Source organism: Crotalus tigris, unplaced genomic scaffold, assembly GCF_016545835.1.
Source record: "Crotalus tigris isolate CLP2741 ecotype Arizona unplaced genomic scaffold, ASM1654583v1 scf7180000017633.3093840, whole genome shotgun sequence".
In the NCBI taxonomy this organism is placed as follows: Eukaryota; Metazoa; Chordata; class Lepidosauria; order Squamata; family Viperidae; genus Crotalus; species Crotalus tigris.
Genome location: NW_024096527.1, coordinates 1570028 through 1696279, shown reverse-complemented (window position 1 = coordinate 1696279; position 126252 = coordinate 1570028). Strand labels below are relative to the sequence as shown.

Here is a 126252-nt window from a genome sequence, read left to right as displayed (position 1 = left end):
CTTGAAAAAACACCTTTGGGACAACCATGAGCTGGATGACTGAGAATCTCCATATACACATGACAATCTTTAAGTCAATTTAAATTTCTCTGTTGTTAATGGGTTTGTGTGTCATTACCTAAATAAAAAAACACTTTTATCCAGTTTTGGATAATTTACCCACATTTGGGAAGCACTGCTGTAGTTACTGATGGCTGCACATTTTCCCAGCCTGGAGCTGCTCCCTCTGGGGTTCATTATTTGTAGAGGGAGCATCTTTCCCAGCTCTTCTGTAGGTGCTCTCTGAGCTTGGCTGTTTTCTTGCAGACATTTCATTGCCAAACTAGAACTAGTTTGCGCTAGGACTGATGATGTTACCTAGATGGGTAATGAAACATCTGCAAGAAAACAGCTCAGAGAACACCAAGGACCCCCACGATTCAACCCTCAGCCTTAAATATTCTCTTCTATTTTCTCACTGTTTCTGGGACTCTCTCAGAAAGTAATGGCAGGTATAATGGTATGTGGGAATGACCTTCAGAGACAGGAAGAAGTCTCATAGTGTGGACCATGGTCTGATAAGCATAATTGGAGTCTGAAAGATGAGGGGTGGTGAAAGCATTTCTGAAGGGAACTTCCCTAATTTTCAGGGAAAAGAAAAGTGAGGGATGAGACAGTGCTTTCAGACTTGCAAGATTTTGTAATAATTACTTTACACACACACACACACACAAAATAGAGCTAGAATTCTTGGCTGTGCTTCTTGTCCAGACTACCTCACAAGGCTATCATCAATCTTATAAGTCACAAAGTGTTCCTCCTGCCCTCACTTTTACTCTCCTGAAAACTAGGAAGAGTTCCTTCGTTGACGCTTTCCCTACTTTTCAGACTCAAATTTTGTCTATATAGACTGCGTCTCCTGTCTCCCAAGATTACACCAGGGATTCCCAGATCTGGAACCCCAGATACCTCTTGATCCTTGGCCCTTCCCCACCAGGCTCAGTGGGATTTGGCCTATGAGTTTTGAAAGATCAACTGGGTGGTCCCCAGTTTTTCAAAGATCTGCAGGAAACCAGGATGGAGGCTCAGCTGTAGTCTGCAGCAGCAAAGCTGCTAGAGGCAATGTGGCTCCAGAAGGGTAAACAAAGGAAGGGGAGGATGGGTCGCTGACGGGGCAGAATGCAGGCTCTGGAATGTTGCTGACCAGAAGCCTTTGATGGAGGAATGCTCTCCTGACATTAATAAAACAAAGATTCAGCGAGAAAAGGAATATTCTTGATTGGATCAAAATGACTCTCTTTAGCCTGCACTCTTGTCCACTTTGATGCTTCCTAAACAAGCAAGCCCTAAAGGCAACCACTTTTTTGTTGTATCCCTGTTGTATCATCTGAGAAAAACTGCCTCTTAATATTGAGGTGCTATTTAGCTATGCAAGTAGTCATTGACTTACAATCTTCACTTAGTGACTGTTCACAGTTACAATGGTATTGGGAAAAAATGACTTAGGACAATTTTCACATTTATGATTGCTGCAGAAACCATGAGTTCAGGTCCCTAAGCCATGAAAGCCAGCTGTCTCTCAACCCAACCTACCTCACAGGGCTGCTGTTGTGGGAGTTATTATGTAGCCAGTTTTAGAAATTTGACAAAAAAATACATCTGCAATGTTCCAGACAATAAAATGAAGGCATATATAGTATTTATTTTTAAACAAAATCCAGACTGGAAAGAAATGTGTTTCCTTTCCTTCCTATATCGATCCACATTTCAGGACTTTCCTGCTTCCACATAATGCTTTTTTTAGCCTCTCCAAATATTTCGGCCTTTGTTTGTTTACTGTAACGGATACCTCATTCTTCAGTACAAGGAACTATCGGGTGTCTTTTAGGGCAGAATTTTTCAAACCTGGAAATTTAAAATGTGTGGATTTCAATTTGCAGATTTCCCCAGCCAGTGGTAGCTGAACAGCTCTGCAAGTTGAAATCCACACAGGTTAAAGTTGCAAAGTTTGAAAAACACTGATCTAGACCAGTGGTTCTTAACCTGGGCGATATTGCCCCCCAGGGGGCGATTTCATTTTTCAGGGGGGCGATGGAACAAAAAGGGGCGACGCGGGGACGAAGGAACAAAAAGGGGGCGATATGGGGGCGATGGAGCAAGATGTTCTGGGGACACTTTTGAGACTTTTTCGTACAGTGAATCGCTGTATATCTGTTGTACAAAAACATCAGATCGCTCGCTGTTAGTGGATTGAATTGTGTTTTCAAATGTTCCTCCAACTAGCTTCAGTACAGAACAGCGTACATATGTGAATATGATCGGCTTCGTTTTCAAATTTTTGTTGTGCTCTGTAAAACATTTTGTGTGTCTCTTTGTATTGTACTTTTTTAGCGTGCACTCCAGTTCGATATTATATTTTCTTTGTGTCTTTTTAATCCTTTTTACAGCGTGTGTGACTATATATACTTTCCTCGAATCTTAATTTAGTTTCAGAGTTTTCGTCTTGAAATTCTTAGTTCCTGCATTGTGGTTTGTTCTTATGTCCTTTTTATATTTCTTTTTGCGTCTTAAATTTCACTTGTAATTCAATCATTAAATGTTACCGTTTTTCCTTTCAGGCATTTCACTTTCTTGCAATTGAATTTTGTTTTCAGTGGTCATTACATGTAAGTATCTTGAATAAATAAGATAATAATGAAATACATGTATCACGAAGTTTGGGAATAAAGTGATGGGTAGCACCAAAATTTTTCACACAGTTGAGATATGGGGAAAAGACTGGAAATAAATTATTTGCATCGATATGTCCTGATGACAATTTTAAAGAAAACAGAAAAAAGTGTTTGCATAAATTGAAGAATTATTTCCTATGAGAGGTTATGTTGGGGGAGGGGGATGATGACAACTTCCTCATTGGCTCAAGGGGGTGATTCGTTCAAAAAGTTTAAGAACCACTGGTCTAGACTAGAGTACCAAGGAAGAGGGTGAAAGAGATATGCACCACATAGAACAGGGGTAGGCAGCCTTGGCTCTTTTATGACTTGTGGACTTCAACTCCCAGAATTCCTGAGCCAGCCATGCTGAGGGGAAAGAGAGAGGTTTCCATGCTGAGCCATGCTGGCTAAGAAATTCTGGGAGTTGAAGTCCACAAGTCATAAAAGAGCCAAGGTTGCCTACCCCTGCCCTAATTCATTATTCACTAACTTGATGACCTCCAAATATGTTGGAGTACAAGTTCAGTACAACTCTGAGGGAGATGGGGGGTTCAAAATGTGAAATATAAATATAATATATATTATTATATTTATAAATATTAATATAAATCTTCATGTCACATTGAGAGGGGAAATGCTGGACCATCCTTGGTTCTCCTCTGATCATTGTATTTTGGAAAACTCTTCTGCCATTTCCTCCCCCAATTTTAAAATAGACTCGAGTTTTCCCGCATGGAAAGTATGTTTCTCAGCTGTGGCACAATTGTATCTTGTTAACTGGGGTTTAGTGTATTATATGAACTCAGCTTACAAGTATAGTATTCTTTCCTAATGCAATATTGTCCCCAGCACCTGAAATTTAGAGGTAGACTGCCCTGTCTCATTGACAGCCATATAATAATAATAAATCTTAAATTATAGCTGATGGAGAGAAAGGTTCTGCTAGACTGTACAACTTTTCTAAAATAATTAAAAAGAGAGCCACAAGACACAAGAACAAACAGAGAAAAAAAATGTCTTGCCAGCATTGTATTTGTAGTAGTGGTCACTCAGATGTCTTCATGCTCACAAAATGCAGAGAAATGGTTTCTTCAACTGCTCTGCAAAATCAGAATCAGACTGTCTCTGTAGGGGTGGGAGGTGGCAGTTCCTCTATCAAAGCTGCTGGATATAGGCCACCAATTCCCTCATTTTTTTCCCTTTAAAACACTGCATCCTGAGGAAGTAAATTCCATCAGTTAACACTATCTCTGGATGAAATAGCACTTCCTCTTCTCCACTCTGCCTTTTCTGTCAAATTGAATTCTTTCAACAACTCCCAAGTTCAAAACCTGCCTTCCACCAATCCTCTAACAAGGTCCAGAACTGCTAGGCAGCCAGGTCCTGCACCTGGCTGGGATTTCTGGGAATTGTAGTTCCACTATTTTTAAGGGCAGCAGAATTGGGAAGGCCGGTCTGTTCCTGAAGGAGAAGAGAAAAAATACTTTTCAATCAACTCCCCTCTTCATAATTTGAAAAACCTTTAGGACTACAGGTAGTCCTCAACTTATGTCTGGTTACTTAGCAACCATTTGAAGTTCTGATGTACCCCAATAAGAGACTTATGACCCAAATTCTAAGTTCTATATCTGAAGCCCCTTGGGAGAAGCTGTTAGGCTCTCAAGAACCAGCCTGTATTTATGGCTGTTTTGCAGCACTCCATAGCCATGTGACTGTGATTTACGATGTTTTCTGGAAACTGGTGTTTACTTCCAATTTTCAGGCCAAAACATCAGGTAGCGACCAATGGGTTCACTTAATGACCATCGTGTTAGTTTATCACAGGTAGTCCTTGACTTACAACCACAATTGAACCCAAAATTTCTGTTGCTGAGCAAGAGAGTTAAGTGAATTTTGCCCCATTTTATGACCTTTTTTTTTTGCCACAGGTGTTAAGTGAATCACGGCGATTGTTAAGTTACTCACAAGTTATTCAGTGAATCTGACTTCCCCATTGACTTCGCTCGTCAGAAGGTCGCAAAAGATGATCACATGATCCCAGGACAGTGCAACTGTCATCAATCTAAGTCAGTGGCCATGCATCCAAATTTTGATCATGTGACCATGGGGATACTCTAACTGTTGAAAACGGTCATAAGTCACTTTTTTCAATGCCGTTATCATTTTGAACGGTCACTAAATGTACCGTTGTAATTCAAGAACCTGTAATCACTGCAAAAAAAGATCATAAAACCAATACAATCACATGATGATGGCTTTACAACTATCACGACTTATGATCAAAATGGCTATTGGAAATCAGTGGGATGGGTCTCTAGTAGTAGTGGGTGTGATGCCCCCACAGGGTGCAAAATCTGTTACCCTTGATGCTGAAATCAAGGTCAGGGGGGCAGCTTTGAATTGATCAGGTGTATCTGAGTCAAAAAAAAAAAAATCAGGTTGGCAACTGGAACCACGCAGTTCATGCCCCACTGCTTTTTTATATAAGGTAGGTGGACAATGACCAAGCCAGAAATCTTTTAAGGAAGACACATGTCCCTTGAAACTCTTTCCCAAGAATGAATGTTTGTCATTGTCACATGTTAAAAAATATTTATCTGCCTTATTTCCATGTTTGGGTTACCTGTTTCACTTAGTACTGATGCTGAGTTTTTAGAATTGGCCTGCTCTGCCACTTCTGCAGATTTTTCCAGGGCAGTCTAAGCATCATTCTCACTATTTTTTTAAAAAAAGAGAGGAAAGGAACACCTCCAAACATTTTTGTTCCAGATGATTCACACTTTTTATTTGCTCTGTTCCAGTATATTACAAACAAACAACAGAGAAGTGTGCATGTGTGTGGCAGGGTGTATTTAAGGTAGATCTTCAAACAGTTGGCCATGATGTTTGGAAAGCTTGGGAGAAAGGGGGAAGTGCACTTTTGCGAGCCAAAGAACATGGAAGGAATTAACAGTGGAGAACTGGGCACACAAAGGATATCATCACCAGGTCATACACATTAGATGAGACAGAGACTGGGTGGTAGAGGAGAAAAAGTGGGTAAGGGGTTTACTGCACCAGCACCAGAATCTCTGAAGCAGCACCTGATAGCCTCTTCATTCTTTGATTCTCCTTCAATCCCCTTGACAGATCTTCTCAGCTTCAGAGAAATCCAGGTAGGAGTGTTCGCTGCTGTTTGCCTTGGGTCATTCAACCCAGATGAAGATCATGATTGAGTAGAGGAGAAAACAAGACATTGCTGATGGAGATTGGTTGCTGGAAATGTTGATGTTGAAGGCCTTCCCAAAGGCCCAAAGAACAGTTTGAGATTTCTAGAGCTTTTGAAGACTGTCCCTTGTCCATTATAGAGAAGACTCCCAATTGATGTCTCCACAAAGTGCCATTTATACAAATGGTGGGGTCTCTTGGCTTGTGAGCTGACCATTGACAAAATTATGGGTTGGTTGGTAAGCTGTGAGTTTTCAGAAGCCCATTGAACAGATGATCAAGTGACACACCTGGAGAACAAAAGATCTATGAAGGACCAGTTTCCAGATCATAAACTACAACAATGGACTGTTGATTTCAGAGCCAAAAAGATAATGGCAGCTTGAGCTGAAAGTCTGGAGACACACAGTCTTTCCTTGGCTTGGAAGTCATGGGGTTCACCTCTTCTAGCTGTCCATGTCCAATAGGGAAATTTGGCAAAGAGGCATCCTTGGACTTCTCTTCCCCTGGAAGAATGGATTCATAGTATAGACCCACCAAATTTGAAGGGATTCCCAGAAACTCTTGGACAGAGATTTCCTCCACTCCACCATACAATTCTTGATTTCTCATTTTGAAACACCCACCATACATTGTATTTATTATGCAGGATAATTCAGTTTTATTGTAACAGAATAATGCTTGATAACTTTTTAAGCACAACCAGCCTTGCCCAACCACGGAGACTGGTTGAATCCAGCGTTAACTCCCAAGGATTTTATAATTAAATTAACATGATCATGCCCCCTCATTATAACTACCAATGGGATATTTTTTTGAGCTTTTTAATATTTTCCCTTTGGTCTCCATCTCCTACCCACTTGGAAATGCAAAGGTAATTTTTCAGCCAGAGAGGAAATTAAAAATAGTAATAAACTAAGGCATAGTCCACATGTGAATTATTGTCTGGCACCGATTGAATGCAAATGATCAAGCTCTAATGCAATGTTTCTCAACCTTGATAACTTTTAAGTTGCATGGACTTCAACACCCAGAATTCCCCATCCAGCATGCTGGCTAAGGAATTCTGCGGGTTGAAGTTCCATGCATCTTAAAAGTTGTCAAGGTTGAGAAATACTGTTCTAAATGACATAGCAGAAGCAGCTCAGCTCCATCTCTATTTTTTATTGCCCACATTATCATGCAGAACCCCAGCTATGCAAGTGAGAATGCATACAAATGCTGAGAAAGCTCACCTGTATTAGTGCTGAGATTTCTGCATCAGCCCCAGTTCTGTGATTTGCCCTCAGAAGATAACCCAGATCACATTCTTAGATGCTGATCATCTCAATGCTGGAGTGCTAAATTTCTTCTCCATCTCTAAGGATTAGCTGCAGGTGGACTATATAATGGTCAAACCATGGAATCTTGCCCTCTCCTCTTTAAGATTGCATTCAACTCTTCATTAAGGTTTGCAAATTTAGGACATTTTTAAAGAAGGTGAATTTGAAGAACACCCATTGTTCAACAGGACAGCCTATATGCTTTGAATGTCAAAACTTCCAGATTCAATTGGCTGCTTCATTTTAGGGCTACTGTTATCCTGAGTAGCCATCCCTGATCACAATGGACAAATAATCTGAATTAGGAGGTTTACATCTCATTGTAAAGGCAAAAGGTTCAAGTTTGATCCTTGCCTAACATTTCTGGTGAAAGAGATAACAGGGCATCTCTGCATGGCTTCTTCCAATAAGCCTGCTGCTTTGCTAGTTACAGAAAAATAAGAAAGCAAAACATGAAAGGAGAAAGGTAACAGGATGATGTCCTTCAGAAAAATATGATTGTCAAGCCAAGCAGAAATGTGCAAAAGAAGCTCACCCAGTGACTGCTGTCTTAAAACTTCGCACGGATGCATTTAAGAATACAAATGAAAGAAGATGCTTGAATGATATCGCTATGGAAAACTCTTCTTCCAGATTCCTTTGGTCAATGGAAGGAAATGTCCTCAAAATGGCTTACTTCAACTTGGAACCGTAACATTGCAACTATAGTATCAGATTCTATTTGACCAGCTTGTCTGTCAGAAATCTCAAACTTTTGGGGAGATGGCATAGGGAATATACTCCAAAACCCTAAAATTTATGGATACTGATCTGTAGGATTGTAGTGTTTGGGGATGAAAAAAACCTGCAAGGCCTCATTGGAAACACCTTTATATGCACAGGGGGTCTTCTCTACCATGTAACCGTTTCTTCACTGCTTCTCCATCGGATCCAAAGACTTGTTAAGGTCTGCTCCTACAACTTGTGTGGGTTCATGGAGAAGCTGGAAACCGTGATACAACATTTGGAAGATATAATATTTTGGGAAACTGATGCAATGGTTTGTTCAGAGCTTGGGAAAGATTCAGGTGATGCTTTGAAAAAAATTATCTACACACTTGACTGTTATCTGGAAGAAGAAGAACTAAATACTAGATCACAAAAAACAAATGAGAAAGTCTCAGTCCAAAGAAACAGAAAGATAAATTTGGAACTTGTTGAGATTGCTAGAGCTTTATCTTTCATCTTTTCAGCAAATCATGTTTAAAAGGCTCAGTGGGAATCTTGCTTTCAGCTGAATTTAGGGGGAATGGATGTTTCTTGATTCCATCCCTGAGCCCCACTCCATATTTTCTAAGATCATTCATCTTAGAGCTTTGAGTCACATTCTTGAAAAGAAGGTTGTGCTGATAATCTGAAAAGGAGTAGAACAACAGGAAGTATAGTTATGAAACTGCTCTGTGGATGCCCCACAGACAAGTTGACCAGCATGAAGCTGGGGCCTATGCTGGGGAATAGCTTAGAAAGGAAGGCCAATCCGTGGGTCTTAGTTAAGCAAAAGAGAAATTAAGATGCCCTATTAACTAAGTATAATCATGGCCAGAAGGATGATTAGCCTGGAGATATTTTATATATCTATATATAGCCTCTCATTTCAAATATATGGGATAAATCTTCCACAATCTGGAACCTCCAGACTTATCATGATACTACATTTCCCAGAATTCTAGGTTGGCAGATTTATGCCAGGTGGGAGCCCCGGAAGCTGTGGTCTCCATACAACTGGGGACTGCAAATTCAGAGAAGGTTGCCCCAGCAAAACCCAAATACTACTTATGTTATTTGTCTCGGTAGCTGAGGTGGAACCTTTTAATTTGGCACTTCAGGTTGTAACATCTCAGGAATGGAAGCAGAGACGTGTGACAGGCTCTAGTTTCTTTAGGGCAGTGGTTCTCAACCTGTGGGTCCGGACCCCATTTGGGGTTGAACGACCATTTCATGGGGGTCGCCAAACAATGCAGTCCGCCATTTTTTCCCCTTTTCCTTAGCTATGCTACTCCCTTTTATTCTATTGGCTTTTGAAAGCCAATAGAATAGACTCTCTTGAATAGAGTCTAATTCTATTGGCTTTCAAAAGCCAATAGGAATTGTCCAGGCTGTCTCTGCCCTGCTGAGCCCGCCAAAAGTCCCATTCTGCAAACGGTGCTGCACCAGTTGAGTAGTCCTCGACTTACGACCAGTTGAGTAGTCCTCAACTAGCGACCGGTTGGGGGTCACGGCATTAAAAAGGTTGAGAACCACTGCTTTAGGGGATGAGATAGTCAGCACCTTTTGAATCTGATACACTTCTTCTGCAAAAATTCCAATCTCCACCAATTAGAAGAAATGTTTGTGAAGCAGCCTTGAACTGAAGAACCCTTTAAAGGATGTAAATAAAAACGGGAAAGGCCCAGATAAAAATAAGGAGGACAGAGGGGAAGACTTGTTAACTATCTAATAGTGCCAAGGGCACTTTTCCCCTTAAAAGACTTGAGGAGGAAGCTGAGAGAAGGAAGTATTTTCAGAACAATACCCCCCCCCCCAACTGATATCAGAGACCTTTCTTCTTGATGCAGCTTATCAGGAGCCTTGGTGCCAGTTGGCTAGCACCAATTGTATCTCTTCTACAGTTTCACTATTATTCACTTTGTGCCAATGGCTGGGAATTTCTTCTTTTTACCTCTAAATGATTTCCCATCCTGGGTCTTTGCTTACTGTTGGTTTTAAATGCATTTTGCCTCTTCCATCCGGGAAGCCTGTGACCCTCCATCCCTCCCCCACCAGTCTTTCATTGGCCAGTTCTTCTGTCTCGGTGTAGCTGAGCACCTGACAGTCCAGCTGAGTTCTCTGGTCCACTGACCAAATCCATCGTATCTTTTCCCAATCTAGATGCCCTTCAGATGTGTTAGATGATAGTTCCCATCATCTGCAACCAAATGGTCCAATGTGTAAGTCCTAGGTTGGGGAAGACTGGTCTAACAGCCACAAAATATACATTTAGTGTCAATAATTCTTATCAACTGGGACTCTGAATCATAAAGTCTACTTGGACATCAACCATAGAGTCTTATAGTTCAGAGTAGTCATTACCATGGCATTTGGAAAAAGAAAAAAGAAAATATACAAAATCAACCCAGTTTTTCTTTTTCAGAGCTTTAAAGCTCAACCATTACAACCTTGTCAAAGCTCCTGCAACCAACAGGATGAGGAGGCCAATAAATTCTTGAGAAGATGTTATGGAGTTATTTTGGAGGCGAAACCGGTTTCCAACTTTTGGATGCTTTGGATCAAGACCAAGTTCTGTGGTGCACAGAAAATGAGTTGACCTATTTTTAAAACTTGTGAAAAACTTGGTTTGCTTGATTGTTTTCTGATCTTAACATTCCCATTGTAGAAGATTTTTGTTACCAGTATTCTTAAGGAACTTAGTAAATTACGATGTGAAGGACTTTGGGAGATAACAAAGATATTTGGATTTCAAAAGATTCAGAAGTTTCAAGAGGAAGCCAAGAATGGTGAGTCTCCTTTCTTGATCAATTAATTTTCTTTTTCAAAGATTTCAGAAAATGGAAACGGGGCTGAACCGTGGGGAAGCATTCACTTTTTTTCATTTCTAATCGAAAGGTCTCCAGGTATATTCAACCATTACAATTTAAAATGTCCAAATAAGAAAGAAAAGAGACTGCAGTGACTGATCACTTCCATCATTAAATTTTGAGTTTGTTCCTTTATGAAACAATGAATAAAGGAGTTAATGGAGGCAGAGAAAAAAAAAAACAAAAACAGACTGGCAGCTTGGTGTCATTGTTGGCTATTTTGCACGATTTCACCAGCACTGCACTTATATTCCCCCAGTCACTTGAAAATAAGGGGGAAAAACATCCTTGGGGGATGCAAATAGCACATTTTATTAAGTAAAAAGAGCAACACTTTGAACTCAGACTTTTGTAGAATTGAGAAGGTAACCGGAGAGGCGGAGTCAAGGTGTCCAGGTGAGAATGATGGGAAAAGGCAGTCCTGATTGGCTGTACAGTTGAGGGAGGGGCTTGGCAAGGGCCTCTTACATAACCGAGCAGCATTTACAACGCTGTTTCTTCATGTCAAGATCCTGGTCTGCTCCTTTGGGGTCCGTGTCATTGGCCGATGGCTGTGCTCCAGCTTGGTTCTCCTCTTTCTGAGGTTCCATCGTGCTGCCATTTGGAGGGGCGTGATCTGCTGTGTAGTCTCCTGCCGGCTTATTTTCAGCATCTTCTATCACCACCAGCTCGGCCTTGATTTGCTCTCCTTCGAGCCCCAGCACCTTTTTGGTTTCATTTTCATCTTCCACATTCTGGTAGCCCATGAAGATCATGGTGACAGGTTGTTCTTTGCTAGGCTCTGGGCCTTCACCCCCAAGCTTGGGACTCTCCATTGGTTTAGCCTGCACACCTGTGATTTCCTTTCGGGGGGTGACCTTCTGACTTAGGAGATTGCTTTGGGCTTCTTTGGCAGCCTTCTCAGAGACTTCACTCAGGGTAACTTCATCGGCCTTATGGATGAGCTCATCCACTTCGGATGAGCTGAGCTGGTGGACACCATTCTCAATGGCCCCATCTTCGGAACGGACTGCATGGACCACTGCAAGAGAAGATAGAGAAGATATACACTGAGGGCAATGAGAAGCATGACCAGGCCTTCACTGTTGCTTTCAAAAATGGTGTCAAAAGCAAGAATATACAATATTTGCCGGAAGCACAACAAATGGCTTATGGGCAAATATCCTTTATTTATTTATTTTATTTATTTATGAGACTTATATACCGCTTTAAGTGCAAGCACTCTCTAAGCGGTGTACACCAGTAAGCAATGTATATATATATTTACATTGCCCCCAACAATCTGGGTCCTCATTTTACCTACCCAGTAAGCAATGTATATATATATTTACATTGCCCCCAACAATCTGGGTCCTCATTTTACCTACCTCGGAAGGATGGAAGGCTGAGTCAACCTTGAGCCGGTGAGATTTGAACCGCTGACCTGCTGAACACAGTCAGCTAAAGTGGCCTACAGTACTGCACTCTAACTGCTGCGCCACCTCGGCTCTTATCCTTGTTTCTTGTGTAGAATGTAATCCACTGTCTCAGGAGGGAGGGAGGGACTCCTTCCCAAAGAGCAGAGTCACCACAGCTTCAAGTCTTTGAAGAGGAGGGTGAAGGTGAATCCCCACCTAGCAACTCACAGAATACATTTTGTATGCAGGTAATTGATTAATCCAGCAAGATTAATGTCAAGCCCAAAGGACCAAGAACGATACAAGGAGTTAGTTCAGAGTACTTTCCTTATCGTTGTTCACCTATAGTCAGAAATCTTGCTAGACTAAATCAATTACAGGTAGTCCTCGACTTACGATAATTGAGCCCCACGTTTCTGTTGTTAAGCGAAACATGTGTTAAGTGAACTTGCTCCATTTTACAACCTTTCTTGCCGCAGTTGTTAAGTGAATCACTGCAGTTGTTAAGTTAGGAACTCAGTTGTTAAATGAATCTGGCTTCCCCATTGACTTTGCTTGTCAGAAGGTCGCAAAAGGAGATCACATGACCCGGGGACACTGCAACCTTCATAAATATGAGTCAGTTCATGTGACCATGGGGATGCTGCAACGGTCATAAGGGTGAAAAATGGTAGTAAGTCACTTTTTTTTAATGAAGTGGTAACTTTGAATGGTCACTAAATGAACTATTGTAAGTCGAGGACTACCTGTATCTACATAACTATTACCCTGTGAACTGCTAGGGCAGTGATGGCGAACCTTTTAGAGACCGAGTGCCCAAACTGCAACCCAAAACCCACTTATGCATCGTTGGGTGCCAGGTGGGTGTGGCCCATTGGCTGGGTGTGGCCAATTGGGGGGGTGGCTCATTGGGTGGGCATGGCTTTGGTGGTAACGGCAGACTGGGTGGGACTAAAAAGTTCAATCAATTCCAACTTTGCGAGATCTTTTTTTTCTCCCGCGAGATGTTGAAATTGACTGATTGAACCTTTTTTTTTTTTGCATACGGCAGTGGAGGCCTAAAGCGAAAAGGTTTCATAAAACCCAGCTGAAGGCCTAGGACTGGGGCGACGGTGCGCGTGCCCACAGAGAGGGCTCTGAGTGCCACCTCTGGCACCCGTGCCATAGGTTTGCCACCACTGTGCTAGGGGGTGTCTATGGAGATTCTCGGTCATCCAGGTCATGGTTGTCCCAAAGGTGCTTTTTCATGAGGCAACCAGACTTTGTTTTTCTTTGAAGACGTTTTGCTTCTCATCCAAAAATCTTCTCCACCGTCCAGTCAGAACTGAAGAAGCTTCTTGGATGAGAAGTGAAATGTCTTCAAAGAAAAACAAGGAAGTCCTTGTGAAAAAGCACCTTTGGGACTGCTAGCAGCTGTCCACCTTCAGCCTCTTCCTGCATACCAAAGATTCTAAGCTATTTTGTCTCTTTGCTTTCTGGGAAAGGGCCCTTCCTTCCCCTGCAACTCTGGACTACATTCTACTACATTTCTACTCCCAAAGGTGTTTTTCAAAAGGCAACTAGACTTTTTGTCCTTGAAGAAAGGGGGAAAAAAAGGGGGGGGAAGTCCAGTTGCCTTTTGAAAAACACCTTTGGGACAACCATGACTTGAATGACTGAGAATCTCCATAAATACATTTCTGCTCCTCAAGAGATGCTGAAGTGGCTCTAGAGATCCGAAAATGCCAAGAATTTCTCCTTTAAAGCAGAATGGATTTTTATTTTGGAGGGGTTTGATAAATCTTGTAGACCTCTGACAGATCAACAGTTAAGCACCTCAAATACCAACCACACCTACCTGTTCTTTATTCAAGTGTTTTGTTCTCTCTCTGGGTATACTAGTAGCAGGAAAAATTCCCAAGCAATTTGATGAAAGAACCTTCACTTTTCTTTCAGAGATGAGAATGTGAGGCCAAAAAGGATGTACCGTATATTCCGGCATATAGGGCGACCCGGCGTATAAGACGACCCCCGAGTTCAACGCTGGGTCGCAAGACGATCGACGCTGAGTCGCAAGACGATCGACGCCAAGTCGCATGCCTAGAAAGTCGACTTATACGCCGGAAACTACCGGTATTTCCGGCGTATAAGACGATCGACGACGAGTCGCATGCCTAGAAAGTCGTCTTATATGCCAGAAACTACCTTATTTACGGCGTATAAGACGACTTGGTGTATAAGACGACCCCTGAGTTCGGAGGCTGTTTCAACGCTCTCAAAAGTCGTCTTATACACCGGAATATACGGTACAAATATTCTGTCTTCCATTATATTGGTATCGATCTTTCTGGCAGTCTGCAGGCTTTCTGGCTTCCTACCTTATTTTTCAATCCAAAGTAAGGAACATCTTCTATGAACTCTTTCAGAGTTCTTCTCTTGAGAAACAGCTGGGAGGTTCCCCCCCCCCCCATGGAACATTTATTTTTAAAAAAGCAAACATCCACACATTTGGTGGGAACATTTAGAAAAGCCACTCATACCCAGCTATCATAAATATACTTCTTCTTCTTTTTTAGGTGCAGAAAAATGGATGTTGAATTTGGACAGAAAGAGAAAGAGCAGTAAGTGTAGGGAAAGAGTGGGTCAAAACAATTCTAGGGATTTTTCAACCAGGACTGCCATTCTTACTCTTTATCTCCTTGACCTGCACTTTCATAATAAACAACAATCCCTTGCATTATTCTATTCTCCACACTGGAATGGAAGATAAGAAAAGTAAGGAGGGTTTACAGTGCTTTTGGCAGAAAAATGAAAACGTGACTTAACTTTTTAAACTAAAAAAGGGAAGTGCCCTTTATTTGAACTTAACTCCTGCTTATGATTGCACAATGCTCTAGAATTGATTGTTTTTTCCCCAGATTTGTTTGAACTGTCCACCCTAGCCTATTGCCCCACAATTTCCTAAGGATTTCCATCTGAATGGTATCTGTATTGTAACCTGTTGTAACTTAGTGCTTGAAAATCAATTAATGTTGACAAGATGCTGCCACCTGCTGAGACTTAAAAACTTCAGGCTAAAATCATCATCATCATCATTATCTCAAACATCTCAATACAACTGCAAAAATTGTCCATTGGGATTTATATGGAAAATTCAGCTTTACTGTTTACAAAAAACCACTGGGATTTTTGCACCTGAAAAAAGCTTGCAAAATGAGATCCAAATTTTGTAAGATTTCGATATACAAACTGTTAGGAACACGATCTCATAGGTACCACTATTACAGAAAGGAACACTGCTGATTTGTTGAAAAATTATGGAGAAAATATCTGAATACCATAATTTATATACTAAGGCTGAAAAATAACGGAGCATTAAACATTACACCAATTATAATGGCACCTCTTGGCACAATGTGAAAAGGATTCACCAAATATTTAGAAATATTAAATTTACTGGGTGTCTGTAAAAGACGTTTTATAGCAGTGTTTCCATAACTCAGGTCATTAAGTAGGACCTAAGCAATTGGAGATAACGTCCAGTCAATTAGACTACGATATTCATTTGGGTAAATGAGATAATATTAATAATTATTCATAGGAAGTCTCAGCTCCTGAGCATTGCACATATTTCCAGTAGATAGCCTTCCTCCTGAACACAGAATATTTTTGCAATTCTTTTTCTAAACACTGCAAGCAAGATGGATACAAGGGAAGAGATGGGATTCCTCTAATCCAGGGGTAGGCAACCTTGGCTCTTTTATGACTCATGGACTTCAACTCCCAGAATCCAACGTCAGGAAAAACCAGTACAAATGACAATTCTGATTCCATTTCCCTGAAATTAACTCTACTGCACTCTCAAAGTTGCAAAGCTTCTGATGTTGATTTGGTTTTATAGGTAGTCATTGACTGATGGCCACAACTGAGTCCAAAATTTCTACTGCTGAGCAAGATAGTTGTTAAGTGAGTTTTGCCCCATTTTATGACTTCTCTTGCCACAGTTGTTAAGTGAATCACTGTAGTTATCAAGGTAGTAACACGTTTGTTAAGTGAATCTGGCTTCCCCACATTGATTTTGCTTGTCGGAAGTTTGCCAAAGGTGATCCCATGACCTTGGCATACTGCAATGGTCCTAAGTATGAATCAATTGGCAAGCATCCAAATCTTGATCGTGGGGGTGACCATGGGGATGCTGCAATGGTCGTTAAGTGTGAAAAACAGTCAGGTTACTTTTTTCACTGCCATTGTAACTTTGAACAGTCATTCAATGAATGGTTGTTAAGTTGCGGGCAATCTGTATTTGGGCCTTTTTCAGGGCAGGGCAGAGTGGATTGTACTGCCCTCTAGTAGAACAGCAAAGGTCCCCAAACTTTGTGGCTTGGAGGCTAGGCTGGGGGAGGGGGAGAGGGGAACTGGGCCATATGAGTGGCAGGCTGGCGCACAAAAGTTGAATTGTAATATGCATGTGTGCTTGAGTCTCCAGCCAGCCACTCGCATGGCCCAGTGGCTATGGAAGCTTCTCAACATCCTGGGAGCAATAGGGTGGTGGCGAGCTAGTCAGGCATCCCAGATCAAGCAGTGAGCTTCATGGCTGAAAGGCCACTAAGACCTTCAATAGCAATAGCATTTAGTCTGAAGTAGCACCACACAGTGCTTTGTAGCACTCTCTGGGTGGTTTACAATGCAGAAGCATTATTTGCATATTGCCCCCAACAGTCTGGGTCCTCATCTTACCAACCTGGGAAGCATGAGTCAACCTTGTGCCCTAGCAGGATCAATTTTCAGGCTGTGGGTAGAGTTTGCCTGCAATGCAGGTAGTCCTTGACTTACGACCACAATTGAGCCCCACATTTATGTTGTTAAGCAAGACATTGAATGTTAAGTGAGTTTTGTTCCATGTTACGACCTTTTTCGCCCACGTCTTGGAACCAGCTCCCCCCGGAGATTAGGACCGCTCCCACCCTGTTGGTTTTCCATAAGCTGCTTAAGACCTGGCTTTTCTGGCAGGCCTGGGGTTTATAAAATCTGACCCCTGGATGACTGTTATTGCACTGTTTGTTTTGTCATGTTTTATGGTGTTTTTATTGTTAGCCGCCCAGAGTCCTGCGGGAGTGGGGCAGTTTATAAATTTTAAAAATAAATAAATAAATAAATTGTTCAGTGAATCACTGCAGTTGATAAGTGGTTGTTAAGTGAATCTGGCCTCCCCATTGATCTTGCTCGTTAAAAGGTCGCAAAAGGTGATCAAATGACCGTAGGACACAGCAACAGTCATAAGTATGAACCAGTTGCCAAGCATCTGAACTTTGATCACAGGATTATGGGGATGCTGCAAAGATCGTACGTGTGAAAAATGGTCCCAAGTCACTTTTTTCAGTGTCGTCGTTAACTCTGAACGGTCACTAAGTGAGCTGTTGTGAGTTGAGGACTACCTGTACTGCACTTTAACCACTGTGTCATCAGAGTCCCAACGCAATTCCAAACACAACCTCTAATAGCTGTGCTGTGGGAGGGAAGCCAGGTCTTCTTGAGTCAACGTGATGTGCTGCTCAGGACTCCATCTGAGTTCCAGGGAGCATGAAAGATCATCCAGAGACATCCTTGGTCTTTGGACCCTCCCTTCCAATGCATACCTTTCAGCTCGTCCTCGTACACTTTGACTCCCTGAACTGAGTTCTCTTTGGGTAGTCTAGTGGTGCTGGACAGGACTTTGGTCTCCCCTGTGAGTTTGTCCTTCTCCACAGTGATCTCTACAGAGTACATAGCTGGGACATAAACAGGACACAGTGAGCAACAGAATGTTTCTCCCCCCGCCCCCCGCCCCCCAACCTCTCCCTCCCTGAGCTCGGAAACGAGAAGCATTCGGTACGAGCAGGGAAGGTGGGAGGCACAGGGCAGCTGGGGGGACCTGTGGACAGGCCCAAAGCATTAGAGGCAGAGAGAAGAAGCGATGCACAAGGCAAGCGAAGGCCTTTTTGCTCAAAGGAACAGCAAACCAAAGAGCATCTGAGATATTGCTTTCCCAAAGTCTTAGCAGAGCCTATCGGTGGCTCTCCTTGATGGTATCTTAGTCACCATTTCTAAAATGTTGATCTTGGGTTGGATCTAAACCAATGTTTTTCAACCTTCGCAACTCTAAAATGTGTAGACTTCCGCTCCCAGAATTGTCTAGCCAACCTTCAGAGTGTTATCATGTACACGGAAAAGACATGTTCTCAGTAGCTTATAGTTGATCTGTTAACCAAAGATGAGATGAGGTTTAGCCGAAAAGGTTATTGATCAGAGTTTTTGCTTTTGGAAAAGGGCGGGCAAAATAGGAAAGGAAAAAAAGAAGAGTTTAAGCTTAAATGAAGCCAAGGAAAGATGAATTTAAGATTTGTTCAATAAAGAGTGGCCCTGCATCAGTGCTGAGATGGGTATGAAGAAGAACAGAGCAAAGAAGGAGAAAAGAAGGATAATGTATTTGTAATGGAGTAGTAAGTATGAGCAATAAGCAATCTTCTCCTTCTTCTTTTAAATAAGGCTTCCTTTCAGCTGAAGTCAACTTTGGTGACTTCCTGGACATTTCCTCTGTAGTCACCTTACAAGAGAGATGGATGGCATAAACATTTAATAAATAAATAAAATTAATATAAAGAAGTTTTATCTTTTCTTTCTTCCAGGATGTTTTTTTTTTTCCTGACTTCTCAGTTTAAACAAGAGCCCTGGATTTTCCTAGAATCATCTATCCAAGACCCTTGTTTAGCTTTTTGAGATTGGCCAAATTTGCCCTTTTATGGCTAAGATGAGGCACAGCAAATTTCCCAAGCAAATTTGATTAGTAAAAGCAAAAACAAAAGCAAAGAATGCTGAACTGGGCATCAGAGCAGACAGGAATTTAGATTAAAAGTCAGGTTAACTGTCAGTGGGAGAGAAAGACATGATTGGAACTGGGAATTTGGGATGAAAAGGAAGGCAGGGTGGAAAAGCCAGATGTGGAGAGAAGGACTGCTTTGTCACTCAACGCTCAGCAAACCTGCAGTTACCATTTGAATATAATACTAGCCCGAAGTTCATTTGCTTATTCTGACAAGGATAATATACTCTGTCACTGTTTACAGGCAAAAAAAGGAATACATGTGTTTGCAGGCTGTCCATGATCTTAGGTCAGGAAGGAACATGAAACAGCTGTAAAACTATTCTTTTGGCATCCGACCTGCATACTTTCAGCAAAGGAGTTCTCAAGCAGGACAGTGAAATGTCAAAAACACAAACAACATGATGTTCTGTATGCTCAGCTGAACTATTATTTTGGCTTGTTAATTACTTAAAAGCAAAAATGCAAAGCATCAAGTGGAGAATGAGATTTAGATGAAAAGTGAATTGAATTTTAGGAAGCATTTTCCCCCAAAGTGCAAAATTGTTCTCAGTCTGATGTGTTGGAGTACAAAATCTATATTTTCCAGCTAAAGCACTACATTGGCTAGCTAGGATGGGTGATGTACAGTAGTTCTACATGTGTGCAGCCTGCCTAATTAAGGAAAGCTGGCACAGTTTGAGCTCATTCCAGTTGACAATTGTCCCTGAAAGCACATAAAATTTGGACATAACGTGGGCCAGGACACTTTTAAAAACAGGAGACAAATTGCTTTCTCAGCATATTTTTTTTACAGTTTTAATTCAGGATGGCTCAGAGTTTTTCAGTTCCATCAGTCCTGCTTGTTGAAATGAATATTTAAACAAACTATAATTTCCAAAAACATAAATGTAAATGCAATATGTAATTTATCTCAAAGCACACATTTGTAAATGCAGTTTCTCCTGTGATATAGTGTGAACATTTGCAGAGTCATGGACTACAGTAATTGGTCATTAAATAATTTTCTGGGGAAAAGAGCTAAGACTGTGTGGCCTAGTGATCAAATGGACTGGCAGCAGGGAGACGTAGATTTTACCCCCCTCAGCCCAAAAACGCAGGAGAGACTTTGAACTGGTCACCACAGCCTACCTCACAGGGGTGTTGTGTCAGGGAAAAATGGGATGAGAGAACACTATATACTTTGACTTGCTTTCCTTAGGAAAAACAAGCTATAGATGTAACAGAGTAATAAATAAATAAATGCATGTTACATTTGCCTGGAAACTGTGAGAAAGGTGGATTTTTGTGGCTGCAGCCATCTCCTCGACTGTTCCTATTGATTAAAATGTCCTATTAGAGCTGGACACCCAATAGAGCAGAAAGGAGACAAATTCATCATGGTGATCGAAGCTGCCTTTGAGCCCCGAGCACAAAACAGATCAAACTGTACAGCTTTCTCAGAGGTTTTCCAGTTCAGGATAGCTGTGATGCAGCTAATGGGTAACACACCATTAGTTAAAACAACATTTATCAACGGCAGCTCTGTGGTGACTGGGTGGTTTTTTCCTCCCTCACTCCCCCACCCTTCCACCCACTATTCTTCCTTTGACCTTGCAGAAATGGAGGACATGTCACTTCAGGCTATATCAAGGCAAAAATCAAGGCCAACCAAGTGTAAAAAGCAACACCAAATTTGGCCTTTTAAATGCATTCGGAATCATTTTCAGGGAGTGACATCTACACGATAAAATACGACCTTAGTCCTGGGTTTTAGGCACAGGACTTCATTTTTCTTATTAAATTTATAATGCTATTCATCTCACTATCAAGCAACTGTGGGGCAGGATACAGTAGGACAGGATAGCACACAGCCCAGAATCACTTCTGTGAGATGGACAGCTGTGTAAATGAAATGAAAATGAAATCTTGACTTTGGAATTTGCTGATTAGATTACTCTGTTGTTATAGAAATGGCTGGTATTTACTAAGTGCTGTATGTAAAAGTAAAACATTGAAGATGTAATTTTATTTTGTATTCCACTGTGCTGAACAAAGTTGGAAGTCAATGCTTTTTTCTCTTTTGCCCTTTATTCTACACTTCTCCTTCCCCCTTTTCCCTTTGCTATTTCCCTACTACCTTTATTTTCATTTATATTTTAGATTATGAGAACCTTAATTAAAAAAAATAATTTAAAAAGAGATGGGATAGTTGTTTCAGCCCCATCTCAGCCTCAGATGGAAGACTTAAAATAAACTGGGTTCATCTCTATAAATCCGGCAAAAAAATCATTCAGTTGGGCTGAGGGGACAGAAATTCATTGTTGGAAGATTTGGGAACTAATAACTTTAAAGAACTTTATGGAAACTCATAAGGTCGTCTTTAGCTGTTCTGGCATTATCCCTTTAAACAGGCAACAAACTTCGATTGTTTTGCCATGAGTACCATTTAATGCACTTCACCAACCATTTGATCAGTCTTTCAGTCAGGTGCCTCCTAGGAATGGAATCAGTCAATCACCTACTGGTCATTTTAGGGGGGGGGGAACCTTGGCTCTTTTATGACTTGTGGACTTCAACTCCCAGAATTCCTGAGCCAGCATGGCTCAGCTTGGAAACCTCTCTTTCCCCTCAGCATGGCTGGCTCAGGAATTCTGGGAGTTGAAGTCCACGAGTCATAAAAGAGCCAAGGTTGCCTACCCGTTTTAGGCTGATGCAGGTGCCTTTCCCTTCCTTGAGCTTCAAAGCACAGTCCTCCAGGGCTGTTGTATTTTCAGAGTCTGCTTCTTTTAACCTGAGCCTCCCAGGATCTTTGAACTGATTCCTGACTCAGAGACCAGGATCAACCTGAACAGCAACTGATTGGAGATGGTGGGTGGTCCATATCTGAAGCAGAAAGAAAACCCACTCTCTGTTTGCTGCCCAAAACGCAATTCTCCCTGTGCCTGAGCATTTGGGCTGTTCTAGGTTGCTTTTGAACACAGGTTTAGTGCAGTTCTAGAATAGCACTAAACTTATGTGCCGAAGCCCGGCGGTCAGCTTTGGTTTGGTGCAAGTGTTTTACACAAGTCCTTTCAGCAGGAACCTGATGCTCTAATCTTCTGTCAAAATGTTTCTCCTCCCACCCCAATATATGTTAAGGAGAAGGATGGGTATTTGCCTCCCCACTAGTGGTGATCTTTGTGGGGGTTGGCAGAGAAAGAAAACTGGGAAATAATGTGAGTTGTATACTGTAAAGACAGCCTCATTCATCAGAAACAAGAGTGCAAGAATAGATATTGCTATCAGGACAGCAACTTTTAAGTCATTATAGTTTCCTGCTACCTCAATGTGATGGTATGTGGGAAAGATCTTGGGAGGCTGGGCAAGGGAATATTGCCAAGGGAACGGTTAGATAAGAGAAAGTATAGCCCACAACTGGACTGTGGGCAGGGGAAGAGGCTCAAAAGAAATCCTCCTTAGATTGTTGTGCTGCAGAGGAGACAAGGGGGAAAATTGTATTTTTAGAATTGCAAGATTCTGTCCAGGTAACTTCACAATAAAGTAGAATTAGCTCATCTGGTTGTGATTCCTATCTGGTTTCTCCTGCGAGATCAACACACAAGGACTCTTTGCACTTCATGAGGTCAACACTTAAGGACTCTTTGGACTTCATGGCCACGTCCCCATGAAGGTGCTGCTAGCAAGTTATTACATTCAATGACTGCAGATAGATTCACCTACTATTCCAAAAGCATCTTTTTTTAAAAAAAAAGGCAAATGAGGCTCTGATAAGGAAAATCTTCCTGACAATCAAATGTACAGTGCACAACAGTGGAACTCCATCTGTGGGTCTCTCCATCTCTGGAACCTTTGGGCTTTCCAGTTCTGGAAGGGGCTGGAGAGTCACCAGACATGGATGATTTAAATGATGTTCTTGCATACTGCAAAAGGTTGGACTAGATGTTCCTTCAAGAGGAACATGTTCCATAATCCACGTTCCTCATGAAGTTCTATGATTTTGTGATAGAATTTGTCCCCGTTTGTAGCATGAGGACATGGGAAAGAGATGAGACAGCCCTGGAGGGGCAGGAAGAACCATATCAGTTTGGACAACACTGCTTCAATGTCTACACGAAAAATCGTTCTCTTCTGGGATAAATTTTTCATAGCAAAGTTAAGATAGTGCATTGGTTATTCATATTTAAGGAGTTCCTTCTTTAATTGATTAGGTTTACAAATATTATTAAATATATTATGTTTATAATTTGTAAGATATATATTATGGGATCTATTGGTTCTGGCCTGGTCAGATCCACTTTGAGTGCTGCATTTAGATATGGTACCAGATTACAGAAAGGACAGCCAGCCAGCCATCCATCCATCCATCCATCCATCCATCCATCCATCCATCCATCCATCCATCCATCCATCTATCTATCTATCTATCTATCTATCTATCTATCATCTCTATCTATTTATCTCTTGCTACGAACAGAGATAGATAGATAGAAGCAAGCGTCAAGCAGCGTAATGCAGCAAAGGTGAGACTTCTCCTCTGGCTTTGCCAAGGAACAAACTACAAATGCCTTCCTCTAGTAAGCTCCTTCTTGGCGAAAGCAGGCCAAGCAGCATGCGGTTAGGGCCAGCCCAGAGTGGCCAGGGTGTGCGTGGGCAGTGAGACCCGAAGAGGTCCCCAGGTCTGAGCCAAGACACCAGGACTGAACCTACCTGCTTTCATCAAGCCGCTGCCCTTGCCTTCCACCACTTTTATGGGACTGTTGGAGACTTTGTTGTCTGCTTCAGGAAGGGGGGGAAAAAAAGGGAAATCAAAACTTGAATGGTCAACACAATCACCTTCTCCAGATCTCTTTCTGCCTCTGCCTCCTCTCCTATCCACCTTTTATTTCTTATATTTATGTCCCACCTCCTCCATGGGGAGAACATTAGCGGGCATAATTGTTCCATTTTTATCCTCCTCACGACCCTGAGGTTTATATTTTTCTGAAAAATTTGACTAAGCATCTCCAGGATGGTGGGAAAGAGGCGGTCATAATGCCCATTTTGGCATCCTTAACAAATCAGGAATGGGCAACCAGGAAGATGGCCCAGAATAGCTTTTCAGAGGGAGATGGTGGCAAACAAACAAAACAAACAAATAAATAAGGGTTCATTCTTTTGCATTAAGCCAAAGGACTTCAAAGTTAGCAATTTTAAGACTTGTGGACTTCAATTCCCAGCTGGCTGAAGAATTCTGGGTGTTGAAGTCCACAAGTCTTAAAGTTGCCAAGTTTGGAAACCCCTGCATTAAGCCATGGTTCATTCAATCATTGTTTATTAACTAAGCCACAATTAGTTGGGTTAGCACATTATGCAAACCGTAAACCAATATTTTACGAAGACTGAGATCACACTAAGCACACTAAAGCCTTTGCTCAGGCATTTGGTGAAGGTCTTTTTAATTATTAAATAAATAAACTAAACATTAAATACCCTGAACCTCTTAAAGTTTTGTCTCAATTAAAAATGCCATTCTGGGGTTTATTGTTTTTACCAGTGTCCCCATTCCAGTGATCTCCAAGTGTCTTAGATTATGACAGCCATAAATCCCAGCTAACATGCCAGTAGTAACACTGAGGGGAATTATTAGAATCACAATCAAATGCAACTGAGATGGGTGGGTAGTTACAGGTAGTCCTCGACTTACAACAGTTCATTTAGTGACCGACTTACAACAGTTCATTTAGTGACCATTCAAAGTTACAACGACCCTGAAAAATGTAACTTATAACTCATATTTACGATTCATATTTATGACAGTGTTGCTGGGGTCATGTGATCCCCTTTTCCCATCTTCTGACAACCGAAGCCAATGGGAAAGCCAGATTCATTTAACTTCCCTGTCACTAATTTAACAATGTGATTCATTTAACAACTGTGGCAAAATAGGTCGTAAAAGGAGCAAAATTCACTTAACAAATATCTCACTTAGTAACAGAAATTTGGGCTCAATCATGGTCGTAAGCTGAGGACTACCTGTACTTCTCTGCTCTCTGTATTGGCAAAAGCTTCAAAAATTTCTTATAATTCAAAACTTTGGCTTCTAGAAAAATTCTAAATCAATATTCCTCAACCTCAGCAATTTTAAGACTTTGATTTCCAAAATTCCCCAGCCCGTGTATGGCAAAAAATAATCATAAAATGAAGTTCGGTCATGTGGTGCCTTGAGTTATGACCTCAATGACTTACAGCTGAAATTCCAAGCTCCACTGTGGTTGTACGTGGAGATCTATCTGTACACCAGCCCAATTGCCTGGAATCACGTTACATGCCAAACTACAAGCTACTCAACCATACTATAACCTAACATGTTACAGTATATGAACATCATTTCATCAGCTGGTCATTTAATTTGAGAAGGGCAATCATAGTCAAATACCTCTCCATTAAAAAAAAGGAAGGGATTGAGGCAGCATTTGAAAATCAGAAGCCATTTGCAGTACCGCTGTTTAGACTGCTGTAATACGCCCTCTCTGAAGCCACCCTTGGAGCCTTCAGTGGTGCAAAATGCAGGGATTTTTGTTCGTTTTGGTCTGCACGGATGGATGGCATATAAAATGTTCAGGGATGATGATGACAATGAGAATGATGGTGATGATGATTTGTATTATGGTTTGTGGTTTTAATCGCCTATGCACTGCCCAGAGTCACTGTCATGTCCTAGGTGGCTATACATATAATTGTTTGAATTAATACGTTATTGCCTTGTCGGTGCAGAATGGATCCAGTTTGGAACCAGAAGGCTTTCAGGCTCAATTGAAACTGCAGTTTGTTACTTGTAAAGCCATTTATTTATTTAGTCTGGTTCCAAAACAATGCTGGACAGCTCCAGGCAATGCCAAACAAACAAACAAATTAAAAACACCAGATTAAATAACCAATAGGTCATTGGATCACTCAATGCAGAACATGTCCAAAAGGTCATCCCACCCCATCCTACCCCAAGGCCTGGGAAAACAGCTTTTTCTTCAAAGCCCTCCAGAATCCCATCAAGGTGGGAGCCACACAGATCTTAGGAGAGCTCTTGTGCAGGAGAGCAGATGCTGTGCTAGAGAAACACAGTGCCTGGGTCCCAATAAATAGTCTTGTCCAATTGAAGGGATCCTGAGATGCCAATTCTGTACCAACTGGGCCGAAACTGTAGGAGTGAGTTATATCAAGCAACTCTATGTGGAAACAGAGCTTGCCCATCTAGCACAATTGTTTAGCACATCTAGCACAATTGCTGGCTGAGGAATTCTGGGAGTTGAAGTCCACAAGTCTTAAAGTTGCCAAGGTTGAGAACCCCTGGTTTAGAGAGAGGTCCTCTTGAGGATTCCCCCAACCTCCCAAGGTACAGGTGGTATCGAAAGACAACAGATGTTCTTGCAGGTGACTCAAACTATATGGGACATCTTTCTACAGAAGCATGGAAGACCACCTCCTTTGCTTTTCAAAAGCAGCTTAAAGTTGTATTCTTCCAGCAAGGTTTCAGCCCTAAGATCTGGTTGAGTATCAGCCCTTCCAGATCAGGAAACAGACGCCACAGCAAGCTTAGAACTCTATTTCCTTGAGAAAGGCTATAATAATAGACTGTTGAAAACCAGCCCATGTCTCCCCTTTTTCTTTTTGTTCATGCTACAAGGAGTCAAAGGTTGGGGAACCATCTGAATCTCTTTGTAACACTTTCCCATCTCTCTGGACTTAATACAGGAAGTCCTCGACTTATAACCACAATTGAGCCCAAACTTTTGGTTGGTAAGTGAGACAGTTGTTAAGTGAGTTTTACCCCACTTTACGACCTATCTTGCCACAGTTGTTAAGTGAATCGCTGCAGTTGATAAGTTAATAATCCAACTGTTAAGTGAATCTGGCTTCCCCATTGACTTTGTCAGAAGGTTGCAAAAGGGGGTCACATGACCGCTGGGACACTGCAACCATCATGAATCAATTGCAAAGCATCCAAATTTTGATCACGTGATCATGAGAATGCTGCAACGGTCATAAGTGTGAAAAATGGTCATAAGTCACTTTTTTCACTACTATTGTAACTTCAAACCATCACTAAATAAACTATTGTAAGTCGAGGACTACCTGTACATTTTTCTTCTGCACCTGGTGCTTCCCCAACAACTTATGCATTCATTCGCCAAGGTTATGTACCATCTATATTGTGTAGCCATAGTGATGATGATGGTGATTATGATGGGCTATTTTAAAAAGGGGTGAATACCTGATTGATTCCTTGTGTAGGCAAGAAAAGACAGCCCTTATATAGGGGCATCTATGTGGGGTAGAGGGCTCAAAAAAGTGAAATATTGTAACCACACAATTGAAGCACCGTCCCTGTTTTATGTATATCATGCCTGCCCCCCTGTAGATAATCCTGGGCTGTTAGTTATTACCTCTAAAATCCAAATTCAAGACTTTTTTTATTTAAAAAGGCAGGTGAAATCTGTGTTGGCACCTACCTTTGGCTGAGCCTAGAGGAGTCTGTGGGAAGAAGAGACATAGGTAGGTTACCAAAATAGAACAAAAACAGGAGACGTTTCTTTGCACATTTATCTTGGCTGTGAGTCAAAGCCACATGCATGGCATTCTGGATACATGCAAAAGCTTTTAAAGGCTTCTCTGTTACACAGCATTAGCTTCCTGCATTTTTTATAAACTCTTTCAAGAGCATGAAAACTGAGTCAGTTCTCTCTGGAAGGCACTGCACGATGGGTTAAACAAATCCTGTATCTATGAACCAAACCAGGAGAAGTTGGATTCCAGCTTTAGTTAAAACTGGAGCCTGGCTTGCATCTAGCAATCAGATTTGCCTGCTAAGCTCTCTTCAGTGAATTATGGTGCCCATATGGACATGGCAGGGAGAGTCTTTTGTTCCATCCTCACAACAACCCTGTAGGGAGACCATGTGGAGAGAAAGAAGCTGGTTCTGACCTTCGGCGTGTGGGGTAGTTTCTCTTCCTTGACCACCACTCTGGTTGTTTCCTCAGCCATGTTCTCTTTGGTGGAAGAAGCTGAGATCCCATTTTCGAGCTGTTCCAATTCTTTTTCCAACCTAGACCAGGAAGAGACATCAACTGTCAAACATTGTTTAAAGCTTAGAGCTGAAATATTAATGCTGAAAGAAGATATCCTCTTTTGCTACACAGATTTATGCATCATATGATATAACTTCTGTTCTTGCTGACTTGCCTGAGCCTCATAAATGAACTATCAATTCTCAAATTTAATTCAACACATTATATTGTAACCTAAGTTGCAGTTCTTTTTCAGAGACATCATTTAACCCTAATAATCCCACTTCTCTGCTGAGTGCTATATTTGGAATATGCCAGCTAAATTGTAAATTATTCTTCCTATTTCCAGTGTGTTCTACTAAGTCTGCAGAAATAAGGAATTAAATCAGAGGCCTCAGGCAAATAATAATTTGATAGCCTGGTCCTTGCCTAAATTCTTCCATTCCTGCTCCAGCTTCGCTGATTTTTGGAGTCTTTAGTTCCTGAGCAGTGATACCAGCACAGATCCTCATTCTTTGTGGTACCTATCATATGGAGCTTCCTCAACAGCAAAAATAATCAGGCCAAATCAATGGATTTAAGAAAACAAGGTTTACCTGCCCCATCAGCTGGATTACATCTTCCTTAGCCAGCATAATTACTGGGTGAAAATCAAGGGAGTTGTCATCCAGAATTTCGGGAAGAAGGCTGATCTAAGCTAGGAATGAGTTTTTGGAAAGTACAGATGTGGACTGTTGCTATGCTACATATGATTACCTTCTACTTTAAGATTAGAGGGCTTTTCATTTTGGTATGTTTTAGTTTGTTTATTTTGCCTGTTGTCTAGGACTGACTTCCTACTTGGTTTTATATTGGATGCTAATACATCCCTAAGGACCACGCTGGCAAAATTGAAGCACAATAAAATAAATAAGATGAGAAATGCAAAATTCATTAATGTCACTTTTCATCTCAGCCTCCTGCCAGGGAGAGGAGCAGGGACGCCAGAAATCCTGTTTTTCGTCTTTTGCAACAACTTAGAGATGTTAATTTTGCTTGTTAGGTCTTCTAAGCAAGTTTTGCAGATAAGTAGATGTTGAATCCCAGATATTATCAGACTAAGTCCAATATACCAATCAACATACATGAGTAGATCAAGTGATATGCATGTTTGAATGAAAAATTCCAAAACTTTCAATGAGCATTTATCAATATTTGCAGTAAGAGAAGCTCTCTAAATCAGTGGTTCTCAACCTTTTTAATGCCGCGACCCCCAACCGGTTGTAAGTCGAGGACTACTCAACCGGTCGTAAGTCGAGGACTACTCAACTGGTGCAGCACCATTTGCAGAATGGGACTTTTGGCAGGCTCAGCAGGGCAGAGACAGTCTGGACAATTCCTATTGGCTTTTGAAAGCCAATAGAATTAGACTCTATTCAAGAGAGACTATTCTATTGGCTTTCAAAAGCTAATAGAATAAAAAGGAGTAGCACAGCTAAGGAAAAGGGGGAAAAAATGGCAGACTGCGTTGTTTGGCGACCCCCGTGAAATGGTCGTTCGACCCCAAATGGGGTCCCGACCCACAGGTTGAGAACCACTGCTCTAAATAGACAGGTAGAATCTACACTGATGGAAGTTGTTGTCAAAATGCAATCTCGATTTAGCCAGTAGGCAAATGCTAAATTGTGTAGCACAATATCAAGTATTTATAATATGAGTATGAGTGCCCAGTTTAGTAACTCTGAATAGACATCTATTATTGACAATTACACTACAATTATAGACTTTCATGCACCTGAGTTTTTAGCTTATTTTTTTTTTCTGAAAATATGCAAAGGTTTTAAGTCACGTTTTTTTGTTTCTGTCCATTTCACACAGGCTATTTTTAACTCTATGCGTTCCTGCTAATTTTGGGGGGCATCAGAGATTAAATGTACCCTGTCTTTCCTGTCACCCACTTGATGTTTCACCCACTCTCTACTCAATTTCATAACTCAATTTTATCAGAAAACGCAATGTAGTGGGTTTCTATCTAAAAATATCCCCCAAAATCTAAACAATGTTGGTTCTGGACTTCTGGGGTGTTGGCTAGACTGAGAAATTATAACTCACCTCAGAATATGGCAGTGGAAACGGCGACTTCAAACAAAACTCCACATATCCAGAAAGTCACCAGAAGTTGAACTAAACTTGAAGAAACCTTTTTAGCTAATTTCAGGTTGCATTTTTTAAATTTTTTTTAAAAAGCCTCTCTGCTTACATAAGTAGAATGCATCATGTCTTAACAAGTATAACTGATTTCAACACAGCTTTGAAACACATTGTACTTGGCAAGACACAGAGGTAATAGTTGCTTAAAAGACCACTAAATAAAACCAGTCAGGGAGGGGGAAGAAAGATTTTAGAAGAGAAATAATGCTAGGATAACAGGTTGGAGGGCTAATACAGGTTATCTGTGACTTAAGGACCACAGTTGAGCCCCAATCTTTTGTTGCTAAGCAAGACAGTTGTTAAGTTAACTTTGCCCCAATTCATGGCCTTGTTTGCCACAGTTGTTAAGTGAATCGGTGCAGCTGTTAAGTTAGTTAACACAGTTGTTAAGTGAAGTCCACCCATCTTAAAGTTGTCAAGTTGGAGAAACCGCTCTAATGGATCTGAGCGTGGAGAAAGTACAAAGGAAAGGGAAGAAGGAGGGCTGGGCACTGCAAATTAACACCCACCTAATGCTGGACTTAAAGGAAGCAAGAATTGGCTCAACTTATGCAACCCCTCCCTGTTTCTCTTGCCGTTATTTGGGTGCCAGGAATCCTGGCCCTTCTCCTCTCTCTTTGGCCTTCCAAATTCGGAGGGTAGGACACAGCCAAAAGAAAACAACAAGGGTGGGGAGGCAGAAAAGGCTATTGCAGCTGAAAGAAGAATCTGACAGCACAACTATTTTAGAGAAAGGAAACTGGTTGCGTTTTTCTGAATAACTGAACAAACTGAGAACGGGAAGCAGCAGAGCAGTAGACCATGGGGGTCTACTATAATGGTCATTAGTGTGAAAAACGGTCATAAGTCACGTTTTTCAGTGCTGTTGTAACTTCGGTCACTAAACAAATGATTGTAAGTTGAGGACTACTTGTAGTTCCCCAAGCTTTGGTGGGATATACTGTGTAATACAGGTAGTCCCCAACTTATGACCATAATCAAGCCCCAAATTTCAGTTGCTAAATGAGAAAATTGCTAAGTGAGTTTTGCCCCATTTTACGACTCTTCTTGCCCTATTTGTTAAGTGAATCACTGCAGTTGTTAAATTAGTAGCACGGTTGTTAAGTGAACCTGGTTTTCCCATTGGTTTTGTTTGTCGGAAGGTCGCAAAAGAGAATCACATGACCCCGGGACACTGCAACGGTCATAAATGTGAGTCAGTTGTCAAGCAGGATGCAACAGTCATAAGTGTGAAAAATGGTCATAAGTCACTTTTTTCAGTTTCGTTGTAACTTTGAACTGTCACTAAGCAAACTGTTGTAAGTCAAGGACTACCTGTATTTATGTATAATAATACCTACAGAGGAATAGATACTCAACATGTGTGTTAAGGTATTCCAATTAGTTCTCTGGTGGCCTCTGAACTTTTTCTAAGCAACTATGGAGATTTTCAGCCATGTTTGCCCCAAAGCTGCTTTTTCAACTGGACTTCCTTTGTTTTTCCTTGAAGATGTTTCGCTTCTCATCCAAGAAGCTTCTTCAGTTCATTTTTCTAAGTGAGTTTCATCATATTGGTGATTCCTTTCCCTTCAAACTGTCCCCAGCCCTGTTCCAGTCTCCCCCCCCCCCTCCTGGCTATGTGCTACCCAGGGAAACAGTAGGAAGCAGGTGAGCAATTAGGGAAGGAGGGGATGGCAGTAATGGGTCAAGGAGAAGAAGCAAGATATGGGAAGAAAAGACTGTTCGGCTAGACAGGAAAATCTCATGGGCCACTAACAGCCTTCCAGCCGGAGATTCCCTCCCCGATCTTGCCAAAGTTACTGCTCTAACCAGATTTCGGTTTTTGGCTTGTCTCATTGGATAAACATGCTGCCCAGTTAAACACACAGCATAGAAGCATTGTGGGGTTAGAAAGGGGCACAAGGACCATCCAGTTCAACCCTCTATAGCTGTGTTCCTCAATGTCAGCAACTTTAAGATCTGTGGACTTCAACTCCCAGAATTCCCCAGCCAGCCATGCTGGCTGCAGAATTCTGGGAGTTGAAGTCCATGGATCTTAAAAGTTATTTTAAGTTATTTCCGCTATGCCGGAAAACCAATTAACCCCCTTCCCTCCAGTGAGAAGTAGCTGTCCAGCCTCTTCTTCAAAACCTCCACAGACACGGAGCCCATCCGGAATAAGTAAACTATTCCACTGCTGCATAAAGATTTTCTGTATATTTCCGCAAAATACATAGCTGAACGTTTATTTATTTCTCCCCTTGCTATTCATGTAGCCTGGAATGGGCTTTGGTCCAGAAATCAGATATTCTATAGACTGAGAGCCTTCTGATCATGTGAGGTAAGTGGGAATGACCTTGCAAGAGACTTGGGGAAGAAAATAGATAAAAGGCAGCTGAGTCCACAGAGGAATACGGACAGGGCAACAGATTCAGAAGAGACCCTCCCTAGTTTGGGGGCTGTAACAGGGATGGGGATGGCTTTTTATATACAGATAGTCCTTGACTCACAACATTTCTTTAGTGACCGTTCGAGGTTACGACGGCACTGAAAAAAATGGATTTATGACTGTTTTTTACACATGCGACCACTGCAGCATCCCCATGGTCACATGATCAAAATTCGGACCCTTCGCATCTGACTCGTATTTATGATGGTTGCAGTGTCCCGGGGCCATCTGATCCTCTTTTGCGACCTTCTGACAAGCAAACTCAACGGGGAAGGCAGATTCACTTAACAGCCATGTTACAAACTTAACAACTGCAGTGATTCACTTAACAACTGAAAGGTTGTAAAATGGGGCAAAATTAACTTAACGATTTTGCTTAGCGAGAGAAATGTCGGGCTCAATTGTGGTTGTAAGTTGAGGTAATAGGATGTTAATAATTGTAGTATCATGTATACGTTATTGCACCGAAACCTGCACTGAACTCACACAATGTATCAAGATTTACAATATTACCACAAAAAGGGGGGAAAAAACGCCAAGGGGGCAGCCATAATCCTACAATCGACATGAGTCATATGACACGTGTAAAAAAGGAGAGAGCTTCCACCAAGACTTTTCTGACCTTTCTCCCCGCAGCAGACAACCCACTAAGTCTAAACACATTTAGAGAAAGCTGGATTTTGTCCATTGATGGCTGTGCAACAGATAACTTACAGGTAATCCTTGATTTATGGCCAGTTGCTTAGCAACCATTTGAAGTTCCGATGGGCATCCCCAGGGCTATTTATGCCTTGGGTTCAAAGTTCTGATGGCTGCCCCTCCATGCAGTCACATAATCGTATTTTGGTGCCTGGCAACCGGCCCACATTATGACAATTTGTAACATCCACAGTCACCTGATTGCAATTTACTATGTTTTTTTTTTTGCCAGAAGACAGTGTTTATTTGTGGTTTCTGGCAAAACCCACCCATTGTGGATAATGGATTTGCTTAAGGACCACCACAAAGAAAATTGGGTGCAGTCACAAGGTGACTCACTTAACAAGTGGCACGGCTTATAGCCATAATTCTGGGCTTAATTACAATCATATGTTGAGGACTGCCTGTAGAGTTCTTTTCTTATCAGTCATGAGCACATAGCATAATTATAGTGGGAACAGGGCAAAATAGTCTTTGATCATATAGAGCAGGGATGTCAAACTGCCAGCCCACGGGCCGGATATGTCACGCTGAAACTGCACCCACCCCAGCTCCAGCAATGGGGAAAAAGTCGAGGTACATCGTGACACGTCACATGACATTTCGAGTTTGACATCCCTGTTATAGAGGGTCAAACAGTAATGCAGGTGTATCACCAGAAGTGGCTGGACTGATATTTTTATGTGTCTGTTCTTGGTGGGGCTGTTTTTTTTTTAAAAAAAACAACACCAAAATAAGTGCAGAATCATAACTTATTTCAGTTTTTACTGAGGAATACTGGTGGCACCCTCTAACTAGGTAGTGCCAGACTACATAAAGGGGCTGGGAACTTCATGAAGACTGTCTGCCCACCCTAAAGAAGAATTAATAAATTAGTCCAGTGTTTCCCAAACTTGACAATTTTAAGGCATGTGGACTTCAACTCCCAGAATTCCACTGCCAGCAACGCTGGCTGTGGAATTCTGGGAGTTGAAGTCCTCATGCCTTAAAATTGTCAAGTTTGGGAAACACTGAATTAGTCCAAGGATATCCATGGCTCCTTTAGTTTCATCCCGATCACATCCATCACTTGGAAAGGTTTTTAGAAGCTGTCCCTGTTAGCTTAATATGTACCAATTTCTCCCAACCTGCCATCCTCAAGGTATGTGGCGACTGCTAGCCACCTTCAGCTAAAATTAGAGCTTCTGGGAAGCTTAATCCAAATAACGTGGTTTGGAGAAGGCTGTCATAATCATTACCTCTGGATGTTCTCTTCCAGTTCCTTGGCTTTCAAGTTGTCCTCCTCAAACAGCTTCTTTGTGGCTTCACCCTCTTCAGCTGTGGATGAAGGAGCTCCCTCCAGCAGCCATCTCTCTCGCAGAGCCTTTGACTTGAAGATAACAGGGGGGAAAAAGGAGAAAATATTCCTTATTGTGGAGTCCTGGGTGCTGGATGAGCTTGAGGCTGAGGAGAGCACCAAGTTCAACCCAAAGCTACATACAGTATACAGTAATCTTCAACCTACAAAATTCTATCCTGTGAGGAAATGGACAGACTGACATTAGAACTCAAAAATAAAACAGAAACAGAGTACTTTGAAATTTGGAATAAAGTGTATAATTGGTTGGATTTTAAGAGGTACATTGGGACAAAGGCTGATGATTAAGTAGATAACCTAGAGATTCTTATTTTAATATTTGTTATATCAGATAGAACCAAAAGTTATTTAACTAGGATGTACTTTATTGAAAGAATGTGCACTGTGTAACAATGTAATAACTTAATGTAAAGTAATACTAATAGTATCGTTTAAACAGGGAAGTTGTAAAAAAACCAAAACAATTCATTTAGTGAGTGTTCAAAGTTACAATGGCACTGAGCAAAGTTCAGTGTTTTCATACTTACAACTGTTGCAGTAGTCACATGATCAAAATTCGGATGGTTGGCAACTGACTCATATTTATGACGGTTGCGGTGTACTGGGATAATGTGATCACCTTTTGTGACCTTCTTACAAGCAAAGTCAATGGGGAAGCCAGGTCCACTTAACAGTTGTGTTACTAACTTAATAACTGTAGTGATTCACTTAACTGTGGTGGCGCAGTGGTTAGAATGCAGTATTGCAGGCTAATCCTGCCGACTGCCAGCAGTTCGACTTTCACCGGCTCAAGGCTGACACAGCCTTCCATCCTTCCGAGGTCAGTAAAATGAGGATCCAGATTGTTGGGGACAATATGCTAACTTTGTAAACTGCTTAGAGAGGACTGTAAAGCACCATGAAGCAGTATGTAGGTCTAGGTCAGTGGTTCTCAACCTTTTTAATGCTGCGACCCCCAACTGGTCGTAAGTCGAGGACTACTCAACCGGTCGTAAGTCGAGGACTACTCAACTGGTGCAGCACCGTTTGCAGAATGGGACTTTTGGCGGGCTCAGCAGGGCAGAGACAGCCTGGACAATTCCTATTGGCTTTTGAAAGCCAATAGAATTAGACTCTGCTCAAGAGTGTCTATTCTATTGGCTTTCAAAAGCCAATAGAATAAAAGGGAGTAGCACAGCTAAGGAAAAGGGGGGAAAAAATGGCGAACTGCGTTGTTTGGCAACCCCCGTGAAATGGTCGTTCGACCCCAAATGGGGCCCCGATCCACAGGTTGAGAACCACTGGTCTAAGTGCTATTGCTATTAACAACTGTGGCATGAAAGGTTGTAAAATGGGGCAAAAGTCACTTATCAAATGTTTCACTTAGCAACAGAAATTTTGGGCTCAATTGTGGTCGTAAGTCGAGGAATACCTGTATTCTCTTCTATTAGATTCCTTACATGCCCCCCTCCCCCAGTGTTGTTCTGTTGCATAATCTGATAGCTGTTATGGCTTACAGGCTTAATCAGGACAGGGAAAGACCTAGCAATGCCTTTGCACAATAGGCTAAACTCAGCTAATATTAATCTTTTGTGGGAGGCTGTGCAGCTCAGCGTAATGCAAACCCAGTCCTTTGCCTAGGGTAGGATGAAATGTCTTACATGAACCCTAGAACGTGGGTTCATTTATTTATTTATCAAATTTATTAATCAAATTTATCATCGTCGCCCATCTCCCCTCCACAGGACAGTCTGGGCAACGCACAACAATAAATAAAGCAACTAATAAAAACAGATAAAATTCCTAAAGCCACAATAATAAATATTTATTATGAATTAATCATGTGACCAGAAGAAATATGAAGGCAGTAGCAATTAACAGCCTTTTTTCTTAGAATAAACATTTATGCAGTAACGTTTACATTCTGCCTTTTAAGCATTCAGGAATAAACTTTTTGCTAGATTTCATTACAAGACCAGGTTGAGGAAAGAGCACCCTGGAAAATATTTATGCTGTTACTAAAAGTCAACAACAACCTGATGGTACTGAATCACTTGGATTTTCGGCTTTTTCTCCACTGGTTACAGAGGACACCCATATTCCATTTGGGGAATGGACCCATATATATTTATGATAGTGTAGCTCACAGCACACTTTTCCTTCACTAAAAATTCTCCACCAGAATAGAAAGTGAGAAATCGCGAGTTCTAGTCCTACTGTAGCCATGGAAACCTGCTGGGTGACTCTGAGGCAATCACCAGGAGACTGAGAGTTCTAGACCCAACTTAGCCATGAAAACCAGCTGGGTGACTTTGGGCCAATCACACAGTCTCAGCCCAACTCATCTCACAGGGTTGTGGTTGTGAGGCAAACAGGAGGCGGAAGGTGTGCTGGACGTAAGTTATTTGAACAAATAATAAAAAGGGGATACAAATAAAAAAATAAGAAATGAATGTCTTTTCTTTTTTCAAAAGAGCAAATTAGGAGCTTGGAAACTCCTTAAATACCTTTAAGTGCTGTAACTGGCGCCTGTCATCTTCTAATTGTCGCCGTTTGTTTTCAATCTCGGTTTGGCGTTTTCTCTTTTCCTACAATCCCAGAGAGAAGGGAGCAAAAAGAGAAGAAGCAAGAATTAAACATCGGTTCCCGGAGAGAAAAACAAACATTAGGTGTTAAGAGGCTGCACAGAGGCTTACGCTTGCTTTCCCTACAATTTCCTTTTGATTGACAGTTTAGGGAATGGTGGTCAAAAGAAGGGGAAAATGCCCTTTGGGAAGGCGGAGACTTAAGAATATTTGGCCCTTATTTTAAGTGATGATTTAATTAAGCAAGGACCTTATACCAATTTTCTTAGATGTCATGGTATAAAAGCGATCCACTAAAATTAAATTGTCCCTACCAATAGTGCCTATTTCTGGCAGCTTCTTTAACGAGCGTGTGACAAACAGCTAAATATCAAATCAAGAAATGATACCGTCTGTTATTTCTAGAAAACAAGTAAATCATCATGTGCTTCAATGCATTTCAGTACTATTCATGGAAGCGTCTTCTGTTCTCTGGCAGAAGATAATAGTAAAAGAAGAATCTGTTTTCCTCCAGAACACAGCAGAGCAAGTTTTTAATTTAAAAAGAACCAGAAAGAAAGAGGTTTCCAGAACTCAGAATCATAGGGCCGGAAGAAACCTTATTCCATCCTGGACAAATAGTTTTCCAATCTTCCACCAGCAATGGAGCACCCATACCTCCCAGAGATAAGTTGTCCAGAATCACTTCTAGATGAGATGGCCAGCCTACAAGTGTAACAAACCAACAAAACTGTTGGTTAATCATTCTTACTGTCAGGAAATTTCACCTTAATTCCAGACGGTATCTCTCCTTGATAAGTTTCCATCTGTTACTTCCTGTCCTACCCTCAGGGATTTTGGTAAATAAGTCAACTTCCTCTTCCCTATGACAGTCCATCAAGTACTGGAAGACGGCTATCATGTCTTCCCTAAGGCTTCTCTTTGTTAGGCTAAACATACCAGTTCCCTCAGCTTTTTGTCATATGATTTAGCTTACCATCCTTTTATTACCTTTGTTGCTCTTCTCTGCACTCTTTCTAGGGCCTCAGCATCTATTTTGTATCTTGGTGACCTGAACTGGATGCAGTATTGACCTTAAGCTTCTGGATACTCTATGCCAAGTTGATGGGATAACAAGCCTATTGGGATTACTCACCAAAGGCATTAAATACACTTAGTGTCATTAAGAAGACCTTTCTCGGATTGTTTATAGAAACTGACTTTATTGGATTGGTGGTCTGTTAACTGCATAGGCCTGGATTTGGTCTTTGGATTAAAATTTTGGTCAATGGATTAAAATTTTGGTCAAAATCCAGTGCAGAAGTGATATTTTGAGGCTCCAAACTCAGATCACCACCATTGTTCTTGGCCTGGGGTAAATAATGATGTTGCTCCTAAATTGCATACTGGTGGATTATCCCAAGATTGCATGTAATTTTCCCTAAAAAAATGAGGGCATGTAATTGCTCTATTCTACTGAGTCTCTAGCAATTAGGGAAATTTCCAGAGCTGCTAGATTATATGGCAGAACCATCTATGGAGGAAAGAATTCACCCTACGGGAGGTTTTTAATATGGGTCAAAAGGAGCTTACAATCTTCCTAGAAACATTTAGCTCCATAAGATGCACAGTGAATGGCACTTGTTGGCCTCTTGGTGTGTTGAACTAGAGACTTAATTCTCAATCCATTCAATCAAAGTGAGAACTGGCTGAAGAACACCAAGGCAGCAAAGGAAATGATGCTGGACTTTATCCTCATGGCACAAAACGTCCTGAGTAAGTATTTTTAGAGGGCATATCCTCATGATGTAGTCGTCATCTCATCCCCAGCCCACCTCAAAGGTAGATGGCATCCAACTTCAGCTGTTCTGATTTAAAAAGTAATGCCTTTCCTGTTCTTCTCCCAGCCCAAGTCTTACCACATGAACATTGATGATGACTCAATTACAGTGATGGTGATGGTACAACCAGGAGTTAGGATCTGGAGCTCCCACTGGCCACCTTCAGTTGGCTGACTCTGCAAAATGCCACCCTGCCCTTATGTGAACTCCTTAAATGAATGGGTCCAGTGGAAGAACACTGGGATGGTTTTAAAACATGTGTTTAGTGGGTCTTTTGAAAGAGTAGTAGGCTTTTGAGTTCAAAAAACAGACTCGCACTCTCTGCATAGAAAAGTGATTTAAATTGGGAAAGAGAACAAGGCTCTTCCTACTGTGTTTTGCTGGTTGTGTCCCAAATGAGGGCACTGCAGGTTTTCTGCTGCTTCTGCAACTTTTGTATAACTGCGCTTTGTACTGTTTTTATCATGGGTGTGTAGAGTGGCAGCAGTGGTGTCAATTTGCCTACTCCATCATCGTTTTGTGTGCTCTATAGGAGACTTCTGGGTGCTGCTGGCCACCCTCCCTCCCTCCGTATTATTCAATTGCAACATTTACTGATTTGCAGAATTTGGAAACGGGCATAAAACTGGCTAGAGTTCTGCCAGCTTCCAGATCAGAGGTACAGTTAGAGGCATAGAATTAAAGTGGAAGAGCACCTTACTAGACCTCCACCACCCCAGAAGCTCTCTCCTACTTCACCCTTCTCAGCCTCACTGACCTGGGTTATTTTTGGACAAAGGCTTAGAGGTCTTTCAAAAGACCAGCAGACCCATGTTCAGAAATAGCCTGCTAGAGCAACCAGGCATAAAGCACCTCCATGCCAACAACCTGTCACCTGGGCAACTTGAAAATTCAGGTAGTTCTCGACTTATGACCATTCAGTTACAATGGACCTTACTAAAAGGTACTTGTGACCCAGTTCTGAAGTTCCGATGGCCACCCTCCCCACACGGTCATATGACTACATTTCGGACATTCAGCAGCCGGCCCGCATTGGCCATTTGCAGCATCCCACAGTCATGTGACTGCAATTTACATCATTTTGATTGAAAAATGGCATTTACTTCTGGTTTCCAGCAAAAAAACAGCCCATAGCAAACAAGCGAACATAGCGTTCATTTAAGGACTGCTGCATTTGCTGAATGACCATTGCGAAAAAGGTGATAAAATTGGGTCAGTCACATGATGCCCTGCTTTATGACCATCACTACTTAGAGCTGTAAGCTAAATCTCTCTCTCGGGTTCCCATCACTCATGTAGGCCTGCCCCACCAGATGTCTGCTCAAGAGAGCAATTGGTAGGGTTCCCCCCCCCACCAGCTGGATGAGAACAGAAAACAAACCAGGGGAGTCATTGATAACTGTCCTTAAATTGTCCCCTGGTAAAGCTGTAAGGACACAACCAGCCTTATTGCTGGGATAGATCAGAGCTCAGTTTTTAGGGCAATGCAAATTAGGCCGGCATAATTTTCTGTCAAATCAAGAACCAGAGGAAAATACACAAAAGCAGCTGGGAAGAAGTGCTCTCAGGAGCAAAACGGACCATTTGGGGTGATGGATGAATCAGCCAATGTGGCCTACCTTTTTCAAAAAGTCCTCTGGAGATGCTTCAATGCTGCCTTCATCACAAATTATAGCCTCTGACCAGACCATTAAGGCTACGGAGTCCGCCCCTCGACTCAATGCAGAAATCCACATTTGCGCAAGCCTGACATATGCTTATTCAGCCTTTGCTTCAACATGACTAGAGAAGATGAACTGTAATCACGTTGCTCCTATCATTAGAAATATTCAACTGGAATCCACCCTTCTCTAATTTAAATCGATTATTCCATGTCCTGCAGTCTAAAATGACAAAACAGCTCATGACCACTTGGTGACCACTGAGAACAATCTTCCTCAAGCGTTTCTATCTGGATCAGTCAATCAACCTTTTCCTTTTTTTAATTTATTTTTATTAATTTTTTTTCCTCATCAACATATGTTAATTTTTCCAATCAACAAGTTGTCTGGAGTTTGCTAAGCTAATGCATGTTCAGTTCCTAATCCTTCATTCTTTTCTCTAACCAAGAATAAAATAAATTCCAAATTTGATAGTAGTCTGTATCTTCTTTGTCTTTCAACCTCATAGTTAATCTGTCCATCTCTGCACATTCCAGTATTTTCCTGATTATTTCTTTCTTTGATGGCAATCCTTCATTCTTCCAGTATTGTGCAAAAATTATTCTCGCTGCTGTGGTGATGTGTAAAATTAAATATAATTTCTGCTTATTAGTCTTTTCAGGCATAATGCCTAATAGAAAAAGTTCAGGTTTAAATCCACTTGTTCACCCAATATTTTTTCTAACCACATATGTATATTTTTCCAATAAGCCTTTGCCTTCCCACATGTCCACCAAATATGATAATACGTGCCTATGTTATGTTTACATTTCCAATATCTATCTGACATATTTTTAAACATTTTTGCTAATCTTGCTGGTGGAAGGTGCCATCTATAAAACATTTTATACAAATTTTCTTTGTATGAAGTTGACATTGTTAATTTATAGTTTCTCTCCCATAACATTTGCCATTTTTCTAATTCTATATTATAACCAAATTTTTTTTGCCCATCTTGTCATTGTTTCTTTTTGTTCACTTTCCATATCTAAAATTAACAAAAAGTTATACATTTTCTTGATTAATTTCTCATCTGAGGATAACAAAATCTTATCAAACACAGATTGGTCCTTGTAAAATCCATACATTTTAACATCTTTTTCATATCTACTTTGTATCTGTAAATGTGCCCACCAAGACAGATTATCAACCTTTTCCTAAAGTGTTGCTGAACCAAAGAGGATAACAATGAAAGTGCACGAAAATTGCATTCATAAAAAAAAAGAGGCAAATGCCAACTTTCCAGCAACAAGCCAACTCCTGATGTCTTTATGGACTCATCCATGACATTGTCTCCCTTGAGGATTTTTTTTTTAAACTTCTCAGTCCAGTCTACTGCCCTGGGATTTTCTGGTATCTCTCATCCAAGTATTTAATTAGGAGCCAGCAGAGTGATGTAGCTCTAAAAAGGAGAATGCTATCTTAGGGAACAAAGAATCAAGATTATGAGATGTATTGGTTCTATCCTGGTGAGATCCATTTTGAGAGCTGTGTTCAGATATGGGAACCAGATTTCAGAAAGGACAGTGATTAGGTAGATGATAGATGATAGATAGATAGATAGATAGATAGATAGATAGATAGATAGATAGACACTAGTTAAATGATAGATGATAGAGAGAAGATAGATCAGGGGTCTTCAAACCTGGCCCTTTTATGACTTGTGGACTTCAACTCCCAGAATTCCTCAGCCAGTGTGCCTGGTTGAGGAATTCTGGGATTTGAAGTCCATAAGTCATAAAAGGGCCAAGTTTGAAGACCCCTGAGATAGATGATTGATGATAGATAGACAGACAGACATATACATCACGGTCCTTTCTATAATCTGGTGCCCATATCTGAATGCAGCCCTCAAAATGGATCTGACCAGGGTAGAACCAATACATCCCATTTTACATATATATGTAAGTATATGTATATATGCATGTATGTATATTTATAAATTCAGATTTTATAAATTATAAATATAATATATTTAATAATATAATTAAAAGTTTTAACATAAGAACTAATACAAATTAAAATTAGAATAGAAATTGAATAAATAAAATAGAACAGAGAAAACAAAGGAGAGAAAACAAAAAAGAAAGAGAGAAATAACATTTATATATTTATCTTTACATATTTCTTTCTCTCTTTTTTTAACTTTCTTCTTCTTTTTTCTTATTGCATTTCTATTGGGTTCACACATACTAGTTCTATGCTTCCCCAAATGGAATTTTAATTTAATTAGGATGGATGGAAACTCGGGGCCCTTTTCCTCCAAGGGAAGACAGACAGAGGCTGCTATTCTTTACAGGACACACATTTGTTCTTATTTTCGAAAGGGAAATCAAACATGAAGTAAATCAGGAAATGCGCTGAGCCGGAACAGGGCCTGAATCTCTCTCCTCAAGGCAAACAATAAGGGATTGTTACGAAGGACTTGATTTCCTTGCTGAAGGACCATACACATTATAACCAGCGCAAGAAAATAACCTTTTGCAATTTATATAGTGAGAGCTTGATGCATATTGGCATCTTCTGTTTCCCAGCTAAATATATCTCACGGGAGGATCAGGACATTAAATCTTTTATTATTAGGGAATGGTTGCCTCTTTTCAATTTTCATCTGACTGCTATTATTTCTGAATTGCCGTTTGAATAGAAGAGAATGTGTTTAGCTCAGGGTTGAACCACAGAGTCCTTGGTGTTCTCTGAGTTTGGTTGTTTGCAAGCAGACGTTTCATTACCAACTAGGTAACAACATCAGTGCAAGTGACTGGGGGAACTGCACAATGCTTTAGTGGAGGGTCAGTCCAGCCATTCATTAAATGCGAGCAACAAAAGTGTAGATATACATGTGTGAGTGAGCTCTTGACCAGCTGCGTCAATGGCTTCCACCAAAATCTACACTATTGCATTTTCTGTAGATGCTGATTAATTCTGTCAGGGCGCCAGCTAAACTGTAATATTTCTTCCAGAAATATTTGTTAAATGTATTAAAATATACCATCATAGTTCAAACATTATTTTTCAAATACAGTTATGTTCACGTTAAACACCTCTGATAAAAACATAGCAGGTGTGTCCACATAGTGCAGGGGTCTTCAAACTTGGCCCTTTTATGACTTGGGGACTTGAAGCCTCACAGTTCCACTCAGGCCATGCGGGGGAGGGGCTGGATGGTGGTGCGGGTTGCTGGGAGCCCTGGACAGCAGAGGTCAAATGCCCATCCTGGCCGTCAAGCACCCGCAGCACCAAGCTTAGCCCCACTTCCCCAAGGGGGCACCCAGCTGCACTTACCTCCTCCTCAAGGCTGATGCTGCTGTGCTTGCCCTCCTTACCCAGATTGCTCATGATAGGTACAAGGGCAAATCAGAGGGAGGCCCATTCCCTCTCCATGGGAGGAGACCCAGCTTTGTATCCAAAGCTTCCTTAGCAATAGGATGGGAGACCCCTAGGATAGGCCAGGAGGAGGGGGCAAGGGGATGGTGAAAGGGCAGCAGTGCAGGACTAAGGCAGCACTTCCCTCAGACCCTCCCTCTTCTTCTTTCCTTCTTTCCTTCCTTCCTTCCTAAGTACAGAGTGGTGGGAAAATATTGGAGATGAGGGAGGGAGAAAAACAGGTAAGAAATGCAGCTGGGGAAGTGTCACCCTTCATGAGGAATGAAGATATGCACCATCGCCTGGAAGTGGCCAGCACATAGCCCTCACCTACTTCACGTATCTGGCTTGGTAGGCTCTGGGGGAGGGGATGCCATGAGCAGCATGAGAATCAATGTTACCTGCGCAATGCTGTCCAGTCCCCAGCCTGCCCGGTTTCGGCAGGCAGCGAGACACTCTCCTCACAGTGGCAAGAAGTTGAGCCAGGTAGCACAAATCTGAAAAGAATCGTGATGCCGCCCAGCCCCCAGCCTGCCCGGTTTCGGCAGGCAGTGGAGCGCTTTCTTCACAGTGCCGAGAGGTTGAGCCAGGCAGTGCAAAGCTCGCCAGCTTTGCACCTTACTGCCGGCTGAAACTGGGCAGGCTGGGGGTTAGGTAGCATTGCACTTCTCCTCAGATTCGCGCCACCTGGCTCCGCTCTTGGTGCTGTGAGGAGAGCGCCCCGCTGCCTGCTGAAACAGGGCAGGCGGGAGCTGGGTGGCCTCTTATTTTTGGGGGGATTTGCACAGCCCAGCTCAGCCTCTCGAGGAGAGCACCCCTCTGCCTGCTGAAACCCCCCCCCCATAGCCCATGAAGCCGGATATGTGAAGTAGGCGAGGGCCATTTGCTGGCCACTTCCAGGCGATGGTGCATTTCTTCATTCCTCACAAAGGGTGACACCTCCCCAGCATGCACTCAGGGGGTGGGGCCGACGCGGCAGGGGCTGGTTCCTTGCTGTTTCCAGACAGCCTTGTGGAGCTAAGACTGAATGCATTTCAGCATAGATGGCCACCACAAAATTGTACATTGGCTCCCGGCCGGCCTGGGCCAAGGCCAAGGCAGCGGGGACCGTTCCCTCACTGTTTCCAGGATGGCTTCACGGGCCACATGAAACCACTTCGCAGGTCGCATCCGGCCCCCGGGCCTTGTGTTTGACATGTCTGCTATAGAACCTTAAGGTCCCATGCCCTTCCAACAACTGCCTTATTTTCAACTAGTGAAGCTTATATTCTCTCTCTCTCTTCCTCTCCCCTTCCCTCTCTCCCCTCCCTCCCTCTTTCCCTCCCTCTCTCTCTCATCTCTCTCCCTCTCCTTCTCTCTCTCCCTCTCCCTCTTCTTCCCACCCTTCCCCCCTCTCCCCCTCCTTCCTTCCCTCCCTCCCCTCCCTCTCTCTCACACACAAACTCATTGGCAAAGATCACTTCTGTCCACCAGGAACTTCTCCAGGTTTCAAAGAAGGCTCTTGCACTTCATTTGCTTCCTCCTGAGACTGGAAGGGAGCCGATGCTCTTTTGTCCAAGCTGTTTCACCCTGTCCTTAGCCTTGTTTTGCTCCTTCCCAGCTGGCTTTGAAACAATCTCCTCCTTTGTGCAGGGCCTGCATCAAGTGAGGACCAGTGGTTGGGGGCTGGCAACCAGCAGAGGGGCTTCCAAGGGCAGGCTCTCTGCCAGGATGCACACAGCAGGGGCTGGAGTGGGGACTGCAACCAGGACCGATCTAAAGTCAGATCGACCCGTGGGCTACAGCGATAAGAGAGTGAGGATGGTCAAAGCCAACTTCCCCTTCCTGCATGTTTTGCTTGAAATAAAAATTTGCCTAGCAATTTTTGTATGTGTATTATTACAGGCAACCATTCATTTAGCAACAGTGTGAAATTACAATGGCATTTAAAAAAGGGACTTATGACCGGTCCTCGCACTTACAACTGTCACAGCATGCCCAGGGTCATGCAATCAAAATTACAGTGTGTATTTACAAGGGTTGCGCCATCCGGGGATCGTGCCATCATCATGTGCGACCTCCCCAACTGACTTGTGACAAGCAGTGACAATGGGGGAAGCTGGATTTGCTTAATAATGAGACTCACTTAACAGCAGTGATTCACTTAACCACCATGGCAAAAAAGGTCATAAAACTGGGTGTGACTCATTGAACAACCATCTTGTTTAGCTACGGATATTCTGGATCCAACTGTGGCTGTATGGCTGTAAGTCGAGGACTACCTGCAATTGCCCAAGAACGCAGCATCCGTCTGTGACTTCCAAATGGTACAGGTAGTCCTCAACTTACAATAGTTCATTTACTGACTGTCCGAATTACTGAAAAAAGTAGTTAAGTCCATGGCAGCATCCCCATGGTCATGTGATCAAAATTCAGACGCTTGGCAACTGACTCGTCTTTGTGACGGTCGCTGTGTCCCAGAGTCATGTGATCACCTTTTGGGACCTTGTGACAAACAAAGTCAAAGGGGGAAGCCAGATTCGCTTAACAACCATGTGACTAATTTGACAACTGCAGGGATTCTCTTAACAAGTGTGGCAAGAAAGGTCGTAAGTTGGGGCAAAATTCACTTAACTAAAGTTTGGGGTCAATTGCAGTCGTTAAGTGGGGACTGCCTGTATTACATAATGGTAATTTGAAATGTGACATGGGGAAATAGAAAACTGCAGAAAGATGGTATCAAAGATGTTTATTTTTAGTTCAATGCAAATGAATCATTTTTTAGAAAAACCACCTTGTTCTCACACAGACTCAAAGACTGGGATCTTCAGTGCCAAAAAGAATGGGTACATCACAGAGCCACAATGACTGACATGAAAAGCAAATGCAAGGCTGAAACGCTTAATCAGGTGAGTTAAAGATCCGTCCGCTGCATTTCGATGGTTAAGCGTCTGTCTAAGTGTTTTACAGCTGAGAATGTGTTCTGTGAATGCAGCCCAAGTAAAGCCTTGTCAAATGTAATGCAGATGCCAATGTTGATACATTTAATTACTGGCCCACCACCAAGTTTCTAACATTTAAATATATGTGTTTATATAACGCAAGGTTATCCTGAAAATAATGTATTGGTTTATAACTGATGTAATGCTCATGAGCTCAGGATATTACTTTTCCCATTCCGGTGAATTGAAGTCACGGAAACTCACAGGACCAGGGTCCACAGATCATGCATTGCAACTGAACCACCAAGCAGCTTCCTTGCTGGTAGATGAAGCCATCAGAATCACAACATTGGTTCATCGAGTCTCAGGGCATTAAGCAAATCGGGCTTCCCCCATTGTATTTGCTTGTCAGAAGCCGTCTGGGAAGGCTGTAAATCAGGGGTTCTCAACCTTGGCAACTTTAAGACGTGTGGACTTCAATTCCCAGAATTCCTCAGCCAAAGCTGGCTGAGGAATTCTGGGAATTGAAGTCCACACGTCTTAAAGTTGCCAAGGTTGAGAACCCCTGCAAGTGTAAATAGTGATCAGATGCTGCTGCAAACTTTGTAAATACATGCCAGTTGCCAAGTGCCCAAATTTTGATCACATGACTGTGGGGATGTTACAACAGTCATAAGTGCAAGGACCGATCATAAGTCACTTTTTTCAGTGCCGTTGTAACTTTGATGGTTGCTAAACAAATGGTTGTGAATTGAGGACTAGCTGTATCTACAGTATATCTTTTTTTTATAAATGTTTGATTAGGTTTTAGAAGGGTAGGGAAGGGATAAGCTCGGTATGGATATTGGGTAGGGTTAGGGAATAGAGTTGGGATGAGGGTAGGGATGGGTACAATAGTGGGGTTACCCCCAACAAAAATTCAACGCTTTTGCAAGCAGACTATCGTCCGGGTACAAATATTAAATGACAGTACTTAATATAATACTAAACAGTTATAATCACTGATAATAGCAATTGCTATTATCTATATCTTAGTTATCGTATGTTATGAGACTGTAGAATTTACAGGTGCTAGACTAGAAGCCAGGAGACCATGAGTTCTAGTCCTATCTAGGGAATAATGATGATAATGATGATGATGATAATAATAATAGTAATAATAATAATAATAGTAAAGTTGGAAGGGACCTTGGAGGTCATCTAGTCCAAACCATTGCTCAGGCAGGAAACCCTATACCATTTCGGACAAATGGCTGTCCAGTCTCTTCTTAAAAACTTCCAGTGTTGGAGCATTCACCGCTTCTGGAGGCAAGCTGTTCCACTGATTAATTGTTCTAACTGTCAGGAAATTTCTCCTTAGTTCTAAGTCGCTTCTCTCCTTGATTAGTTTCCATCCGTTGCTTCTTGTCCTGCCTTCAGGCTCTTTGGAGAATAGCTTGACTCCCTCTTCTTTGTGACAGCCCCTGAGATATTGGAAGACTGCTATCATGTCCCCCCTCGTCCTTCTCTTCGTTAAACTAGACATACCCAATTCTAGCAACCATTCCTTATATGTTTTAGCCACCAGTCCCCTAACCAGCTGAATGATTTACAGCCAGTCACCTTCTCTCAGTCCTAGGAAGAAGAAGGCAAAAGCCAAACCACTTTCGAAAATGTTGCCAAGAAAACTAAATGGACTTGTCCAGCAGTCGCCAGGAATCAATAATGATTCAAAGGCACAGTCACACACAAATGTTATTAGCTGTAATGCTTTTATAAAGCACAATACAGATTTAAGATAAAAAGGTTGCTATATGTCTGTTTATGTAGTGGTTGCTGGGCTGGAAGATGGGAGTTTCTGCGTGTAGAACAGGGGCTGAGTAACTGCCAGAAGGAGGATATGATCAGGAGCGACACAATACCCGTAGAATATAGCTTTTCATAGGCTCATAACATTGGAAAGGACTAACTCTCTTCAGAAGAGGGTAGGACTCTTCATATTGTCCAGCTGAAAATCTCCAGTGGTAGGGGCCCCATGGCTCCAGGAAGTTGGTTGTTCCACTGCCTAATAGCTCTCACAGCCAGGAGATTCCACTTTAGTTTGAATTTGGATCTTCTTCTGTAGAGCTTCCACCCACTGGTTCTTGCCCTACTTTCAGGAGCTATGAAGAATAAATCCTTTCCTGGTCAGCCCTTCCTAAAAGACTGCTGCCATGTCTCCCCTTCTCTTGACAACTGTCAATTCCAGTTCCTACCCAATATTCAATTCCAATTCCAATCTAACAGTTGCTGTCAATTCCAAACCAAACAGTCAATTTCTTCCCTATAGTCAATTCTCGTTCCTATCCAAGTCAATTCAATTCCTACCCAATCAATCCCAATACCTTCCCAATAGTCAATTCCAGTTCCCACCCAAACATCAATTCCAATTCCTACCCAATCGTCAGTTCCAATTCCTACCAATTCCTGTAGCCATTCTTAATAGGGTTGGAAACACCTGTGTATCGAAGGCATTCTGACCCATAACTGCAACTACTCTATCTGCAAAGGGAGGGGGAGAAGAGGGAGACCGAACCTCACTTTTAAGTCATTGATAATTTATCCTTGGAGGAAGACTGTCATATTTCTCTTCTCCTCCCCTCCCTGCCCAAATCATCTGTTCTTTGAGCCAAAATAACACCCTCTTTGTTTTGGAAATCTGTGTAAGCCAGGCACTTTAAGGAAAAGAGACACAGCATCCAGTGAGCAGAGGAAGACTCTTCATTCACAGAAGCACAATGACAAAAGGGAGGGGTGATATAAAACAGACCGTTGATTTATCCAGACCTCAGAACATTGATGCCACTGAGGAACATGGCCTCAACACTGCCCCTTTCCTAAGCTATTCCTATTATCACTGTCAGACTCCAACTTGGAGGGCAAAATCACTGCTAGAGAAGCACCCTTCAGAGCAGCGTTTCTCAACTTTGAGATGTGGGGACTTCAGCCCCCAGAATTCCCCAGCCAGCAATGGGCTGGGGAATTCTGGGAGTTGAAGTCTCCCCATCTCAAAATTGCTAAGGTTGAGAATCCCTGCTCCAGAGATTTACCCTATATTTTTGAACTGAGTCATGTCTTTGCCCATGGAGATAAATCAAAACAAACAGTAGCTGTTCTTCTTCCTCTTTGCTGTTGTCATTAGGCACTCACTCCGAGAAAGTGGCCATCCAAAATTTGGAGGAATAACAATGACAGAGGCTTTGGATGGTGGTAAACCCCCTACTGGGATGTGGGTTTGGGCAGATGCCTGGTACCCTGCCTCCATCTCTTCCTGTTATTAATTGTATTGTTATTTTTGATCCGCATTTAATCAAACTTCGTAGCTTAAATGATGGGATGTTTGCAAAACAAATCAACATCTCTGGGGAAGCACATTCAGAATCTTTGCATTCGTGAAAAAGAATGGTTCCTATGATTTCCACACACAGGATACAGATAGTCCTTGACTTACAACATTTGTTTTGCGACCATTCAAAGTTATAATGGCACTTTAAAAAGTGACTTACAACTAGTCCTCACACTTATGTCCCCATTGTCATGTGATTGCTATTTGGGCACTTGGCAACTGGCATGTAATTACAATGGTTGTTGTACCCCAGGGCCACACGATTGCCATTCATGAGCTCCCCAGTCTGTTTTGACAAGCAAAGTCAATGGGGAATCATGTAATTAAAGACCATGGCAAAAAGATAATGAAATTGGGTACAATCACCTGATGCCTTGCTTAATTATTACACCACTTAAGGTAAAATTTCTGGTCCCTATTATGGTCATAGATTGACCATCCATCTACCTGTACACTTGAGTTATTCTAGCTCAGCTCTATAGATGAGAAGTGTTGCCACAAGTATCTCTCTGCTTACTTGTATGTCTGCAATTCCATCCATCCATCCATCCATCCATCCATCCATCCATCCATCCATCCATGTATCTATGATCCATTTCTTCTGTTCTTCCTTCCTTCCATCCAGACATATCCACACACCCTATCCACACAGCAGCTTTCTAGGCATTTCAGAGAAGATCATCACCTTGAAAGCATTACTGTATAAACACAAGTAGTCAGGATGGAGTTGACCTCCTCCTCCCCCTGCTTCTCCACTTGAACAAGACTCTCTTCACAATAACACCCTTTTCTGCTCCCTCACATAGACCCTTTTCTTCTCTGCCTTTAGAAGTCGGCAAAGTTATAACATCAGCCGGATGCTGCGGCTCACTCGCAAGGGCCCCCTGGTAACAGCCTCTGTTGATCTCCAAAGCACTAAACGACTAAGGTCGGGGCTGGTTGGGGAGCCCATGCCAGCCTTTGCTTCGTCTCCTTGGCACAACCATTTTTGGAATTGTCCTATTCAAAGTGAGCTGAATCAGAAGCTCCTTGGGTTGAAAAATGTACATTTGGTACCATTTAGGAAAGTCAAGTTAAATGCTCACCCAACTCCAAAAATAGGGAGGGCTTTGATTCCAAAAATTCTTCTTTTCAAAATTTATCTGGATTTGGGACCTCAAAGTCATGTGACTGATTTTTCTGATGAAATCAATGCATGTTTCCTGTATTTGTTGCCAAACTTACAGATGTACTTCCATTTCTTAACTAAAGCTGTGTTTTTCCCATTAATGGTGTACATATGTACTCCAATAAAACATAGCAAAGCCATACAGTCCTGAGGCAGATACATTATACTGTTCTTTGTCCATGTCGTTCTACTATCATGCACCAGCAGAATGCTGTATAGGAAGAATCCGTAATCACACAAATGACCATGCTGAAATCTGTTGTTTTGTAGTGTTGCATAAATGTTTACGTAACAGCAATATGGATACAAGAATGGTGAGATGAAATGAACTGGAGGAACTCAAAAGTGGGAGCATCTACATACTATCCATTGGCCAGAATTATTCATTATTTGTGGATCCTTAATACTTTCTGAGCTTTTCTTGCAGACATCTCTTCCAGATGTTATATACAGGTGGTTTGAATATAAACAGAGAGCGACCCCACTGCCTTCTAGGGCTGACAATATTACCTAGTGGTTGGATAATGAAACGTCTATAAGAAAACAACCAAGCTCAGAGAGCATCTTCAACCCCGAGCTGTATATATTCTCTTCTACTAGTTATTTACTTTAAAATATGTCATATAACTGTTTAAGAACTATCATAGCATAATAGACACATGATATACAGTAATAGCTTGCAAAGTTATCTGGCCTTATACACTCTTGAGAAAGTGGATAGGATTCTTGGCAGCACGGGTTTGGCCACCTGTGGACGAATCTGTATCCCTCTTGGTTTCTTTGGTTGGATTCAGGAGGTGTCTCAAAGGTACTTTTTCAAGAGGCAACCGGACTGTCTTTGTTTATCCTTGAGGACATTTCACTTCTCATCCAAGAAGCTTCTTCAGTTCTTGGATGAGAAATGAAATGTCTTCAAGGAAAAACAAAGAAAGCCCAGTTGCCTCTTGAAAAAGCACCTTTGGAACAACCATGACTGAGATACTCCATAGACAAATTCAGGAGGTAGTTAACACTTCTCTGAGGGGGGGGGGAAACTGTCTGAACGTGGAAGCCTTCTTCAGGTATCCTCTCCTCTGGGGTGAAACAAGCTGAAACTGAATCCCAGCAGGAGAGAAGCTGTTTGCTCTGAATCCATCTGCTTTTTTGAGGTCTCCAAGGAAGCTCTTGCATCTCTGAAAGAAGCAGGATTGCACCTTGGCATTGTCCTAATTTGGCAAGTCCCTTGACTTTGAGCATCCATAGGAGTTTAATCAAGTCTGCTGTGATGTCTTGGTCTTACCAGGTAAGTGAAATCTGTTTCTTTGACTTGTCCAGAGAGATTTCCAGACCAGGGTGTCTGCCTGGTCTTCTTCAGCAATTTGTACTATCCATAGCAGCATCTTGGCTGGTGCTATCTAGTCCAGGGGTAGGCAACCTTGGCTCTTTTATGACTCGTGGACTTCAACTCCCAGAATTCAGTTCTGGGAATTGAAGTCCACGAGTCATAAAAGAGCCAAGGTTGCCTACCCCTGATCTAGTCTTTCATTTCTGGGTTCCCATCTTTAAGGAGATATCCAGATAATCTGCACAGCTTTTCTTCTCTTAATATGTATGCTTGGTTCTATTCATTGGGCACCCAGGCCAGGTTTGCCATGTGGATTCCTCTGTTTTTATTTAATTCTTATTTATTTATATCCTAGCTTTATTATTTTTACCAGAAAACTCAAGGCATTTTTGTGAGAGTGAAATTGTGTTCTCTATTTCTGTCTCCTTGTTCTAGCAGCTTTTCTCTTAAGTTCAACTTCTTTTTACAAGCTTTTCCATTTTACCCTGTTCGTGATGCCAAGTTGTAAACGAAGTACATTTTATTTGCAAAAGTCATTGCAGGGTTCTTTCTTTTTTAAGAGATCTTTTTTTTTGTTCTGAGAAAAACTGGAGGGGAATTTTCCTTCCTGCTAAGTCTCATATTAGCTGCCTTTGTTTCAGGAAGACACTTTTCCCCAACTCTTTTTTTCATGATAGTTTCCTTTCTTGCTTTCTCTCTTATTCTTTTTTTTTTTTTGCTCAAAATAACTAATCCCATTCAGTTATGAAAGATCCTGCAATCACCTAGAAATCCTCTCTTATCTAGGGCCCTCTCTGCTGACCCGTCCACCAGTGGAAGCTGTGCTCCCTTACAGTATTTTTAATTTCCCAAAACTAAACATTTCCACTTTCTCCCATTTCTCTACATCAGTGGTTCTCAACCTTTTTAATGCCGCGACTCCCAACCGGTTGTAAGTCGAGGACTACTCAACCGGTCGTAAGTCGAGGACTACTCAACTGGTGCAGCACCGTTTGCAGAATGGGAGTTTTGGCGGGCTCAGCAGGGCAGAGACAGCCTGGACAATTCCTACTGGCTTTGGAAAGCCAATAGAATTGGACTCTATTCAAGAGAGTCTATTCTATTGGCTTTCAAAAGCCAATAGAATAAAAGGGAGTAGCACAGCTAAGGAAAAGGGGAAAAAAATGGCGGACTGCATTGTTTGGCGACCCCCGTGAAATGGTCGTTCGACCCCAAATGGGGTCCCGACCCACAGGTTGAGAACCACTGCTCTACATAGAACGGAAGATAATCCTTGATTTACAACTACAGTTGGGAACCACAATTTCAGTTGCTAAGCAAGGTGGTTGTTAAGTGAATCCCGACCTCTTTGATGACCTTTTTGCTTATGGTTAAATGAATCCCATGGTCATTAAGTGAATCTGGCTTCCCAGTCTTGATTTTGTTGGCGAGAAGCCAGCTGGAAAAGTTGCAAATGGTGATCACATGACCACAGGATGCTTGCAATTGTTGGAAATACATGTCAGTTGTCAAGCATCCAAACTTTGATCATATGACCCACGGAGATGCTGTGACAGTTTTATAAAGTGTGAGGATTGGTCGTAAGTCTCTTCTTTCACTACTGTTGTAACTTCAAATAGTAACTAAATAAATGGTTGTAAATTGAGGACGACTTGCAGTTTCTAATCCCTTGACAGTCTACATGGCCTTTATATGAACCCATTCCTTTTGATCAGAATATTTCTCTAAGGGCAGCATTCAGAATCAGTGTCATGGTTCCGACGGATGAAACTCTTCAAAAGAACTTTGAGGCATTGTTTACCTTAAAGAATCTTTATTTTGAGTAGCATAATATCGGCACTGCATAATCAAAGCCAAAAACTGATTTCCCCTCCCCTGAGCACATAGTATCAAAGCACAATTCCCTCCTACAATTAACAGTCATAAATCACATTCCCCAATTAGCTTGAAGCAGGGGTCTCCTCTCCAGTTCTCCAGGCCAATTCCTTATCAGCTCTGGTTACAATAACCTTGTTTTCTCACACTAGGTCTAGCTGGACTCTCGTTCACATCCCCCCTCCCAGCATCATCTAACTCTAAAAGCAAAAGGTAAAAGATGGCTACATTTCCCTTTGTTGTCAATGCAAAAACATCTGATGTTAGCAGCATTGACAATCAGAGTCAATACCTGAGGAGCAGAAAAAAAGTGGAATAATTTGGCAACTACCTCTGTGAACCTCAAGTAGTTGGGATACAGTGAAGTCTGAATCAAACAAACTTTGTGAAGGGTAGTTGTAAGCAGAGTTTGCATCCTCTTCTTCCTAGTCAGAATGAATCCTTGCTTTGTTGGTTACAAGCCTGCTTGTTTTTCTAAACAGCAGCATCTATTGATCCCAGGAAAAGCAGGCAATAGATCTACAGCTTTGGAATTAAGCCTGAAGGACTCTGATATTCATTCCCTTCATAATTTGTTTAGTAAAGCTGATCTCTCTCTCTCCCTCCTTCCCTCCCTCCCTCCCATTCTCTCTTTCTCCCACTCTTTCTTTATCTCTCTCCCTCTCTCTCCCTCTCCCTCCCCCTCTCTCTCTGTCTCTCACACATGAACACACACCACATCAGGACTCCAAACTGCTTCCCAATAACAACCAGGAACAGGCATAGAGGCCATTTTGATCAAATACCATTTTCATGGAACTGTTGAAAGAGTCCTATAATATTGGGGGGGGGGGACTATCCTACTGGTTTTTCCCAGAAAGAAGTCTTGAAGCTCAAAACTCTTCAGACCTAAGCCGCTGTTCTGGAAAAGGGCACTGGGAACTATATACTGTAGGACCTGAGGTGGATCTTTTACGAGGCCTAAGGTCCAGTACAAAGAATCAAGACCATTTGTAAGTTGCAACATAAAAGATTGATTCAAGCCTATACATCAGACACGTCAAGTACTGGCCAGCATTAAATTGGCACTCAATAAGGGTGAACAGAATTCAAGGGGGTGGTGGTAGATTTGGATCTTTTGTGGCAAACAAAAACTCTAAATTGATGGTGCGTTTAACTCCACCTCCCACTTCTGCCTGCTCTTTTCCTACACCAACCTCACCATTAATGCCCAGCATCCAACACCAAAGTATCTTTCAGCAAAATCCAACAAGGTTGGAAAACTCTATATATCAGTGACATCACCACACAAGCCACTCCTTCATTTGACACTGCTGCAGGGTGGAACTTGTGTACCAATGGTACTGGGATTGCTCAGATGCTACAAACAGCACAACCCTTCCTGGTTGCTGTCAAAATGGATCAATCACCCAGCCAGCTTGTTTTCTGCCTGTAATTGACAATTATTGGCTCAATAGAACAACCAGGCAGCCTTCTGGCCTGTTTTTTCACTGGCAAATAACAATTAAAGCATCGTTTTAATCTACCCCCTCTCCAGTTTGAATTTTATTTTATTTTTTCTGGGGATCAAGTTAGGTCAATTGACTCCACAAGTGTAATATTAGTGCCCTGCCATCTTGGAGCTTCAAGCTACCCAAACTGTACACTCAGGAACTGATTCCACAGTCTGAAAAGGTGAAAAGTTTACCCTGTCATTCAACCAAAGTTGAGTCATCAGGATGCTAATATTTACCTAATAGAGCTGCTTAGAACTCTAGTGTAATACTTTACATTTCAAAAACATGAAAGTTTTGAAAGTGCTTAGCACTGAGTATTAAGCAAATGCACAGGACATAATTATAAGCAGGTACAGAGATGATTCAATGTAAGAAGAACCTACCGCTATAGCCTGGAGCCTCTCCTGCTGAATCGTGCTTGTTTCGATGATCCTGAAAGAAAAAAAGATGAAAAATTTACCTATTGATGCCCAATTATTCCCACCCCAATGTATCTTCCAAAGTTCTATCTGCCTACACTTCGAGGTGGGCTTTCCTCCAACTTTCTGTGATGAATGCTTAGCTCCTGCTTTATAGTATATTGCAATGGCATGTGAGAAAGACCTTGAAGGATGCAGGAAGAAATGCTGCCTAGGTAACAGTCAGATAAGAGAGGATATAGCCCACAGTTGCATAATGGGCGAAGAAAGAGGTTCAGAACGGAGCCTCCCTAGTTTCAAGCGCCATTGTGGTGCAGTGGTTAGAATGTAGTATTGCATGCTACTTCTGCTGACCGCCAGCTGCCAGCAGTTTGGCAGTTCAATTCTCACTGGCTCAAGGTTGATTCAGTAAGAGGAGGATCCAGATTGTGGGGGGCAATATGCAAACTCTGTAAACCGCTTAGAGAGGACTGTAAAGCTCTGTGAAGCGGTATATACAGTAAGTCTAAGTGCTATTGCTATTGCTATTCTCAAGCTATAAAGGAGACAGTAGGAGATTTGCACTTTCAGACTTCCAATACTGATGTCAGTCTTCCCAGGCAGACCAGACAGGAAGCATGACCAGAAGAGTTAATTCTATTTTATTGTAAGGCTTCATTAACAAAATCTTGCGAGTCTGAAAGCACAGACCTCCTGCTGTCTACTTTACAGTCTGAGAAACTAGGAGGTTCCTGCTGAACCTCTTTCTCCCACCATTCTTTTAATAATAATGAAATAATTAAATAGGAAACTAGCATGATGAAAAGCTTTCATTAGACTCAAGCATAATCTGTCTTCCCGAGAAAACAAGCTTCTGGATGCAGGATATAACCTGGACACAACTTCTTCAAAAATAAATAGGTTCTTCATTTGGAGATGTGGCCCCCAAATAAATAGGTAGTTGTGACTGGCAAAAGATCAATTTCATAGAATTAAAGGGTAGGGAGGGATCTTGCAGGTCTTCTATCTAGTCCAATTCCCTGCTGATTCTGTAAGGCTCAATCATGAGTCTCATGTTTTCAAAGGTGCTCCAGTTGTGAGTCATTTGCACTGTCCAGCTACATAAATCTCTTGTTCTTGCCCTTGTCCCAGGATTACAATGGTCTCCAGTATAACTATAGGGTAGCACAGAGTAAGCATCTACCCCAATGCAGCTTCATAAGTCCCATTCGGATAAGATGAATGTCTCTTGTAAATCTACCCAGGTTTATGCAGATAATATTACATGATAATTATAAGATCCTGTTTTGGACTAAGGATCCTCCTTCACCCTTCTTTCATAGTTGACCTAACATTTTATTATTTTGTTTGATGCACCCGTACAAACATTTGCTAACTGCCATAGCTTCTTGGGACTAATAGCCACGTACTGGGCCTTAAACCAAGCACAGACCTGACAAAGTAACTACAAGCATCTGCAGAATTTTTAAGAGACTAGAGACAAAGAGACAGCTAGAGCCAAAATCTCTATGTAAGTCAGTGGCTTTGAAAAAGGCTTCAGGTGGTTCTAATCTTCATTTCTTATTGATCCCCAATTACCCCAGCTAATTGGGAAGCTTTTATTTCTTTTGCTTTTCATCTACTCAACAGTCAAAACTGTCTGGGTGGACAGCTTCTTCACAATGTTTTAAGATTTTTAAGACAAAGAAAAGAAAAATGTAGAACAGTGAAGGGCAAATAACAATTAAACAGAACAAGAAAGACATTAAAATTTATAAAATACCCTATGAACAATCCCAACATAAAGATGCACAATTTGATCAAACCATTGCCTTTTCCATTTCCTTTTTATCTATAAGATTACAAAAAATTATGAACTAAATTATAGGAAGTCAAAAAAGTAAAAAAGACCAACATAGAGGCATAACTGTAAAATCAATGCCCTTTTCCTTTTCAACCTGTACTGTATGTGTGATGCACATAAAAATGGTTCAATCCTGCAGTAATAGCCACAGTTTGTTTATATATAAATTTGCCTGAATTTATCTGTTAAAGGGGAGGCAGGAAGAAAGGGAGGGAGGAGAGAGAGAGAGGGAGGGAGAGGAAGGGAGGGAGAGAGAGAGAGAGAGAGAAAGAGAGAGAAAACCACAAACATGACTGATTACTATTTTTTTTTTCAAGTTAAGGATTCCAAAGCTTGGGCAGACAGTTTTGTCAATTTTACCTACTAATCCCTATTCACACTGGCCTACTTCGAGTTCTTTCCATCCTATTTATAATGAAATTTGTGACATGTTGGAAACAGGAACTTGGTCACCTCCAGATAAAACTTGTATTAGTACTCAGCATTCTGTAGAACCTTATAAGTGCTTATTTTTAAAGATCCAGAATCTGTCATCTTTCTTTTGTATACCTTCCTGCCACTTCTCCATCTTCTCCTATTACTATATCTGTCAATCATCATTCGAGAAAAAAAAATTGAAAGGAACAAAGACAGACAAGCTTAGTAGACAGGGTGGGAATAAATAATTTAGTTCTCATCTTAGAGGTGCATTAATGGAATTTCTGTTTGACATACAATTGAGCACAAAATTTCTGTTGCTAACCACAATAGTTGTTAAGTGAATTTTGCCCCATTTCATGACCTTTCTTACTACTGCTGTTAAGTGAATCCTTGCAGTTGTTAAATTAGCAACACAGTTGTTACGTGAATTTGGCTTCCCCATTGACTTTGTCAGATCACAAATGTGATCACATGACCACGGGACACTGCAACTGTCATAAATATGAGTCAGTTGTCAAGGTCCTTAATTTTGATCACGTGACCAAGGGGATGTTACAATGCGTTGTAAGTGTGAAAAAAGGGTTATAAGACACCTTTTTCAGTGCTGTTGTACTTTGAATGGTCACTAAATGAACTGTTGTAAGTCAAGGACTATCTGTAAATGGAAGAGAACTGTTTGCAAGAATGTTGTATGTTGGGAAACCTTTCACGCAAGAAGGGTGGAATCAAAAATTCTCAGTGTCAACAAAGCAAAGTTGAAGAATTATTAAAAAGGAGCAAAAGGTATATTTATCTCTGATCTATTGATCAGTCATGCATCACTTTGGTGCCACCCCTTAAGAATATAAAAAGTATTGCTTAGTAAACAATAAAGACATTTTGTGTCTGTCTACAGTTAAGCAGCCTCTACAGATGAGTATTGCAGAGATGTTGGGAGGGAGGGAGTGTTCCTTTGAGGGGGCACAGATGGTCTATCAAAACTCACTGGATGCAGCAGACAGACACTTAATGGCCATTTCCTTCCTTGCCTTCTGACCCCATCTTCCCTCCTTTCTGCACGTTTTTCTTTTGTTGTTGTTGTTGTTGCTAAAAACCGGCACTTCCTTCTTGGTGCTCTTGGGGGTTTTGGCCTGTGTATTGTTCTGGAGGGTGGGAAAGGCTCCTCTCATGCCAAAAAGGTAGCCAAAAAAAAGGGGGAGGGGAGACTGGCCTGCTCCTGCTCTTTAAAACAAGCACAGATACATGGGGAAATGAGCCAGGATGAAGAATTTGGCATGATGGGGTGAATGGGATCATCTACTCCTAGTTCCTTCAATTGTTTGTCTAGTTAGGCGCAGTGTTTCTCAACCTTAACAATTTTAAGGCATGTGGACTTCAACTCCCAGAATTCCACAGCCAGCATTGCTGGCTGTGGAATTCTGGGAGTTGAAGTCCACATGCCTTAAACTTATCAAGGTTGAGAAACACTGAGTTAGGGTTACTTGAGCTGGGCTGCCAAAATCCAAATGAACAATAGATGAGAGTTACGAGTCTCTTGTTTCTCTTTGCTGCCATCTAACGGTTCTCTGGATTTTTCTAGGTAAGAGTCTGTAGACCAGGGGTAGGCAACCTTGGCTCTTTTATGACTTGAGGACTTCAACTCCCAGAATTCCTAAGCCAGCCATGCTGGCTGAGGAATTCTGGGAGTTGAAGTCCACGAGTCATAAAAGAGCCAAGGTTGCCTACCCCTGCTGTAGACTTATTGTCAGTGGCAATTATTGTAGCTGGCAACTGGAGATGCCAATATCAGGCATGGGCCATTGAGAAACATTCCCAGTTTTGGTGGCCACTGCAGGAATGCTGAAGTCAAAAGTGCTCTGTGCTTTGGGAAGATGGTGGACATAGCTGACACACCTGTCCAAAAGATAGAGTAGGGCTGATTGGGGGGAAAAAGTCTAATGATATAGGGCAGGGGTGTCAAACTGCCGGCCCACGGGCCAGATGCATCATAGTGAAACCGCACCCACTCCATTGCCAGCAATGGCAAAGAAGTCATGATATGTCGCGACACATCACATGACATTGCGAGTTTGACACCCCTGTTATAGGGTATCTTTTGAGGTTTGTGGAACAGTAACACTACCCCAAGATAAGGGCAGCCTCATTAGTACTTAGAGATCATTCTTAAATGTAATGGCTTTAAAAAGCCCTGGATAACATTCATCTACAGGACTTCTCTGTAGAAAGTCTGTTCTCATTAAGTTTTGTCAATGCCAGAACTACCCTAAAAAAACAAAAACAAAACTGGGATATAGATCTCCAAACAAATTTCAGCAAGGAGATGCACATAAATTTCAGCAAGGTGACAAACCCCATTATTTATCAGATTTATCAGAGTTAGCAATTGCCTCGTTTAGTGACCATTTGCAGTTATGATGGCAATAAAATGTAACTTTGCAACAATCCTCGCACCTATGACCTTCGCAGCTCTGTAAAGCAAAGAAAGGCTGAAATAAGATTGTAAGAATAGACAAGAGTTTTACTCAGCAACAGAATAACAGAGTTGGAAGGGACCTTGGAGGCCTTTTTGCCCAACCCCCTGCTCAAGCAGGAACTCTATACCATTTCCTACCAATGATTGTCCAATCTCTTCTTAAAAACAAATGAAGGTGCTTCAGTATTGGAACACCACAGCTTCGCTTAACGGCTGAATTTCAGCCTGAACTGTAGCCACTAAACTAGGACTACCTACACTGACTTCCAGTAGATTTCTGGATAGATGTTGTGGTATTGGTTATCATCCATAAAGCCCCTAATGCAGTGTTTCTCAACCTTGACAATTTTAAGGCATGTGGACTTCAACTCCCAAGGCTGGCTGTGGAATTCTGGGAGTTGAAGTCCACATGCCTTAAAATTGTCAAGGTTGAGAAACACTGCCTTAATGGCACAGGGCTGGGTTATTCACGGGAGCCCAGTCCCCTGTTAATTCTTTCCTTCCCACTAGATCTGAGAGAATTGGCATGTTCCTGACCCCTTCTATTGAGCAATTCCATTTGATAGGCTCCACAAGGATGACTATTCCATGACAGCTCTTGACCTATGAAACAGTCATCTGGCATCGCTGTGAGGAATTCTGGGAGTGGAAGTCCATAAGTCATAAAAGGGACAAGTTTGAAGACCCCTGATATACACTGAAGAAGAAAACAAATAAATCAGCTATTATCCAAAAAACCTGCAGGCTTTTTCAGATTCATTCAGTTCAGTGCTGCTTACTCCTAGGTAAGTTATCAGCCTATTTTCCCTGATGGGCATAGAATCATTTACAGAAGTTCCTTTTTTCCTTATCAAATACTTGGAAAAATTCTGAATAGCACATTGCTTTATTACTACTACTACTAATAATAATAATGATAATAATGGAAGGGACCTTGGAGATCATCTAGTCCAACCCCCTGCTCAGGCAGGAAACCCTATACCATTTCGGACAAATGGCTGTCCAATCTCTTCTTAAAAACTTCCAGTGTTGGAGTATTCACAACTTCTGGAGGCAGGTTGTTCCACTGGTTAATTGTTCTAACTGTCAGGAAGTTTCTCCTTAGTTCTAGGTTGCTTCTCTCCTTGATTAGTTTCCATCCGTTGCTTCTTGTCCTGCCTCCAGGTGCTTTGGAGAATAGCTTGACTCCCTCTTCTTTGTGGCAGCCCCTGAGGCAGCCCCTGAAATACATGTCTATTCGGTTGTAAGTACACTATAATTCAATGAGTTGTAAGAGGAAAGTAGGACTGCAACCTTCTAAAATGCAACTGAACAACAAGCAGAATCAAACAGATATAGATTGAATTTGCAGTTTTCTGGCAGCTTCCTCTCCCCCCACAGTCCTTCCCTGTTATCCCCACAACTTTGACCAGTTTTTTTAATACTACATGAATATAAAAGCATCATCAGGAAAAGCAAAACTGAAATTCGTACTTTATCTGGTATCTGCCAGACCTATAACCAAAAATAACAACATTCAATCACACATTTCTGTGCTCGCTTTCTAGTTATTTTTCAAGCAAATAAATTCTTGAGATCCTTCTATGTAAAGGGATACAGTAGGACAAGCCCTGAACGGCGGGTAAGAGGCAATTTCCTTTGGCCATAACTGGATGCAAAAGGACCGTGTCTTCAGCAACAAGAGGAAAATAAATCCTTCATTAATCAAATGTATATCAATGCATGCTCAGAAGCTTCCTATAAGAAAAAAAGTGAACAAAAATCATTGGAATCTTGTGGGGGGGGATATGGAACAGGTAGTCCTCGAATTAGAACCATTTGTTTAGTGACCGTTCAAAGTTACAACTGAAAAAAGGACTTTTGACAGTTTTTCACACTTAGGATAGTTGCAGCATATCCCGATGGTCATGTGACCAAAATTTGGATGCTTGGCGACAGGCATGTATTTTTGATGGTTTCAGTGTCCCGGGGTTATAGTATGTGATCCCCTTTTGTGATCTTCTGACAAGTAAAGGCAGTGGGAAAGCCAGATTCATTTAACAACCATGTTACTAACTTAACAACTGCAATGATTCACTTAACAACTGTGGCAAGAAAGTTTGTAAAATGGGGCAAATCTCACAACTGTTTTGCTTAACACCAGAAATTTTGGATTCAGTGGTGGTTGTAAGTCAAGGATTATCTCCTGGGCTGCCACAAAGAAGAGGGATTATTATTATTATTATTATTCCAATATCTCAGGGACTGCCACAAAGGAGAGGGAGTCAAGCTATTCTCCAAAGCACCTGGAGGCAGGACAAGAAGCAACAGGTGGAAACTAATCAAGGAGAGAAGCAACCTAGAACTAAGGAGAAACTTCCTGACAGTTAGAACAATTAACCAGAGGAACAACCTGCCTCCAGAAGCGGTGAATGCTCCAACACTGGAAGTTTTTAAGAAGAAACTGGACAGCCATTTGTCCGAAATGATATAGGGTTTCCTGCCTGAGCAGGGGGTTGGACTTGATGACCTCCAAGGTCCTTCCAACTTTATTATTATTATTATTTGTAACAGAATTCAAGATTTCAGTTTTGGAGCGTTCTCTGAAACTCAGCAAAGTTGGGTCTCATAGTAAATGAAGTGCCGGCTTTGGATTTAAGATAAGGAACAATGAATTTAACTTACAAAAAAACAGATTTTGGCTGAACATCAAGAAATAACAATAAGATCTGTTCAACAATAGAACTGCCTGCCTTGGGAGGTGAAGCACATGGGTAATGTGTAAACAGACTGGATGGCCATTTTACAGGGTTGCAGTAATAATGTTGGACTCTTGCCCTAGGTGGGGAGTTGGACTAGATGACCTCCAAGATCCCTTCCAACTTTATTATTATTATTATTATTATTATTATTATTATTATTATTACTACCACTACTACTACTACTACTATTATGGTTCCCTCAAACCTGGGTAAATTATCCAAAATTGGATAAAAGTGTTTTTTCTTTGGGTAACAACAACTGAACCCACTACCCATCACAATAGGAACATTTAAATTGATTTAAAGATTGATACATGAACTAACACATATTTGAAAATCTCCCAAACTATTCCTACTAAGCCAAAAATTGATGAAATTACCCATGGCAATTTGTTGAAAGTATATAAATTACATGCCTGGCTGAGGAATTCTGGGAGTTGAAGTCCACAAGTCTTAAAACTGCCAAGTTTGGAGACCCCCAAACTAGATGATTTCCAAGACCCTTTCCAAGCTTTAAATTATGTGATTCCAGATGTGCAGGGGGAGAAAACATAGCACCTGTCTACATCCCTCCCCCAGAGCATGGGGGTAGCATCATTCAGTCCCTGGAAAAAATATGGCTATTGTAAGAGGATGCATCCTATTGTACATTTAGGCACACAAATATTCCAAAACACTTTTTCTTGATTTAGTTCTGAAGCTGAGCTCCAGTTAGTACTGGGGTGATATTTCTGCAGAAAATTCCAGGACTGTAGGCCAGACGTGAAGATGGAAAACATTCCAGGACAGGACAATGCCAAACTACTTCTCCATTGAGATCTGGAAAACATCATGGATGTGTCCATGTAGCAATCGGGAAGGTCTTGACTTTATTTCCAGAGTATTGCTGCTGGACTGCGCTTTGGAACAAGTAGTGGTCTTAGGAAAGAAAAAATTGTGGCAATTGGCAAATATAAGTTCTATCTTTCTAAAGCAAAAAATTATATAAAGAGAAAGAGAGAGAGCTAATTAGAACCTCATTATTGAGAAACAGACTAACCCAGAGAGTTGGATCCTACTTTTGGGCCTCTAGCTATGATAAATGGGCTTGGCTCGGAGTTCTCTAGCTGGATACTTCTGTTCTGCCCAAGTTTCTGTGGAGTCTGGCAATGACATTTAGAAATGAGCAAAGCTACTCCTGGCTTGCTTGTCTTTTGAAAATCATCATCATCATCATCACCATCATCATCTCCTCCTCATCCTCATCAACACCATCATCTATTAAATTGATAAGCTGCCCGACTCCCAGCAACTCCAGGCAGTTTATCACCAAGTAGCTTCATTTTACTCCTCAGGCAGCAGCAACATTTGGGAGTCATGTGAAATGAACAATCACACACACAGCCATCTCGCATCCTGTTAGTCACACTTGGCACCTTATTTTACTGTTCCAGAGTTACTGCGTTAGCGACACCAAACAAAATCCGTCAGCAGTTTAGAATGCACACACACACCAAGCATCTCCACGAAGGTTTTTGTTCCAACGCTGCAGTTGTTTTTCCACTGAACTTTCCCTGGTTGAGATCATAGAAGGCCCATCATTGCCAAACTTCTGGCATTCTCAAGGAGGCTCACATTTGCTGACCACCACCATTTTAAGCAGGTGGTTTTTTTTTTTTTTTTGTAAAATACAGCTGGTGAGGTAAAAACCCTTCTTTCCATCTCCCCTCCAGCCACCCACTTTGTGCTCCTTACGTCAACATCTTTCACAGAAGGGGGCTGTAAAAATTTATTTCGAGCCAGAGACTTGGAGCCTTCCAAGCAAGCAGGGGAAAGGAAACAACCCAAGAAATGGCTTGCTGTCTAAAGAAAGTCGCTTGTGGGCTGGAAAAGAAGGTTAAAGAATAATTTCTGCTTAGAGGAGATAGCAAGAGAGTCCCTCACTCAGTGTGAGCTGTATAAACTTTGTCTTGCATAATTTCAGATCTTCTTGAGACCAGAGCTTTGCTATCCTGTGGCCATGGCCCAGGTTTTCACGACAAAACCAAATTTCCAGTCTTCAGTTCTCTCTGTCTTTTGTGAAATACAGAAAGAACAGCTGAACTTAAACAGCCTTTTGGAATTCTTTCCATCTAGTTGGAGCAAAGAAATTGGGTGGACAATTTCTCTAAAGGTCCCTGGGGAGAGGAAAACATTATCCCAACAGTTTCTTAAGGACAGGACATCGATGTGCTGAAAAATCCGCATACGAAGAGACCCCCTTCTATGTCTTTTCTTGGAATTAGAAACTTGGGAAGTCGGGGGTCTGCAGACTGCTGGAGAGAGAGATTACAGGTATACCTTGACTTACAATCATTCGTTTAGTGACCATTCAAAATTAAAACGGCACTGAAAAAAATGACGTATGACCAGCTTTCACACTTACGACCATTGCATCATGCTCACATGATCAAAATTCAGGTGCTTGACAACTGGCATGCATTTATAACAGTTGCACTGTTCCAGGGTCATGTCATCCAGCTGGCTTTTAATAAGCAAAGTGAAAGGGTATAGCCAGATTCACTTAACAACTGCATGATTCACTTAATAATTATAGTGATTCACAACAACTGTAGCTAAAAAGATCAAAATTTAGAAATTTGGGGCTCAGTTGTGCTTGTAAGTCAAGTACTACTTGTACAGTAAAGGGCAGAACATTCACATACAATCCTTGGCTATCTCATAACTAAAAAATATGGCTAGCCCCTTCTTCTGATTCAAAGGTGAAAACATGACATGGAGGATGTGGGACCTGCACAAAGCCCCTTCTCTGTCTTCTTAAATCAGGCTTAAAAGTTTGGAAAAAGTCTTTGTCCAGCCCATATGAAAAGCCAAAGAAGTTGTGTTAACGATGGGGTTGGGATGGTGGTGTAAGGAGAACCTACAACCATAGTGCGCAATACTTTTATAAGGCCAATGTAAAGACTACAGAGAACGTGCACACGTTGGACATTTCCAAAACTGTTTTTCAAGCAAACCAGCAGGGAAGAAAAGAGGAAGGCATGGTTGATGCAATCTTGAAGTCAGGCCACAAAATTGCAAGGTTAAGAGTTTCACAGATAGAAATTTGCCTCCGTTCCTACATTGTCCTTAGGGTTGCATGGAAGAAGCCACCACAATAAAAGAACATCCATTTCAAAAATATCTAAATTGCAGCTGCACTAGAAGCTCTGTCTCTAGGTACAGCTTTGAAGCCTTTCCTAAAACTTCATTTTTCCCCAGCATTTCTTGATAAACAGAAGAATAGGAAGTTGATTCTAGCCCAGTGCTTCTCAACATCTACCATTACCCCCAGTTCCCATGGAGGTTCCTCTTGGCACAGCTCTTGCAGGATAAGACAGGTGTAGCTCTGAGTTCCACCAGCCCATCAGTTGCCTAGTAGCCAAACCCAGCTTAGCCAGAGGCCCTACAGATCCAAACGACAGCAGGAGAACCTGAGCAGGAGGGCAGCCATTAACGAGACCACAATTCCCAAACTTCTTCCTTCTTCCCCTTTCTGTTTTGCACCTCTGGGGTATATTTATTTCTGAAACAAGGCTCATCTTAGCCTTTCCTTTGCTGTTGCACTCTCCCAGAGCATCCTGTTGCCTGGCTAATATTGGTTGCCACGGCAACATCATCCCAAGCACCCACCTCCCAGCTCTCCAGCATGAGAAATGACAACTAAGTGGTTTCTTTGCACTTAGGAGATGAAACCGACCAGTTTATATCAGGGATACATGGAGCCAACACTTCTGGCCTGAACAGTATCCAGATTTTGGCCTGAACAATAAACATATCCCATCATCCCCATCTCATCTACTAACAGTATGAGCTATTACCATACAACCTGCTACAATTTTTTTGCTTTGTATAAGTGAGTGTTGCGCTAAAACATTCCTATTAAGTGCATTTCAGATGGAAAGAATTTAATCGTATTATAAGAAAGGAGAAGTCACTGTGACAGCATGAACATTCAAAAATTTAAAAGTTATACATTAGAAACCCATTATTAGGTCATCAGATAGTGAATTCTGAGTTCTGCAAAAGACTTCAAAACAAAAAACCGGGGAGATGGAAAACATGACTGAATTTCAAGCTTTCGTGCTGGTTTATTCAGTAAACCATGGTTCCACAAATCATAACTTAGCATGGCATGGGAAATCAGCCATAAATGTCCATGTACCATTACAGAGTTTATGTAGCAGGAACATGTGGAAAGTCATATGACATTCAGATATCGTTTTGTTTGGCATTGCGAAGATGGTTCAGCCAATCTGAAAATCTACTATGGCATAAGGAAGATGAAAGTGTTTATGCAGGAAACAGTATAAAAGTAAAATAAAATCTACAAATAAAATATTTTTGAAATTAAATTCTAATAGTTGGCTGCTCCTTTTCTGGTTTCAGAAAACTGGAAGATTGAAAGTCAGAATGGCTGGATTGCTGTAAGAATAACAGAGAGAAAGAGCATTGGAGAATTTCCCCTCAGTCCTTTAAGCCAGGGATCTTCAAACTTGGCCCTTTTATGACTTGTGGACTTCAACTCCCAGAATTCCTCAGCCAGCATCGCTGGCTGAGGAATTCTGGGAGTTGAAGTCCACAAGTCATAAAAGGGCCAAGTTTGAAGACCCCTGCTTTAAGCAAATTTCTTCTCCTCTGGAACTGTTTACCCTGAGCATGTCAAGAAAGCACCTGAGCAAACTTTAACTTGATGGCCCCCAGAGTTCAGAGCAGAAACTTAGCAGAGACGGCTCCTTTTTTGATACCAGCTGTTGGAGAGGGAAGGCCAGCAGACTGAGCTCTTCAGCCCTTTTGCTGAGGTGTTCTAGGCCAGCCTCAAGATGGCCGCTCCTGGGGAAATGGTCGTCTCGGGATTGTTTAAGGAGGGGTGAATCAGCCCAGGTTGGAGACAGAGTAAGCTAAAGCTCCCAGGCTCAGAAGTAATGGGATGGATGGATGGATGGATGGATGGATGGATGGATGGATGGATGGATGGGAAGGGAAAGGGGTGGAGGAGAAGGGGGGTTAGGGGGAAGGAGAAGCGAAGCAAGGCAAATCAACAATGTGAACCGAGCTCTGAATCGGTTGTTTTTCTCCCTTGCTCTCTCATTCTTTCTCAAGCAGAGAGTGTTACTCAGCTGACAAGAGCAATATTTTCCCCAGTGCTGATGTGGGAGGTTCCTTTTTTCCCTGCATGTTTTAAAGGAAAGGCCAAGTGACCCTTTGCCTCCACATCCACGATACAGAACAATAATGTTTGTTTGCCCTGCTGTGGCTGCAAACAAGTGTTTTTTTTTCAGTGCTCTTTGCTCTTCCAAAATAGGCTGCTGGCCCTCTTCTTCCTTTCCCTCCCCACTCTGGGAATAGCCCATCTCACCCTGTTGGAACAAAACCCTGGCTCAGGAGATGTGGTAGCTCAGCCCACTTAGTCCTGGCAAAGAACCATAGCTAAAGTTATGGGACAAGTTCAGACACCTACCCTTTGTGACTTGAAAACATTCAGTCTTTGGTTAAAAGGAACTTAATGCTTTTTCTTGCCACAGATGAAAACAGCATCTCTGCTTCTGCCTCTCTGCATCCACCCACCTCCCTCGGTCACTTCCAACCAAATATCTAAACTGCAGTGTTTGGGAGCAATGGACCAAATAATTATTTTCAAGCTCACTGTGCTAAATTAGATCCAATGTTGCAATCTACAAGCTCTTCCAGAATCACAATTATCTTTTTAAAGATATCAATCCCCGTAATGATAAAGGATGAAAAAGAGCAGCCCCACCAATTCTACTTAAGTTGCTACTAAGACTCTCAAGCCTCAGGGGAAACGGGAGGAAAGACCCCATCCCAGATAATCTATCTGCAGGCTAGATGTTTTATTCCTTTACATACTTGCAGGAGACAGATGTAGCAACAGCTCTGAGCTACTAATGAAAATAGGGTGGAACCTCCATTTGTAATAGCATCCTACCTCCCCCAAAACAGGGTCAGGAGAAGAATACTACCTTTATGCCCACTTCTGGGCTTTCTTCCTAGATCATAAGTGGACTTGCCTTCAAGACACTTAAAACAGGAATGAGATTTGCTTTTGGAGAAGAAAACAATACATTCCCTGTCTGTCTGCTAGGATATCTAAGTGAAGCTTCTGTGTTCAAAGTTAATCTATTCCTGATTATGTCTGGAAGATAACAACAGGGAAAGACTGATTAAGTGGACCTTTAATCCAGTTTAATAGGCTCTGCTTTTATACTTTTAAAAGTCGGCAAGAGTTTTATCTGGCTCAGCATAAGAAGTACTTGTAAGAAGTATCTGGACATTTTGGTACTATACTATACTTCCGTGTTGGAAGCTCTGAAGTGTTTCCGTGGTGAAAAGATCAACTGGTGACATCACTATTGCCTGGGGGACACTTATCAGGGGGCTCCTTTTGTATCCCTGTTAAGTTGCCCACCAAAGTGGTACCCATCTATCTACTCACAATCGCCTACTTTCAAACTGCTGCAACACCAGGAGCTGGAGCAAGTGATGGGAGCTCACCCCACCACATGGCAGCAACTGGGTTTCAAACATGAGCCTGCTGATTGTCAGACCAGCATCCTAACCACACAAGCCAGCGTGCTTCTTACCATTTTGGTAGACACAGATTAAGCATGAGCCAGCAGTGTGTTGCAGCTGTCAAAAAAGCCAATGCAGTCCTAAACTGCAACAACAGAGCATCAAGACAACAAGAAGTGATAGATATACTTCACTAGCCAGGCCACACTTGAAATACTGAGTCTAGTTCTGGTCACCATGATACAAAAAAAAGATTCTGAGATCCTAGAAAGAGTTCAGAGAAGAGCTCAAAGACGATAAGGGGATTTCCTAATAGTGAGAACAATTAGTCGTTAGAACAGCTTGCCTCTTGGAGTTGTGGATGCCCTATCATTGGAGGTTTTTTAGGAAAAGACTGGACAACCATTTACAGGACGGAATAAGGACTCCTACTTTAGGCAGGCATTTGGACTAGAAGGCCTCCAAGGTTCTTTCCAGCCTTATGATACTATTTCTGTTTTCCAACTCTTAAAGTAGCAGAAGAACTAACAAGTGGAGAATTTAAAAAGGAACATCCAGACTCAAAAATATCTGGTCATGAAAACTATTATGCAGTGGAATAGCCTACTTCAGGAGTCATGGGGGCTCCGTTACTGGAGATTTTCAAGCAAAGATTAGATAGCTATTTGACTAGGATAAACAAAGAATTCCTGTCCTAGGCAAGCGGCTGGACTAGAGGACATCTAAGCTCCCTTCCAACCTCATGGTTCTATGATATTTCAATGGAGCCTCAGTGGTATTGAGAGACAGGATATCTGAACATCAAAAATCCCAGAGAAAGGATTTGGGTTATGTAAAACCTGCCAGTTTCCTTCCCAGAGACCAGAACTAAATCCATTCTGATCTGACCTAGCAAAGTTTATATTCTCAAGAACAGATTGCATTGCTTTGGTTACCTTTGTGAAATTGGTTTTTGCTCTGATTGTTTTATTAACTAGTGTGATCACAGTAGATAGGAGCTTATTGCTTTTACTGCTGATGGAGTGTTCATACTAATTTAGGAACAAGATGTGGGATAAGCTCTTTTATTTTTCTTTTCTGTCTAGAATCAAAGCAGTAAAAAAAACCCAACTGAACAACTATGTAAAGCAGATGAGATCTAATGAATCTATTGACATTAATCTGGAAGACACTGATGGAACATGGAAACATCCATAGATAGTATAGATAGTCCTTAGTTAATTACCATAACTGGGACTGGCAATTCCGTTGCTGATACATGATGGTTGTAAAGTGTAACATTATGTCACTGTGCTTACAATGGTAGTTCCAGCTGTGACCATTATGAGCCCTGGTGGCGCAGTGGTTAGAACGCAGTATTGCAGGCTAACTCTGCCCACTTCCAGCAGTTCGATCCTAGCCACTCAAGGTTGATTCAGCCTTTTATCCTTCCGAGGTTGGTAAAATGAGGACCCAGATTGTTGGGGGCAACATGCTGACTCTGTAAACCAGAGAGGGCTGCAAAGCACTGTGAAGCGGTATATAAGTCTAAGTGCTGTTGCTATTGTTATTAAATTAATGCCACATGGTTGTTAAGAATAATGTCAAATTACTTCAACCAGCAACCTCCTGCCAGCCTCGCTCTTGGCTTTGTGTGTGGGAAACCACTTAGAAAGGTCACAGATTATCACATCACAGGATGCTGCAACCATCATAAATGTGCACTGGTGGGCAAGTTCCCAAACTGCAATCACATGACTGCAAGGATGTTGTGATGACCACAAATTCAAGGACCAGTCATAAATGTCCCTTTTGAGAGCTATTTTAACTTTAAACAGTTACTGAACAAGGTCACTAAGCAAGAATTACCTGGCAAGATAGGTCTTGAAGAGCTCAGCTGTCTATCCAGGGTTAGCACTGACTGGTTCCAAGGGTCTAACATTAATCTGGCAGCCAATGATAATCCATGGCTGTACTGCCCCATCCTGAAGTCCATTTACTCAAGAATATCTTCTGGATATGCCCCAGATAAAGCTTAGGCCAACGTTTCGCAACAATAAGCAACAATAAGATACAGTATGTAGACTTCAATTCCCAGAATTCTCTGCACAGCATGCTGACCAGGGAATTCTGGGAATTGAAGTCCACACATCTTAAATTTGCTAAGGCTGAGAAATATTGACTTAGGCATTGACTCTTCCTGTTGAAAAATCCCTGCCTGGAGCTGATTATGCAAGGGGGTTGTTAGTAGAGGCCTCACTCATTCATAAATGTCACCATTGCTTTTATCAGTGGGGCAGGTTGGGAAAGACTCCTAAGCAGAGATTGCTCAGCCACAAAATGATGTGTTGTTATTAAAAGTCTTGGAGAGAGATCGGAAGGAAGGGGGAACCTGCCTTCCTTTCTGTAAACAGCTTTTTTTCATCAAATATTCATGCCCTCCATTTTTTCCTGGGCCTTGTCATTGCTCTTCTCAACCCGGCCTTCCTTTTAATGCACGTTCTTAGCACTTTAAATGCCAATTGCTTGCTTGCCCTCCTTCTCTTCGTTCTTTATTTTTCTTTCCACTGGACCTTACAGCATCCTGAAGGAGAAAAAAAAAATCACCCTGTGACTAGAAAATGCTATGTTAAATACAGGCTTTGTTTCGGAGCTGAAGCCATGAAAGAAAGGAATGGTTGATGGATGGTGAGGTGATAACAAGGCTTTCAAGATATACAGCAGAAAGCAACTTGAAAATATACGTAGTCCTCACTTAGCAACCACATTTAGGAGCAAAAACCTGGGCTTTAAGTGAAGCAGTTGCTAAGCAGGAACTGTGCTTACAATCTTACTTCAGCTTTCCTTTGCAGATCTGCAAAAGATTGGTTATAATTTTTTTGTCACCACTGTAACCTCAGTCACTAAACAAGGCAGTCACTAAATGAGGATTACCTGTAATGAAAGAGGCTGAATGTCTTCCACTTTTTCTTCAATAATGTGGCTACTTCTAACAATTTGGAGCTTGTACCCAAAGAGTTAGTTCAGTTGACTATTCATAGCATAAAGCAAGGAAAATGCATCTGTGCACTTATGTGTCCACTTCAATCCTCTTATATTTGTTTTCACCATCTGCAACCAGTGAGAAGATTCCCAGAATTCCACAGCTAACATTATGGTAGACTACCTTGACTGGGAATTTTGCAGCTCAACCACATCTGGAAGGCCTCAGATAAAGAAAGTCATAAACAGAAGATAACAGCCAAGTGTCGGAATTCAGCTCTTGAATTCTGTCACAAGAGGAAATTATGTCCAGAGGTCTGCTTTGCTTACAGAGCCTACAATAAAAGACAAAACACTGCTGTGGAGGACACATGTGACCCTCTAGATCGGGGTGTCAAACTACTGGCCCATGGGCCGGATGCGTCATGCCAAAACCGCGCCCACCCCATTGCCAGCAATGGAAAAAAGGTGATGTTGCGAGTTTGACACCCCTGCTCTAGATCAGTATTTTCCAACCTCAGCAACTTTTAAGATGTGTGAACTTCAACTCCAAGAATTCTGGGATGGTGACTAGGGAATTCTGGGAGTTTTCATGCTGGCTGGGGAATTTGGGGAGTTGAAGTCAACACATCTTAAAGTTGCTGAGGTTAAGAAACACTGTCCTAGAGAGTACAGGCTAATGCCTCAGTCAAAAGTTCCACCACGTAATGTAGTAGCTCGTTTTTACAAAACTCCTGGAGACATCTAGCTGTTGCCACTGGAAGCAAGACCTTAAATTGGTTATATATTTACCTGATCCCAACAAGGTTCCATTTTGTTCAATCTATCTACATAGAACAGAACAGAACAGAACAGAACAGAACAGAATAGAACAACAGGGAAGGGACCTTGGAGGTCTCTTAGTCCAAGCCCCTGCTCAGGTAGGAAACCCTATTCCATTTCAAACAAATGGTTATCTAATCTCTTCTTTAAAATTTCCAGTATTGCAGCATTCACAACTTCTGGAGGCAAGTTGTTCCACTGATTAATTGTTCTAACTGTCAGGAAATTTTTCCATAATTCTAGGTTGCTTCTCTCCTTGACCAGTTTCCATCCATGGCTTCTTGTCCTGCCTTCAGATGCTTTGGAGAATAGCTTGACTCCCTCTTCTTTGTAGCAGCACCTGAGATATTGGAGCTCTGCTATCATGTCATGGCCTTACCAAAGCATTATAAAATGGTGTTAACATTTCACATCATCTTGATTCTATCCCTCTATTAATGCAGCCTAGCACTGTGTTGGCTTTTTTGGCAGTGCAGTACACACACACTGCCCATTAGAACTCCAAGATCCTTCTCATGGTTACTACCGTGTTTCTCCGAAAGTAACCCCCCCCCAGAAAGTAAGCCCCAACTTGATTTGGGGGAGGTCAGCCTAATATAAGCCCCCCCAAAAGTAAGCCCTAGTTCACCCCCCACACGCCCCTTACCACCGCAGCCAGGCCTCCCACGCCATTGCCATTGCTTGCGGCAGGATACTACGTGGTGCTTCGGGCCGGCCAAAAACACCATGTGGCATCCTGCCACGAGTAATGGCAATGGCATGAAGCACCATGCACTGTCCTGCCACAAGTAACAACAGTGTGGGAGGCCTGGCTGTGGCCGTCCTACCGGTACGGTAAGCGGACAAATGGGCCGCATGCCCTTCCTGTGCCAAGCCAGCCCCTGCAGCCCCTGGGCAGTGGCCAGGCACCCAAGTGGCAAGTGGAACACTGGAGGCTCAGGGAAGGAGGGTGGTGAAGCGGGCAGGCGTTCTGCCGTCAGCATCTGTGCCAGCTGCCCCTTCCCCATGGAGCTGGACAGCTTGCCACACCACTGCCCAGATGCCCTCGCTTCTCCCAGGAATTGCATTTCTTTGCTTACCTGACTTCCAGCCCCTTGCCGTTTCTTCTTCATGATCTGCCACCGCCGTGTGCAGAGAAACAAAAGAAGTTTTTTTGGGGGGGGGGGAAATGAACAATCAATTCCAACTTCGTGAGATTTTTTTTTCCCACAAGAAGTTGGAACTGATTGATTGATCTTCCCCTGCTGGGGAATTCTGGGAGTTGAAGTCCACAAGTCTTAAAGTTGCCAAGATTGGACACGCTTGTAATACAACATCTGATTTTCCTGCTCTGGCCAATGTGAAGCTTCCAGCAGTAAGCAAGTGAACAAGCATGCAAAAATCGGTATGTGATTAAACATCCTGGTGAAAGAATGTCCAAATTTCCACTCAGCATGAAGCTCATAGGTTTATCTTGGGTCAGTCGGTAACCAACCCAGCAGAATGGTTGATGAGATAAAATGGGTGGGTCCCATGTGCTATTTTCAGCTGCCCAGAAAAAAAGGTCATAAATCCAATAGCTTATCTCTGTTGTTTATCTCCAGGAAGCAGATATTGTCAGGTGTAGACTGCCCTCGGACACAAGAGTAGAGTCTAGGTCTCACTGCCAGCTAATTATGAATAATGCTACCTGGGTTTGTTACTGGATCAGTCTATACGCCTGTTTCATTTGGCAGTATGTATGCAGAGAACATATAAGGGCCAGCAAAAAGCCCTGCTAAGCACAGTAGAACTTTGCTTACTCTCAAGTAAATAATCATGAAAATGTGCTATAAATACCTCTTGCCATGACATGATATACGGGACTGGAGGCTAAAACATATAAGGAACGGTTGCTGGAATTGGGTAAGTCTAGTTTAAGGAAGAGAAGGACGAGGGGAGATATCACAGCAGTGTTCCAATATCTCAGGGCTGCCACAAAGAAGAGGGAGTCAAGCTATTCTCCAAAGTACCTGAAGGCAGGACGAGAAGCAACGGATAGAAACTAATCAAAGAGAGAAGCAACCTAGAACTAAGGAGAAATTTCCTGACAATTAGAGCAATTAATCAGTTGAACAATCTGCCTCCAGAAGTTGTGAATGCTCCAACACTGGAAGTTTTTAAGAAGAGACTGGACAGTCATTTATCTAAAATGGTATAGGGTCTCCTGCCTGAGAAGGGGGTTGGACTAGAAGACCTCCAAGGTCTCTTCCAACATTATTGTTGTTGTTGTTGTTGTTGTTGTTGTTGTTGTTATATTCCTTCAGCCTAGCTCAGTGTTTCTCAACCTTGGCAACTTTAAGATGAGTGGCTAGGGAACTCTGGGAGTTGAAATCCACACATCTTCAAGTTGCCAAGATTGAAAAATCTTGCTTTAAATTATCAGAGAAATCAAAAAGCAGTGGGGAAACTTCCTGCCCTTCCAGTGACTTTAACTTTGACCAAGATAGCTTTTTGCAGCTCACTAGAAGGTCCCCTGAGCCCCCACCCACCCCCTTAGTTGGGTGCTTCCTTGGTTCAGGCCAGCAAGATGCCTGGCAACTATAAAGATGTGTAGATTTCAATTCCCAGAGTTCTTTTAATCATTCAGTGAGATGCTTCTATGCTCCTTGGCAGTCTCAAGCATTTAGTGGGATTAAGGAACACTTGGGTTCAGGGCGCAGAATTAAAAGGGATGAAGGCAAAATTAAGTGACAGTAGACCCTCATTGCTAGGATTGCAGAAAGGCACACTCCGTGGTCCAGGCATGAGTTCTCAGTCACCTAAACTGACTTGCTAGAGCAAATTTACTGCAACTTCAGGGGAGTCAAACATTGAATGTGACCAGATCAGCAGTTGAGATGGGACAGTCACAACCTGCCGGCTGGCTAGCTAGCTAATCAGTAGGTCTCTTTTTCAGCCTTCTGGATTCTAGAAAGCATGTGGTTAAAGGAGAATAGGAAGGTCGTTTAGCCCCACCTTTGAGAGACACAAGACCGCCAGAGAGAAATCTACAAAGTTTTTTTTTTAATTAAAGACTGGAGTCTGTTTATGGATTATATTACAAAAGTAGAGAAAATAGTTCCATGACAAAGGGTTATAGGGGAGATAATAGAAAATTTATATATTGGCTTCCACAGTATGAAAAAATAAGAAATGGTTGGTAGACCTATAAGAAAAGTACAGGATTTCAACTCCCAGAATTCCCCAGCCAGCCAAAATTATTGTTTTTAAAAAATGACTTCAGACTCAGAGAGATTGCCAAATCACACAAGATGTTGATGTTCTCCCAAGAAACATCATGAAATTATATTTATTTAGCTGATCGGTATGCTCTTTCATTGGTATGCTCCTACAATTGTATTTCAAGTGAGAATGCCAAAACCTTGCAACTTGGGGTGCATTACTCCCTTTTTTTTAAAGTGTATTTATACAATGGCATCAAGGCAAACAACCTAAAGACAAACAAAAAAAGGTGATAACTACTCTCTTTGTTTGTTTTGTCATTAATACGGCTAATATTATGACTGAGAACATCGGAGAGAATGGCGGCATTAATGCTTCCATTTCAATGTTTTTCTGCAGCTTGCTTTTTTTCAATGCTTTCAATGGCTTCCTGCTCCTGAGTTATTCAAAGGAGCTGATAATGCTGCCCTGATTGATGAGCTGCTGGTAATGCAATTTTCCTTATTATGATGTCCTCCAGATGTGTTAGACAACAGAATTAATAATTATTGGTTCTGTAGTCCAACGCATGTGGGAGGCACTCAATCGAAGAGTTGTGGTCTGAGGCCAGAAGCACCTCTGGTGTTGAAATCTGATGCCCTGTTTACCTTACAGTTGCTCTGCTGCTCTCAAAACAGATTGGAATACCCCTTGGGATTGGGAGGAGAAGCAGAGGAAGAGATATCCTGGATCTTTTCCCCATTCTTTCCGTGCATCCAACAGACTAACTCCCCTATGTAAAAAATTATTACATATAAATAACAAGTTATAATATAGGAATGTGACTATTTGAAAAAGTGATGGGTTCATCCTTAGGTGCTGTTAATTCCTTGATGGAGACCAGGCAAGGCAAAGAAGTCCTCCTTAGCCATCTTCCTGCTTTATCTCTAATTCACTGACCCAGACAATGGGAAAATGTAGAACAGGAGTCTTCAAACTTGGCCCTTTTATGACTTGTGGACTTCAACTCCCACTTGTGCCTGGCTGAGGAATTCTGGGAGTTGAAGTCCACAAGTCATAAAAGGGCCAAGTTTAAAGACCCCTGATGTAGAAGCTCTGTTTGGGATCCGATTACCATCAACTGTAAACTGTTCCTTTCTGAGTCCAACAAGAATGGATCAATCTGTCTGTTTTAATTTCTCCCTATTTCTCATTTTTATTAACTTGTCCAATTTGTTTTGTGGGTTTCATTTTACTGACTCTGTCAAATTTGATTTGATATTTTTAAAAAGAAGTTGGCACTAAAAATGGTTAAATAGTTCGGTCACTTTCTCCAATAATACACAACACAGCATTGTTTCTTTTTTGTCTAATATACAGAAATAGAGTCCTTTTGAGGGTGTCTGTGTGTGGGAATTTACAAATGCTTTTTTCTAAATGCATTTAAATGTGTTTAAAATAAACACGTATTTTTCGAACACGCTGTTCCATAAATATACATTCTTTATTGTTATTTGTGAACAATACTTCAACATTCAGAGAACTGAAAATTTCAGAAAATTTAAGTTTTGTTTCAAGTTTTCCTTCATGAACTAAATTAATCTCTTCCCCAGCCCTAATCCAAGACTCATTGTATAATTTACAATAAATGATAATTCTATTCTGAGGTAAACTGCTCAGGACTTTTAACTCAAAGTTCCATTCAGGTAACCTGATTAATACTTGTTGCCATGGAAGACAGGGAGTGGGCCAGCTTCACTGAATCTGACTACCTTTTTCTCCCACAGTGGCCAATTAGATGCTTCTAATTACTTCCAACAACACCTTTCAGAGCTAAATTGTTCTTGAACAGGGAGGCTCCATTTAGTACTCATGGGCACTGAGTACTAATACATCTTTCTATGAAGGTAAAACATTTTGCCAACAACTGAACCAGATCAAAGATCTGCATAAGTCAGCTTTCTGTTTTTGGCCAAGATCTCCAAGTAGTCCTTGACTTTCAACCCTTTGTTTAGTGACTGTTCAGAGTTACAATGGCACCAAAAATAGAGGCCTAAAACTAACACTTACAACTGCTGCACATAATCCAAATTTAGGTACTTGGCAACTGGTATGCATTTATGACAGTTGCAGTTTCCCAGGGATATGTGATCACTGTTTGCAACTTTCCCAGCTGGCTTCCAATAAGCAAAGTCAACAGGGGAAACCGGATTCACTTAACAATCATGTGATTTGCTTAACAACCACAGCAAAAAAGGTCATAAAATTGGATGTCTCTCTCTGAGACTACCTGTATGCATCTCATGTCCTAGGGCAGTGTTTCTCATTCTTAGCAACTTTAAGATACCTGGACTTCAATTCTCAGAATTCCTATGCCAGCCATGCTGAGAATTGAAGCCGACATATCTTAAAGTTGCCAAAGGTGAGAAACACTGTCCTGGAGATGCTCTTTAATAACCGCTTTGCAAGTTGTAGAGAGATTGTAGACCATGTTAAGTCTATGGTAATAAAAAAAAATCCATCCTCTAGAACCTTTTCTGATTACCAAATTTTATTAGAAGGCATATATAAGCTTTGATGGCAGCCCACAAATGTTTATGCCTTTTAATAAACTTGTTCAGTTTCACAAGATGACATCAGACCCTTCCTGATTGTTATATAACCACTCAAAGCATTCTGCTCATTCATCTTAAAATTAATTTGACCCACATCACGGCCACTTCTTGTATTACCAAATGGTGACAAAATTATTCTGAAATCTGCTCTGTAAAATTTGGGAAACAACCAGCTGAGATGTGGGAAGGGTTATTGCAAGAAAGAATACTTTTGTGCAAAGTTTTTCTAGCTAGAGGCAGTGCTCTAGCATTTCTGCGCATCACAGAAAGGAGTTGATTAATTATCATTCTCTAGTCTGCTTTCAGAATTTTAACTATCAATAACAGTCATAGTGGTAGTACTAACGGCAGGTGCGGTGCTATTATTGTTTGTATTATTATGACATTATCATTATTATTTTTAGTCTTTCAATCTTGTGCGCCAACTCCAGAGATGTTTTGCAATTCATTGTTTTTAAAGTTTTGCTTAAATTATTTTAGATTATTAGTTTTGGCTACTCCCCAAAAAGGACTGTGAGATGACAAAGTTTGCTTAGTTTCAGACTAAATTTTGAGATAGTGGAAGATTAGGAACGTCACATGCTTATTTGCAAAAGAAATTGTGGCTTGGAAGGAACTTGGTGAACCTGACAATATCCTGTACACAACTTTTAATCTTGTGAGACTGAATTTTAGAATATGTTCAAATTAAGTTGTGGTGGTTGCTGGTGATCCTCCTGTCCAGGAGCTTAATGATCACACCCAAAGATAATCAGAGAAATTAGATCCTAAGCATATTAATGTAGCTTTACACAGAAGCATTAACTCTGTCACACACTATAAGAGAAGGAGCTTAACTGGAACTTAACATGCAGTCCTGATTTTTCAAGCCTGACACACACATACACCTTCATATTTACTAGTGTTAATGACTAGTTGAATATAAATAAGAATATAAAAATAATATAAATCCTTCCATTCCCCACTATTCGATCAGAATTGAAGAAGCTTCTTGCATGAGAAGAGGAATGTTTTCAAGGAAAAAAAAAATAGAAAGTCCAGTTGCCTTTTGCAAAAGCACCTTTGGGATAACATGTGATTTATCTTCTTAAGGCTATGGGAAAATTAAAAATTGAGTTAACTTTGAACAGGGGGTCTGTAGTCCCACTGCACTTAAATTGGGTGTTGTCTCACAGCTCTGTACAGTAGTGTTTACGTGAAAGCCAGTTTGAGGTAATTCGGTGTTTCTCAATCTCAGCGAGTTTAAGACCTGTGGACCTCAGCTCACAGAATTTCCCAGCCAGACTGGGTTGAGAGATTCTGGGAGTTGAGGTCCATAGGTCTTAAAATCGCTGAGATTGAGAAATACTGATATAATGGTTCAGTTGGCTAGGCTAGAAGCAGATGGCTTCACGTCTAAGGCAGGACTAGTCCAGCTTCTTGAAGCATCAAACTGGCTTCTCCCATTAACCCTACAGAGGTCTGGAACAACACCCATTTAAAAAGCAGTGGGATCCCAGACACCACGTTGAAAGCTGAGACTCAATTCTTCCAAAGGAAGAAATAAAATGATGGGTGCTCAGATGCTGCCTCAACTTCTTTGGGAATCAAGTGGGCAGTTCGTGCTCTTAAAAAAAGATAACCATGCAATCAAGGCAAAGCTAAGAAATGCACTTCTCAGAACTACAGCTAACAAGCAGAGACAGGTGTGTGAAAAACAAGACAATTAACAATTAAGATCGTGGGGGCCCTCTTGAAAGAAGCTCCATTTAGACCGCCAAGAAGCAAAGGAACCAAATTCAAAATTTGCTTTGCCTGTTAAAGAAAGTCTAGGGAGAAAATTCTTAATTTGTTGAAGCTTCAAAATAAGCTGAGGTCCAAAGAGTCGCTCGGTGGGTGAGATGGGCAATCTCCAAATTTTATATATAAAATAAATAAAATTAAAGGAGGGAGGCTGTTTTTTTTTCCACGATCTTACATCTCTTCCTGGAAAAATGTATATTATTTATTTAACTTATATGCCACCCATCTCATCAAAGACAACTCTTTCTGGCTACGGGTCTATATTTTAATATATGTACAACTGAGAATTATTATTATTAAACCCTCCCTGGATATCCCCTTGCTGTGGGAAGAGGGCTGGGATGCTCTATGGCAGGGGTGTCAAATTCGCAATGCCAAGTGACGTGTCGCGCCATATCGTGACTTTTTTTACATTGCCGGCAATGGGGTGGGCGCAGTTTTGGCATGATGCATCCAGCCTGCGGGCCGGCAGTTTGACACCCTTGTTCTATGGGGTTGAGAGCCATGCAGGCAAAAGTATATTATTCTTACCAGTGCTTTTTTTCAAAAAAAAAAAAAAAAAGGTGCTGGAACTCACACATGTCATACAACCCGCCTTGCCCGCCCTACAAGGTTCCATCCAAAAAAGGTGCCGGAACTCCGTTCTGAGCGTTCTATGAGAAAAAAAAGCCCTGATTCTTAGTGTGGATGGTTAGTTTTATGTAGCTACTAGAAAAATAAAAATCAATTAGCTGGATGCTTACACTAGCTGCCAAAAGACAAATGAAATATTTAAATGAAAGCAGAGGGAAGTCCCATCTTTGCTCATCTGCTCTCCCACAAGTCAGATAAACTCCACAAAATATAAAAATGTTCCGGCTCCAGGGAAGTTTTCAAAGGCAGGATATCTGCTGTTAGTGAAGAACAAGCGGGCTTTCCTTAAAATGGCTATTGTACTGTTTTGTCTAAAGGAGATTTCAGTCCTTATCTTTTGGAAGTACATTAAGGTCAATTCATTTTTATTCCTGTAAAACAGTGGTTCTCAACCTGTGGGTCGGGACCCCATTTGGGGTCGAACGACCATTTCACGGGGGTCGCCAAACAACGCAGTCCGCCATTTTTTCACCCTTTTCCTTAGCTGTGCTACTCCCTTTTATTCTATTGGCTTTCGAAAGCCAATAGGAATTGTCCAGGCTGTCTCTGCCCTGCTGAGCCCGCCAAAAGTCCCATTCTGCAAACGGTGCTGCAGCAGTTGAGTAGTCCTCGACTTACGACCGGTTGAGTAGTCCTCGACTTACGACCGGTTGGGGGTCGCGGCATTAAAAAGGTTGAGAACCACTGCCATAAAACAAAAGTTTCCATTATGAATTCCAAGATGCGTTCAGGTTATACCACAGAAGGCTCCCAAACATTCAAATAGCAGAAGGGAAGGGTCCAAAACAGAAACTTGAAATTTCAAATCACTGCAGCAATTTTTCTAGCTATCTAGAAGAACCCCCCCTGGCTGAAGTCTAACTCTGTTAATTGGCACACGTGGATACCAAAACAGTTCAGCTGGGAAGCCTCCCAAGAGATTGTGGCCAGCGCCAGCAATGCCTACTGGAGACTACTGGGGACAAAAAGCACATTTTCAGCCCCTCGTCAGAAAGTGGGCAATGAAATGTCAAAATCCTTCCCTTTTACTGACTTTTTAGCAAAGATTGCAAAGCAAGATTGCAAGACGGACTAAAGAAATGTGCCCATCTGGCCCCGCCAACTTTGTGGTCCTGTGTGCTTAACACTGAAAAAAGAACCAGTTAGACATGGGCTGGGCAAACTTGGGGGCAGATTTTATTAATAAGGAAATACAAATAAAGGTATGGATAGACAAGCATCCAAGGTACTTTACTTTGTACAACTGTTACAGGAAGGCCCTGATCAGAACCCTTCCCTTAAATCCATCCCTTTGTTTTCTGTCAATCCGGGGCTTTTAAAGCATCCTCCTTGGTCAGGGGTAGGCAACCTTGGCTCTTTTATGACTCGTGGACTTCAATTCCCAGAATTCCTGAGCCAGCACAGCTGGCTCAGGAATTCTGGGAGTTGAAGTCCACGAGTCATAAAAGAGCCAAGGTTGCCTACCCCTGTCCTTGGTCAAAGATGCTTTCACTCAGAGCATCCAGAGAAATTGAAATTTAAAATTAAAGAAAGAAAAAAAAAGACAAAGGGCTTGTTATTTTTGCCTCAGGCAAGCCCACGAAAGTGGTTTGGGAGGCCCCTTTCTCTCAGGGAAGGAGGCTGAATTGATGGGCGTACCTTACCCCACCCTGAACGGCAGTCTCCACCTGGGTCGGAGGACAGCAAAAGAAAGAAAGAAAGAAAAATCCAGCCCCGATCCAATTTGGATCGGAAGGAACAAGGGGCAGCCAGAAAGCCACCACGAAGTGCATCTCTCAGAATCGCCTGAGTCATTGCTTGGGGGGGGGGGCGGCTGGGTGGAGGCAGTCACGCACTACCACACAAACACCCATACAGCAGATGAAAGCTTGCAACAACAGGTAAAAAGAGGGGGAGAGGCTGCGAGAAAGAGATGGAGCGTCACCCTCCCCCCGGACAAAATAGACCAGCCTTTCTTTCAGCTCTCTTCCCATTCCGGGCTGTGCACCCAGCCAAGCCTTTAGCAAGAGTTGGTGGGCAAAACCAGCAAGGCTAGGAGACCTGGAGTCCGAGGAGCCAATGCAGCAGCATCGGTCGAGGGTGGGGGGGGGGGGGAGAACAAGAGGCGAGGTCTGCCCTGGGCAAACCTTGCAACGTCTCTTCCCCGCCCCATCAGCCACAGCCACAGCCACGGGGGTACCCAGCATATTGCAAGGGAGCCGCTTTAGCACGGGAGGCGGAACGAGGACGAGGAAAGCCTCCGACACCAAAAGGAAGCGAAGGAAGGAGCGAAAGAGAGAAAGAAAGAGAAAGAAACGCTTACTCCATTTTTCAGGACTCCGCGGTGCTCCCCTCGGCTACTCCCGGCAGTCTGGCGGCTTGCAAGGTGCAAGAAAAGGGAGGGGGAAGAGCCGGTTTAGCGGAATTAATCTTCCTCCCCTCCTCCTCCTCCTCCTCCTCCTCAAGGGCTCTGATTTCCAGAGGCCGTCAGAGAAGGTGGCGGTGACGGCGGCGGCGGCGGCACCTGACGACTGCACATCCCATCCGGCGTTGGTTAATGTCCCGAGCGGATGGGCTGTGCGAGCCGAGGATGCGAAGCCTTGGGTATTATGTGCGAGTGTGGCATGGATGTGTGTGTGTGTGCGTGCGCGGGTGCAGTTGAGTTTCCCCCCTCCCTCCAGCCGGCCTTCCTCCAGCATTGCAATAGCGCCGCTTGCTGGTCGCCTCTCGTCACGGCGGGTGTTTTCTCCACCGGCAGAAAGAGGCAGCCGGCGTGAAGGCCGACGAGGCTTCAGAGGGAGCGAGCGGGGCGCGACGGCCGGCAGGAGCCGCCCGGCTGCTCCAGCGCCTTGGCTCGCTGCGGCGGGCTGCGCTGCCTGCTACACTCTGGGCTGAAACGGGACTCGGCTTGGTTTTCTCATCGCGTTAGATTTTAAAGCGGGTTTGATTTGGGCTTGATGTAGCGGGCGCTTTCTGGTCTTGAGAAAGGGCGCTTTAGGGCTTCGCTTTATCGGGGCTCTCTGTCTGGTTCGACCAGCCACGGTTAAAATGAACTGTGGTTGAGCGTGAGCCATGAATGGAAAACCATTATGAGCCTCAGCCCGAGAAACGTGCGAACGAGGATGGCTTTGGCGGAAAAGCCGAGAAATTCAAGGGTGGGAGGGGGGTCTCTTCTGAATCGAAGAAACAGAAAAGAACAATTCGACAAGAGCGATTCCTAGCCAGAAGTCCCTAAGCAAATTGCTGGCTTGCTTGGTTGCATCATTGTGGGACAGAGAGCTCTGGGCACGTGTAAAATGTTTTCCCTTCTGGAACAAAAGAGAAAATAGGGAGATCTCACAACAGATGCAGGCCAGTATTTCAGGAGAAACGCAGTGAACAAAAAGAAGAGCTTTCCACTCTTTATGTTGTTTAGAGTCCAGTGTTTCTCCACCTCTGCGATTTTAAGAAGAGGGATAACGCCCAGTATTCCTGCAGCCATTCTGGGGAATTCTGGGACTTAAAAGTCCACACATCTAAAAGTTGCTGAGATTGAGAAACACTGATTCAGACCAAAATGAACTGAAAGCTTTTTTTTGGGGGGGGGGGGGTTGAAGAAGAAGGAGAGGGAGGCTGAGCAGATTGGCTAAATGATCCAAGCTCATATTTACTCCTTGCAGAATATCCTCTCCAGTGAGCAAATTAAGTTGCCTTATAATCACAGCTTCGCACAAAATACTGAATCCAACCCTGGTTGGCAAACAACAACTGTGTTCACATAATATTCTGGGCCCAGGCAGAAAAATGACCTTAGGTGGGTATAAGGGATGGCCTGGTTTGCTTCTCTCATCTAAGACAATATACGGAAGTAGAGGATCATCTGTTCAATTCCCAGCCAATACCCAAATTCAACACTATGACTTTTCCTATTAAGGAAGAGGCACACAATCCAAAAAGCAACTAGACTTTTTTTCTCTCCTTTGAAAATGTTTTGCTTCTCATCCAAGAAGCTTCTTCAGTTCTTGGATGAGAGGTGAAATGTTTTCAAAGGGAAAAAAAAAAAACAAGAAAGTCCATTTGCCTTTTGGAAAAAGCAGCTTTGGGACAACTGTGACCTGGATGATTGAGACTCTCTGTAAACATACAACTGTTTCCTTGTCAAAGATTGTTATCAAGTTGCCTGTGTTTACCCACCTTGCTTAACAAAAGCACTTAACTCATTTGAAGGAGATGAAAATTATATCATGCCATAACCTAATCACACAAGCTGCATTTGCACAACACACTAAACCAAAATGAAAGCATAGAGCAGTGTCCTCTCATCCCAGATGAATATTAACTGAGCTTAACATGTTGTGTGAATGTATCTGCTAGGTTTAGAACTGGTCACTTACATTACAAGTGAACCTGAAAAAGCTACTTACAACCCATTTTTGGAGTTCTCTCTCTCTCTCTCTCTCACACACACACACACACAATTTTCAATAGCTCTCTCTCTCTCTCTCTCTCTCTCTCACACACACACACACACACACACACACAATTTTCAATAGTCAGCAACCTGCACACATCTATAGCCATTTGCAGCACCCTGCAGTCACATGACTGATTTATGACGTTTTTGCCAGAAACCAACTTACTTCTGATTTCCAGCAAATAACAAACCATGGATTTGCTTAATGATCATTGCATTCAGCCATGGCAATTGCTTAATGACCTGCCATAAAAAAGATTATAAAATTGGGTGTGGTCACATGGTGACCCGCTTAATGGCTATCATAACTTATAGTCAAAATTGCAGACTGAATTAGGATCGTAAAGCAAGGACTACTTGTTACTTCAAGATGATTTTTTTTCCTGCTTGCTATAGTGACATGGCAACAACAAAGAAGTTATTTGTCATTACTGCCTCCTTCTCTTCCTCCTCCTCTTGTTTGTCTGATCCTTTTTATTTATTTTTTGAATCAGCCAAAATCAGGCAGGTGCTGCCACCAGTTGGTGTTAATTATAGCATTCTTACCATGCCATATCCATTGCCTCTTCAATATATTTCAGGAGTGATATGGCTAACCTATTTGCTTATTCGTGTAAGAACCATCACAGTTTAAAAAAGACATACTATACAGCATAAAATTTAAAATTCAAGATTAAAATATGTACAAGTTAAATAGATCTTGCCCAGAACCCAGCAACATTAATTGTGTCCTGTTGCACCACCCTGAAGTCCTCAAGTGTACACTGGTCAGTACACAAAGGACAGATATACATATGTGTTGTAGTCTACAAAGTTACAAAGGGCTGAAGCCACCAGATAGCCCTGTTTGTTCAGAGTGTCTCTGGATCTTCTTGTACTCGTCCACAATCTATTCAACAATTTCCATACTTCCTAGGTTTCACCAGACCCAGGAGCCAGTTCCTCCATTGGTTCCATCCAGTGTTGGTTCTTTGTTCAGGTAGTCCTCAACTTACAATAGTTCATTTATTGACTGAACGGCACCGAAAAAAGTGACTTACAACTGTTTTTCAAACTGCAATCCAAAACCCACTTATGCATCGTCGAGTACCGGGTAAGTGTGGCCATTGGGTGGGTGTGGCCAATTGGGTGGGCGTGGCTGCGGTGGAAACGGCAGACTTTGTGGGACTAAAAAGTTCAATCAATTCCAACTTTGCAAGCTTTTTTTTTCCCGCGAGAAGTTGAAATTGACTGATTGATTGAACCTTTTTTTTTTTTGCACATGGCAGTGGAGGCCTAAAGCAAAAAGGTTTTATAAAACCCAGCTGAAGGCCTAGGACTGGGGCAACGGCGTACGTGCCCACAGAGGGCTCTGAGTGCCGCCTCTGGCACCCGTGCCATAGGTTCTCCACCACTAGTCTACAGTATTCCTGTTTTTTAAAAAAATTAATTACGTGTATTGGTTCAGACTACCCAGCTGTCTTTAATAACTCACAACCAATTTGAATTCAAGAACTTCACAAGTTTTATTTGGATTTATAGATTATCCACCTTTAATGTCTTTGTATTATTATGAATGTTATATTAAAATACACTAAGAAGATGAAAGTGGTCTGTATAATTAAATCAACCTATTATATCATTAGTTAATTAATAGGTACAAATAAAGGTCAAGGGGATTTTTATTTCATTTCCTGGAGCATTTTTTTTAAATTGGGAGTTTTGAAAAAAGCTTCTGCAGCTTGTTCTGAAATTGAATTCTATTGAACTCGGGGCTGGGTGAAGATTTAACCCCAAATTTTTATAATCAGGGGAGGCAGAATGCAAATTGGAGTGAGCATTTTTGTTTTAATTGAAGAGAATATTAGAGGATTGATATAACTGGTGATGAGTTCTACAAAATAGAAGTTCTAAGTATAGTGGTGACATTCATAATGCCCATTAATCCTAATTCCCATAAAATACATACAGAATTGGTAGTTTGCCTTTGATTTTCTTGAACAGTCTTGGACTCTGCAGAAAATGCTCAGCAGAAAATCATAGGGCTGGAAGGGACCTTGGGGGTCTTCTAATCCAACCCCTTGCTCAAGGCAATTAAATCGTTATCCAGTCTATTTTTGAAAATCTCCAGTGGTGGAGTATACACAACTCCGGGAGGCAAGCTGTTCCACTGATGAATTGTCAGAAAATTTCTCCTTACTTCTAGGTTGGATCTTTCCTTAACAAGCTTCCACCCATTACTTCTTGTCTTGCCCTCTGGTGCTTTGGAGAACAAGTCAATCCCCTCTTCTTTGTGAGAGCCCCCCCCCCCAAGTAGTGGAAGACAGTTATCATGTTCCCCCCAACAATCCTTCTCTACAATAGGCTGGACATATCTTGCTCCCTCAACCATTCATCATACAATTTAGCCTCCAGATTCTTTATCATCTTTGCTGCTCTTCTCTGTACACTTTCTAGGGCTTCAGCATCATGCAGAGGAAAACAGGAGCAGATCTGTAAGTGGACTTTTTCACCTTCCTGTTCAGCAGATAAGCTAAGCATGTAGAAGATATCCTCCTCAATTCTCAACCTGCCATCCTCAGTTACTTTGGGCATATTTTTTGGGGGGGTGCTTCAAATCTTTTGCTCCAAGTCGGTGTAGGAAGCAGAATGATCTGAATCAAGCTCCTTAAGCAGAGTGTGGCTAAATTCCAACCTCAGTTGGAAAGAGGCGAGGAGCATGTTTACATGTTGCTGGTAATCTTAGGCCAGGAGGAACCATTTGGGAGAAAGATGTACGGTTTAGAGACACTAAATCTCATTTATGAACCCCGTGGTCTAGTAGTTTGTGGCCATTATCTTAGAGGTTCCATAACCTGAATCACTCCATCTTCAAATATCACTTATTTATTATACAATATGAGAGAGCTATAGTAATTGTCCTCTGCTCAAAAGTTCTAATTGGCCTCAGTTGGAAATCAGGATCTGATTTCAAATGAGATTTTGGAAAGGATTTTAAACAAAGGTGGCTGTGTGGATCAAAGGCAGCAGGTAAGGAAAACTAAAAATGGAAGGTGTGGAAAGATAATTTACCTGAGAATCATGTCAAGCACAATGGGATGAAGTTGCTGACTTGAAGCCTTGCAAGAGGGACTCTCTGTCAGGGAACAGGATGCCTCAGAGTAGATGGGTATTTTGGTCAAATGCAGCACGGTTCCTTCCTTCCTTCCTTCCTTCCTTCCTTCCTTCCTTCCTTCCTTCCTTCCTTCCTTCCTTCCTTCCTTCCTTCCTTCCTTCCTCTTTCTTGAATCTTGTTTGCCAGCCAGCTGAAGATCCGTCTGGTGGTGATGTTGTCTATTCCACCTTTTTCTAGCTGGAATAGACAACATCACACAGTCATTAAGTGAATTTGGCTTCTCCCATTGATTCACTTGTCAGAAGCTGGCTGGGAAGGTCACAAATGGTGATTACAGGACCCCAAGACACTGCAACTGTCTAAATAGATGCCAGTTGCCAAGTGCCCAAATGTTGATCACATGAATGTGTTAACTCTTAAAATTTGCTGAGGTTGAGATATAATGATCTAAATTAAATCATTTAATTCCCCGGGACAGAATTGGGGAGATGCTTATCCTGCAACAGAATTGGCTACCTAGAACAAACAGTGCTGTGCAGATAAGTCAGAGTTTCTCAACACTAGCAGAGGAATTTTGGCAGTTGAAATCCATACATCTTAAAAGTTGCTGAGGTTGAAAATCACTGAGCTAAGCTGTTAAACAAATATGAGTCTTCCTCTTATCTTGTTTCTTGTTTCCAGTAGTAACCTAGCCAAGGCCAGTAAAGATATCCGGTTTTATTTATTTTGCCCTCTTCCTACTGTGGAAGTAAAATTGCAATGCCACAGCTGTTTTTGCTTGTTTCAGGAAATGAATGTGCAGCTTTGCTTGATCCAATGTGCACAGAGTGTCAAAGTCAGTAGGGCAAGAAATATTCCTGGCAGAGCCTCTTGTAAAAGACTGGACAGCTACAAAGCAAGATAGGATCGCTTTTGACTTGGATTTTAAGGAAGAAGTCAGCCACAAAATATTCCTGTTCAGTAGACTGCTTTGCCAATGTTGCAACTTTCAAGGCTATACGAATTTGCTGATTGCAAATGTTGACTTGGAAGGCTATATAAAATTTGTTGAATGCTGGGAGTTGAAGTCCACACAACTTAACTGACTTTCAAGGATATATGACTGCATTATGTTCTTTGCAAGGCTCACAATGCATCTCCTTCTTCAACCCTCAAATAAACCTTTTCTTCGCTCGCCACTTGAATTTTGAGAGTGACAATCTGTTTTCTTCCACATCATCATACTATTCTCTTCTGGGGAGGACTCAAGCTGATAAAATATAAACAAACCAAAAAAAAACCAATCGAACTGGAAAGTTAATAATGTAAATCAGGAGTCCTCAACCTGTGGGCTGCGGCCCACGGCCTACTGGCCACCGGGCCATGGAACAGGCTGGCCAGTGCACGTACTCACCCCATGAGCAAACAGGGCACTGTGCAGAAAAAACAGGGTGCTGCACAGCGAAAATGGCACTGTGTGGCAAAAATGGGGCAGTGCTGGTGAGTGTCACATGGGTGCTAGCACTGCCCCATTTGTGTTGTGCGTGCTTGTAGCCCCTTTGTGTGCGCGCATGCATAAAATGCTTTCCCCTCCTTTTCCCTCCGGTCTGCCAACCGAGAAACTTTGGAGACTTCTGATGTAAATCACAATTCATAGTGAAATGATATGGAAATAGTTACACTGCTCAAGAGTGAAGAAGGCTAGAGCTGACTGATCATTTTCAACAAGAGAAACTTCTTTTTTTAAAAAAACAAAATTTTATTGATTTTCTAGTTTTACATTTAAATATTTGAAAAGCAACATGGTGGCTGAGTTGATCAATAATTCAATAACATACATTTAAAACTATATTAGAAGAAAGAATAACAATGATGGAGATATCAGAGGCTATAAAATGACAAAAAAATGGGGAAACACCGGGCCCAGATGGGCTCCCGGCAGAATTTTATAAAAATCTACAAGACATATTAAGCGCACCACTGAAAGATGTTTGTAATGGCCTATTGTTAGAGGCTAAATTTCCAAATACATGGATAGAAGCAAATATTACTTTAATACCAAAAGAATACTCAGATTTGACATATATTATGTAATGAAATTGACCGATTTCATTACTTAATGTGGATTATAAAATTTTTACTTCAGTAATGGCAGAGAGACTGAAAAAATACTTAGTTGAATTCATACATTCAGATCAAAACGGCTTCTTACCAAAGAGACAAAAACAACTTAAGAGTGATAATGGACATATTAGAATACTATGAACTACATCCAGGGAAACAATTAGCATTAATATTTTTAGATGCTCAAAAGGCATTTGATAATGTTTCCTGGCAATTCATGATTCAGCAATTACAAACAATGGACTTTGGAAAGAACTTTACAAATATGATAAAAACAATATATAGCAATCAGATAGCAAAAGTGATTGTGAATGGAGACTATACTGAGAACTTTGAGATAAGAAAAGGCACAAGGCAAGGATGTCCACTATCCCCATTATTATTTATCTTTACTTTGGAAGTTTTAAATAGAAGGATTAGACAGGACACAGAAATCAAAGGTTTGAAGATAAAAGATGAAACATATAAGTTACAAGCATTTACTGATGATCTAGTATTTGTTTTGGAAGAACCTTTAGAGATGATCCCTAAGCTATGGGAAAGATAGAAGAGTATGGAGAAATGGCGGGATTAAAAATAAATAAAGAAAAAACTAAAATTAATTAAACAATTAATCATTAGAACCACTTGCACTCCAGAAATTGTGGGTGCTCCAACACTGGTGGTTTTTAAGAAGAGATTGGACATTTGTCTGATAATGCTTGAGCAGGGGGTTGGACTAGAAGATCTCCAAGGTCCCTTCCAACTCTGTTATTCTAACAACATCATGCATACATTTTCACTGGGCATAATAACACAGTTCAGCTAAAGGTGACAGAGTAGGTTAGAGGGTAGATCAAAACCTCTGTCTTATCAATTTTATCAGTAAAAACCTTTCTAACCAACTTGGTGCCAGGATCTCATTGATCACGCCAGGAACCAGGCATTCCTGAGCAGGAAGGCAGATATTTATCTCAAAGGGTTGTTACTGCTGCCTAACGAAAGAATTCAACTCTATGCAAGTTGATGCCCCTGACTATTTCTTCATTATTTCTACTAACTAAATGATGGGGTAAATAATAAACAGTACCTTAACACCTGACTAACAAGCAATTTATTAATACATAAATGCACTTGGACTAAGGATAAATAAATGGCTAGATAAATTGGTCCATCTTGTCAACAGAAGCACCTCCTTCACTAGCTGGAATAAAAAGAAACTTGCTCAAACACAAACATTCTCCACTTTGATTAAAAATCTTTCCATCCTTATCAAAACAAGGCAAAAACTTCCTTGTCTGTCTTTGATTAAATCAATGCAACTCTTATTAACACATTCTTTCTGGTGCCATTTGCTCAAAAAAAAACAAACAAACCAGTGTTAAACTAACCATGAAAAGTATCTCTTTAATCCTTTTGAAATTCACTAGCAAAACTTTTCCTTAACCTGCTGCACACAATCATTTCTTGGGAAAAGGTGGGGCTTTTTTAGCCAAAATAAAAACTAATCAACACGAAACTCGTGGAATTAACAACTAATTGCATTGTTCCTACCAGGAATGCAATTCTCTACAAATGCAGCCTTTTTTTTTTTTTTTTTTTTTTTACTGTAGTATGTTTTACTTTCCCACAATTTGGAGCCTGAGAAATCTTCATACAGTATAAATACAGGTAGCCTTTGACTTACGGCCACAACTGAGCCCAGAATTTATGTTGCTAAGTGAGAAAGTTGTTAAGTGAGTTTTTCCCCCTTTACTACTTTTCTTGCCACATTTATTAAGTGACTCACTGCAGTTGTTAAATTAGTAAATTGGTTGTTATGTGAATCTGGTTTCCCCATTGACACTGTTTGTCAGAAGGTCACAAAAGGTGATCACATGACCCCGGGACACTGCAACCGTCATAAATATGAACCAGTTGTCAAACATCCAAAAGTAAATCACATGACCATGGGGATGCTGCAACAGTTATAAATGCGAAAAATGGTCATAAGTCACTTTTTTCAGTACAGTTGTAACTTTGAATGGTCACTAAATGAACTGTTGTAAGTCAAGGACTACCTTTACATTGTTAGCTTTCCTTCTCACTTTTGTGTTCTTCTTCCCAGCATAAGTCCTGGCAATGCAATGAAGCTAATTCAATAGGGAGTGAGGCAAGAGAGAGGGGGGGAAACTATATATTACATAGAAAATATAACATGATAGATTTCAGTATTACCATGGTGGATTGTGATGGTTATCCAATTTTCCTTAGCATTCTGAAAAAAATGCATTCTTGCATTAAATTCACAAAACAGGTATACAAGGTTATATTTTTATTTATTTTATTATTTCACAACCTGAGCTTACATAATTCTCTTTTTTTCAGAATCTTTATCACCCTTAAAAAGAGTTTCATTTTATTTTTTTACTATATCCAAAATCTCTTTTCATACCTTCTGAGATGATATCATTTTGTTAGGTCCTGGTTTCCAAAGAAAACTGTCCAGCTTTTCTTAAACTTACTTTTGCAGCCTGCTGTGAAAATTGTGACTGACCTAAATTAATTGTTCACGGTCTGCAAAGCTGCAAGAGCTTCTCTTTAAGTCTAAAGGGGAAACAGAAGCAATTGTTGGTCCAGCTCGCAATCTGCTTTGTCCACAGGAGCCTTCCAACCAGTTCATTCCCACCCCTTCTTTTCTCCAGTTCTCCAGACCTCTGCAATTTCCTGCCCCCTTTTTTTATCCACTTTAACTTTTTCCAGCATGCTGGAGGCCAGGCGGTCTTTCCCCAATGAAGGATTTAAGAGCTTAATGTCTGGAGATTCTTGGTCATCCAGGTCATAGTCCTTGAGGAAGAAGAAGAAAATGTTTCTTTGGATGAGAAGAATAGAATAGAATAGAATAGAATAGAATAGAATAGAATAGAATAGAATAGAATAGAATAGAACTTTATTGTCACTTTGAATGTACACTAATCGGCATACGTTAAAATGGAATTTTGTTGCATACAGCTCTCAAAGGGACACCACCTCCAACGTACACTACATAAATGTGACAAAAATAAATAAACACAGATGTATGCATATACCCACATATATTATATGACACAGAGAAACAACACAGTCTGGTTTGGATGTATACATGTGCATGGCGAGAAAAACGAATCTTGAGAGTTTACCAGACAGATGGCATAGGGAACAAAGCTATTACAGAATTAGGTAGTCCTGCTAGAAATACTTCGAAATCTTCTCCCAGAGGGAAGCGACAGAAACAGACTGTAAAGTGGATATGTGGGGTCTCTGATAGTGCTTTGAGCTCTAAGCACATAGCGCTTATAAGCAGCATTCTTTATACACACACATACAGAGAAACACACACACACACATGTATATAAATTTTTATAATCACAAGTGCTTAATATTTTATCAGCAACATATTGTCTGGGTTCTAACATTTGACTTACTAATACATGTTAAATTCCTTTCTCTCTACCTCATTTTTCTAGCCCAGTGATGGCAAACCTTTTAGAGACTGAGTGCCCAAACTGAAACCCAAAACCCACTTATGTATCATTGGGTGCCGGGTGGGCGTGGCCAATTGAGTGGGTGTGGCCAATTGAGTGGGTGTGGCCAATTGAGTGGGCGTGGCTGCGGTGGTAACGGCAGACTGGGTGGGACTAAAAAGTTCAATCAATCAATTCCAACTTTGCGAGATCTTTTTTTTCCCGTGAGAAGTTGAAATTGACTGATTGAATGAACCTCTTTTTTTTTCCACATAGCGGTGGAGGACTAAAGCGAAAAGGTTTTATAAAACCCAACTGAAGGCGTAGGACTGGGGCAACGGCGCACATGCTCACAGAGAGGGTTCTGAGTGCCACCTCTGGCACCTATGCCATAGGTTTGCCACCACTGTTCTAGCCTTTGATAAAAAGTGTCCCATGTTCTAAAATAAACTGAATCTTCTTTCTCTTTCATGTTCAATGTCAATCTATCCATTTCTGCACAATCTATTTTTTTTTAATTAACTCTTCCTCTGCTGGTAAATCTTCACAAGCAGCATTCTGAATACCAGGAAGCGAGCTTCCTATGATCTTCTCGGCTGTCCTTACCACTCTCTGTACGGACTTTCTATCTGAGGCACTGCTGCCACCAAACCAGACACTGCCACCAAACTAGACAGTTTGTTAAAATGCTCTCAATCGTGGCCAGGACAGAAGGAAAAAGATGTGCTCTCCTCATCCGACACAGGAAATACAGGCGCTGGTTTGCATGCTTCACTAAGGATGACGTGTGGAGAGAAATGATGAAGGATGAAACTTCTTGGATGGAAGTGAAACATTTTTTTTCTTCTTCCCCAAGGAAAAAACAGTCCAGCTGCCTTTTGTAAAAACACCTTTGAGAGATCTAAGAGCTTATTTCTTTAGCCACATATTTAGCATTAGTAATCAACAAGATTCTCTCCTTCTCATAATGACAAGCAACTTCCTAATATATCACTTGGATTACTAACTCAGTTTTACTTAGCTCCAAATTGCCTGATTTTTATTTTTTTATTATTCTGGCATACTTTTCTGCCAACTTAAGGGCCAGGGGAATGGCATCTAATATGGCTGAAGGCTAGATAGGTTGTCAAGGGCCAACTGTCTTCTGTGTTTACATAAAATTAATTCCCTCTTTCGTTAACATGGGAGAAAAAAAAGGCAAGTTTTATTTTCTTGCAAATGTGACACCATCTACCAGAGAGCCACAGGAAAGTCCCTTCCTGAGAAAAACAAACATTTGCAAACATGTCTATCTTTTGCACCACAGGGAACTCTTTTTATTTAAATGTCTTCTTACAACAAGGAAATTGAAAACGATCCTTTATAAAAGCCAAACACATTACTGACATTAAAATGCACTTTTGGTTTTAATTTGTAGATCTTTTTTAAAAAAATACAAATAGCATTTTGCAAATTGGTAGAGTACAGCCAAGAAAGAAAGAGGGAAAATATAATCTTCACCATTGCTGGGTTCCTGAAAAAAATCCCTATAAGGGGAATTCCATATCCAGGAGTCATGGTTGACTTGAACACTGAGGTCTAAGATATCCGTTGGGTCCCTTAAAATCACCTGAAATGAAAAAATAGCCCAATTTTGTCAGGTTCAGGCGTTAATCCCAATGTCCAGTCCAGTATCAAAGGTGAATGGGCTTTATGCTGGCTGAGGAATTCTGAGAATTCAAGTTCACCTATTTTAAGTCCATCTATCTTAAAGAAGATATGGCTGAGGAACACTGGTCTAAACCCTTAATTAATCAATAGTCTAATAAACTCAGATTTATTTATTAGATTGCAATTGAAAATATATTTTGCCACCACCAAAATGTCTAGGACAGTGTTTTTCAATCTGAGCAACTTTAATATGTGTGGACTTCAACTACCAGAATTCCTAAACCAGCCAGCTTGAAGACCACACATTTGCTCAGGTTGAGAAACACTGGTCTAGGAAAATGATGATGATCTTTATTCCATAGACCAGGGTTCTTCAAACTTGGCCCTTTTATGATTTCTGGACTTCAACTCCCACAATCAAATCACTGGCTATTTGTTGTGTGTGTGTGTGTGTATTTTATGTGTGTGATCTTCTCTGGCACAACTTTAATCATAATCACAATCACACTCACAACCACAATCACAGTCACAATCATAATCATAATAAAGTTGGAAGGGACATTGGAGGTCATCTAGTCCAACCCCCTGCTCAGGTACGAAACCCTATACCAGACATGTCAAACTCGCGACGTCACGTGACATCGTGCAACGTATCGGAGCTTTTTCGCCATTGCCGGCAATAGGGTGGGCGCGGCTTCGGTATGATGAAGCCGGCTCGTGGGCTGGCAGTTTGACACCCCTGCCCTATACCATTTCAGACAAATGGCTGTCCAGTCTCTTCTTAAAAACTTCCAGTATTGGAGCATTCACAGCTTCTGGAGGCAGGTTGTTCCACTGGTTAATTGTTCTGATTGTCAGGAAATTTCTCCTTAGTTCTGGGTTGCTTCTCTCTTTGGTCAATTTCTATCTGCTGCTTCTTGTCCTGCCTTCAGGTGCTTTGGAGAATAGCTTGACTCCCTCTTCTATGTGGCAGCCCCTCAGATATTGGAAGACTGCTATTATGTCATCCCTCGTCCTTCTCTTCATTAGACTAGATATACCCAACTTCTGCATTCAGGCTTTGGAAATCTTTAACCAAGCACCCCTTTTATGGCTACATGCTGAACAAAAATAATACTGAGACTGTAAAACCAGAAGTGTTCATTATTTGATAAAACAGCAATGAGGAAAACTTAAAATAGTTTCAGAGCACTAAAGTAGGTGAAAGTACATCACTGATCTAACTATCTCCTCTGCTAGGCAAACAGATAATTTTACATATCTTCTCACGTTAAGGAATGGATTCAAGATATTTGATTGTTGACAATTTTTTGAAATGTCTTTATATTTATTTATTTATTTTTGAGACTTATATACCACATTAAGTGCAAGCACTCTCCAAGCGGTGTACACCAGTAAGCAATGTATATATATATTTACATTGCCCCCAACAATCTGGGTCCTCATTTTACCTACCCCGGAAAGATGGAAGGCTGAGTCAACCTTGAGCCGGTGAGATTTGAACCGCTGACCTGCTGAATACAGTCAGCTAAAAGTGAGAAGATAAAACAATAGTTTTTTATGTGATTTATATTTAATCACAACTGAGATATGCAGAAAAGACACCACTGTAATAATGGGGGACCCTGACATCAATTGTGAAACAAACTCTTCAGGGAGTGGGAGATCAAACAGGCTCTTGACATTCCTAGCTGACAACTTTATCATATAAAACAGGGGTCTTCAAACTTGGCCCTTTTATGACTTGTGGACTTCAGCTCCCAGAATTCCTCAGCCAGTGTGCTTGGCTGAGGAATTCTGGGAGTTGGTCCACAAGTCATAAAAGGGCCAAGTTTGAAGACCCCTATTATAAAAAGTAAAGGAGGAAAGTAAAGGGACAGCTATATTGGTCTTAATTCTTACTTATAGGCACAAAATGGCTGAGGGAATAGAAGTTACAGGAACTTTGGGAGAGAGTGTCCATGACATACTTGAATTCACCATAATGTAATGCAACCACAGGTAACTAAACGAAGTCAAATTAGTGTTTTAGACTTTAAGAAAGCTGACTTCAACAAGCTCCGAGACAGACAAAAAAAGCTCCATGGATGGATATCCTAAAATGAAAAACAGTTCCAGACACTTGGAAATCCCTGAAAAATGAGATAATGAAAGCCCAATCAAAAACAAGAGAAAGAAAAACTAAAGACATCAGACGAGACCAGCATGGTTGCACAAAGAGCTCTCTGATAAATTGAGGGACAAAAAGATCAAATAAAAAATGGATACTTAACTAAAGCAGAATACCCACAAACAGCCTGAATGTGCAAGGAGGAAATCAGGAAAGCTAAGGCTCAGAATGAGCTAAAACTACGGTAGCAACCAATGCCAAAAATAATTCAAGATATTTCTTGCAATATAAACAAGAAAAAAGTCAAGGAAATGATAGGTCCACTAATGGGAGCAGATGGCCAGAAGATGACTGGTGACAGGCGGCTGGGAGAAAGCAGAACTGCTCAATTCCTTTTCATCTATTTTTATGTAAAAGGAAAAAGCAGCTCAACTTATCCAAAGCAGAACAGAGGGAGATAGTAGAGGTATACAAGCAGTGGTGGGATTCAAATATGTGAGCAGCCAGTTCTTTGTGTGGATGCCACTTCCGGAAGTCCATTCTGGGCCTGGGCAACAAAAAATTAGCTACCGGTTCTGCCGAAGTGGTGCGAACTGGCTGAATCCCATCACTGTATACAAGTCAAAATAGGTAAGGAATTTGTAAGAGAATATCTGTCCACCTTGGTTGAATACAGATCACCTGGGCCAGACAGTTTACATCCCAGGGTTTTGAAGGAGCTGGCAGATGTAATTTTGGAGCCGTTGAATGCAATCTTTCAAAACTCATGCAGCACAGGAGAAATACCAGAGGATTGGAAAAGAGCTAATGTGGGTCCAATCTACAAAAAAGGAGAAAAATGGATTCAAGAAATATAGGCCAATCAGCTTGACATCAATACTTGGGGAAATCCCAGAAAAGAGGGATTTGTAACCACCTAGAAACAAACAAGGTTGAGTTTGTTTGTTAAGGCTTTAACAAGCTTGTTAAAAACAGATCATGCTAGACAAACCTTATTGCCTTTTTTTTGACAAAGTAACTAAATTAGAGGATCAGGGAAATGCTTTGGACATAGTATACTTGGATCTGATAAAGTAGACCACAATCTACTTCTTGATAAGATAGAAAAATGTAGGATAAACAGTACCACCACCAGACGGATTTGCAATTGACCAACCAACTGCACTCAGCAGGTGGTCCTCAATGGAACTACATCTACATAGAGCAGGGATCTTCAAACTTGGCCCTTTTATGACTTGCCACGCTGGCTGAGGAATTCTGGGAGTTGAAATCCACAAGTAATAAAAGGGCCAAGTTTGAAGATCCCTGACATAGAGGGAAGCATGCAGTGGGATACCTCAAGGATTGGTCTTGAGCCCAGTGCTCATCAATATCTTCATAAATGATCTAGAATGAGAGGATAGAAGGGGAACTCATCAAATTTGCAGATGACACCAAGCTGGCAGGAATAGCCAACACTTTGGAAAATAGACTCAAGATTCAGAAGGATTTTGATAGATTTGAGCATTGGACCCTGTCCAACTAGATGCAGTTCAGTGGTGGGAAAAGTGAGATCCTGCACTTAGGCAGGAAAAACCAAATATATAGGTAGAGAATAAGTGGTACCTGGCTCAACAGTAGTAATGGGATGTAGGTGTCCTACCTAGTGGACCACCACTTAAATATGAGCCAGCAGTGTGCTGCAACTTCCCCAAAAAACCAATGCAGTCCTGGCTGCATCAACAGAGGGATAGTGACAAGACAATAAGAAGTGACAGTACCTCTTTTACACCATGCGGATGAGACCACACTTGGAATACCAAGTCTGGTTCTGGTTACCACAATCCAAAAAAGATGTTGAGACCCTGGAAGGTGTGCAGAGAAGAACAACAAAGTTGACAAAGGATCTGGAAGCTAAATCGTATGCAGATGGTTGAAGGAGCTAGGTATGTCTAACCTATCAAAGAGAAGGATTAGGATGCCATGATAACTGTCTTCCATAGTTCAGGGCTGTCACAGAGAAGAGGGGATTCCCTTATTCTGTAATGCAGTGGTCCCCAACCTTTATGGCTTGGCAGCCCTGCGAGGAGGGGGAGAGGAGAACTGGCCCATGAAAGCAGCCCGATGCTCGCACAAGTTGCGCTGTGTGCATGCATGCGGGTGTCTGCCGGTCAGCAGCTCATGTGGCCCACTTCCAAACTGGTCACAGCCCTGTAGTGGTCTGTGGTCTGGGGATTGAGGACCCCTGCTGTAACACACCAGAGGGAAGAACAAGAAGTAATGGGTGAAAGCGTGTTAAAGAGAGATTCAACTTAGAAGAAAGAAGAAATTTTCTGACAGTGAGACCAATTAATCAATGGAACAGCTTTCCTCCTAGGGTTGTGCGTGCCGTGGTCAAATCACCACTGCCAATTCACTACAGCTCACTTGTTGCAGGACAATTCAATGATTTTAATTAAAATAATTAAAAATTATTTTAATTTTTGTCATTCACATTTTATTCTGTCTCCCCTTTTGCATCTTTTCTTGAATGATTTTATTTCACCATTTCCTCGATATTAAGTAACTTTTGCCCTGCAACTAGTTGTCCTGCAGCAAGTTGGCTGTGGTGAATTGGCAGCAGTGAGTTGGCTGTGGCGAGTTGTCCTAGACCAGGGGTAGGCAACCTTGGCTCTTTTATGACTGGTGGACTTCAACTCCCAGAATTCCTGAGCCAGCCATGCTGAGGGGAAAGGGAGAGGTTTCCAAGGTGAGCCATGCTGGCTCAGGAATTCTGGGAGTTGAAGTCCACAAGTCATAAAAGGTTGCTAAGGTTGCCTACCCCTGTCCTAGACCCCTATGACTGCAGGTTTTCAAAAAAAGATTATTCAACCATTTGACTGGGCTGGTATAAGCCTCCTGCCTTGAGCAGAGGGTTGGATTAAAAGGCCTCTGAATCTCTTTCAGCTCTATGATTTCATAGAATTCCATGGAATTAATCTTATATTAAAATATGTGTTCTATTTTTATTAGTTTCCTTTTCTTTTATGTTTACCTTATTTTAATCTCGATTAGAACTTTAATTTTTAAAATTATACAAACACTGATACATTTTGTTGCTGTTGCTTGTGTATAGCTTGTTATAGTTCACCACTAATTTTTTTGAAAAAGGAAAAAAAGGGACCAGAAGTAGTCAGAAAAAAAACACCCAGTTCACGCCAAATGTAAGTGGATTTCCAACATGCAACATCAAGCTATGATCTCCTTTTTTGATAAAATGATTCTTTAACTGCTGATGTTGGGATCGCAGTAGACCCAGTATACTTTGACTTCTGTAAGGTATTTTATCTAGTTGATGAGATGGCTTGTTTTAATCCATTTTAATCCATATTTTTATGAATTAATAAACTATTATTTGATAGTTTATGTATCTATGAATATTGATAAACCATATCTATGTATTAATAAACTATTTCAATTCATGTATTGCTTATTATTTAGCCCACAGCTACAGCTATGGCATTTTGTATCTATAGTAGTCCCTTAACTGCTGATTAACTTGCCGTTAGGCAGATGCAATAGCAGGAGAGGAAAACCAGACCATCTGTCTTTTTATTTAGGAATGCTTGCTTGTTAAGGTGATAGGTAACACCATGGTATTGATGTGCCAAGGAATGTTAGTTATTGATAACGGAAAAGATTTAGTATACCTTCTAACCTTTAGTTGAACTATGTTACTATGGCTACTGAGAATGCATGCATGACATTGTTTTTCATGATTGGTTTATAGTGAAATGTACACTGTTAAAAATTGTATCAAAGAGGTTCATTGCAAAAGAGGTGGAACCTGCTTCTGGGCAACTTTTTATTTGCAAATAAAAGTCTTAATCCTTTCCACCTTTTTTAGTGTTGTTTATTGGGCCCACAGGCCAGATAAAGGATCTGATCTTTCTGAGATTACAGAAAGATCTGCTGGTTGGCTGGAGCCCCCCAGAGGCACTCCATGTTAGAAATATGGTTGAGTGATAGAAAAGCCAACACAGTCCTAGGCTGTGTTAACAGAGGGATAGAATCAAGATCACATGAAGTACCGCTTTACAATGCCTTGGTAAGACGACACTTGAAATATTGCATCCAGTTTTGGTCACCATGATATAAAAGAAGATTTTGAGACTCTAAAAAGAGTGCAGAGAAGACCAACAAAGAATATTGTGTCTACTTCTTGTACTTCTTTTAAAAAAAATGATTTTGATTTTTAGGAAAGTCATTTGCTTCAAGACGTTTGGAGTAAGTTTGGCCCAGACTCTTCTGGCCAAAAGACCCTTCAACCTGTCCTTCCCACTTTCCATCCTAAATTATAGGCCTGCTCAATACTTTTGGACTGACCCCCAGGAAATCAGATTTAACTCTGAGGCGCAGTTGTGGTGCCCCTGAATCTTTTGGACTAGTTGTCCCAAAGATGCTTTTTCATGAGGCAACTGGACTTTCTTGTTTTTCCTTTGAAGACGTTTCGCTTCTCATCCAAGAAGCTTCTTCAGCTGCCTCGTGAAAAAGCATGTTTGGGACAACTGTGCCCTGAATGACTGAGAATCTCCATAGCCATTTAGTGCATGTGAGAGTTGAAGAAGCATCTTGGATGAGAAGTAAAACATCTTCAAAGGAGAAACAAGAAAGTCCAGTTGCCTCGTGAAAAAGCATCTTTGGGATAACCATGACCGGGGTGACTGAGAATCTCCACAGACTTTTGGACTATGCTATATGCCGGCTCACAGGGCAAGGTTGGGGAAATTGGCCATTGCGGTGCCAAAACCTCAGCAGCACCAGCTGGCCCATCTCCAAGGGGGAACAATCGCCCTCTCGCCCAGGCACCTCCCCCCTTTCCCTCCCTCGACATCCAATCGCTTTCCCCCGCCTCGGAATGTGGTTCTCTCACTTTCGATTCCGCTTCGGCTGGGCTTTGACGCGTCTCCTCTGGCGCCAAACGGTGCGGTGTGCGCACCGGAGAGAGAAGCGGGCGGCGAAGCGTTTGGCTGGATTTCTTCCCGATGGGTAAACAGATCCCCGACGTCTGCGGGCCCCTGTCCCCGAAGGAGAAAATGCAGGCTGACAAAAAGGGGGCGACTTGTTACACGGGCATGAAATATAGGATTTGCTGCGGGGTGCTCGTTGCCCTCCCTTCCCTCATATTCCTCGTTTTTCTGAGTTTGTACCTGTCGTCCCTCTATTCGGATCCGGTCAGGCAGGTGAAGGAATGCCAAGTGGAGCTGCAGAACCGAACTTCCCACATGCGGGCTAGCCTCGACTTCCTGGGGAAGCGCGTGGAGGAGACGGATAGTGACCTGGAGAAGGCGAGGGCCGAAAGAGACGGGCTGCGAGCCGAACTGGCAGTCGCTAACCGGAGCCTGGAGAAGACTAGAGAGGACTGGGGCTCCTGTCAGGAACAACTGGTAAAGCAGTCTTTTTACTACTACTACTACTACTACTACTACTACTACTACTACTACCACCACCACCACCACCACCACCACCACCATCACCACCATCAAATTCTAACGTGACCCTGTTAACAGGTTGGGGATGTACTTTTTTTCCCCCTCACCAGTATTAAGCCGTAGTTTATTTTATTACGTTGGCTTGGTTTGATTAATTTAGGAGCCTTTCCTAGATATGATTTGACTTGTTTAATTTAGGAGCCGCCCTAGACAGTCCAGACAATTTTGGGTGAGTCATAGTATAACAAACAATAAAATAGAATATGAATAATTAAAAAAAGTAAAATAACAATAAGAACAAGATGGCGGTCCAGCCAACAACACATAACCCCCCCCATCTCCCTGTATTTGACATGCACACACATCCCTCCCCCATGAAATAGATCAGGCTAATAATGTGTGCCTGCCCCCCCCATCAAGAAAATTAAGTATATGTAGGTTTTCCAATTTTCAGTTGTTCTCTCTGATTATTTTCAGTAACAATGGTTAGATTTGGCCTGCTGGCTACGGCTTGTAGTTGAAAACATCTGGAGGGTACCAGGTTATCTAATTCTGGCATAACCTCTAGGCTTCTATCTTATGAGTTGATAATCAGGCATAATCAGGCCAAGGATCCATGCAAGGAAAACTGCAAAAGTCAAAACAGGAAAGCTTGATAGATGATGACTGCCTGGAACTGATTTATCTCCTTTTGCCCTTCCTTGGTTTCCTATAATATTCGCATTTTCCCCCATGATGTTTTAATCCTGTAGGCTAGTTTGAAACTTTTATTAATTGAATAAACTTAATATTATTTTTGATTATTACAATACTTGATTTAAAAATGGCTGGCCCTCCTTTTAGATGAATCATTTCAGGCAACTAGTTTGTTGGCAGGAATTTTAAAAAGACAACAAAAATAATGAAATTATGTATTTAAGATTTTACTGATTAAAATTTCTGGCAAATAAGTTTCCAATATTTGCCATCTGTCTCGGTCTCTATATTGTAAGTACTTTTTAATGGCTACGTTAATTTGCAAAAAGGATAACACAAATTGTAAGAACTAAATAAAAATGGAAAGGATTTCACTTGACAAAAGCAGTAACATTAATCTAACTGCTGAACCTAATAAAATGATTAACAATAAACAATGCTTATCTCCAGTTGTCAGTTGTAAATTGTTGACTGTAGACTTAGGTTGTTGGTTAAGTTAATAATCTAAGAACAAACATAAAGGAAACTCTTGAGCACAAAGCAGATACCTCCAATCTGAGATTCTTTCAATCTGCTAGATGATAGCTTATTTTTCTGACTTGAGGCCATGAAAGTAATTGGGGAATCTTGCCACAAAAGGAAGCTCTCTGCTAGACAACTTTAAATGGTAAAATGGATTGAGAAAAAATCCATTCAAGGTAACAAAACCTATTTTATTTGTCATAAGTGATTGTTTTTATAATGGTTTGATTTTTTTCTCTCTCTTTTTCATTTTAGTTTCCTTGTGCACCATCAAGAATTCTCTAGAATTGAGATAAGCTAGAAATGTTAGAAAATTAATGAAAGCAGATGGATGGATGGATGGATGGATGGATGGATAGATAGATAGATAGATAGATAGATAGATAGATAGATAGATAGATAGATAGATAGATAGATAGATCAAGCATACATCCAAAAATGTAGGAGAGCAATTTGAGTTTCTCAAAATGTTCCTGGTACAAACTTCAGTAGGCTTAAAACAATGGTGAAATTAATTATACTGACTCAGTCATGGCAGGGAGAACAAGCATATGTGGGAGGGAAGGTCAAGTAAACAATCTCTGGGCCTCTTGGTATTTGAAAAAAATCCCTCTTGTCACACACACACACACACACACACACACACACACACACACACACACACACTTTTCCTGAACAGATATTTCACTTTTTTTGAAGTGAATCTTCAGCTATCCTCATAGACTCTGGAAAACCAGCTCTGCCAGGCATGTAGCGTGTAATAACTTCCTGAGAAGACTATCAGGCCATTTTCTCATTTAGAATTCCAAGAATGAAAATACTTAGACTGTCTCAAGGTGCTTTTTCAAAAGGCAACTGGGCTTTCTTTGTTTTTCCTTAAAGATGTCTTCAAGGAAAAACAATAACAAAGGAAGTCCAGTTGCCTTTGGAAAACGCACCTTTGAGAACCATGACCTGAATGATTGAGAATCTCCAAAGACATTCGAAATAAATTTAAGAGGATTACCATTGTGCTATACATACTATTGAGCAGGAGGAGGCGCTATGCAACTGGTTTCCATTGATTACATGAGGTTTCCTCTCATCAGTATGATTTATAGCAGTGTTGGCGAACCTATGGCACGTGTGCACATGCCAGTCGCCCCAGCCCCGCCTCCTCCCGTGGCCCCCTCCTCCCCAGCAGCCCCCCTGGAGGAGAGTCGCCCCGGACCACACAGAGCAGCTGGGCAGCAGGGACAAGACTCTGCCCTCGTGCCCAGCATGCAGATGATGCTGCGGGATATGGGCGTGGCTGCCATGGCACTGCAGGACTGCCTGGGCGATCTGCTGTGGTGGGCCATGGAGGCGTGTGTGGCCCTGCGGGAGGGCGGGGCAGGGGGTGAGTGGGGGCAGAGCAGGCTGGATGGGAATCGGAGGAGGGGGGGTTTCCGCCATCAGTGATTTATAGCCTCTATAAACTATAGAAGCCCCTCTTAAGAGGGAAGATTTTGAGGCTTCTAGTATGAGTTCAAAAGTGTCAATGCTGTTTCTCTCTTGTTTCTGCAAACTCCCAAATTTGCTCCTGTAGACTGTCACAGGGACTTGTGGCTTGCATGATTCTGTTCTTCTGACACATCAAGAGACTTTAGGACAGTAGTCACATCTTAAAAAGAAGGTTCAACACAACAATGTTGACAGATGCCTTTCCTTCTGGTCTCCATCTAGAAAAGTTTGGAAAAGAATGCCACATCCCAAGTGAAGGAAGCTGTCCAGCGAGAAATGGAGAAAAGCAAAGTTGCTGAAGGTGAGATGGACCAGGGTGGATGATAATAGATTGAATTTTGGAAGAGAACTCCTAGATCAGTGGTGGCGAACCTATGGCATGGGTGCCAGAGGCGGCACTCAGAGCCCTCTCTGTGGGCACGCGTGCCGCCGCCCCAGTCCTAGGCAATCAATCACTCAATTTCAACTTCTCACAGGGAAAAAAAAGATCTCGCAAAATTGGAATTGATTGATTGAACTTTTTGTCCCACACCCACCCAATGGGCCACACCCAACCGGCACCCGACGATGCATAAGTGGGTTTTGGGTTGCAGTTTGGGCACTCTGTCTCTAAAAGGTTCGCCATCACTGTCCTACTGTAGATAGTAAATTAAGACAATGGGGAAAGCTTTGTCCCTGCTTAGAACACAATTTGATTGCCCCCAAGTGACATTCTCATCAATACTTTGAGTCACAAAAGACATTACAGCAGAGGTAGTGCAGTGGTTAGAATGTAGTATTGCGGGCTAATTCTGCTGACTGAGAGGAGTTTGATCCTCACCAGCTCAAGGTTGACTCCTCCTTCTATCCTTCTGAGGTGGGTAAAATGAGGATCCAGGTTGTTGGGCGCAATAAGCTGACCCTATAAACTGCTTAGAGAGGGATGTAAAGCACTATGAAGCAGTATATAAATCTTAAGTGCTATTGCTAGTCTGGAAATCATTTTATTTCCTGAATTGGCACCATTGCTGGTGCATGTAGGGAAAGTTTTAATGAGAAATTGTCTTATAAAACCAATGAAAACAGATGTCCAGATCTAAAAAAAAGAGTAATTTATTGGAGAAAGGAAAATATAGGGAAAACAAGAGGAGGCTGCAAGTACTTAGACAGGGCAATGTGCTAAATTATGGAAACTAGAGGCTCTATTTGGCAAATGCTAACAAAATACGAAGACCAAATTCATCAACACTGTTTTAGACAATGGAGAAGATATAGCTGCAAGCTACCTTCCCTTCACCTCATTAAACCCTGATTTTAGTTTTAACATTCTGAAGATTGTATACAGTACCCTAATGTGGGAAGTATTAGAAATGAAGAATGGGGTTTCAATTGGATAATGAGGGTTGCCATTATGCTGTTTCTGAGCCCCATTGCAGAACCCTCTATAAAGGGGAGGTGCTTAGATTTTTAAAACTCTTAAGAACCATAGTGATGAAGCTGATTTACCACCCTAGGTTTGGGGAATTTGCTGATCTGCCCCATTAAAAGTTGTTGGAAACTTCCCCCACTTTTGTGGGGAATTAATAATTTAAAATTTAGTGAAGGGACTCCCAAGGGTGCTCCAATAAGAATAATGGTAGTGTGTCACTTTTTAGGCTGTCCAACTGGAGAATTTTTCACTTTTTTAAATTTTGGAAACTTTAATTAGTGCCATTCCTGAAACAGAAGGAGTAGCAACATAACCCCTGTGCATATAGGGAAAGTTTTAATGAGAAATTGTCTTATAAAACCAATGAAAACATGTCTAGATCTAAAAAAAAAAGAAAGAAATTTATTGGAGAAAGGAAAATATAAGGAAAATAAGAGGAGGCTGCAGTTACTTAGACAGGGCAGTGTCCTAAATTATGGAAACTAGAGGCTCTATTTGGCAAATGCTAACAGAGAATAAAGCTGTGGGGCAACCATGTTTGGCAAAAATACTGCCAAGATGCACAACAAATCCATAACAGCATATAGAACAGCCCTATTTGAAGAAATGGTAGGAATGCATGCAGAAGCAAAGCAGATTTTAATCCATTAGTGAGGGTCATGAGAGCCTGTCAGATTGGATTTTCATAGATGAAATTATAATAAAAATTGTGACAAATGAAATAAAGAATTAAGAGATCCCTTTGAACTGCAAGGCCCTATAGCATGCTTAGCTTATGCCTACAAAAACATTCAGAAAATAGGAACAATTAACAAGGTAGGGACAGACATTGGCCTGTGAATATCCAAGCCAGAGTTCAAAATCTCCCTCTCTCCTATGATCTCCCAGTGAAACATAAGAGCTTAATCAAGGAGATACAGTAGTAACTAGTTTCAATAGAAGAGAATATTTATAATTCAGGGTTGATCTGTGGGATCTTTGGTGCTCTCTGAGCTTCTTTTCTTGAAGATGTTTCATTACCCATCTAGATAACATCATTTGCACTGATGATGTTACATAGCTGGGTAATGAAACGTCTGCAAGAAAACAACCAAGCTTAGAGGACACCAAGGACCCCACAGTAACTAGTTTAGCTTAGCTGATGGTTTATACTTTAATACGAATTTTGTGTGTCTGTGCAGTTGCAGCCTCCACTTGTTTTCCCTTTATTTCCCTTTCTCCAATAAACTCCTTTTTGCAATTCTAGTCTTATAGAATCCGTTTAGGGAGACTGACTTTTCTTGGACAATAATAATAATAATGATAAAGTTGGAAGGGACCTTAGAGGTCATCTAGTCCAACACCCTGCTCAGGCAGGAAATCCTATACCATTTTGGACAAATGGCTGTCCAGTTTCTTCTTAAAAACTTCCAGTGTTGGAGCATTCACCGCTTCTGGAGGCAGGTTGTTCCACTGGTTAATTGTGAAGTTTCTCCTTAGTTCTAGGTTGTTTCTCTCCTTGGTTAGTTTCCATCCGTTGCTTCCTGTCCTGCCTTCAGACGCTTTGGAGAATAGCTTGACTCCCTCTTCTTTGTGGCAGCCCCTGAGATATTGGAACACTGCTATCATGTTCCCCCTCGTCCTTCTCTTCATTAAACTAGACATACCCAATTCCAGCAACCGTTTCTTATGTGTTTTAGCCTCCAGTCCCCTAATCATCTTTGTTGCTCTTCTCTGTACTCTTTCTAGAGTCTCAACATCTTTTTTACATTGTGGTGACCCAAACTGGATGCAGTATTCCAAGTGTGGCCTTACCAAGGCATTGTAAAGTAGTATTAACACTTCACGTGATCTTGATTCTATCCCTTTGTTAATGCAGCCTAGCACTGTGTTGGCTTTTTTGGCAGCTGCAGCACACAATCATGTTTAAGTGATTGTCCACTAGGACTCCGAGATCCCTCTCACAGTTACTACTATTGAGCAAGGTATCCCCTATCCTATACCTGTGCATTTGGTTTTTCTTGCCTAAATGTAGAACCTTACTTTCTTCACCATTGAATTTCATTTTGTTAGATAGTGCCCAGTGTTCAAGTCTGTCCAGGTCCTCCTGTATCTGAAGCCTGTCTTCTGGAGTGTTGGCTATTCCTGCCAGCTTGGTGTTGTCTGCAAATTTGATGAGTTCCCCATCTATCCCCAATCAAAGTCAGAACCCTAGTTTGGTTGCCCTTGATGTACCTGGAAAATCAGAAATGATCTAAGAGTTAAACCCCTCTTTTTTATGGAACTGTAGTCTGATTTTTACCCATTCTATCTTGATGATAATTTGAAGAGGCTCCAGTATCACTTGACTTTGGGGGCACCAAAGCTGAATTACATCTCTTCAGATCTCTAATCACTGGATCAATTTATCAGATGCTTAAGGGGCACTATGGTACTTTCACACATGCTGTGTGAAAGTTTGGAGGGGCAGCATTTAAGACCAACCTTTCAATAATATCAAAAAAAACCTCTTAAATTATGCGTGAATATAAAAGAAAGAAATTGCAGAGAGTGAGGAAAGTCGCTGCAATATAAACCTAGTTTAAGAACAAGAAGATAATTTGTGACTCTTGGTTCCTTTCTTTAGAGGAGATTAAACAGTTTAAGCAACAACTCTCCAACTTACAACAGATGAAGGAACAACAACAGTAAGTACACAAAATTACGATTCTATATATTCACCTTTAAATTTTGAAGAATTTCCCTGCTGGAAATTCTCAAGTAAACAACTGGATGATTCCAGGAAATGTAGAACCAGGTAAGAAGGGGATGTTCCTCTCCTGGTTCTCTCTATAACACTGGTGTCAAACTCGATTGTGTCACCTGACGTATCGCGACGTTTTTTGCATTTGTGGAGTCAGGGTGGGCGTGGCCTGTGTGTGACACATCCTGCAGGCCATCAGTTTGATACCTCTGTTCTACCACCTCAGGTATTTAGAGGTAGATTATCTCCAGATGGGTAAGTTCCTTTCTTGGCTATCATGGCTAACTTTCTTGAATAGCCTGATCACCATTCCATTTACCTGTTAATCTGTTACTTACTACAGTCTGCATAAATTGGCAATCATAAATTTAAAGACCCTCTCAGGTGTCCACAAATTCAAAATTATTTGCCAGATATTGTGAATATTTGCAAAAAATTAAAACACTGTCATTTTCTCACTATTATTTTGTATTATTAAAAATAGTTTTTATCATGAAAAAATATTTTTGTTAATATCTAATAGATTTTACATTGTTCTTTATACATGACTCAATCAGTAAATATTATACATGACTCAATAAGTAAATATTCTGGAAATACATGTATTTTAATTTTTAATACGGTAAATATTGGTGACTATAGCCCATCCAAACAAAAGCTCTTTTGGAGCCCTCCATAATTTTTAAAAGCGGAAAATGGTCTTGAGTGCAAATGTTCAAAAAATACTCTTCTAATGAGACAATGTTCTCTTTCCCCAGAAAGGCAATTCAGCACCTGGAGGATCAGCTCATGAAACATAAACCTGTTGAGCGCTCAGAGGGAGGCCTTCTCCTTGGGCCTTCTGTGGTCCTTCTCCCACTTGTCCTTGCTAGATTCCTCGTCTAATCCATTTGGACTCTGGTCAAGTTGGGGTGGGGTGGGCAAGTGTCAAGCCTCACCCTACTTCATCTGCATAACCATATCCCTTCTTCAGGACAGGAACCTGATTCTGATGCCAGACTTGGATGTTTATCTACTGTGATAATTCAAATCTTGGGCACAGCAGTGGAGTTGCCAAAGCTTGCATAACATTGCACCAACTGTTACATCAAATTTGGCAAATAAAGTTAACTTTTGTTTATGTTAATAACCTGTACCGGGTGAATGTCAAATTGGGACAACTTTTTTTGCTTTCTGATGGTTTTGTAAGGTTTTTGCACTTAACTTCACAAACTGTCTCTGCGCTACTCAGAAATTTCAAAGAGCCAAAAGAAACTCCTGAGCTGAGGTTCCAGCAAAGAAAACAACTTTATTTTGGCCAAGATAGAGTTGGGTAACCTTCTCCCTCTTTGTGGCTGCTTAGAGGGACGAAGGCACACCCATTAGAGATTTCTTCTACCTTGTATACTCTTTCAGAACAAAGAGATCCAGGTCTCTGTACTAGGGGCAAGGAAGCACAGAAAAACAAATTTCAAGATGATGACTCATATACATCAATCTAGGTTCCAACCATAACTCATTTCGCTCTCCCTCCTCCTTATTTCTTGGACCACTGGACTTATTTTGCTCTTTTCATGTAAGTAGTCTCCTGAGCAATCTCCTATATATTTGACATGAGACATTGCTTTTTCAATATATATGAAACACTTGCTTTTATGTAAATAATTTCCTGATATGAAGCACTTGTAAGGTTGCTTGCATGTGAGCAAATCTATATAAAATGGCTACAAACTAACACTACTAATATCAAACTTAAATGTAATAAAATCATAAACATAATAAAACCAAATACAATAAGGTCCCTTCAGTTTGGTGGCTTCTCGTGTTAATGTTCAGAAGACCAAGATACTCTGATCATGCAGAAGGTCTCAGTTTCAACCTCTGTTAACTCTAGTCATGGTGGGAAGAAAACCAACAAGCACATAAATACATATAAACACATGCCTGAAAATGTGGAAAGTTGATAGAAGCTTCAACTCCCCAAGAAGAAGGAATTCAGATTTAATTCCTTATTAAGAGGTTGCTTTAGTAACCTTTCTTAGAGTTCTGAAGTAGAATATATTAAAATATTGGCTAACCAACGTAAGAAAATATTATATGTTGTTTTTTGTAGTTTAGTAGTTATGCACGCTTAGGACAGGAAATGAGTTAAAAGTAGCACATAAGAATCAAAGAACATCTGGTTGAGTAAACAGATAATTCTAATCAAAACCAGAATTGTGGTTAAAACAATCAAGCAGGCAAGGAAATAATCTTGTATAGTTATGCTATATAACAAAACAAGTAAATAGGGCTAGGGGCGCTTAAAGCATGATAGTGGAAGATTTAAACAGAGGTGGAGATGCACGTGAGATGCTTGGTGTTGTGTCTTGAGCCTGCATATGCAGGCTTGGGATGTTACAATGGTCCCGGGCATTGCAGAAGCTGCCTGGGACCAGACTGAGTGGCGCCGTCTTTGCGCACATGCGCAAGGTGCGAAAAGTGCCTGTTGACATTGTGTCAGGGGATCTGGTCATATAAAAAGAGGCCTGCGTGCTTTTGCTTGTTGTTGGTGTTTTGGCTGAAAACGAAATAAAGAGTTGTTCCTTACAAGATGTGTCTTCATCATTCGCCATTATTGGAAGGACTTAACACTTAGGCACTTCGGATAGGCTGTACACCTTGTAATACCCAGCTCCGGGAAAAGGGAATAAATATGTAACCATTTTAATACTTGGGTGTGCCTACTTGCAGGTCACCCGCTCTTGTAAGAACGTAAAATGAAGCTTTTTGTTTTGCTGCTTCACTGACGTGTCTGACTTGAGTTCTTCTGAGCTGTTCCTCTCACCAGGAACTTAATTGGAAATTATGTTCCTTTTTTCCCCTTTTATGCTGGGAAAACAGATTTAGATATTTTAAAATGTTCAAATGCTGAAAGAAAAGTAGCAAGTTCAGTGACTTATAACTATCCATTTAGTGACCGAAGTTACAACAGCACTGAAAAAAGTGACTTATGAATCCAAATAAAACTCCAGGTTCGTTTCCAAAAAGCTTACTGTTTATTGAATACACAGCTTGGTTATGTCGAAGCAAAACTAACTCTGAGGTTCCATCACCAACTCATAGACTTAAACTTTAGTTTCCCCAGTCAAACTCTCAACATCTTACATAATCCATGTCAACAAGTCCAATTTGTTATGGGAACTGTCTGCTTCAAATCCACACCTGTTCTGGTGTCCTTGGCTTCAAGCTCTTACGGTCTGCAGCTGAATCTAAGAAGTTTAGTTTCTCCATCTACCCACTTGAAAGTAACACTTCCCTGTCCCTTAATCTAAAGCAGTGGTTCTCAACCTTTTTAATGCTGCGACCCCCCCAACCGGTCGTAAGTCGAGGGCTACTCAACTGGTGCAGCACCCGTTTGCAGAATGGGACTTTTGGCAGGCTCAGCAGGGCAGAGAGAGCCTAGACAATTCCTATTGGCTTTTGAAAGCCAATAGAATTAGACTCTATTCAAGAGAGTCTATTCTATTGGCTTTCAAAAGCCAATAGAATAAAAGGGAGTAGCACAGCTAAGGAAAAGGGGGGGGAATGGCAGACTGCGTTTGGCGACCCCCGTGAAATGGTCATTCGACCCCAAATGGGGTCCCGACCCACAGGTTGAGAACCACTGATCTAAAGGCAAGTTGAAACAGGCATGTAGCTGCCGAAGTTTCATCCTTGACATGAGCACTGTTACCAGGGGATCCCAACGGTCATGTGATCAAACTTCAGCTGCTTGGCAACTGGCTTATACCAGTATTTATAACAGTGTCCTGGGGTTAATTGCAAATATCTGACAAACAAAGTATCAACAGCGAATGTTCTTGCTTTGACAACAGATGGAAATGCAGCCATTTTCTCTATTGCTTTTAGAATTAGTTGCTGCTGGGAGGGGGAATAGGGATGAGTGTCCAGCTAGTCATAACAATAATAACTTAATTGTGGGAACCCAAGGACATTGGGCCCAGAGCTGATACTGTTTTGGAGAGCTGGGGAGAAAGCCTGTGCTTCAGACTAATTGGGTAATGTGATTTATGACTGTTTATTGGAGGAAGGGTTTGCACTTTGTTACTTTGTATCCAGGAGAGGGGAATTTAGTTTTTGGTTTCAACTATGTAGTGCTGATACTTTGTTTCTCGAATAAAAGATTCTTTAAGGTAAACAATGCCTCCTTCTTTTGAAGAGTTTCATCTATCAGAACCATGATACAAAGTCAACAAGGAAGCCAGATTCACTTAACACTCATGTTACTAACTTAACAACTAAAGTGATCCACAACTGTGGCAAGAAAGGTCATAAAGTGGGCCAAACTCACTTAACAACTGTTTCACTTAGCAACAGAAAATTTGGGCTTAGTTGTGCTCATAAGTCGAGGACTATCTGTAATACATGGCTTGTTGCATGGCTGGCTGGGGAATTCTGGGAGTTGAAGTCCATGCATCTTAAAGTTGCCAAGGCTGGGAAAACCTGATTTAAACAATAAAATAATAATAATTACTCCAACCCCTTTTCAAGCAGGAGACCCTATACCAGGGGTAGCCAAGGTTGCCTACCCCTGCCCTATACCAGTGATAGCAAACCTTTTAGAGACTGAGTGCCCAAACTGCAACGCAAAACCCACTTATTTATTGCCGGGTGCCAGGTGGGCATGGCCCACTGGGTGGGCATGGCTGTGGTGGTCATGGCAGATTGAGGGGCATGGCCAGGGTGGGCGTAGCCAGCTCAATGTTGCTCGTGGGGAGAGATACCTGTGAGGGCCGGACAGGATTGGGGGAAATCCAGGGGGTCTCTGGCAGGTGGGTGGTGGGCAGGAGGCTCGTGAGGACAAGGGGAGGCAGGGTGGGGGTGCTATTGTCACAGGGCAAGGTGAGTCGGGGGCCGGGGCGGCTGCTGCCTGACACCATCGGCCCCTGCACACAGAGGCCAGCGAGCGCATGGGTGCTGGGATGCATCCGGCCATGTGGGACCTCTGCAAGTTAGCGGGCGGCTGGTTGAAGAGGGACAGTTGCCATCTCCGAGGCATGGCACCATTGCCCTATACCATTTCAGACAAAATGGCTGTCCAGTCTCTTCTTAAAAACTTCCAGTGTTGGAGCACCCACAACTGGAGGCAGATTGTTCCACTGATTAATTGTTCTAACTGTCAGGAAGTTTCTCCTTAGTTCTAGGTTGCTTCTCTCCTTGATTAGTTTCCATCCGTTACTTCTTGTCCTTCCCTCGGGTGCTTTGGAGAATAGCTTGACTTCCTCTTCTTTGTGGCAGCCCCTGAGATATTGGGACACGGCTATCCTGTCCCTCCTTGTCCTTCTCTTCATTAAACTGGACATACCCAATTCCAGCAACCATTCCTTATATGTTTTAGCCTTCAGTCCCCTAATCATCTTTTGCTCTTCTCTGTACTCTTTCTAGAGTCTCAACATCTTTTCTACATTGTGGTGACCAAAACTGGATGCAGTATTACAAGTGTGGCCTTACCAAGGCATTGTAAAGTGGTATTTACAACATTCATACATAATGTATATATAAATGTAGTGGAATCAAGGATGGGTTTGCAAGGATAGAAAACAGATTTAGAGAGCAGTTTTGGTACAAAGTAGATATAATTGAACCCCCTTTTACCTCATATCTCATGCTATTAATTTCTTTTGATTACTATGTTTACTTCCTTTCTGTGCTTTGCAGGAAATATAATAATAATAATAGTAGTAAAGTTGGAAGGGACCTTGGAGGTCATCTAGTCCAACCCCCTGCTCGGGCAGGAAACCCTACACCATTTCGGACAAATGGCTGTCCAGTCTCTTCTTAAAAACTTCCAGTGTTGGAGCATTTACTGCTTCTGGAGGCAAGCTGTTCCACTGATTAATTGTTCTCACTGTCAGGAAGTTTCTCCTTAGTTCTAGGTTGCTTCTCTCCTTGATTAGTTTCCACCCGTTGCTTCTTGTCCTGCCTTCAGGTGCTTTGGAAAATAGCTTAATTCCCTCTTCTTTATGGCAGCCCCTGAGATATTGGAATACTGCTATCATGTCCCCCCTTGTCCTTCTCTTCGTTAAACTAGACATACCCAATTCTCGCAACCGTTCCTTATATGTTTTAGCCTCCAGTCCCCTAATCATCTTTGTTGCTCTTCTCTGTACTCTTTCTAGAGTCTCAACATCTTTTTTACATCGTGGTGACCAAAACTGGATGCAGTATTCCAAGTGTGGCCTTACCAAGGCATTGAAGAGTGGTATTAATACTTCACGTGATCTTGATTCTATCCCTCTGTTAATGCAGCCTAGCACTGTGTTGGCCTTTTTGGCAGCTGCAGCACACTGCTGGCTCATATTTAAGTGATTGTCTACTAGGACTCCGAGGTCCCTCTCACAGTTACTACTATTGAGCATGGTGCCACCTATGCTGTACTTGTGCATTTGGTTTTTCTTGCCTAAATGTAGAACCTTGCTTTTTTCACCATTGAATTTCATTTTGTTAGTTAGTGCCCAGTGTTCAAGTCTGTCCAGATCCTTCTGTACCTGAAGCCTGTCTTCTGGAGTGTTGGCTATTCCTGCCAGCTTGGTGTCATCTGCAAATTTGATGAGTTCCCCATCTATCCCTTCATCCAAATCGTTGATGAAGATGTTGAAGAGTACTGGGCCCAGAACAGAGCCCTGGGGCACCCCACTACACACTTCCCTCCATATAGATGCAGTTCCATTGAGGACCACTCGCTGAGTACGGCCGGTCAGCCAGCTACGGATCCATCTGGTGGTGGTTCTGTCTACCCCACATTTTTCTATCTTGTCAAGTAGTAGGTTGTGATCTACTTTATCAAATGCCTTACTGAAGTCCAAGTAAATTATGTCCACAGCATTCCTCTGATGCACTAATTTTGTCACTTGGTCAAAGAATGCAATAAGATTTGTCTGGCATGATCTATTTTTGACAAACCCATGTTGGCTTTTAGTAATGACTTTGTTTGCCTCTAGGTGTTCGTTGATTTGTTGTTTGATTATCTTTTCCAGGATCTTCCCAGGTATTGAGGTCAGGCTGATAGGTCTGTAGTTTCCTGGATCCATTTTTTTTCCTTTTTTGAGGATGGGAACTACATCAGCTCTTTTCCAGTCCTCTGGTAGTTCCCTTGTGTTCCAGGATCTTTGAAAAATATAGTTCAGTGGCTCCGATATCACATCTGCCAGTTCCTTGAGAACTCTGGGGTGTAATCCATCTGGTCTTGGCGATTTGAACTCATCTAGGCTGGACAGGTGCTCCCTAACCATTTTCTTGCCTATCTTAACTTGTGTTTCTGTTTTGTTTTTTATGGCAGTATTTTTGATAGGTTGGTCTGTTTTTTCCCTTTGTGTAAAGACAGATGCAAAAAATGAGTTAAATAGTTCTGCTTTCTCCCTGTTGCTTGTCACCTTCTTGCCACTTCCACCCACTAATGGACCAATCATTTCCTTCACTTTTTTCTTGTTTTTTACATGTTGAAAGAAGCTTTTTTTGTTATTTTTGACTTTGGTCGCAAGCCTTAGTTCATTTTGAGCCTTGGCTTTCTTCACTTCATCTTTGCAGGCTCGGGCTATTTGGTGATGGTTACCCTGGTTAAAGGAGAATTTAACAAAGATTTAAGAAAGCTGCAGAAATGTCATTAAATACTAACTCCAGTTTGTTCTAAACATCATGAAAAGTGAAGCCTTTTTTCAACCTATACTACCAATCTGATAATAAGAAATAATTCAAAGATCGGGAACAACCTGCTTTTGAAAAAAACACTGTGTTGAGAGATTGGAAACTGAGAAAAAAGGACAGGGATGGGCCTGGATAGCACAGAGTCAGGCTGATCTGGATCTATCCCAATGGTACATTATAAGTTTTGACCTGCTGGCCCTCGGCATGGAAAAGGGAACTAAGATGTCTCCCCTGGGTGGAGTATGTGATGGGGTGTCTGGAGATTCTCAATCATCCAAGTCATGGTTGTCTCAAAGGTGCTTTTTCAAAAGGCAGCTGGACTGTTCTTTTTTTGAGGAGGAAGAAAAAAAAAAACATAAGGTTTTGTTTCTCATCCAAGAAGCTTCCTGAGTTGAGACTTGATGGTGGGGGGATGGAAGGATAGGTTCTGGAAAAATGGGGTATGTGTGAAAGGATTGTATTTCTTTGCAGCCATCTTGTCCTTTTCACTCTCCCTGAGAGCTCTTGAGGCTATTTGGGGGTTTAGCTGAATCAGGGTGCAATTAGTTGTGGAATCTTCTTGGAAATGCTGCAAGGGCTGCATTGTAGACTGGAAATAGGTGGTGTCTTATTCCTCCCTCTCTGTTGAGAGAGGGCTGCTCAACTCTTAACATAGATGGATTCTTTTACCCCCTCTTCCAAATCAGTGGTCCTCTCTATCCAGAATGTGGACTTTGCTCTCTTCAAAATGATGGGGTGTTCATACCATCAAAGAGACTTAAGTATCAGCCCTTCAGGGACTCCAAAGAGTGGGCTCAGAGGTGACATCATAGCTGTCTTCCAATACGTGAAAAACTGTCACAGGGAAGAGGGTATTGATTTATTCTCCAAAGCACCAAAGGGCAGGACAGGCCATAATGGGTGGATGCTTGTCAGGGGTTGATTAGCACTGCTGCTGCTTCTATGGTTCACTTGATGCACAGATTATGCCTTTCATGACTCAGAAATCAAAACAAAAAAGGAAACTGAAATCGTTTTGTTGATTCAAACACTTGGTTGATTTGTAACTTGTAATTCCCCTTTGGCTGGGAAAATACACTGCCGTAACCACAGCCATCTCTCTGAATGTAGTTTCTCTTCCAGCTGGGCATCATTTTAGAAAACTGCTTTTTGCTGGCCTTTTTTTAAAAAAACAAAACAAAACTCTGAGCTGAGAGATCACTTTCGTTTCATCTGATTGCTGGAGCTACTTCTTCAAAATCATGATGCACCAAAAGGGGAGGAGGAGGAGGAGGAGGGGGGGCTAATTGGGCCACTTAGAAATCAAGATTTAAAGGAGAGCAGAATCTTGGAAAGGCAGCCAGAATTGCTGTGTGTCTCAGCTTTCAACAAACATGGGTGGATTCCTAACAGGCCGTCAGTGTTCCATGTGCACGGAGAATCTAAAAGACCACAGTTTTTGGGACTTCTTTAGGACATGGGTGAGAAAGTACTTTTGGCTCATCCCTGTCATTGTTATTGTGCTTACTTTATTGATCATTTACTGCTCGCGGGTCCCACCAGAGCTTGACTGCAAGTGCCCTAAAGACCAAGCCAAGCTGCTTCACAACATCTCCCAACTGGAGGCGGAAAACCTGAGTCTGAGGAAGCAGCTGGCCAAGATGGAAAAGGAGATGCAGAAGCTCAAAAGTGTTATAGGCCAGACTGGAAAAAAAACTTCGCAACTTTTGGCAAAGAAGCAAGAAGAAGCCGATGCCCTGAGCAAGGAATTGTCAGTTTCCAACCAGTCCCTTGTACTAACCAGACAGCTTCTGGAGAAGGAAAAGAAGAAAGCCCAAAGCTTGCAGAGTCAACTGGAGAATGCTCAGAAGGAGCTCAGAGATTCCTGTCAGAAACATCTGGTAAATGTGGTGGTGGGGGGAAGATATTCATTGTCAAGTAAGATTAGAATGAACAAACATGGTGTATTTTTTGGACCCAGCAGAATGGCTTAGTTCAGGGATGTCAAACTCAATTTCATTGAGGGCCACATCAGCATTGCAGTTGCCCTTGGGGGGGCGGGTGGGTGTGGCCAGGGTGGGTGTGGCCTACTGGGTGGGCGTGGATGGAGTGGGTGTGGCCTACTGGGTGGGCGTGACCAGCTCTACATCATTCACATCATGGGTGCCTGTGGGGGCCTGGGCAGGAGTGGGACAGACCTGAGGGTCTCTGGCAGAAGGGGTGGAACCAGGGCAAGTGCTAAGGCATGGTCCATTGGAGGAGGCTCACTGTTCCTCTCAGGCCATGGGGGGGGTAGATGGTGGTATGGGCTGCCCTGGGCAGCAGAGGTCAAACGCCCAGCCTGGCCCTTGAACAACCGCGGCACCAAGCCCAGCCCCACTTCCCCAAGGGGGCGCCCAGCTGCACTTACCTCCTCCTCAAGGCTGCTGCTGCTGTGCTTGCTTTTCTTAGCCTGGTTGCTCATGATGGGTACGAGGGCAAAGTCAGAGGGAGGCCCATTCCCTCTCCATGGGAGGAGACCCGGCTTTGTATCCAAAGCTTTCTTAGCAATAGGATGGGAGACCCCCCAGGATAGGCCAGGAGGAGGGGGCAAGGGGATGGTGAAAGGGCAGCAGGGCAGGACTAAGGCAGCACTTCCCTCAGACCCTCCCTCTCCTTCTTTCCTTCTTTCCTTCCTAAGTACAGAGTGAGGGGAAAATATTTGAGATGAGGGAGGGAGAAAAACAGGCAAGAAACACAGCTAGGGAGGTGTCACCCTTTGTGAGGAATGAAGAAATGCACCATCGCCTGGAAGTGGCCAGCACATGGCCCTCACCTACTTCACATACCTGGCTTGGTGGGCTCTGGGAGAGGGGATGCCATGAGCAGCGTGAGAGTTAATGTTACCTGCACAATGCCGCCCAGCCCCCAGCCTGCCCAGTTTCGGCAGGCAGCAGGGCGCTCTCCTCACAGCGCCAAGAGGTTGAGCCGGGCGGTGCGAAGCTCGCCAGCTTTGCACCTTGCTGCCTGCTGAAACTGGGCAGGCTGGGGGCTAGGCAGCATTGCACTTCTCATCAGTTTCACGCCACCCGGCTTAGCTCTTGGTGCTGTGAGGAGAGCGCCCTGCTGCCTACCGAAACCAGGCAGGCTGGGGGCTGGGCGGCGTCGCGCTTCTTTTTGGATTTGCGCCGTCCAGCTCAGCCTCTTGGTGCTGTGAGGAGAGTGCCCTGCTGCCTGCCAAAACCCTCCCCTGGAGCCCATCAAGCCGGATATGTGAAGTAGGTGAGGGCCATTTGCTGGCCACTTCCAGGTGATGGTGCATTTCTTCATTCCTCACAAAGGGTGACACCTCCCCAGCATGCACCCAGGGGGTGGGGCCGATGAGGCAGGGGCTGGTTCCTCGCTGTTTCCAGATGGTCTTGTGGAGCTAAGACTGAATGTGTTTCAGCATAGATGGCCACCACAAAATTGTACATTGGCTCCCGGCTGGCCTGGGCCAGGGCCAAGGCAGCGGGAGCCGTTCCCTCACTGTTTCCAGGATGGCTTCGCGGGCCACATGAAACCACTTCACGGGCTGCATCCGGGCCCCGGGCCTTGTGTTTGACATGTCTGGCTTAGTTTGTTCCATCTAGCTCAGGGGTTCTCAACCTTGGCAACTTTAAGACTTGTGGACTTCAACTCCCAGAATTCCTCAGCCAGCAAAGCTGGCTGAGGAATTCTGGGAGTTGAAGTCCACAAGTCTTAAAGTTGCCAAGGTTGAGAACCCCTGATCTAGCTGAATTCTATTGGCTTTCTTCGGACAGCTACCATTAAATAGGCAGAAGTGTTCTTCCTGCCAAGGTGGCAATGGCTTTCATGTTCCTCTGACTGAACCACCTGGCAGGTTCTTGCTGGAGTACATGTCAGTGTGCCATTGGGTTGCCCTCCTCCATTGTTCCAACCTGGCACCTTTTCGATCAAGGGTCCCCACCCCCAGGTTGTGGCCCACTACCAGCCCGTTTGGAACTGGGTTGCACAAGTGGCGAGTGCTTGGCTCACACATACAGCTCCACTCATGTGAGCAGTGGATGCTTGTGCTCAACAACCGTTCCCTTCTCCCTTCCCCCACAGCAGGCTCCCAAGCTGGAAAGTTTGGGGACCACTGTTCTTGATGGTCTGGGGCTGCTACTTCAAAATCCCCTAGTACAGATAGTTCTCGACTTAACAACCATTCATTTAATGACAGTTCAAAGTTGAAACAGCACTGAAAAAAAGTGTCTTATGACCGTCTTTCACACTCAGCATCCCCATGGTCACGTAATCAAAATTTGGACGTTTGGCAACTGGCATGTACTTATGACAGTGGCAGTGCCCTGGGGTCACTTACATCATCACCTTTTGCCACCTTCTGACAAGCAAAGTCAATGGGGAAGCCAAATTCACTTAACAGTTGTATTACTAATTTAACATTTGCAGTGATTCACTTAACAACTATAGCAAGAAAGGTTGTAAAATGGGGCAAAACTCACTGAACAACTATCTCACTTAGAACAGAACTTTTGGGCTCAGTTGTGGACGTAAGTCGAGGACTAGTTGTATTGGAGTTCTGGGCATTGCCATTCCAACATATATGGAACGTGCCAGCTTAGAGAATGCTCCTGAATTTGTCATCTGAATTTGACAGCACTCTGCTTTGCCAATTTTTGTGAGTAAATTGTTTGAAAACAGTCTGTGAATATCTGTTTAGGTTGAGGTTTATGAATGAATGAAAAACATTAATATATATAGAAGAATTTGCAGACTGCATAAGATTTTTGGCTGAACTTACATGAGCTTCAGAAATCTTGGAACTGATCCGTAAGCTGCATCTTTTTTCTTATTTTATATGCTTCATGTGTACAGTATTACATGGAGAATTACATGGAATGAAAACATTTTGTTTTTAAATATAATTTCCAAATAATTTGGAAAGAAAAATTTGGCAACTGTGGGACACAATCATAGCATATTAGAAGGATAGAAATAAGCACTGGAAGATACCAAAAAATCTATACAGCCAACTCAGTAGGTATATGCAATTCTGAGATCGTGGCTATCATGGCATTTATTTCCTATTTTAGACATCTGATTATTATTTGATGTACAATATTTATTTATTCATGTTCTTTGCTAATAAGTAGAGCAAAATGCTCATTTTAGAATCATGTGATCATTCCATTTTGCATTGGTTTTCTTTCCCCCATTAGAACACATTGGAAGAAAAACTCAAGTCTTCAGATAGTAAAGCTGAAGAATACAAAGGTAAGGGACAACCACGTGGCTGTCCTGATGCAGGACTTTCTCCGCTTCCAGGTTAAACAACTTTCCACTCATCCTTGAGTTGGCAGAAAACTGTACAGCATTACTATAAGTAATAGTTAATGCAGTATTTCTCAACATTGGCAACTTTAAGATGTGTGGACTTCAAGACTTGAAGTCCAGACATCTTATAGTTGCCAGGGTTGAGAAATACTGATTTAATGTCTCTGGTTTTGCTGCTTTCCATCTTTCTGAATGTCACCAGACAATGGGAGATCACCTGCAGTTCACAACTGCAATGTGAGATGGCCATGGATTGCTGAGTTTTGGCAAATGGTTGAATTTGCTAACCCTGCTTTACTGCCCACCGCAAAATAAGAGAGGACAGGTTTGTTTGCCTGTAGACCTGCTGTAGGCCTGCTCTGCACCTGGATAATGTGCATTGAATTTCATATCAAAACTTGCCAGTTTAGCAATAGTAATAGGACTTGGACTTATATATATTGCCCCATAGTGCTTCACAGCCCTCTCTAAGCAGTTTACAGAGTTAGCATATTGCCCCCAACAATCTGGGTCCTCATTTTACCAACCTTGGAAGGATGGAATTCTGAATCAACCTTGAGCTGGTCAGGATCAAACTTCAGGCTATGGGCAGAGTTTGCCTGCATTACTGCATTCTAACCACTGCGCCATCAAGTGTACTCACTTATTTCTACAAGCTCTAAAGTGGCAAGTTTATATAGATGGTTAGATCCATGCCTTTCTGCTTTATCAGCTTTTCAGGAGAATATAGGTTTAGCACTCTTTATTTCTGCAAACTTGCTTCAATAGCCAAACTTGCCAATAGGTAGTTTTAAAAGTGCATGAAGCCCATATCCACTTATTCTGGTGTTCTTTAGCATGACTTAGCACTTCCCAGGGTTCTTTCAAAAGTCAGCAGTTTTGAAAAGCTGTCTCATGACATGGGCTGGGATCAGGTGGAGGCAACATGAATGACATAGCAAAGGAATAATGTAGCTAGAGGGCTTCTAGCATGGTAAGATGGGAGAAGGAAAAGATCTTTCGTGCCAATAGGCTTGGGCTTAAACTGGGTGAAGCAATCTATAGTCCCCATGTTAGCCTGCACTGCCAATAGATGGAGTGGTGGGAACACAAGTAATGCAGCAAGAATGGATTCTCCCTATGCCTTGCAGGTATGTATAAGTGGAAGTGAAATACCATCTGGGTAACATAATGTTTTTTTTTTCCTTTTTAGATAAAATAGCGAAGCTTCAGTTGCAGATGGAAGAAGAACAGAGAAACCGAGATAGGTTTACAAAGGAAAGGTAACAAACAGAATTTTGCTTGTTGGTGGGAATCACAGGTCCTTCATATCCCGCATCCAGAAACAGCCAGCCAGATGTTCCTAGAGAAAATCACCTTTTCCTAGAGCCCAA

At 41.9% G+C, this 126252-nt stretch overlaps 3 protein-coding genes across 8 annotated transcripts in view; 2 read left to right on the top strand and 1 right to left on the bottom strand.

The window, feature by feature from the left end:
- Positions 1-11124: 11124 nt before the first annotated feature.
- On the bottom strand, positions 11125-85732 carry PALM (paralemmin). Of its 5 annotated transcripts, none has more exons than XM_039334716.1 (9): positions 85089-85727; positions 56750-56798; positions 37255-37335; positions 34650-34780; positions 28012-28132; positions 27540-27561; positions 23761-23826; positions 17849-17980; positions 11125-11857 (listed from the first exon to the last, which is right to left on the bottom strand). In XM_039334716.1, exons 1-9 carry the CDS (start codon positions 85091-85093, stop codon positions 11301-11303), a joined length of 1164 nt encoding a protein of 387 aa, XP_039190650.1. In that variant the 5' UTR covers positions 85094-85727; the 3' UTR covers positions 11125-11300. The 5 variants fall into 5 exon arrangements, with proteins under 5 accessions (XP_039190650.1, XP_039190649.1, XP_039190652.1 ...); XM_039334715.1 differs by having other exon boundaries at positions 23761-23829; positions 85089-85716; XM_039334718.1 differs by lacking the exon at positions 17849-17980 and having other exon boundaries at positions 85089-85732.
- Positions 85733-104512: 18780 nt separating this feature from the next.
- Positions 104513-114484, top strand: LOC120304311. Its single transcript, XM_039334714.1, has 4 exons — positions 104513-105041; positions 108009-108087; positions 111800-111860; positions 112675-114484. The coding sequence occupies exons 1-4, from the start codon at positions 104640-104642 to the stop codon at positions 112799-112801; spliced, it is 669 nt and encodes a 222-aa protein (XP_039190648.1). The 5' UTR covers positions 104513-104639; the 3' UTR covers positions 112802-114484.
- A 6423-nt stretch (positions 114485-120907) lies between these two features.
- Positions 120908-126252, top strand: part of LOC120304287 (stress response protein nst1-like) — a 13492-nt gene continuing 8147 nt past the window's right edge. For both annotated transcript variants that reach the window (XM_039334674.1, XM_039334675.1), the window contains exons 1-3: positions 120908-121461; positions 124765-124819; positions 126072-126141. In XM_039334674.1, coding sequence (XP_039190608.1) covers positions 120955-121461; positions 124765-124819; positions 126072-126141 — 632 coding nt within the window. In that variant the 5' untranslated portion in view covers positions 120908-120954. The remainder of the gene's footprint in view (positions 121462-124764; positions 124820-126071; positions 126142-126252) is intronic.

Bases quoted from the DNA above. Each gene is read 5' to 3' on its own strand.
- PALM (XM_039334715.1), bottom strand. The intron at 37,336-56,749 runs GTAGGTTCTTCT...CTGGGATTGTAG, and splicing joins AGAGGCTCCAGGCTATAGCG to GAAAAGAGAAAACGCCAAAC. The intron at 11,858-17,848 runs GTATGCATTGGA...CTTCTCTTGCAG, and splicing joins GTACGAGGACGAGCTGAAAG to TGGTCCATGCAGTCCGTTCC.
- LOC120304311 (XM_039334714.1), top strand. From the start codon at position 104,640: ATGGGTAAACAGATCCCCGACGTCTGCGGGCCCCTGTCCCCGAAGGAG. The intron at 105,042-108,008 runs GTAAAGCAGTCT...GTCTCCATCTAG, and splicing joins GCTCCTGTCAGGAACAACTG to AAAAGTTTGGAAAAGAATGC. The intron at 108,088-111,799 runs GTGAGATGGACC...TCCTTTCTTTAG, and splicing joins GAAAAGCAAAGTTGCTGAAG to AGGAGATTAAACAGTTTAAG.